Source organism: Gigantopelta aegis, chromosome 14 (genome assembly GCF_016097555.1).
Source record: "Gigantopelta aegis isolate Gae_Host chromosome 14, Gae_host_genome, whole genome shotgun sequence".
NCBI classification, from domain to species: domain Eukaryota; kingdom Metazoa; phylum Mollusca; class Gastropoda; order Neomphalida; family Peltospiridae; genus Gigantopelta; species Gigantopelta aegis.
This window is the reverse complement of record NC_054712.1, coordinates 28,925,829-29,070,007: the sequence shown is the minus strand read 5'-3', so window position 1 is coordinate 29,070,007 and position 144,179 is coordinate 28,925,829. Positions and strand designations below refer to the sequence as shown.

Below are 144,179 nucleotides of genomic sequence, written 5' to 3'. Positions count from 1 at the left end.
ATAACAGGGCTAGCTCTGGATGAGCAAAACATATCGACAAATTATCTTTAAAAATGCAAAAACCACAGTTATTTTCCAACAAAATACCAATTATTGCTTGAAATTTGTTCGTCAAATTAAAATCAGACCTAGCTCTGAATAATAAAACATTTGAAGTAATTCAATTTTAAAAATTCAATTAAAATTTTAACGTAATGCTTTTTTCTTTTTTTCATATCCATTATGATGAACATCGATAGGTGCAGCTATAAACCAAGTTTTACTTATCTTCATCTAGGACTTACAGTTTGGGAGAAATGGGGCCAATGCCAAACTTTGACACCATTGCCGTTAAAAAAGTAATACCTATCCTTAAAGTAGAATACTGAAACAGAACATCATAAAACGCTTCTTTAATAACACTTGAACACACTTTAAACCATAGCTATTTGGAGTCTAAAAATGTCTCTGTCTTTTTTTTTTTTTTTACACATTATATTCGAAAGAGTCGTAGGGGACCCTACCACCCAGGGCTTAAGATTGCATCAAAGTCACAACCGTAAAGGGTGTGCCCAAATTAACTATAAGCATATTGACTACAAAACAATTTCAACTCAAAAACTACTGAAATATTAAGCCTAAATTAGCTTAAAATAAATCAAAATGTATTTCTGAATATCTATAACCTATCAAGTCTCTTCCATTTCATATCCTCAATTAATTAAATTAATGTGAACCGTGACGATCTTGCTATGCTGAATAAAAAAAACCCATATGTTGTTCCCAAATTAGTGAGATCTAAAGGCTTGACCACCATTACATAGGCTACTCCTACCAATAAAGCTGCAATGGACCTTTTGTCTGCATTTTTCAATATGCAGAAAAGTAAGTACCACAGCCTTTGATGTTCCAGGGCTCAATTTCACAAAACATTGTAAGCCTAGTTCTATAAATCTACAACTAAAACACAATTCTTATTACCATCAAAGTACAACAAATATATTTTTAAATATACACATTTCATTTTCTTTTGTAATTAAAATGCTCCATCTTCCGTAATGATGTAATTTTCTGTGTGAAATAGATGCCAAACACGTGTAAACGTATGAGTGGTATAACTGCTAGTCGCAGACGTAAACTTACGTTTAGTGAAATTGGTGCCAGTTGTGGAGCACACAATGGGCAAAAAAAAATAAAAAATTGAGGGTGATCAATCCTGCGATTCATTGCACCACAAGTGCACGCTGTACCAATGAGGCATATTCTGCCCCATACCAAACAGGATTCGCTGTTTTAAATGTGGCTAGCTGAACAATTCTTAACTAGAAAACAATATTTCAAAGTTTGCATTCTTTTTTGTAATTTTGCTTTTTATCTATGGATATTTATATTTAAAACTGAAATAAAAAGCTGAACAAAATATAGACATTATCAGTGGGAAATAAACAAACATAATTTGTGCTTACCTTCAATAATTCATATAAATAGAAGCGTATGTCGTAGTCTGTAAATGTCTGATATAACGTCTGAAAAAACAAACATAACTTTATTAAAACCATTGACTCTGTTGGACAGTGTCTAATATTAGGGAGGTTTTGCAAACAAACCGTTACTGTTTAAGATAATAAAAATGTACCGAATTTAGAATGCCCGTTTATGTCTTACACGCTTGTAATTACACACATTTACAATGCTTAAAGAACTGCATAAAAACAAATTCAGCCCAATATGATTTGTTAACAGTATTAATCGCTTAGTTTTGCAGATCGACACAGTAATTTAAAGCAGGCAGAATTGTCACAAGTGTTATGTATTGATTATTATTATTTAAATTACACATTAGCCACAAAATTTATGACATGTAGCAGGCATTTTAATCAAAAAGAGCAGGGAGTAAATAGCTGTGACTTCACCAACTACGCTAAAGTGGTGGCATATATCACTGACGTCACCAACTACGCTAAAGTGGTGGCATATATCACTATCTGTTTGCTATTACAGCTTTTTAACTGTTAAATTACATATTACAGCTTTTTAACTGTAAAATTACATATTACTTAGTGTCAAGCTTAAATGATAAAATCCAGTGTTTTCTAGACACCCTGGTGTTTGTAGCAGTTCAAAATGTATTTTATGCCAAACAGAAAAAGAGTACCGTAAATAGGGTCATCAATGTTGGACTATATGTTGTTGTTTGGATTTTTTTAATTGATGTTCTAGACACAAGAATAAAAGAAAGTTAGGAAACTAAAATGCCTCTAAAGTCGACATGTCAATTTTTGCACCCTTGTTTTGGCTTCGTACACAATAAATATAGCATATCTTACCATAATTTCACTAGAAATTCATATTTCGTAAAAGGTACAATTTTTTAATCATAAGATTTTGTTCAAACACATTCAGGTGCATCAGTAATATTAAAAAAAAATTTGTTTATAGCAATTTTGCATTGGAATTTTCCCAATATTCTTATAAAGGAAACATCATGTACCCAGTTTACAGCTGTTGTAAGGAGATGCAAAGTGACGTCATTGGAATATTGACGTCATTTAAATTCAAAATTAGCTACATTATTACAATGCTTCGCCACATTAAAATAAAAACTAGTCTACTAACCTTGACCCCTGTCAAATTCCTATAACAAGCAGACAACGCTGTTTACAGGTCGGTATTTATTTTTTTCTTCATAATTCTGGATAAAATATTAATTAAAGATGGAAGAAATAGAAAAACTTGTACCTTTTGTCAAATATATCATATCACAAAATTACTGTTGGATGTGTTTTATTTATTGTGTACGAAGCCAAAACAAGGGTCCAAAAAGTGACTGTTGTGGACCTTAACAACTTTTTCTGGTACTCTTGACATGATTATATAAAGACAATGCTTTGTTTTATGTTCCTTTTTACTCCCATAAGACAAACTATTTTCCTCCCAAGATAAAACAAATTCTTAAAAAACCAGGCAATGATTTCTTACCTTGAAGTCTGTATTGTTTACATGTTCAAATATGAGAGCAGGCGTCCGAGACTGAAAAATTAATCAGAATATTAATTATATTGTTTAATGCAGTTGAAGTTTTTAACACCAATAGTGTCTTCCAAGACAATATTCAAACTAATGTACAAGTAATTTAAACAAAGCAACAACATCAACATTTGAACAAAACTGATGCAAACTAACAGATTATATGTACACTAACTTCCATTATATACTATAGTACACATTTGAAGAAATCTAACAGTAAGTATTTCACACATTTAAAGTCTATAGTTTTTATCAATGTGTGATTTACTAAACTAATCACACTACATGGTAGAGGGGATGATTTTCCGCAATCATGTAAAAATGGACAGAATCACGGAATTTAGCAACTGAAACGGAATTCGCGATTTAAAAAAAAAAACCCGTATAAAGTTGTATTTCTTGTTCAAGCACATGATAAATCTTTTTTGCAGTTTTAAGATTCAATATTGATAATATAGGCAGTGTTTTTGTATGCCAACTTTCACGAAGCCCACTGTAGGCCTAACACTTTCAGAACTTGCAACAAAGCATGTGGCTGTTTACCCATGTCACTTTGTTTACGCAGTGAAATTTAACTAGAAATGTAAAGATAAACATGTACTAATATAATTTTAGAATGTTGATTATGTAACGAGATTTCGAGTACATTCAATTTCATAAAACTTTGGGCATAATCATTAATCTGTACGGAAGCATTTCACATTTATAATCTGTACCACGGGGAATGTGTTTTTTCATGTATTGAATTTGCAACAATTTATTTATTTCTGAACAGATTGTTTTACAAATTGCACACAAAAATAGGATGTTTTGTTATTTCCAAAACACTTTTACTTTTCTTCTTACATCTGACCAAAATGAAATTAATTATTGTCTGTTGATGTGTTTCGGTGAGGGACCCGTTTCGATGTTTTGACTTTTGCAAATCACATTCACAGAAATGTTCATAAAAATAAAGTTAAAACGAGCAAAGATAGCAAAATTAAACTTGACCCGCTCATAAACATGGCACATTTCTTAATACCCCTTTTCTATGATTTTCAAATACCGTCATTTGAAAGAAAACTTAATTTTAAAAACCCTCTTTACAGATACTTGCAAAATATATATGGTCCATATATATATATATGTTTGAACATAAATATCTCTCTGGATATCTGTTTATATATTTATTAAAACTTAGAATGCAGGTTATATTTTTTAACCAAACAATTTTACCATTATAAACATTCATTTGCTTAACTTATAACATGATTGCAAGACATCAGAATTGTTATATTTGTTTTCCTAAAATGATGTCTGTAAATACTGGTTCTCGCTGACTCCATTTTGTAATTTGCCTTAAAATATTTAAAATAATTTTAATAAATTATTTTAAGTACATGTTTTGTTGACCCACATACATATTTTGTTAAAGACATTGGAAAGTTTTGGCTGTAACTCACTGAAACAGGTTACATAGTTGACAATATTTACTGCTGATGCATGCTAGTTTTCTTATGCACGTGCGGTAATATAACATACATGTACTTAACTATATCACTTTTTTGTCTTTTTTGGTGGCAAGTAAACATTACATAACTTCTTTCTTTTTTTTATTTGTTTCAACAAAACTGTTTACAGGTATTTAAGAAATAGCAATAGCAAACCAGGTCAGAGCTGGAACAATAAAACATAAATAGATATAGTTTATAATAATAAAACATGACACTAATTGAACACAAAAAAACAAAAACATGGAATTTGCAAAAATCTGAAACGGAAAATCATCCCCTCTACATGTACATTGGATCTATATATCTCAAGCAAGACATTACTTACCACTGGATCTTTGACGATTGCTAGGAGTGTGATAATATTGGTTCCACTTCTCAAGTTCTCTAATATTTTTATCTCTCTTTTGATTTTCTTCTTTTTCACAGGCTAAAAAAAAAAATTAAAATGAATTAAATACCACACATTTTTTTTTAACACGCCTGTACATACATATATATTATTACAAGTACAAGTACGCCATTTTAAACGTCATGTTAAACAAATGTGATTCGTAATTTGCCTCACTTTCAGCTCCAATATACAGATGTCAGTTGAACGCTAATCATATGGACTGTAAAATATAATAAATCTGAAGCTCAAGTATGACAAATCTTGTATAAAGTCAGAGTTTAACATCATGGCAACGACATACAACTGGTATACATGTGACGTCACTGAAGATTTGAGTTTGAACTTTTATAACCACAGGCCTTGGTTCATGTAGTTTGACATGACATAATGTTTTTAACATGCTCCTATACTACTAAGGTTTTGAGCATGTCCACCCTGGGTTCGACCTCTGAGGCCAGGGACCCAATCCGGGGCAGAATTACTTAGGTCAATTTTGAATTTAAGCCAATGGGAAATGGGACTATATATTTTTATTTTAAATGTGCCATTTCTAAAAAAAAAAAATATATACTACTCAAAAGAATTTAAGGGTCAGACGATATTTTCGACATTATTTTCTGAATGTCAATTATATTAGCTAGACCATAATGTCACGCATGGTATTGTTCCATTTTGACGAAAGTGGGTCTAAGCAACCTATAAATGAATTAAAATCCACTGTCGTTGACACTGTCGACTAGTTCTAATGGCGAAAACTTGCTTACATTTGCACGTAAATTAGGGCAAAAGCGAAAGGTCTGCTAAGTGCCCATAACTTGCTTTTTCACAAAGCGCTTCATTTGCACGCTTTGCACGTGTATTCCATGTTCCCAATGCTGAATTTCTCTATAATTGGAGCTTGCATTCGTGTACGGTGCACACTCCAAATTCGACAATGGTATGACTTCAACTGACTATCGAAGATCGAGGAAGGGCTATTGCTTGGCTTCAGGATGGCAATACGCAAAGAAATGTTGCTCTGAGACTTGGTGTCAGTCAGAGTGTCGATTTTTGATCGGGCGTTTCTAATTATAAAATATTACCATACAGAGTTTTCTATTAACCATACGATTAACCGGACAAACCTAACTCCCCCTACAGCCGAAACCGCCTACGCCTAAACCTACTACCCCCCCCCCCACCCCCCCACCAACCCAACCGTCATGCCCTCCATTCTCGGTGCTCCTCAGGTGAAGATTTGCGGCTGGATCACTAGGAGTGTTCCACATACGCTAATGATTAGCAGGTACAGGAAAGTTTGCTTCTGGTGAGTCTGGCAGAGTGAAACGTATTCGGATGATCCTGAAGTCCAGAGGCGCCTCTCCGTAGACCACGGGAATCTAAAAGTTACGTCATTCACCATGTGACCCTTTAATTTAGAATACTAGAGGGTGGAGACGGGGTATAGTACCAGGTTCCATCAACTAGGATAGGAGCAGCGCACCGCCCTATTGAGTTCCGGATGTAGTTTGAGCTTAATTTTTTTAATTTGTTAGTATGATGTGAAAATAAAATGTGGAAGGATTCCAGTCTAATTTCAATTAGTGTGGCTGGTACGAATAGAGTAAAATCAACCCCTGCAATCAGCAATGCCGTGGAGATTATCGCTGAGTTTGTCCTTTTTTTTTAACGCGTGTAACCAATGTTTACACATTCACAGTATGAAAACTAATCATCATATTTCCTTTTTCTTTTTTTATAATATACATTGATTATTTAACTAATAAAGTGTAATAAAAAAAAACTTTGTGTTAGTGATAAGTATGTTGGCATAATTATTCACACACTGGTATTGTTCTATTAAAATAAAATGTTGTAACTCGCCGTACATATTTTCAGTTACCCTCATTACATTTTTGATATATCCGTGTCATGTTTCATGTCACTATTGTGAAAAATTTGTGGTTTCCCTATCTGTAGTATGTATTAGTGTAGGAAAATATCAAGTGTTGTTTGTTAGAAACAAGAAATAAATGATAGAAAGGAAAAAAATAGCTATTTCGGTTACTCTCGTTAAATTGTGATTGGTGGTCTATTTGACCAAGAATTACAAACATAACACATCATATTATTTAACTGCAGTGGGTGTAACATGTAGGTAATAGATATGCTATTACATATATGCAACCTGTATTTGATTGTATAAAGCATAATTTATGTAAAAACTATGCTTTTATTGTATTTATTTGCCAAAATAATAGGTGTCTATTCAGCATGCAATATCATTTTGGCAACAACCTCAATGACAATTTGGGTTTGGGATTTTCAGCATATTGTTGATCATAAAACACATTCATTCATTAAAATAATTGATATTTAAATGTTGAGTCTTTGTCCGCTTCGTCGTGGAATTGCCCTAAACCTTTTGTTGTTGGAACCTCAATATTCAAACTGGAAAGCATAAAAGCTCACGAAACGTCGGACAATCATACGTGGAGCAGCACGTGTAGTCAATAGAGCAAAGACAAGAGATACCCCAGCCGGGAAAGCTTTGTCGTCTATGTCAAAAGCACAATTTGAGAGAATGAAAGTACTATTTAGAACTGCACATGCCATTCACTGGCAGGCTATTCACAGATTTTGTCTGGATGTCCCAGTGAGGTTTAAATCTCAAGTCTTCTCCATAAAATTATCACAACCTCCGATCTCAGCCCCACCCAAACAAACGAAATAAAATTTAATTGCAGAAACAGGCATATTAATAAGACCATATTAAGTAAAGATAATTTGTGAATAATGTTCAAAACAGCCCACAAAAAGCAGCCAATTAAAAAACTGATGGTCTTGACTCTTGAAATTTAATTTTGTTCACATTTTTAATATTTTCACTTACTCCCCCGGGGTGTGATAGAAATAAGCAAATTTTTCATTTGTCCACCAGACAAATTCATCTAGAAATCTACTTGTTCAGCATTATTTTCACTTGTCCACCAGACAAATTCATAGAGAAATCTACTTGTTCAGCATTATTTTTACTTGGCCAAAGAAATGTTTTGTTTTATTTAAGCACAATTATCGTATTTTTGATGTCTGAAATTAATCTGCATTGAATATTTTTACTTGTCCACTGGACAACCACTTAGGTGCATTTTGCTTGTCCGAGCAGATTTTCACGTGTCAGGACAAATGGACAAGTGCTTATTTTGAACAGTGTGTGTGTGTGTGTGCATGTGCGTGCATGCCAGAATATATATATTGTTTTACAGACTGGACAAAATGAAGGACATTGACATACGTGATTCCTATATGAATAGGGTAGCTGCCAAGACTCGTTTGATACATAGCTCAAGCAGAGAGGGAGAAATGGAAAAATAATTATATGGAAGCAAAATTATCGGCTATTTTATCAGATGGATCCACAGACTGTGTTGTTGAAGAAGAAACTGTGTCTGCATGTATGTATTGAAGGGCAATGTTTTCACAAATTTTGTCTGTTGAGGATATGAACGTGCAGTTTCAGCAAAATTTCATTTTTACCAATCTGAGCTCTCTAATGTGGAATTCCCATACAAACAATTCAATTATTTTGTTTTCATTTTATCTCATGCTTGTTTATTATTTAATATCAGTAGTTAATTAGTTGTTCTTACTTTTAAAATCTTTATCACACATTTCTCATTGTTTGTGATGTTGATGGCTTCAAACACTTCACTGTACTTGCCTCTGCCCAACTTCCTCACAATTTGGTAGTCATCTTGGTTTCTGAAACACAGAGGTGAAAAATAAACAGAGAAATATATATATTTCAGCATCAGTTTACTTTATTCACCTTTATTTATTAATTTAATAATCATTTAATTTATTTTTTAATTTATTAATTTTAACAAAAGCAAGGTTGAATGAGTTATCCACATAAGTATTATCTTTTAAAAACTATTTTGGCTCTCAATTTACCAATTTATTATTTAAAATATTTATGTGGCTTTAATTTTTTTTTTTTTTACTGCATTCGTATTTTAAGGAATTAAAATTGTCTAAAATAAAGTAAAAACTGAAGTAGAAAAAAACAAACACATACAGAATTACTTTCATTCATTTGTGAACAGATATTTAGTAATTAATATTTATTCACAACCCACAGTTATTGGGAATAATGGCCTTAAATACTGGGCTTCTGCCCACAAATGTGCTTAACCTTCAGAGTACTGAAGGCGAGATATCTCGCCCGACGTCATGCCAGTCAACATCGGTGTTCGAGATTAACGGTATCCCGATATCCCGGGGATAACAGAATTTAATTTTGGATACCAGACTTCAAGAACCCAGTAACCCACCGGGATACATATGATGTTGTTGGTTTTTTTAATCCTGTGTTTCTATTTTTCACTGAAACAATGAAAGTCATCATTTACTGGTGCAGTTAAGTAACAGTATTTTTGAGCTCGTACCTAGTCTAATGCTATGCCGTAATAATATCTCCCCCAACTTGTACCCAATCTAATGCTACATTGGAGCAATAGCAGTGTAGCAATAGACTGAGAACTGCTAAGTCGCTATTGTTTTTGTTGGATGTTTCCTCCCTTCCAATTTTTATTTTTTTTATATATCGATTCCACATCTGCAGAAAATTGATTCAGGTAGGTTTATTATCAGTAATGTTAATTAATTTGTCAGTATTATGCAAAAATAGATGCAGCAAATCTTTTTGCCAATTCCGTTTGATTGCGAATTTAATGAATTCCGCGATTTCGATTGTGGCATGGCAATATAGACTGGGAACGAGAACAGTGTCATTTATGAATTTCATTTAAGTGGGATACTAAATTCTGAGGTGGGATACCAGATTTCGAAATGTTAGTATCCAACTGGAATACTGCCAAAAAAATTTAATCATACTGTACACTGTATACAGTGCATTCATATTTCCCGCCATTTTGCACACGACACTCGCCGGAAACGATTTAGTAACAGTAAACAAGACAACTTGGCTTCCAGTGTCTTTAAAATTAAGATTTTTCACTGTAAAATGGCTTTCGGCAAGTATTTTCGCTTGACAATAATTGCGGCACGTCGCGGTCATTTTCAGGGATCGATAGCTGATTGTGACAGCTATTTTGATAATAAATTTTATCGTTTTACCTTAACGAAAATCACGATATATTGGGATATGAATCGTTTTTTGTTTTTAATTCTGGACAGCTAGCCAGTTATTGGAAATAATGGACATAAATACTGGTCAGCTAGCCACAAATGCCCGTAAGTAAACGCAACTTTTTAAAAAATTTGCCTCATTTTAATCAACAATAACTGATCTAAAACAACATAAAAATTTGAAAAATACACAAAAATAATACTTACTGATTCAAATATGTATTTATATAACATTTAAGTGAATATATGAGTAAAAATTACAAACTAGTACCCACTCAACATGATTTTTGTCAAAAATTAATCCAGTAGTCTAAAGGTTAAGTAAATGAGATTACCGATTGGTTGCCTAATTTTTAAAAATCAACCTGAACTTAGGGCTTAAAGCAGAAGTTTTATTTCACTTACTGTTGGCTAGTAAATGACATACAGTATAACCTCGATTTACCGCCTACTGTGGTACCTACGTGATTTTGGCGTTATATCGAGTTGGCGTTAAAGTGAGGGTGCCAAGGATGCGCCACCAAACATATTTTCCATTTGATACATCTGCATGTACTAAATGTCATACAGTTTGTTTAAAACAACAATAAACAAAAAGAAACAAGGTAACAAGTTAAACATTAATTTTAATTTGTCAATCAGCAATGAACATTGGAAATATAAAAACGTAAACATGTACGGTGAAACAGTAAAAAGACAGTAAATTTGAATAGCACAGTGTCAAAGTCAATCCTTTTTTTAAAAAAGTCCAGAATATTTTTCTGCTGTGTGTAGAGGCACTGATATTCCGTTTCAGATTTTTCCCTTTTCCGTTTCATAATGTTACAAATTCAGTTTTATTCCGTTTCAGTATTAAACAAATTCTGTTTTTGTTTCACTCACTCACTCACTCACTCACTCACACACACCGCAATTAATTGCTGGTATAAAATAAATAAATATGCAATGAGGCAAAACATGTCAGTAGTTTGTATTTATTTTTGGTTTAAATTTAAACACGAATACGCCACGACACAGACTTCGGACATTTTCGGTTTTCTTTACAATATGATCGGAAAAATAATTACAAACGATCACACTATAAACCACTTCCCTTGTATAATTTATTTTGAACAAAGCCTGGCATACAATATGCAATTACTGCATTCCTTTGTGAGATCGGAAATATGGCAAAATTAATAAGCAAACATAACATAATATATCTTTCACTTGAGTAAATATCGAACAATTTTAGCTCACAATGTTCGGTTTTCCCCGTTAAATCGCCAGGAATAAGCGAAGAAAACACGACTGGTAAAATGCCTAGATACACTAATTAAACATTTGGCGTAACATACAAAGGTACTAGTGTCGTAGCGTAGCACAGGCAGATGTCGGTGTCCATAGTTTCTAGTTCGAAAAATAAATTTTAATTAATCAAATGCGCTATTTAAAGTTAAAGTTAAATAATGTTTGGAAAAAAATCGCGGAAAATCAGTGCCTCTATGTGTGCTCAGAAGAATTAACTCGTTCACTCTTGTTTGGAAAGAAATCATCGAATTTACATCGGACTCAACTGAATGTGGATTACCGTCTATAAACCGAAGAACGGTTTTGATCGCGTCTCGCGCACATGCCGCTGAGGGAACTTCTTCCGGTTCAGGGTCAGAATAGTCTTCCTGGTCAACACACTTTTCATCAGGTTTCCTCACACTTTGCACAATTTGATCATCAGTAAGATTGGCGAATGTCTCCGTTTCTTTGTCAACATTAAGAAATTCATCAACACCCATTCTCAACTCTTCTTCAATGGCAAGTCTATGTGTGACGTCACCAACGAGATCCCGCAAAGGTGTCAGTTCATCTGCTGTCCAGCATAACTCATCGTGAGGCTCTCGTGGAATGATCCCTGTGTGGATCCAACAATTTTTTATCGTCGTTGCACTAACAATATCCCATGCTTGTTTGACAAAGCGAATCCCATCACAAAGTGGCAACTGGAGCGCTTTTCCCCGTTTTGTTGTCGTCAATGCACTGCACAAGTCGTTGAAGTTGCATCTTTCTATACTGTCCCTTGAATGCTTGAATAATGCCAGCATCGAGTGGCTTTTTGTCTGGTACCGCTACTTCTTTGAACTGCGGAATCAATGCATCTAACTGTAACACAGTGGACAATAACAAAAGTAACAACTCCTGTAGAGCTTAATTACGGCCAATGTACTTCTGTCGAGCCGCTTGATTACAGCTAATTGGAGCATGGGCGATACAATCGAGGGGACTGTAACATCTAAAATGCATTTTGTTCAAAAACATGTTTGGCGGATGGCAGATAGCGAGGGTGGTGCTAAATAGAGGGAATTAACCAAGAAAACAAACGGTACTTGGAAGAAAGTTGGCGAGAGGTTGGCGTTAAATCGGGGGCAATAAATCGAGGGTATACTGTACATGTATAATCACTAGCTAAATCTCTCCCTTTACTCACCAGTTTTACCTAATTTTATCAATAATTGTATGGCAATGCCCTCAGTATTCGACGACTTAAGAAAGAAATAGATTTAAGTTTTGTTTAAATGCATGGATTAAAAAAAAATTTTTTAATTTAATGACACCACTAGAGCACATTGATTAATTAATTATCGGCTATTGGATGTAAAACATTTGGTAATTCTGACTCGTAGTCAAGAGGAAACCCGATACATTTTCTTAATGCAGCAAGGGATCTTTTATATGCATTTTCCCACAGACAGGAAAACACATACCACGGCCCTTGACCAGTTGTGGTGCACTGGTTGGAACGAGAAAAACCCCAATCAGTTGAACGGATCCACTGAGGTGGTTTGATCCTGCAACGCAAGCACCTCAAGCGAGCACTCAACCGATTGAGCTAAATCCCGCCCCCAGTGCATGGATTGAGTGCCACAATGACCAGTATGCAATAATTGACCAACGACCCAGTATTCAACCACTTTCTAATTAACTAAGGTAAAACTCAACTATGAAGTTATGAGCATTTACTTAAGTTTATCATCTGCTATATAGCGCTTTTGGAAGAAAGATTGTTTAGCCTACTGCTAATGCTCAAACTACTTTGAGAAAATCTATGTACTGTTCAGATAAAAGGAGTATGGAAATACACTGGTTGAATACTGATGCTGTTACTCCGATACACAGGAGGTTTTTTTTTTTACAATGTTTGATAATTCCAAGTCCAGATCTGTGCTAATAAAGTGTTTATTTAAATATAGAACACTAAAGGAGCTTGCCTGTCATACAATTTTTATGAAACGAGTAAACAGTTTTGGTATCTGACGAGCAAAAGCGAGTCAGATACCAACACTATTCACAAGTTTCATAAAAACGGTAAGACAGGCAAGCTAGTTTAGTATTTTATATATTACAAACAAGCTGCAATGCAGAAATAAGCAGATGTCGAGACCTACTACCGGTTATTTTTCTACGAATTGGGTCAGCAAGTGATCTATGTCACACATAAACTATATCATCAATATACAGTTTTTAAATTAACAATGACTGAATTGTTGATCAGACCAGCAAAGACTGAGCTGAGTGAATGGGATTGACTAGACGTGACGCTGACATTTTATATATAGGGTAGTTAGCTTTGTACATAAAAGGCCAAAATTTAACGGCCTATTTTATTGCAATTTCAATTCATGGCCATATTTCGAAGAGGTACACTTATAAATTCATATTTCCCACCGTTTTGCAATCAACACTCACCAGAATCAATTTATTAACAGGAAATGCAAGACAACTCTACTTCCTGTGTCTTTAAATTTTGATTTTTCAGTGTAAAATGCCTTGGAATTTTGAGTGGTTTTTGGCAAGTATTTTCACTTGACAACAATGAAGGCACATTGCTGTCATTTTCAGAGATCGATAGCCGATTGTTTTACCAACAGCGAAAATTATCAAATATTGGGATATGAATCGTAGTTCGTTTTTAAAAAAACATCTGGTCAGAAAAATCACTGTTATTGGGAATAATGGACATAAATACTGGACAGCTGGCCACAAATGCCCGTAAGTAAACACAATTGTTTTTTTGGCCTAATTTTAATCAACATTAACTGATCTAAAATATAATTAAAATTTGAAAAATCCACAAAAATAATACGTAAACCGATTCAAATATCAACTTTATTTTATGTATAAATTTATAAAAAAAAATTAAGTGAATATATGTGAGTAAAAATTATGAACATGTACCCACTCAACATGGTTTTTGTCAAAAATTAAACCAGTAGTCTAAAGGTTAACCCATACCTACTCAAATCAAGAAAATTTTAAAAGAAATTCAGTATATATATAAAAATAAAAATGTTATTACAAATTACCATTAAATTATATACATATTAAATCTCATTTTTAATACAGGGGTGAAGACAAAATGTTAGAACAGCCAAGGTATGCTGCCTGACTTGCATTATCTCTGAAGTAAAAGATAATACAGTACAAAGACTAAAGGCAGAACTGTGCATGCTTTAGTAAACTAATATGAGAGTGGCAATCCTCTTTGTCATGATGCAAGCAGATATGACCCTAATCATGTATTACGGTTTTGTCATTCAGATTACCTTGGATGTTCCATCAGTTGCCTTAAATCCTGTATTAGAAATAAAAAGAGTTAAACTATGCAGTTTTGATGGTAATTTGTAAAGAATTTTTTATTTAATTTATACTGAACTTTTACCCCCAATAAAATGTTATTTGAAATGGTATGGGTTTAAAACTTAATAAATTGATATGCTTTTATATGAATTTTATCATATTGATTATTTTGGCGCTGTCAAAATATAGAACATGTTCTATGTCTTCTGCTGCCAGTTCGAGCCAACATAGATGCGGTGAGTTTTGTCACATTCGATTCAGTATCAGTGTGTTTCTTTTTTAACAAGTACTATACTCGCCAGACCCTAAAATCAATGGCAGTCCATTGGGCTACCTTTGTAAAATTCTTAGTCGCCCATAGACAATAAAGGTCACCACGGACAACCGGGCAATTGCTAATATTCAACCCCGGAATTTACATTTGGAAACGGAATTATGATTTTCAACTAAGTTTAAAAACACTAATTCCATTTTACTAAATTGTCACGTTGTAAAACTGATGATTGGTTTTGTTAAAATAATGTTGGCAGTGTTGCATTAACCTGGTTTACCAAGTACTATATTGTGCTGCAGTGCCTGTGCAGACATGACAGGGTTATGCTAGGAATAAGTTCAGCCAGCCGTTTGTCGCCAACGCTCATCTTGGTAGACTGATTTTTACACTACACTGTACACATTAAAACTAAATGACAACTTCGGGAGCCAGTCAGTATAATTTTCGCTGTTGCATGCGAATACTTCACATTGCAGACGATATTAAGACTAAAAAATAAATGTTTATGGTTTATCAACCCTGATTCCCTTTCAATAAAAAAGTTTACTTAGTTGCTGAATAATTATGCTTTATATATTTGCTGAATAATTATGCTTTATATATTTGTTTTAATTGTGACCATTGCTCCTGATTTGACTTTTTGCTACTAAGGTGTACTTTGATTTAATGACAAATAGCGACACACTGTTACTGCATTGCTTTCTATGAAGTTGGTTAGTTGTTGAAGTCATTACAATTATATGTACCAGAAGAATCATGTACAAATAACACGTTCTCCTTTAATTTGTCACAACTTGTGTTGGTTAATTTTTTTATTTACCAAAAACATGAAACGCAATGGTTCTAGAAATGATCAAAGGGAACGTGCAACTATGTTCACAATTTTTTCAAGACTTATGAAGACAGCGCAGACTGTATCAATTGTGAGCTGATTTCAAACAGATACATTGCATCTATCTCACACCGGTAATGTATTATTTTCTTCCAAAAACAGCGTTAAAATTAGTCAACACGTCTATTTAGATTTTCTGACGAACAATTACAGCTTTTGCACAAACAATATTGGCTTTGCATAACCGACAGACAAATGACAAAATGCTCTGTGCCAAATTTTATGCACTACGATTTAAGCTGGAGTTTGGAGAAGTAATATATCAAGTAAATATGATTTGTTTCGAAATCCTAAAATACTAATTACTACTTCTAAGATATTAATGAATTTGGAACAATTTGTTGAAAATTTTGTAATCAGCGTCTAGTTTCCTGAATACTGTTAAAGCTGCCATCTCTGGTTTCAGTCTTATAAAATCAAGTTCTAAGTTGAAATGCAAGCATAACTGCACTTTTAATTCACTCGCCAGTTGTCGTCATTAACGCATATCGTCAAATGCTTACTACGCACTTTGAACAATTCTCGCCATTTTGTAATGCAACAGTAGCTAAAATGTGCTATTTTAAGCTGTATATGACGTTGGTAGGCACCCGTCAAAAGTGTCCCACTTTCAAAATACTGGGTTTATTTTTAACTTGAAAAAGCCAGTGAAGCGAATCCAATGCAGAGTTCTGCGTCTTATATGCACCAAATGTGATTGGATTAACTGTTCTAAATGCTTGAAATAGTTAAATAATAAAAAATATTCCAGGGACTGCCACTTTAATACTCGGTTGATGTAAAACGATGAATTTGCTTGTTAAATATATCGCACAAATGCAAAAAGATATGTGGGCAACTTGGTCTAAGTACTCCCTACATAGAAGTGAATCCGATGTCAACTCACTTTCACAGTAAAGTACAGCACTACCAACTAACAATTAAACATGGCATCACAGTTCAATAAAAACCTCAAATACATGTATACAGATACTTTCTTGTATTTTATTCCTGACACATTTTTCTTAACTACTTGGTCATGTTTTTCATTAACAAAATATGAAACAATCAGTTGTTATTATAATAACATCAAGTAAAATGGGACTGTTTTCAATACTTCACATATGGGTGAAAAGAGTTTGACTACTTACCCCCATTCTACCACATGAGCTTCATAGTCCCAGTATTCTCTTGGTTTGTGTGTGTTTATGTCAGCATAGACTCTGGCCCGGCTTGGTAGTGGCATTTTAATAAACCTGTGGATGTCACAGGTCGAATGACCGCTTCTTGTGACAAAGGACAAAAGGATAGGAATCAAACGGAATATTTTTGTTTCGACTTGGGTTTACCGGATTCTGCAAAATAAACATGACAGTTATGTTTTTAATCAATTAACTACGTTTGAAAACATTGAAAGCGGACGATTATACACAAATCTCAGTTTATTTACCCTTGTAACCAGACACAACATGCGATGTTAACATCGACCCCCTATAGTGGTTACCTTTTTCAAAAGAATATCGCTACGGTAGCGAACATATGAGGCTAGTGCTCCTCTTTATCACATCACATTTGATTTCTACCATAACGGTACAACCAAAAATAATTCAGAATTTGTTTTGGAGGCTTTGAGTAATCAAATACTTTATCACATCTCACAGGAATTTTTTGACAAAATGGCGACAGTCGTGGTGCCGCGAAGCCAAAACGAGACCATATCTTTTTCCGGTTTTCTTTGAAAGAGTTACGTCCCTTATACGATACATCATTAGCTTTCATTAAATGGCTAGGAGGTTAAATTTAGTGAGTAATGCTTGGTATCTACAGCTCTCTATGGCCATTTCAGGCACGGCGGAGCAGGAGTGGCTGGGGACGATTGCTTCAGTCCACCCCCCATAATTCTGAATTAAAAAATATATAATTGGCATTCCCCAAATGTCCAATACATATGTACATTTAAGAAACATACTACTAGTTAAATTTTGCTTCTTTGTTTAACGACACCACTAGAGTATATTGATTTATTAATCATCGGCTATTGAATTTCAAACATTTGGTAATTTTTTTACATATAGTCTTAGAGAGAAAACCCGCTACATTTTTCCATTAGTAGCTAGGGATCATTTATGTGCACTATACCATGGACAGGATAGCACATACCACAGCCGTTGATGTACAAAGTCTCGGTGCACTGGCAGGAACCAATAATAGCCCAATGAGCCCCACCAACGTGGTTGGATCCCAGACCGACCGTGCATCAAGCGAGTGTTTTACCCCTTAGAAATAGATAACTCATACCCTGTACAAGCCTTAATTTTAAGTGGGTTGTTTTTCTAGTTTGTAATTCCAGTTTGGCAGAATTATTTGTTGGATAGATCAATCCTAACCTAGAATTCACACACATGTATCAACTGGACAAGAGTGTTTTCCTTCTTGACAGCCAAGAACAATTGTTGATCAATTAGGCTATGTTAAAAAAAATTCAACCATATATAGTCCAGTCAAAATATGATTGAAGCTAGAACAATTTGCGACAGAAGTTTTTTTCATTTTATATTAAGATGACCCCACTAAACATTATATCCAAAATCCGCCAAAACCAACCTTTCAGGAGATACAAGTCGCCAAAGTTGGTGTTGGTGGCCATATTGGATTTATGCTAATTGACACCTTTCCCGGTATCTGATTTTGGCGGATTTTGGATATTATGTTCAGTGGGGTCATCTTAACAATAATAATAATAATAATAAAACTTCTGTGGCAATTTGTTCTAGGTTCACCTAAATTTTGGCTTAGATTTACTGGACTAATACGCAAAATAGACTTATTAGGTCCCCTACCACAATACCCACTAATGTTTGTATAAGTAACCGGGATATGGCTCATTCTAAGTAGGCCTAAGGCGTAAACAAAAAATTGTTTCCGGTTTCCCGACCGACCCTAATTTTACGCTGCGACCCTAAAAGATTTTGACTACCAAAAAAAAAAAAAAAAACCGAGGCATGGGATTTTTAATCCAGATACCGACTCCTAACCCTGAGTGAGTGCTCCGCAAGGCTCAACGAATAGATGTAAACCACTTGCATCGACCAGTGAACCATAACTGGTTCAACAAAGGCCATGGTTTGTGCTATCCTGCCTGTGGATAGCGCAAATAAAATATCCCTTGCTGTTAATCGGAAAGAGTAGCCCATGAAGTGGCGACAGCGGGTTTTCTCTCAAAATCTGCATGGTCCGTAACCATATGTCTGACGCCATATAACCGTAAATAAAATGTGTTGAGTGCGTCGTTAAATAAAACATTTCTTTCTTTCTAGTTTTGACAGTTTTCCGGAGTAGCATGACCCTAGCATGAGTCTAGAAGCTCGCGTCCTACACCCCCATTCTACCCCCCCCCACCCCACCCACCCACCCACCCAGCAGTGTTCGCTTGCTTACAGCAAAACAAAACCAGCATAATGTTTTCTGTTATATAGTGTATCCAGTTTGTCATTTTTCATCATTATCATAGGCGTATGCTATTGGCTACCATTTTTGTAGAGGGTTCAGGGTTGTTTTTGCCCGAATTAAACATTTATTCATATAGGGTTGCAAATTAATAGCAACGCATGTTTACATGGATTATACTAATTTTGAGCGTAGAATGATGAAAATACATGGTAAAAAATTTTCAGATTAGCACATTTTGCCCGAATTTGAGACTTTTCTCCAACACAAGGGGGGGGGGGGGGGAGAGGGGGGCAGTTCCCCCCACTGCCCCCTCTCGTACGCTTATGATCATTATAACAAGTAACAAACTTCCTTCAATTTAGTTTCTTGTTGAAAAGAAACATCATTCATGGTCTATTTTACAATTTTGCAAAGCATTGTGACGAATATAGAAATTGCAAGACGTGTGTGGGGGTGGGGGGGGGGGGGGGGGGGGGGGGGTGGCAAAAGTGTAAGTTTTAAGATTAACATTAATGGGATCCCAAACACAATTCACATATCCCTTAGGGTATGCCTGGGGCAGTAGGCCTACGAATTAAAAACCAATATATATATATATATATATATATATATATATATATATATATATATATATATATATATATATACTGAGTCAAATTAAAAACTTCACAACCGTTTCATCTTGGCTAATTAGCAAATATGACAGAAGAACGTGTTAAATAAGGTATTTGTTTTATTGTATGACGTCCAAAGAAAGAATAGGAATAAATGTTGAGTCAAAAATCTGTTTGATGCGCCCACAGCATTCGTCAAAACCACAAACAGTCAAAATGGTAATTTACAAGCAGGATAGTCTGATGAATCACAGGTTCAGATTCCTCAATAGCTCAAAGCGGATCGTGGTTAGTCTTGCAATTTGCGGGCAATTCGGTGCCATAGGTTCGAGTCCCCTGCGCCAGTGCGTTAATATCTATGTATGTAACAGTCAACCTCGACATACATACAATATATAGATATCCATACATCCATACATCAATACATACATACATACATACATACATACATACATACATACATACATATATATATATAAAAAGTCAGAAGTCTCCATTAAGTCATATATTCAGGCTTAACCAGGGAAATCTGTCGACAAAAATAAAAATACTCACATAAAACCACCAGCAAAAACAGAGTTAAAGCTAAAATAATAAATAATATACTTAAGTTTATATAAGAAAAGGACCTACAAATAAAGTAACGTAAGATAAAACATCAGGCCATCGAGCAGCGAGTAAAGCTCAGCTAACAAGCTGCAGAACAAACTACCTACCATATGATTGAGGTAAAAAACAACAACAATTGTTTTAAATATTTAATTTATTTATTATTTATTTACTCACTTATTATCATTATCATTATTTTTTACTTATTAATTATTATTATTATTATTATTATTTATTTATTATTATGATTAGTAGTAGTAGTATTTTTTATTTCATTCTTTTAAAATTATTATTATTATTTGTTTCTACTATTACTATTAAGTGTATATACTATTATATGTATGTGTGTATTTTTTATTATATTATTATTATTATTATTATTTTAAATTATTATTATTTTATTATTAAATTTGTTTGGGGTGTGTGTGTGTGGTGCAGGTTCATCTGTTTATCTAGTTAGCGATCTATTTGCTAGTACCTACTTCGTTACCTACTAACCATATTTCTCTTTTGTTTAATATTGTCATCTCTACGTATATATGTGTGTATGTGTATGTGCCTGTCTACACTAGGTAAACAAATTATATTTGAAAGTAGCTGCTTGTTAGAATAACAGAATAGATCAATATTCCAAACCAGTCTGGCATCTATCTTACCATGGAAACCCCTAATACCTACCTGATTTGTTTCTTTCTCTCTCTCTCTCTCTCTCTCTCTCTCTCTCTCTCTCTCTCTCTCTCTCTCTCTCTCTTATGGTCTCTGCCTGTCTGTCTCTCTCTGTCTCTCTCTCTTATGGTCTCTGCCTGTCTGTCTCTCTCTCTCTCTCTCTCTCTCTCTGTCTGTCTGTCTGTCTGTCTGTCTCTCTCTCTCTCTCTCTCTCTCTCTCTCTCTCTCTCTCTCTCTCTCTCTCTCTCTCTCTCTCTCTCTCTCTCTCTCTGTCTCTCTCTCTTATTCTCCATACACTGTCATATAATGTAACTTCTTTGCTTTTTGTATTATCTTTAGAACGGTTTTGTCATCAGAGTATTGCTCTCGGCTGAGGATATTCACAAAAATCGAAAGCGAAATGAACACCTTTGATATAATAGCAGTTACCGAAACCCATTTAAATCAACATATTTCCAGCAACAGTATCTTCATTAAAGGGACATTCCTGAGTTTGCTGCAATTTTTAAGATGTTATCGACTAACAGAGACTTTTAACGATTGTAATTACATGTCAAATATTTTTGTTTTGCATAATATAGTATTAGCTGCATATTAAACGTGTTTCTGATCGTTCTAATATTTGTATTAGGATAAATTTCATTTTATTTCCTAAAATATATTTTTCCGTACGTACGAAATTATTTGAAGACAAAATCCAGTTTGTGATTCTTACAAATATTAAGACGACCAGAAACACATTGAATATACAGACATTGATATTCTGAACAAGAAAATATATTTAATATGTAAGTTTAATCGTAGAAATATTTTATTAGTTGGAAACATCTTACAATGCAGTAAACTCAGGAATGTCCCTTTAAAGGCTACAAAGAACCTTATCGTAAAGATAGGCTAGTAAACACCTGGGGTGGTGTAGCACCATATTATCTATAAACAAAGAACTGATATGAACAGACTTGGTCTTGAAGCTATCTGAGTGGAACTAAACCATAACAAGTGCAAGTTATTACTCGGTATTTTTTACAGAGCTCCATCCACTTCAGCTGACACTTGGAATTTAACAGAAGAATCTTTTAATTACGGAATAGATGACCCTATCGACAACATTCTAATTGTTGGTGATTTTAATGCAAACGTGCTTGAATATTTTAACTCAAAAATAAATCATTTGTGTACTCGATTTCAGTCGACACAATTAATCGACAAGCCAACAAGAATCACAGAAACCAGTAAAAGTCCTTTAGACCTGATATTTGTTTCTTGTCCACAACATGTAAACTACTTTAACGTGCTGACCCCTTTCTGTAGGCCTAGTGACCACTCGTCAGTCTCTATTCAGCTTGGTAACAAAGGTAACCACGATGCAAACCACACATTCCGACGAACCATATGGAATTATTCCCTTACAGAGATACCTGCGGTCTAAAAACATATTTCTCTGAGTTCGATTGGGACCCCATTTTTTATAACTACTCCGTCGATAACATTGTCACTAAAGTAACAGATATTATCTTAAATGCAGCAAAACGCGTTATCCCATACACACACGTTTTAATTCATCCGAAAGATAAGTTTTTTTTATGAATGGAAATATAAGAAAACAAATCAGAAAGAAAGAAATGTTTTATTTAACGACGCACTCAACACATTTTATTTACGGTTATATGGCGTCAGACATATGATTAAGGACCACACAGATTTTGAGAGGAAACCCGCTGTCGCCACTATATGGGCTACTCTTTCCGATTAACAGCAAGGGATCTTTTATTTGCGCTTCCCACAGGCAGGATAGCACAAACCATGGCCTTTGTTTAACCAGTTATGGATCAGTGGTCGGTGCAAGTGGTTTATACCTACCAATTGAGCCTTGCGGAGCACTCACTGGGATCCGAACCAGTACCTACCAGCCTGTAGACCGATGGCCTAACCACTATGCCACCGAGGCCGGTAAATCAGAAAGAGACGCAGAGTACATAGAAACGCAAAATTAACAATTTACCCAATGATTGGGCACAGTTTAGAACCCAGCGTAATTTGGTTATCACAGAAATTAGAAAAGCAAAATCTGACTACTATAAACAAAATTAGATGCAAATATTAATGAAGGCAATGTTAACGATAAGCAATGGTGGAAATTCGTGTCTTTTATATAAAGCAACGAGGTTCTTCCAGTCCACTGGTACCAAGTCTACTAATTAATAATGTATCCATCAATGAGCAAAACGATGTAGTAAATGCTGTCAACAATTTCTTTGTAAAGCAGGCGACGCTAGACAAACCTAACGTGGAGATCCAAGACTCAGAAATTGCAACAAATAATTTGCTTGGTACTGTTGAACTTCAAAGAACAGAAATCGAAGACATTTCAAATTCCCTTGACACTTCAAAATCAAATGGCCCTGATCTTATTAATAACAAACTGCTTAAAATATTGTCTAAAGAACTTTGCCGGCCTTTAAAGCCGCACACACTAGTTCCATCCAGCGAAAATAAATTATAATTTGGTTAATCTACAAACCTGTAACACACTTAGATCACGTTTTTATCAAATGGAGTGAAAAAGCAGGTTTTGTATCGATAAATACCATGGGAATCCCCATGTCCCAATTGCTTGAAATAATTTTGAAAGTTTGTATTCTGATGTCACCGGTAGATGTCGCTCGAAGCACAACAATGCCTACGTCACGACAAATATTACAGACTTGGGGTGCGTTCTTTTCACCTCTCCTGGACATGTTCCAACTGTTCTGTCCTGGTTGTATCCCCTCTCCAGATATCGTAAGACTTAGCAAAATTATTGGTTTTAAGGGTTTGTAACGTTTTGTATTGAGATACTTACTTGTCTGAACTTTATTGTTACTGAAAATGTTCACGAACTGTGAAGACAAAATCTCACAAATGAACAACAAATCGGATGTTGATTGCGCGAACCGTGCACGAGAAAACAAACCGAACCAAAATGATAACGGTCACGTGGTATACAAACGTCTGTGACATTGAAATGGAAATATCCCGTCTAAAAATAGATTAGACCTTGTCTGCTCAACGTTTTTTTCTCAAACGTGCGTCCGTTTTTCAGAAATACGAAAAATGCATTTTGTGGTATTACAAACACCAGGATTACCAGGATTACAAAAAAACACTTGAGGTGAATGGAAATGTATATTCTAAATAATAAACGGTAAGTAAAGTGCAATTTTATTTGTGAAAAATGGGTTTAATAGCGAAAAACAACGCCGTAATGGTTAACAACTAGCCGTAACTAGGGTGTGTCCCTTTAAGTCTTTGGAAAAAAGCTAGTGTTACACCAATCCATAAAAAGGTAGTATTCGTGATATAAACAATAATAATAAACCGAAATCTTTATTAAACAACATATCGAAGGTATTTGAAAAATGCGTCTTTAAACACGTGTTTAATTTTTTTTTTTACTGCTAATAATGTAATTACTCACTTTCAGTCCGGTTTTATCCCTGGTGATTCTACAGTAAACCAACTAATTGATTTTTACAACTTAATATGTCAAGCTATAAGAGCAGTATTCTGTGATATAAGTAAGGCATTCGACAGGGTTTGGCATAACGGTCTAGATTACAAATTAAGGTCCGTAGGTATCACAAATAATTTACTGGACTGGTTGAAACACGACCTCCCCCCCCCCCCCCCTCCACCCCGCAAGCAAGCAACGTGTAGTTTTACAAGATTACTCCTCATTGGATAAACATGTCCCCGCTGGCGTACTCCAAGGTTCTGTCTTAGGACCTCTTTTATTTTTAATATATATTAATGATATTGATAAAGGGATACATTCTAATATACGATTATTTGCCGATGATACTTCACTGTACATTACTGTAGAAAATCCTGAAGAATCTAGTAAGATTATGAACTCAGATTTAGAACATATAAATGACTGGGCAAAATGTTGGCTCGTCAAATTCAGTCCCCTAAAAACCGAAACTATGACATTTACTAGAAAAAATATGCCATTTATAAAACCTAAATTGTACCTAGATAACGTTACTGTGAAAGAAACTGACCATCACAAACAGTGGCGAATGGTATCTTCATATCCAGAACATTATAGAAAAAACAAGAAAAATTACCAATTTTCTCCGTTCGCTAAACTACCGGCTCTCTAGAAAGTCGTTAGAAAAAAATATATTATTCATTTATTCTTCCAGTCTTTGATTATGCTGACATCATTTGGGATAACTGTACCCTTTATCTATCAGAGCAGTTATAAAATATTCAGCTTGATGTTTTACGCATTATCTGTGGGGCTACTCGTGGGACATCTCACCAATCACTGTACAAAGAAACTGGACTTATATCACTAGCAGAGAGAAGGAGGAGACACAAAGCATGTATGATGTACAGAATATGTAACAATCTCTCTCCTAGATATTTGTCCATCCAACTACCTCGAACTGTTGGTCAAATAAACTGATAATCCCTGCGGAATACCGAACACTTTCAATCATACCGATGTTGTTCAAAATTATATTCTGAATCTTTCTTCCCATCTAGCATTAACTTATGGAACAATTTATCAATGAATATTAAACATTCCACATCAATTAATTTTCAGGAAAAAACATAAAAGCAAAAGATTTGGCAGTCCCTGCACATTTTCATGAGGATGAAAGAAAGCTACAGATACTGTACAGCAGACATCAGTTAGGAATAAGTGATCTCAACGGCTATAAATCTACACGCTTCGTTGGAGATAATTTACATTGTAGTTGAAGACTCGAAACATTTCATGTTGTTTTTGCCCTCTATATAAAAGAGAGCGTCAGTCCTACTTATACAGGTTAAATCATTTAAATAAATAAAATAAAAAATAAAAAATAAAATAAAAATAAATAAAAATAAATGTAGTAAATAAAAGTAAATAAATAAAAGTTCAATATTATTTTGTTCTTTGTTTCATTCATTCATTTATTTATTCTTAATTATATGCATATTATTACTTTATTGCTCCTCCCCACACTTCTTTTTACCTCAATCATATGGTAGGTTTAGTGTTACCAAACTTTTAATCTTTGACCAGTAGTTGTTCTGCAGTTTTTCAGCTGAGCTTTACTCGCTCCTCGCTGGTTTGATATTTTATCTTACGTTACTTTATATATAGAATAGTTTATTAGCTTTAATTAAGCCTTCTGGCTCATAGGCCTACACTTTATATACAAATCAATAACATTTGACTAGTGGTGCATAACTGGAGGATGGACAATTAAATACGTTGAGAACGTAAACATAATGCATTTTTAAGGTATTTACCAATATTACATAATTCTTTTCTGTTTTGAACGGACAATAATTGCACAAGTTTAAACACAGATGGTTTGCACCAGTAGTATTTCTTAATATATATTGAACGTAAGCAAAAAACATATTATAAGGAGTAAAACAAACTTTGAGCTACCACAAACATTAGTATGACCAGAAATACATTGAATGTATAAGACATTGACAGTGGAAGATCCAGAAAATCCATTTAGGGGGCCCCAATGACACGAGGTGGAATGCCAAGGGAACTTTGGGGAGGATTGGAGGGGGATCGTAAACAAATGATAATAGATATATAATAAAATTATAACTGTCGCAAAATTTAGGGGGGCGGGGGAGGCGTGCCCCCGCCTCTGACTGATATTCCAAATAAGAACAATAGCATATACCACAGCCTTTGACATACCAGTCGTGGTGCACTGGATGGAGCAAGAAATAGCCCAATGGGCCCACTGACGGGGATCGATCCCAAACCGACCGCGCATCAAGCGAGCACTTTATCACTGTTGATGCCTATAGCGACACAAAACAAGAAGAAGAAGAAAAAGAAGAAAGAATTAAGACAGAAAGAAAGAAAGAAAAAAAAATTATATGAAGAGGTATTGTAGATAGAAGGGGGGAGGGATCTAGCCTAGTCAGCAGAGCGCTCACTTGACGTGCATGGGTACGTAGGATTCAACCCCATCGGTGGACCCATTCTCTGACCCAAACTGTGTCCCATGACTGGTATATTAAAGACCGTGGTAAGTGCTATCCTATTTGTGTGGAAGCGATATAAAAGATCCCTTGCTGCCAGTAAAAAAACAACCGTAGTTTCGTCTACAACATGCCACAATAATCAAATGTTTGACATCCATTAATTTCACAATCTGATTGAAATCAGCTCTACTTGTCTATCAGTCAATCGAACAGGATTGTGTGGACTGCCATGTCCAGGTGACATTTCGTCTATAAATAATAGCCAGAATTTTATATTGGCGGTGTGTGTGTGTGGGGGGTGGGGTGGGGGGGGGGACAACCCACACTATATTTTAATAATAGGTGTTATGGGATGATTTTAAAAATAAAATTTAAAAGTTTAAAAAAGAGTTGTTGAGGCATATCTCCCGTAACAGTAATTATTTTGATCATACATGTAGATCCAGATAACCCGACAAAACTTCGGAATCTCGAATCGAATGTATGCCCACGAATCAAACCTCGGACGTCCAAATTGTTGAGATACACTTAGTTATTGAATAAACAATTTTCAAGTAATTACTAGGCGCCTAAGTGTGACACGGACTTCTAGCTCATACAAAAAGAAGTTATAGAATTCACAGCATTAATGATTTGATACTGCTGCGCTTCACACATTCGAATGAGTATTCCGAATAAAAGTGGCATATTATTATGTTAAAAATAATTACGAAAAGTAACGAAGAAGTAACATAACCCTTGACGTACGATGACAAATAACTTGGGAAATCCCAATTATCGTTTTTACACTAGACTCGTATATTTCGATATTTGATCAAATTAAATACGTCCAGATCGACAAATCTCTCAATGTAAGTTACAAATAGTTGCGTTGCGTTACATCATAAACATTATTTACAAAATATTATATTAGATATATTGATGCAAGTCGTTGAAATAGCCCCAAAACTAGTTCATCGAGGTAAATCTCAGCATACAGAGAATGCTCGATGATTTTGGTGAAGTACCCCAAAAGTGAAACTGGTTATGAATATTTATGTTTAACATATGACTATGCATTGCATTTCAGATATCATGATTTTGTTTGTAAACTTTTGATTAGCAATAATGCTGATCAATTTCACAAATATTTGCAACTGCTATTAAAATTTATATCTCTGAAATTTGCATATCGAATCTAGACGTGATATAGTGCAGGGTGCACATTAAACCACACTTTCTTTCTACATCCGATTGGAGCAGATGTGATTTAATACTAAACAAAATGTTCCTGGTTTTAGGCGCGTGCAGGAAATTGTGCAGGAGTGGGGGGTCTATTGTTTAACGACACCACTAGAACACCTTAATCATCGGCAGGAGTGGGGGTCTATTGTTTAACGACATCACTAGAGCACATTAATTAATCATCGGCTATTGAATGTCAAACATTTGGTAACTAACAGAGTAAACAGAGATGAAAGTAGTTTACAAAAATTAAAAAAAAAGAAATCTAGAATTTTTAAAACAGTCACAGACAGTAGTTCTTAAAACACTACAATGTCTTTTTCACTACTTTCCATGGTAGGGTCTGCAAAGGATCTTTTATAAGCACCTTTGCACAGGCAGGAAAGCACAAACTACAGCCTTTGAAATAACAGCTGTGGGGCATTGGTTGGGATGGGGGCGAGATGTAGCCCAGTGGTAAAGTGTTCGCTTGATGTGCGATCTGTCTGGGGTCTATTTCTCATCCAGCCAGTGCATCATGACTGGTATATCAAAGGCTGTAGTATATTCTCTCCTGTCTGTGGGATGGTGCATATAAAATATCCTTTGCTACTAATGGAAAAAGATAGCAGATTTCCTCTCTAAGACTATGTGTCAAAATTACCAAATGTTTGACATCCAATAACTGATGATGAATAAATCAATTTGCTCTAGTGGTGTCGTTAAACAAAACAAACTTCTTTTTTATTTTTTTTGGTTGTGATGAAAAATAGTAAAATAAGAGAATGAGTCCACTGAGATGATTTGATCCTACAACCCATGCATTAACATCAGGCGAGTTCTAATTTTAATATTTTTGGGGTAAGGCGAGTGTTGCCTTTGGCATAACAAAAATTGGGGCTCAAAGGAAAGCTAGTTTCTAATACTTTCTATCAAGTAACTTAGTTTATGATAAGTTTACTATTTCTTACATATGCAACGGGAAAGGCATGGTGGCAAACCTACCAGGTTGGGCACCATTGTATTTTTACTGGCAGTTGTCATCAATGTCTGATTTTGAGGGCACAATAGCAAGCAACAACAGGCAAGCACACCACTTGCTCCCATTACCGTGGTAAGTATACTGATATACAAACAGGGCTGCACTTAGCCTAAAACAATTGAAGGGGGAGGGGGCTAAAAAAAAAAAATCAAAGTATTCTTTAACTGAACAAAGAATAGATTTTCAAACAAAAAGGGTATGCAGAACTGGACTCAGTCACCACCATCCACCAGGTAAGTATGAGCTTGCTTTAGTCCACCAAGATAATTCACGACTGTATGGTCATTTAGTCTAGATTTGTCTTGATGAACTAGGGAATAGGTTGTATCATCATCTGAAGTATCACACCTCAGTATATACCTGGGTACATATTAAAGATGTAGCGATTAATAAGTAGCTCGACATCATAATATTTCTGTCAATGATATGAATCTAGATATGTGCATCATTATAAAATATGTATTTGTATTTTTTTTAGAGAAGAGATGGCATCTTCGAACTTCAATGCTTTGAAAGAGAGACTAACATTATTTCCACATTCATTTCTCCTAGATGAAATGAAGACACTGAAGAAGAAGAAAAAACTAAATATTTTGAATCGACTACTCTCTGAATACCAAACAAAAAACATTTCTCTGATAGAAATAAACCGAAATGATAATTTTATAAGCTTTTTGTTATGTTTGACTGAAGATGATGACTCGAAAGCAGACGAAAGAAACAGTGAAGTTCTCAAACGGGACAATACCAATATAGTAGCACGTGCAAACCACGTGCAATTTCTCATACGCAAAGGTGAGAGATTCGAAGCGGAAGAAGTTCTCAAGCAGTTAGAACATTCAAAGGAGAATGATTCAAATTACGACCGATCATATGCTGAAGCACAAGCAGAAATAGCTTACTGTTTATCTAGAATTTCGCCATCATTTTATTTTAAAGCTGTTGAGATTTTTCAATTTGTCAATGATAAATATCCTGAGGAATATTTGTGGAAATTTGGTGAAGCACTGACGCTCAGACGCTGTGTTTCACCAAACTGCTACACGGTGGATTCGAAACATGATGTCGCAGCAAACATCGTTAGGTGCAGCAAACTCCTTCTCGAGATTACAAAGTGTAAAGACAATCACCTTTGTGCTAGAGCTTGGGTCGAACTTGGTGAACTTAACAATTATCTTGCAAATGCTGTCACACCTATTGATAAAGATCGTCTTAAACAAGTGAGAAAAGAGGTGGAAGTTTTAGACTGGAAAGAGTGTTTTGTGCATGCACATAAATTATGTGCTGAAGACAATTTTGTTCTTGAAAGATGTGGCAAATATTTTAGATACTGTAAATATTTTGAATTATCTCGCAAGCTGCTAGAAAAGGCAATTGCTATTCACCCAACAGGATTTTCTCATCACCATTTAGCATTAACACTTAAGAAAATAGCTGAGAATGGAGTTCCGAGAGAACAAGGTGACATATTTCAAAGAACACTAGGGTATAGGCATGGGCGAGGGTGTGGGCGTGGGCGTGGGCGTGGGCGTGGGCGTGGGCGAGGGCGAGGGTATGACTATGAGCGTGGACGAGGAAGACAACGTGGGAATGGTAATTGCTGTCATGGCAACAATATTCAAACTACAAGTAATAGGCATGGACAGTTTAGATCATATGAAGAAAATGCCTTCATTGCTACTTCTACACCTATTAGAAGCAATGCAAACCAGCTTCAACATACACCTAGCACACATGAATTTAGAGGTCACCCAAAGAAGTTGTTTGGCCTTGAAGAGGACACTGAACATGTATATGTTGAACCACCAGATAGTATTGCACATTTCGAAGGACAAGACAGGTATCACAGAAACGCAGTTGAACACAGCAGACGTGACACATGGCCTCATTATGGATCATATGGTGATGGGTATAAACACGTACGTCATTATGCATCTCAAAGTGGCCATCGTAATAGCCAACAGGAGCTGCCACAAGCTGCATTTGAAGCCAATAGTGGGAATGTTGTTCCATGCATGCAGACTGCAGCATTGTCAAGTTCTGAAACTGGTTTGGAGTCTATGTTCAGAAACGTGTCACTTTCTGATACATTTCTGAGTCAGGAACACCATGACAACAGTTATTCCAAAACCAGATCTAACCGTAATACTAGTAAGCGTCTTCACAGCTATTTAAGAAGTCCACAACCAGGAGTGAATCTTTCCAAAGATGATCCACTCATACAGGACGCAATCTCCCATCTAAATAAGTCAGTACAAATCACAAACGAATGCAACATGAAAGCATTTCTGGATCTGGGCTATATTTATGTACAACAAGATGATAATGAAAATGCTGAGATAAACTTCAAAAAGGTAATCCAGAACTGTAAGGAAAACGGATCTCCATTAGACATGGTTACAGCGTGTGAACAACTTGGTCTTTGCTATTGGAGGATGATTAAAAATTCTTCTGGGGAAAAGGACATGTTAAACAGGAAAGTAGAATATTATCTGACATTGGCCATACGCACTGCAGCTGATATAGTTGCTGAAATACCTTGTTTGCAGATGACAGGTTATGAAAATCGGTATGCATTCCAAACCATCACCAAGCTGTTGAAAAACCAGTACAGCAAATCCAAAAACAAAACTAAACTAAAAGAGGTGGCACGTCTCTTTGAACTGCTTGGTAAATATAAAGAGAGTCTAGATTTTTATAAAGAAATTCTTAAAGAAGATGCTCATGAAGCCGACAAGATTGAATTCTGGAAAAGGGTAATTGATAATTATCTACGATGTGGCGACTTCACCAACGCAGTAACAATACTAAGTCTTCTACGCTGCACCAGCCTGGCTAATGATATCCCTTCTGATCTAGTGTTTCAGGTTTACCTTACAACTGCACATTACCACTTTGAGGACATTTGCCTAGATGATGCATACTGCTACTTACAAAGTGCTTTTAACTACAAGTTCGATTCTAGAGGCAAGGGAGAGGATGGTGGTTTTGACATAATGCTACTTTATGATGAAGAAGATAAGCATGTGCCTGCAGTTGCAAGTAAAATCAAAAGGGTCCTGGAAGGACACACTGGATTGGGCATCACCATAAATGTGGACGATGCTTTTGGTGCACAGCTGGAAATAAGTGCCTATGAGGACATGATGCAGGCAGTCAGAGTAATTGTAGTGATTTTAGGTCCTCAGCCCACTAGTCGGGCAATGATGCAGAGGATCGGCATGGCAAATGCAGTGCATTCAAGCCAAAAGAATATGACAATCCTCTGTGTCACAACAGAACAGAATTATCCTGTTCATGCACTAGCTTCTTTCAAAAATATGCCAGCTCCAGTTGGTCAAGAGTCAGAATGGGTCTTGCACTTCTTCTGCCTCATTTGTGATTTAGATTTCAGAAAAATCAAGTGACCAGTTAACAGCATTAATAACAGTAACTGTAAAGGTCAAAGGTTAGAGCAACCAGAACGCCGCATATAGATCAGCTCTCGGTAAAGTGGCAAATTTCTTCAGTATATAAAATAAATTGGAGAAAAATTATATATCTACAGATTCGTCATAATCTCGAGAATCCGGTGAGGCCGATATAATTTTGTACTTTTTGACATTTAATGACTTTTGAAGGATGTTTTGATTGTGATTTGTACAAAACAGAAAGTATGTGTTAATTATTATGTAACTACCACAAGCCCACTATTCCCAGTCATTATATTGTGGCAAAAGATGTTGAAGTGAATACAAGCTCACTACATGATCCAAGCTTGCCTTTATCAACTGTGTGATGTGACTACTACAGTTACTGACATGAGTATGACTAATGATAAAAAGCAGATGCTCAGTAGCAACTCTAACTCTGATTCGTCACCATATTCGATGTTAGGAAAACATACAGCATATAAGTTTAAACCTGGCAAGAAAAAGGTAAGAAGTACTGATGTTGAGAACACTTCACAGCTAAATTTGACAGTCTTCAGCATCAAACCCGGATGAAATGAGCATCATGGGAATGATTGCTAAAGAATTGAAAGAGATAGGCCTAAATGCAAAACAAACAGAACTACATAAAGAACTGGAACAAATGATAACAGAAGAGGACTTGAAAATAAATTTGGAACTTGTAAAAGAATTAAAAAAAAAAAAGTTTGATGCACAATTAGAAAAACTTGAGTTGAGAATTGGACACATCGAAATAGAAAACGAAACACTAAAAAAAGAAAACGCTCGACTAAAAAAGAAAAATATGGACATAAAAGAGGAAGCCAAAAGCGCAAATGTGGCCGCCAACATAGCCCTAATAAGAACAAACAACCTTGAGCAACACACTCGCAAAGACAGCATCCAGATATTTGGGGTCTGTGATGAAAATAAAAACGAAATGATCGAAGAAACTACAGAAAAAACAGTGCAGGTGTTAAACAAAATTGGAATGACAGTAACAAAAGAGGATGTCAGCATTGCACACAGACTGGGACCATTCAACATAAACAGACGCTGGCCAATTATTGCTAAGTTTGTTAAAAGAACCCACAAAACTGAAGCTATTTTAAATCGTAGAAAGCTCAAAGGCACCGGAATTGGTCTAAGTGAAGACTTAATGAAACAAAATTACACTAAGCTATATAAAGTAAAATCATGCGACAATATGGAATCAGACGGGACAAAAGATGGTGTGATCTATGCGAAACTAAAATCTCAAGATCATACAAAACGAATTATTAACATGAGTGATTGTGTGTCTCGGTATTGGCCTATGCGCAAGTAACATAAAATATCTTCAACGAGACAGAGACGGAGATGGATGGCGGGAGTCTTCTTTCCGCCACTGAAATATTATTACTTTACATCTAAATAAGTTTTTATTTGCTTATGTTTGTGTTTATACATATACATTAGCTTAAACTTGTAAATATATATTCCTGTACATACATGTATATACATAATGTGATCTAGGGAGTAAGGACAATTGCTCACCGGACAATTGCTCATCGGACAATTGCTCACCAATAAAGTGAGAAATAGGACAATTGCTAACCACAATAGCTGATTTGTTTATCAAATTTTTTTATATTTTAGGTTATGGTATGTGTGTAAATGGTTGGGTGGGAGTGGGAATCTCTGATATTATCAGTGGGTATGGTAACCTCAGTTTATTAAACACCTTTAAATAAAATAACAAAATTAATTCTAAATCAGCTATATTTTAAACAAGTTCAGCACATCAGTTCAGCATAGAAATGTCAGTACAAGAGTTCTTGAACAGCACATTATAGTTCAGCACAAATGAATATTGTGGGAGATATTCCGAAGGAAATCTCCCAGTCCCCTGTTTCCATCAGCAAAATCCCAACACAAATTCTGCAGTCTGCTTTGCATCTGCTGAGTGGACCTCTTCACCCTCTTCCTAGGTGGTTCACCTCGCTGATGTTGGAAGATGAGGGTGGAAACCAGTGCCTGGTCTTTGTGGAAACCAGTGCCTTCTAAAAATTCTGTTATTTTTTATTAATAAAATAATAAATAAAATTTTATTAAAAAAAAAACCCTAAAGGTGAGCAATTGTCCTATTTCTCACTTTATTGGTGAGCAATTGTCTGGTGAGGTACTGTCCAGTGAGGTATTGTCCAGTGAGCAATTGCCCTACATTCGTGATCTAGGCATACAATACGCCCTAGGGCTCTTTTTTTATTTATTTATTTATATTTTGACTTTTTCTTAGTTACAGTATTTCCACTTTATTTGTTACTGTTATTATATATATCTTTGCTATTATATATATATAATTATGTAAATATTAATAATCTGAAAGCCTGCGATGAAGTACTGAAGATGATAGGTAACTTAGACTTAATAGATATCTGGAGAGACCATAACCCTGAATTGCAAAATTTTACATGCAGGAGAAACACCCCATTAAAACAAGCCCGATTAGATTTGTTCTTGATATCGGACTCTCTAAACTCTGATGTGACATATTCAAAAATATACTGTGGGTATAGAACCGACCATTCCATGATTAGTCTTATTTTCGAATTCAGTGAAAAGGAACACCGTAATAACTATTGGAAATTTAATAACTCATTATTACAAAATAAAACGTATATAGCAACAATTAAAAAGATTATCTCGGATGTTAAATCACAATATGCAGCTTTAGTGTATAACATGGATGCTATGGAAATTATTTCATTGGAGGAAATTGATTTTCAAATTAACGATTAACTATTTTTAGAAGTTTTACTTATGGAAATTAGAGGAAAGACCATTTTGTATTCATCATATTTAAAAAAAGAATATAATAAACAAGAAGAGCAGTTAATCAAAGAAATAGAGAATTTAGAAAATAGTAATTGTCAAGACTTTGATACTATAAATTCTAAAAAGAAAGAGTTAGAACTATTGCGTCAAAAGAAAATGGAAGGTGTTTATATCGGATCAAGAGCTAAATGGATAACTGATGGCGAAAGAATCACTAGCTACTTTTGTAATTTAGAAAATAGAAATTTTATTAGTAAATCATGTCGAGATTACGAACGGTCTTCTCCGAGGATTGTATTTGAGTACAAATATTGACTATGGCTACGTTTATGCGATTCGGATGTGTTTTATAGTGTTTATGCATCACCATTCGGTCACTTACTTGATATTGTCTTTATGATGTCTTTGATTCTGTAAAAATAATCCGATATCATTGTTTTTACCAATGTCAAGTTTCTCTTTTTGAAGAGTATACTTTGAAAGTTGGTGCATCTTGCATCAGTAATACATCACATCCTCCTCACCTCATCAGGTGAGCAGGATCTAGATTGACACTTGATACAGATCTCCCACATTCAAAGCATCTTCTGAATTTCTGACAATGTTTCAGAACTATTCGATCAAAATTCTAGAGAAGATAGACTTTTAAATTTTCAATTAAAATTTTAAAAGCATTTAACAATGATTAAAAAATTCAAACTTCCCAAAGTATCTCTATTAGTTTGTGTATACTAAGTTTCAGAACTGAAGATTGACTTCAATTGTCATTGTTAAATTTGCATTTAAAATGTTTAAATTTATTTTTAAAAATCACTAATTCAATATTTCAACAAAAACAAATCTCCATTAGTTTGTGGACAGTTCCCCAGAGGATCATTTATCACATTTCAGAACAATCCAATCAATTGTGCTTGTTTGGAAATAAAAACTATTTGCCATACTTCTTTTTGAACCTCACCCTATTTTTACCATACTTCATTCATATTTCTAGGATACCAAGTGTTGTTCTTACTACATTAGACAGCCACTTAAAGCAGTTATTTAAAAAACAAAACCATCTGGGCGTTGATAGACAAACCTTTCCTTTATGTCCTTTCTTTCCCTTTCTTTTCTCCACTATATTTCTAGGATACCAAGTGTTGTTCTTACTACATTAGACACCCACTTAAAGCAGTTATTTAAAAAACAAAACCATCTGGGTGTTGATAGACAAACCTTTCCTTTATGTCCTTTCTTTCCCTTTCTTTTCTCCCTTCTATGCTCATTTTACTTATCCATCTTGACCCCCAGATCATTTAAAAAAAAAAAAAAAATGAATATGCTTAACAATCTAATTACAATTAGCTCCACTGGTTAATTACTATTACCTGTGGATTGAACAACACCTCGTTGGAGCTCATGTCCAGTTAACCTTTCATTCGACCAATTAAAACCTTACTTGCAAAATCATGTCAGTAATTTGAAAACATTCGGGGTTATGCCGAGGGTATATGAAATGATTCAGAAGAATTACAAAGTATGCCGGAAACTAATTGCAATATAAAATTTTACACAAAATTTGTTTCAAGACGAAAAAAATAAATCTGATTATACTAGTATACAATCCAGAGTTTATTACTGCACTTTCCCCCCTGTTTTTTTAATGTTGGAATAGACCAACAAGTTTGCCTATTGCATAAATAATCTCGCCCAATATTTTTAGAATTTGTATGCTCCCGAATAACTCTATAAAAGGCGAAGTGTAATTCGTGGATATTTAAATTGTTATTTATAGATGAAATGTCACCTGGACATGAGTCCACGCAATGCTATTAGATCTACTGGTAGACCAGTAGAGCTAATTTTAATAAGATTGTATGCTTGCGCAATGAATGACATCAAAAGAAATGAATGTAACTACCATATCTATCTATCTATCTATCTATCTATCTATCTATCTATCTATATATATATATATACCAATATATATATTTATATATATACATACATGTATATATGAAATACAATAAAAACTTTATCTAACAATTAGTTATACATGTACACACAATCATGTTATAATTTTATTGTTATTGTACATTGCAAGACCATGATTCAAGGCACTCCAAACTTGACATTGCCAGTGATCTGGGGTAATAAAAGATTTTTAAAAAAAAGAAGAAGAAAAAAAAAAGACTTCAAAGGAAAAGTTAATGGACGGATGCCAGAAAATCTCCACTGATGAACTACATAGTCAGGCATGTGTGCAGAATGACAGTTTTGAGGGTCGAAACCCCTCCCTGCTCAATCAAATTTAGTTTTTATCAATATATTTTCTGGGGAACCATGACATGACCCCCCACCTTCATAAAAATTTGTTTGCCACAATCTAAACCCCCCACCCTGTTACATTTCCTGCACACTCACCTGATGGTGGATCTAAAAACATGGAAAGAAAAAAGTTTTTTTTATGAGACCCCAGCACATTAAAAACTGTACTTTCAGCATCAAAGTCCTGGGATACATGGGGTGTTGTACAAGTTATGCATACCGCAGTCTTTTCTAACCAGTCATATGTTCAGTAATGCCAATCATTGTTAGGTTTTAAAAAATATTTTTTGTTCTTCCAAGATTTAATAAATATTTTTGTTCCATCTTTTCATAGTGATGTCACCAGTTTCTAAATATATATATTTTTGTATTAATGTTTTACTTTTTATGCTTAATTAATATTTTAAATTTTTCTATCTTTTAAAGAATTTGAAACTTTAAGCAGTCATTTTAATGTGCCCATAATCGACAACTAATATTTTTATTTAAAAAAAAAGAAAAGGAGTATTTACTTAATGACACCGTAGCACATTTTAAACTACTACTGTTTGCGTCTACCAAATGGTTATTACTACAATTATGAGAGAGAGAGAGGGGGGGGGGGGTGTGTGTGTGTGTGTGTGTGTGTGTGTGCTCCACCATAAGAGTATTCCTATTGATAAAGCAGCACGGATCTTTCATTAACAGGACGGTACATACCAGAGTTTTTGCTATACCAGTTATGTGTCACTGTTTTGAGTTGTGAAAATACCTGAATCCATTGATTCACAATGCTGTGACTCGAATACCAAATAGCTACAACAGTGGTGTGTGTGTGTGTGTGTGTGTTTAACCTGAACATGACCACAATGAAGTCTCCAAGTGGTCGATGATTTTACACAACACTGCAAAGTCAACACTGCTCTGGTGGTCTTGTTTGCAAAACAGCTGTTTTACTACTTTTTCCAGTCAACTGCTGAGTAATATCTTGATAACAAAATAGTTATCAATTGTATCTCAGCACAATAAAGGAAATTTGGGAAAATTGCACTCATGAATCTTTATAATTAAAGTGTTTTGTTTTAATGACACCACTACAGCACATTGATTTATTAATCATAGGCTATTGGGTGTTAAACATTTGTTAATTTTTGTCAGTCTTAGAGACGAAACCTGCTACCTTTTGTTCATTAGGAGCAAGGGATCTTTTATATGCACTATCCCAGACAGGATATAACAGTCGTGGTGCACTGGCTGTGACGAGAAATAGCCCAATGGACCCATCGATGGAGATCAATCCCACACCTCATGAATTTGTGAAAAGAGTGATGCTACTAGGCATTTCACCACTAGTGACACCTGTCTATAGTATAAATTAAACTCAATTGACCAGGGGGCGGGATTTAGCTCAGTTGGTTGAGTGCTCGCTCGGGGTGCTTGTGTCGCAGGATCGAACCGCCTCAGATGATTCCAACCAGTGCACCACAACTGGACAAAGGCCATGGTATGTGTTTTCCTGTCTGTGGGAAAGTGAATATAAAAGATTCCTTGCTGCATTAGAAAACAAATGTAGCAGGTTTCCTCTGACGACTGCAAGTCAGAATTACCAAATGTTTGACATCCAATAGCCGATGATTAATTAATCGATGTGCTCCAGTGGTGTTGTTAAACAAAACAAACTAACTATTAACCAGCTACCTCATTTAAGAGGCCATCTTTGAAATTTGGCTTCCAAGAGTAGATGCTTAACATGATTAACTGTCAACATATCCCTTGGCCTCCATCTTGTATAATGTGGGGAAATAAATTGGTAAAAGAAACTGAATGCTGTAAACTGATGTCAAAATGATTGTAGTACCAGCTGTTAACAAAATGTGAGTGTTTTCCACTTCAACTGGCCATGAATACAGCTGTTTATTGTAAAATACAGCATTGACACCAAAGTGATGAAAATGTACAGAAAAAAGAAAGAAATGTTTTATTTATCAAAGTAACACATTATTTTTGTTTATACATGTATTATGTCAGACAAATAATGAAAAAGAAAACCTGGTGTCACCACTGCATGGGTTACTCTTTTTATTGAACAGCAAGGGATCTTTTATACATACGGTACCATAAAAAAGGATAGTACATACTACATTTGTTATACCAGCTGTGGAGCATTGACTGGAATGACAAATCGCCTGATAGTCACAGACAGGAATTGATCCTAGACCAACCATACATCAGGCGAGTACTTTATCATTGGGTTACATCCTGCCCTAGACACTACTTTATTTTATTTTCCAGAGTCCATGTTTTCGAAGCTATCTTAGCACTACGAAATCACAGTCATGTAGTGATATCACAGCCTATGATGGTTTTATGATTTCTTAACACTAAGATAACTGCGAAAACACCAAGCCAGTTTCCTAAATCCATAGTTCTAATTTCCCCAACCCTAACATGTTACTCGCCCTCCCCTCTTCCATCTTGGAAACACTGGTTTAGCCAGTGTGCTCATGACATATGCTTGAACGAATGTTGTATTGTATTAAGACATCTGCTACCTGGATGAGCAAAACATCTTGCCACCAGCAAAAAAGTGAATCCAGTCCAGAATGTTGATCTCTCTACCCTGACATCCTTACCTTAGTGGTAACCCGGGCTGTTTTGGCTACCGATTTCTCACTCTGACTACCAGTTGTCTAAACCTGGTTGTCCACTACTAATTCTTTTGGCATGTCCAGTCACACTCCTAGAGAACTATTTTCCATGTTCATGTCCAGTCACACTCCTAGAGAACTATTTTCCATGTTCATGTCCATCATAATTTAATCAGAATATAATCACTTTTGATTCAGTGCAGAATGTTAACTGTATCTGTACTTGGCTATGGAGCAGAACTCAACTCCATGTTCATTTAAATAATAATTTAATCATAATATAACCACTTTTGATTCAGTGCAGAATGTTAACTGTATCTGTACTTGGCTACGGAGCAGAACTCAACTCCATGTTCATTTAGATAATAATTTAATCAGAATATAACCACTTTTGATTCAGTGCAGAATGTTAACTGTATCTGTACTTAGCTTCGGAGCAGAACTCAATTCCATGTTCATTTAGATAATAATTTAATCAGAATATAACCACTTTTGATTCAGTGCAGAATGTTAACTGTATCTGTACTTAGCTACGGAGCAGAACTCAACTCCATGTTCATTTAGATAATAATTTAATCAGAATATAACCACTTTTGATTCAGTGCAGAATGTTAACTGTATCTGTACTTAGCTACGGAGCAGAACTCAACTCCATGTTCATTTAAATAATAATTTAATCAGAATATAACCACTTTTGATTCAGTGCAGAATGTTAACAGTATCTGTACTTGGCTACGGAGCAGAACTCAACTCCATGTTCATTTAAATAATAATTTAATCAGAATATAACCACTTTTGATTATCTTTTGGTATCAAGTTTTTTGAAAACCAATATATGTTTGAACATACTAGTGTTTTTCCCTAGCTTGTTTTAGCATGGTGCAGCACCATGCCTCAATAGTCTAGCACCATCTTGAGACTAAAATTGCCTTTATAAAACACCCAAAAAGGTATTATTAATTAATAAAATATGCCTTTTATATATCTTTTGCCATTCATTTATTAAAGTTACATTCTCTGGTTACAATATTATAACATCATGTACAAATATGAAATACAAGCTCAAATGCACTTTTAAAAAACTTGTGTGTGTTCGCTATGAACGGAGATCATCAAAAGTATACGCTCCGGCTCGATTCGTCGCCTGTGCCGCCATAGCTCGGCAAAGCGCAAACGACAGCCTGTTGTCAGTTTCAGTTAACGTGCATTTGCCGATTTTAAATTGTAGGGTTCGTCTCAAAAAATTAAAAGAGAAATCTTGCGCTGTACGAAGAACGTTCGATTGAGGATACGGTACTAGTCTTTCGTTAAAACCAGTTTGATCTTGACAACATATTATCAACAATCGTACCTTACTATTTCAGAATTAATATTTTATAAAGTGTTGGTAGAACTTTTAAGCTTAGTTTGTATACTAGTAACACATTAATCATGTATATATTTTTATAATAAAATATACTAAAGTAGACTATGAACGTTTTCACTTTGTTTGGAAAGGGTAAAGTTAAGGGGGGGTGGTGTTTAACGACATCAAAGTTAGAGCATATTGATTTAATAACCATTCAAGGCCATACAACCGTAAATAAAATGTGTTGAGTGTGTTGTTAAATAAAACGTATCCTATCCTTCCTTCCATCTGCTGTTGGATGTCTAACATTTGGTAATTCTGACATATAATCTTAGAGTGGAATCGGGTGCATGTGCAGGGGGAGGTCGAAATCCTTACTTGCCCAAGCTTAAAAAAAATTGAACTGTATTTTCTGGGGGACCATGGTCCCATATAAACTTCGCTCAACACAGTCTATAACCCCAACGCCGCTGATCCCTGCACATGCGCCTTGGAAACCCGCTACATTTTTTTTTTTAGCAAGGGATCGTTTATATGTACCATCCCACAGACAGGATATCACATACCATGGTCGTTTTGTATACCTGCCGATGGGGATCGATCCTAGACTGACCGCACATTTCCAAAAAACACCTTTTTAGGTCTAAGTAATGAATAAAAATAACATAGTCTTGAAATGTGATGTAAATCGAACACAGTACCCTCTTCCTCTACCCCTAGAGCGTTACGTACTTAATAACACCCCCTTACATGTAATGCGTATGCCAACAGCTGGCCACTGTCAAAATTTCAAGGCAAATCCCCCACCCACCGACCCCTGGAAAGGCGTTGTACCATACCTCTATGGATATCAATATGTTTTGGAGATATAAGACAACCGCTCAATCAAGACAGTTAAATTTGTTCAAAAATTGCGAAATCTCACTTGATCTCTTGTTGGGGAATTCCACACTTGTGATAAGCCAATGAAAACCGAGATCGGTAGGAGCCCGTCAAAAGTGTCCCACTTTCAAAATACTGGCTTTGTTTTTGACCTGGATAAACCAGCGTAGTGAAACCAATGCGGAGTGTGGCGTCATATATGCACCAAACGCAATTGGATTTTCTGTTCTATATGCTTAAATAATAAAAATATTCCGGATATTTCCGCTTTAAAGCAAGCACATAAATTACATTAATGTTTATTTTAATTAATTTTTTTGTATTTTTAATGAAATACAAGTGCCCCGAAAATGGTGAAAATGCCCCAAAAGTGTTTGGTCTACCATGCCGTACCAAATTTCTAAGGAGAGTGTTCGGATCTGGTTTCCTCTGTAAAATGTTTCTGAATCAAACAGAGTACATCAAAAGAATAACATCCTTGTAATGCAAGGATGTTTTTGGACTTAAGATGTATAAATCATCTGTGTTGATCTTCATGGTACAAGGTTGTTCAGCATGATACTGAATATGACTATTACATCAGGGAACAAAACAAAGAGAGAACATTTAACACGATTCAAGCAAGACCTGACTACACCACCCTTCCACAGTGTACCATCCTAACTGTGGATATGATGAAATCAGTGTTGCATTTTGAGTGAAGAGAGAACGTTTCAGATCAACATAAATGTTCCTCATCTTCACAAACTAACACTAGTAGAATATCCCACACCCGTAATTTGTCCATGTCGGGCATGAATAGCTTTTGAAAATGCAGTTGGAACTGGTACAGTTTTATTAGATTCTTATGAGAATACATTTGATCTTTTCAAATCCGTTTCCAAATGTGCAGTACGTTTCTGGCTATCTCTATCAAGTGGTTAGATGGAGTACAGTGGATTTATGGGTAAGCTTTCAGTCTTGAGGTTGGTAGATACCGAGATTACATCCTGGTACTAGCTCCAACCCAGAGTGAGTTTTAATTACTCATTGAAGGTGTGTAAGATCATTACACCGACTTCTTTTTCTCACTATCCACGAACACACATGTCCCTGGATAGACAACCCAGATGGCTTGGGTGTGTGCCCTGGGCTCCGTTCAACGAAGTGATCTAAGCCCTAAGATCACCTTAAGTGCATAGGGTAGCTATGCGCTTACGGTAATCTTAGGGCTAAAATCGCTTCGTGGAACGGAGCCATGGCCAGCAAGCTTAAACCTTGAGTTGACATAAGCAGGAAAATTAATAAAAATCAATGAAATGAAGGAGTACAGTAAAACAAAAATTACTTTTGATGATACAGTCAGGGCTCGAACTTAACGATAGCATGGATGGCAAGTGTCACAGTTGTGATATGAATTGCCACAGGCCAGGAGCTTTACCGATGAGTTGTTTTGCTGCTGGATACAAATTATTGCCGATGGTAGCAACCTGACACCCCTGTGCGAAACGAACCTGTGCTGTATTTTCTAGTGATATAGAGCAAAAGTGTGTTTCTACGTGTAACTCGACTTTAGAATAATCTCTGTGGCATCAGATTTAGGAAAATATTTGTATTTTAGACACACTAGCTGGCTATTATTTGGTCAGCGAAGACTGCCTTAAGTATTACAGTCATCTCTAGCTCTCCCCAACAACATATAAATAACATATGCCCATGGTTGAAGGTACAACTTTTGGTTTTAATATTTGTTATTAAAACTGCTGTAGGCATGCTTAAAACTTCCACAAGTGAGAATTTCAAAATTTCACAGAGATGAGGTAAATGGCAGCATTGGTCTGCAAAGACACCCCCCCCCCCCCCCCCCCCCGTTATTTCACCATATACACCATTAGGGACATGGGCCAAGTCTAGCAAAGACTCGAGTCCATTCACTTTAGTACCCGTGCAAGGAAGAGTACCCTATTTAATTTTTAATTAATTATACTTCTTTTTTTGGGGGGGGGGGGGGGGGGGGGTACTCTGGTAATTGAGGCCTTTGAGTAATTGAGACTTGAGTAATTGAGTCCAATATTTTGAACTAGTGGAGGCCCTACACACCATCCACGCTAATGTCCAACCTCAACATTTGTACCTATACACCATCCAAGGTAATGTCGCACCCAAACATCTATACACTATACTGTATAGTGTATTACACCATCCAAGGTAATGTCGCACCCAAACATCTATACACTATACTGTATAGTGTACTACACCATCCAAGGTAATGTCGCACCCAAACATCTGTACACTATACTGTGTAGTGTACTACACCATCCAAGGTAATGTCGCACCCAAACATCTGTACACTATACTGTGTAGTGTACTACACCATCCAAGGTAATGTCGCACCCAAACATCTGTACACTATACTGTGTAGTGTACTACACCATCCAAGGTAATGTCGCACCCAAATATCTATACACTATACTGTATAGTGTATTACACCATCCAAGCTAATGTCCCACCTCAACTTCTATACACTATACACCATCCATGCTGATGTTTATGGGAATAAGATAGTCCAACATTGCATACTTCCAGGTCCACAACCTGGCAATTCTTTCGAACTCTGGGAAGTTTTTCTTGTACAGTTTACCGATGGCGGGCTCCATGCACACCGAACAGTATGGGTCTGTGAGCAGTGACTGAATACTAACAAGAACTTTTGATATTGTCAATGCCAGACTCCAGTTGTGATGAATAGAGTCAAGTCCCACATCACCATGGCGACTTATATTTGGATGAAACATTTTTGTGATAAATCTGACTTTTGGTGGTCGCATTGGATAGCTGGAAAAAAAAAAATGGTTTAAATCATTATGTAATCAAAATGTAATTATAAACTATTAATTATAAAAAAATATTACAGAAATTATCAATAAAGATATTTGATCAAACACAAGGCATCTGAGTTATAGTATGAAACAAGGAAGAAAGTTTGTTTAACGATACCACTAGATCACACTAATTTATTAATCATCGGCTATTGTATGTCATACATTCGGTAACTGCGACAGTCTTAGAGAGGAAACCCGCTACATATTTCCATTAGTAGCAAGGGATTTTTTATATGCACCATCCCACAGACAGGATAGCACATACCACAGCCTTTTATATAGTATGGTATAATACCAGTGGTGCAGTGGCTGGAATGAGAAATAGCCCAATGTCTGTGGGATGGTGCATATAAAAGATGCCCTGTTACTAATGGAAAAATGTAGCAGGTCTCCTGTGTAAGACTAGTATGAAGCGAGCAGTTAATGTGATGTAAAACGTGGACAAGCTAACATATAAATTGAGTATGACTGTATGATTGAAAGGAGAATGACAAAAAAGAAAAAGCAAAAAAAAAGGATTTGATAACTAAAGATCACTAACACTTTATGAATCAATCCCCTGTGAGGAAAAACATAAATGTCACTACCATCAATTAATCAATAATTTGAAATTTCTAAAGATCTATAGCACTTGCACATGAAGAAAATCATCTTTGTGACAGTTAAGAAAGCAATGTCCAATAAAGTAAAGTTTGTTTGTTTTATTTAACGATGCCACTAGAACGCACTGATTTTTTTATCTTATCATCGGCCATTGGACATCAAACATATGGTCATTCTGACACTGTTTTTTAGAGGAAACCTGCTGTCGCCACATAGGCTATTCTTTTACGACAGACAGCAAGAGATCTTTTATTTGCGCTTCCCACAGGCAGGATAGCACAAACCATGGCCTTTGTTGAACCAGTTATGGATTACTGGTCAGTGCAAGTGGTTTACACCTACCCATTGAGCCTTGCGGAGCACTCACTCAGGGTCTGGAGTCGGAATATCTGGATTAAAAAACCAATGTCTCGACTGGGATCCGAACCCAGTACCTACCAGCCTGTAGACCGATGGCCTAACCACAACACCACCGAGGCTGGTAAATGTCCAATGAAGTCTGTCACATAAGAAAGACCACTGAGTGGAACAGAGGTCAAAAGTATGCAATGTTTTAAGTAACTGAATTAACACTTTCAGTAATCCAAATAGGCTTTGAAAACATTTAACTACCAAGTTGAACTTGAGGGGACTGGACAATTATGGAATGTGCAATTATCAACATGTCAAAAACGGTTATTAAGGGGCTGAACTTCCTGGTTTTGCATTACTTACAAGTGGCCCAAATAAAAACAACTTTCTGTGTCTTAATGTTTCAAAAACAAATAAAACAGAATTAGCAAACAAGGGTAATGTAAAGAACAGATAAATGCAACTAGTTGCTCATACATCACCAAAATGCATCTAAATCTGTATTTCTATAACCATTAGCAAAATTATAGTTTATTTAAAATCACTTTAAAATAGAACAAAATCAAGCCCATGACATCTCATAAATCGTATAGATAGTTTTGTTTTTGTTTAATGACACCACTAGAGCACAGTGATTAATGAATCATCACTATTGGATGTCAAGCATATGGTAATTCTGACATGTAATAATCAGAGGAAATTCGCTATATTTTTTCATTAGTAGCATGGGATCTTTTATATGTACTTTCCCACAGACAGGAATTCACATACCACGACTTTTGACCACTTGTTGTGCACTAGCTGGAATGAGAAAAAGGTAAAAACCCAATCAGTTGAATGGGTTCGATCCTGTGACACAAGCACCACATACGAGCACTCAACCGATTGAGCTAAATCCCACCCCAAGTCTTACAGATGATGCACGAATGTAAATGTAGAACAATATAAAGAGTTATCATCAATACAAACATGATTGTGTCTACCTTTGGGGTATCTGTAGATAGAGCAGGAAGATACCACCTTCGTACGGACTTCCTTGTGGACCTGTGATAGATGCCTGCCAATGACAGCAGTGTCGATCGAGGGGTGTGGCCTGAATACCTTCAGGTGGGTCAGATTTTAACGTCTTTAGTTCGCTGCGTAATCGACGGTGTCGCCAAGAGTTCTCTTCAATAGGTGGTGTGCTCTGATATACACAGATAAATATGACAAACTTCAGTATTTCATGTTACCAAGAGAAAATACAGTATCATGATTATTTTTTTAAACTATTACAAGGGGAAAGGGGAATTACAAAATTCTAAAGGACAAGCTTACGTTTACCAATGGGAAATGAGCCGAGCTCCCAAATGAAATGAAATCTGTAAGAGGGTTTGGGGATATGCTCCCTTGAAATTCTAACATAAAGGTGCTCAAGCAGTAGGGAGATTCGGGGACATGTTCCCTGGACATATTTAAACTAAACATGCTCAGACTGAAGGGGATTCGGGGACATGTTCCCTGGATATCTTTAAATTAAACATGCTCAGACTGAAGGGGGATTCGGGGACATGTTCCCTGAACATCTTTTGACTAAACATGCTCAGACTGAAAGGGGATTCGGGGACATGTTCCCTGGACATCTTTAAATTAAATATGCTCAGACTGAAAGGGGATTCTGGGACATGTTCCCTGGACATCTTTAAATTAAATATGCTCAGACTGAAAGGGGATTCTGGGACATGTTCCCTGGACATCTTTAAATTAAACATGCTCAGAGATGAATTGTCAGGGCAATGTAGTGCTGTATATTGTGGATAATGAAGTTTAAAAATACCCGGAACCTCTGTGACCCACTACTGGATCTCCCAATGATTATGAATACAGAAAAACACTTTTTTGTTAAATAATGGGATAGAGGAAAACATATAAGTTCCTTCACTGATTGAAGTAAAATTGTTCAAATGAATCCTAAGAGATTTAAAACACTATCCATATTCTAGTTTGGAGAGGTATCAGATTAAAACATATTCACAGTAGATTGTGGAACTAAACAGAATTTTTATATTAAAATTAACCCAACCAATGGATATTAGACAAAATATACAACCTGGAAACAAGTAACATAAAACCCAATATATATTTGTTTTTTTACCTGCAACATCATACTCTCAAGACAATAACGACATGGCGAACTCTCCACTCTAAATAAAAACAAAAATGTCATTCAAGTACGGTAAAAATTATATTTAAAGCAAAGACTGAAACATATATTTTTTATTTATCGAAAAACCTACAACTCACACTGTTACTAGTGTTAGCAGTCAAATTAGCAAATATTTTGCACAGAAATTTGTATCGTTTTCTCTTTTCATGACAGGGTTTCTGCCAAAGGGTAAAATTAGTATGGTGCCATACCCTATTTTTTTTTTGCAGACTTTAATTTTTTAAGTTACGTTTTTGACAAAATTAATTACTCTTATCATTACTGTATGATTTTTTTAACCCTAACCCCAAACGTAAGCCATGTTCTTTCTCGGGTAGACCACCCATACCCCCTGTTGATTGTGGTTGCATTCAATCCCATAATGCACCAAACACAAACATTTCTTTCTGGCAGAAACACTGCATGCATATTTAACCAAACCTTTAACCAATGGCATTTCCTTGTATTCCAGTAGACTTGCTTGGACAGCAAATGAAATGGCTAAAATCTTCCAACAAGTCCTGTGCTTCCTATTCCAGTCATGTGATACTAACTTTCTTTCTATTGGGATGTTTGAACCAGTCTATTGGAAAAGGGTAACCACCATAGGTTGGAGATCAGGCTAAGACCAAAAAGTGAACATAAAGTTAAAGATTTATTATCATCGGCTATTGGATGTCAAACATTTGGTAATTTTGACATATAGTCTTAAAGAGGAAACCCACTATATTTTTCCATTAGTAGCAAGGGATCTTTTATATTCATCATCCCACAGACAGGATAGCACATACCACGGCCTTTGACAGACAAGTCGTGGTGCACTGGCTGGAACGAGAAATAACCCAATGTGCCCACCGATGGGAATTGATCCCAAATTATAAACAAAAAATTAAACATATTTTGCTACTTACATTTTGTATAAAAGAGCGACTTTTAAAAACATCAATAATACGTCAACTTTATTGCAATTGGCAGAATGAATGAATGAATGAATGAATGAATGTTATAACGAAACCCCAGCACAAAAGTACACATCGGCTATTGGGTGTAAGAAAACTTTGCACATCTACTTGTGATGCAAGGTCTGTTAAAAACTGTACACAGAGAGTGCCGATATCACTGGATGAGATTGTGCTGGTTTACACACAAATCTGGATTACATAGATGCCGGATTGGACAGAGTTTACCATATTTTCCTGTACCATGATCAAAATTAGGCATTTTAATGTATTAATTATTTCCAACACATTAATCCTATTGTTGGACAGTACACATAAAAGTGTTTTTGTTTATCAGTACCACTACAGCACATTAATTTATAACTCATTGCTATTGGATGTCAAACATTTGGTAATTTTGATATATAGTCTTAGACAGGAAACCCACTACATTTTTCTAAGAGTAGCAAGGGATCTTTTATATGCACCATTCCACATACAGGATAGCACATACCACATCCTTTGATATACCAGTCGTAGCGCACTGGCTGGAATGAGAAATAGCCCAATGGGTCCACTGACGGGGACTGATACTAAACAAACTGCATATTAGGCAAGTACTTTCCACTGGAAGTACTTTCCACTGGAAAGAAAAAATAGCCCAATGGGCCGACAGACGGGAATCGGTCCTAAACGAATGGCACATTAGGCAAGTACTTTACTACTGGAAAGAGAAATAGCCCAATGGGCCGACAGACAGGAATCGGTCCTAAACGAACGGCACATTAGGCAAGTACTTTACTACTGGAAAGAGAAATAGCCCAATGGGCCGACAGACGGGAATCGGTCCTAAACGAACGGCACATTAGGCAAGTACTTTACTACTGGAAAGAGAAATAGCCCAATGGGCACACTGATGGGGATCAAGGAGGATAACTTTTAGCTGCCCTTAGCATGTGAATAATAATAAAAAAGATTAAATATTCAGTGTCCAATATAATATCTTAAATGGCTACCTATAATCTAAGTACTGGGATGAATTAATTACTCCCCTCAATTTTATCCACGGCAAAGTCTGTTGCCAAGGTGCGGATAAAGAAACTTTCCTTTACTTTCCAGTATATTAGATCACTTACAGTTTGGTGTATATGGTCTTCCAGCATTTCACTTGGTACTGTGGTCGGAACAGTGGCCATCTCAAACAGATGAAGTGCTTCCACTTGGATTCGTTTGTTTCTCCATCAAGAATCTGCCGCCAGCGCGCACACACATTACCAGCGGTCCAGAGAGAGATATCATCGAGGTGCTTGAAGACAACCAGTAACACTGAAACCAAAAACACAGGTTTTTTATTACTAGCATGTACACACATTACCAGTTGTCCAGAAAGAGTTATCCAGGGTGCAAAGCAGCACTTTAAATTTACTCGCCATTTGGCTAGTAAATGAACAAAATTACTAGCCAACTGATGATTGTTATTCATCAGGTAACATTTCAAATATTAATATGGTTATTCTTGGTTATTGTCATTAATAAAGCATTCTAACAGCTCAAAATGTCTGGATCAAAATTCCAAGTGTGATATCCCATTTGGAATACCTCCGGTCAGTAAAGTTATCGCACATTATGCATCATTCGCAAAGTCCTAAACTGTGAATTTATATTTTAATTTATAGTTTTTATCATCAAATACTGTATTGTCGGACTAATATTGTAAAAGCAAGATTTATGCCACAATGACAAACATGTGCTGGCAAAATAATCTACTTGCTAAAGACTGCACTAATAGGGTGGAAACGTGTAAATTAATTAATATCTGTTTTCATTTGCCATTTTTAATAATTTCCTAAAGTGTTATTTCTTCATGCCAAGTACATGTATATTCTTTTAGTAGTTTTTCTCCAAATTTCAGAATTGAAATCCGATTTCTATTATCTTGAGACATTAATAAAATTCAACCATTTATGTATGAATGTGTCACTCACAAAGTAGGGTGTAGAAGGCTCAGTAATTATTTTAAGATAGGGTCAATTCACATTTACTGTTTCAATTAGTTCATAAATTATCCCTCAGATGTCCTATTAGTAGTATAATTAGTGACTCAAACTGCCCAACTTGAGTCTAATCTCATACTGCAAAAAAACAAAACAAAGATGAACATTTCATTTCAACTTTATTTCCGTGCTTATATCCGATTAAGGTTCAAGCATGCTGTCCTGCGCACACACCTCAGCTACATGGGCTGTCTGTTGAGGACAGTGATAATGGCTTAACCACGACACCACCGAGGCCGGTCATATTGCACAAACGACTAGTAAAGACTGCTATTACATGAATCTCAACAACTCCAGACATCTGTTGAAGTTTATCTCACCTTCTGGGGGTAACGAGTCTACCAGACCATCAGGAACATGGTCCGTTTCCCTGACAACCGTCAACATGTGTAACCTCTCGGTCAGTTTGTCCATCTTGTGAATGAGTGATGACTTGGTCGTCTTTGATGCTTGATCTTCCTGAGTTGGATAGAAGTCAACTTCTGCACCGGGTTCCTCGGTACCCGAGTCTTCTGAATCAGCTTTCTACAGCAACAAAACCAAGTACACTTATAATATTAGTTACTTGAATTGGATTGAAGAAGAAGTTTGCTTTGTTTTACTTAACCACCGGCTTGCCAGAGGGCGTATTCATTGCAATGGAACAAAATGGCTGTCCCTGTTATATATAATAGCCATCACATTTAACCGGTTTATTAATTAAATATAATAATAAAATATATACTAATTGATATTAAGCAATAATGTGCATTATATATCGTTGAATATGCACACCAGTCCAAGAGCCATGTGCGAGCATCCCTTTAATATCTTCTTAGTAAGCAGTCACAGATTTGGGCACAATTATCTGCCATCACAGACAGCAAAACATTCTCTGCCTTGCTGAACATTCAGGCTGAGTGTTCACACAAAATGAAAACATTGAATAGTCCTTCCCACAGGGAGCCTTTTTTAATACTATGGAATTTACTACAAGTTATTTATTTCTGAACCTATTGTTTTCTAAATTGCACACAAAAATAGTTTTTTTTTGTTATTTCAAAAATACTTTTACTTTTCTTTTTACATCAAAACAAACTGGAATTATATAGAAAAAACATCTTTGTAGGTAGCACTAAACCAAATAACTTCCAGCTGGGTCAAAGTTCAAGGTGCACCAAACTTTTAATAGAGTAGTTAACACTACAAGTCCTGTGATTGGTTATAAATGTGTGTTGGTTGTAAACAAAATTAGTTTTATCTGGGCTAAAAATGTATGCAATTTTATTTCATCTAATACCACTGTGTTAAGTAGCCTTGTGTTTGGAACATGTATGGGGTACCTGAAAAAAAAAGTACTAAAATTTTGTGCGAAACTAAGGGTGATGTAAAAACATCTGGTTGTACCGAAAATGAGCCATGAAAGGTACCATTTTCTTCAGTTAATACTTTGAGGTAGGGGTTGTAGTACTGATATTTATGAGTCATAGTTTGGTTGATATATTGCAGTGTTTTAAACACAAATGTTAACATGGTCACCTAAGGGATTTTCTTTGGTATAGTACAACCTGTAGGATGATGGGATGGACTATATTTATTAAAGACATAGTCCTGGGTTTGCTGCTAAATTGATCAGATGCTTCAGACTATTAATAGAGCCATTTTAACGACTGAACTTGCATGTTTTCTTGTTTAGCATAGCAATGTCTGTATATTCAATGGTTACTGATATAGCCCAATCCTTTATGGCTACTTTATGGTTAATGCTCAAATGTTGTTTTTAATGGGTGTTTTATATTTAAAATAACATCGTAAAAACGTCCACTTACTTCTGTGTATACATCAGCTTCCCCATCTTCTTTGTCTACATCCATGGAAAACAGAAACAGGTGACATGTGTTGCAAACCGGCTCTCCAAAATTTGCTCCATAGAAACCAGAACACATCATGCAACAGTTAAACTGAAATGGCAGAATTTTTTTATTTAATGGGAAGGTATTAGACTAAAGACTTATCTCGATTAACACAGTGGTAGCATGGGTCCCTGGTGATTCATGGTACTTAATAATTGTATTAGTATATTTTAAAACTGCTTTGTAATTTTATTATAATTATTAGTTGAAGAAACTTTTTAATTGTTACTTGAACCAGCAATACAGTAAAATCTACAAATTCGATGCAATCAAAAGTACACACGTGTTTACAATCGGCTTACCACTGCTCAATGAACGAAAAAAACTTAACTCTATTCAGTCATGTTATTTATTATTTTCAAGTATAGAAGCACAAAATGTCATAAAAACAAAGTATATAACTGTAATTTGCATGGTTGAATTTATGTCTTGAAACGATCAATAAAAAAGGAACTGTTTTTATAATTATTTTTAATGATTTAGTGGTCAGCAGACTGTTGAATGGTGTTTAAAATATTGCTTGCAACATAAGGTGGGACAAATATCTTCTTTTTTTTTATATAGCTTTGGTTATTTTTATTTTTTATCTATATATTCTTTTAATATATATTCAAATATAATACTGACTATATATATATATATATATATATATATATATATATATATATATATATATATATATATATATATATATATATATATATATATATATATATATAATAGTCATATTTTAAAAGTAAAACTCTGTTGATTTACATCCTTAATTTACGTTTTCAAATTTTAGAGCCCTTATTTGCTTCCATGGAAAAAAGATGGATGTGTGGCCTCACATTTTTACTAATATCACTCACTAGTACGTCAAAATAAAGATGCAAATGCAGATGATACTTCAATATATATTTTGGGCATGATCTCCATAAATTAAGAAAATTACAAATGTTGTAATTAACATACGGGTATGTGTTTTTGACCTATTTTGGTTCCTGTGTAGAAAAATAATTTTAAAGGTAACATGTAACAAATAATTGGACATACTTAAAATTTCTTAGTTACGTGACTGTCTACACATCTTACTGTGAGACATGGAATGTAAATAAACGGTAGGTAGGGTATTACTTTAAAAAGGGGGAATATCCCAAATGGCACGACTTAATAAAGACAACGACTCAACAGGGTGAGAGTATACATAATATAATATACAGGACAAGATGGCAATATGTGCATTGAGCACTGCATTTTCTTACTTACAATTTTTCAATCTGTTGCTCGTTTAACAATATTTGACCTACATGTACGGGCCTAAAATTTTCACTGAAGGTGACAAATATCCATATGAAATAATGAGTATCAGTCTATCTGATGGATTCACTCCAAGATATGTATGTTTATATTTAGTACTTTATTTAAACACGATCTAAGTAATATAATTTATGAAATGTCTAACTGTGATGAACTTGGTCATAGTGAAATTGTATGACACTAATAAAGTAGGTGAATACAGGTACATGTATATTGCAGAGATACAGGTTTGCATATGTACATGTATGTAGTGTAGTTTTCAATGCAACATTTACTCTGCAACTGTGAATTTTCTGCAAATGTATGTGCCTGACCGCAGTTAGAAACTAAAAATACTTTCCCGTTTACTGTTTGGTGTTACATTGTTATTTACAAGAATGGATTTGTTTTACACTAGTAGCACTAGAATCTGCACACCTAAGCATTTGTGTTATATTTTAAAGGCAAACTCTATCTTTAAAAATATTTGTTTTACCACCACAATACAATGGAACAATAAATGTGTTATTACTAAATAAATTTAATTACATTTTTTTTTCAAACTCAAGTAATAACTGCTTTTTTAATGGCACCCTCCCCCCCCCCCCCCCCCCCAGCCCATATTTACTGGTGTGCATGACAACATATAAGTCTGTGCAGCAACAAATAAAACTACTCTGTTGCTACTGTTCACAAAAACAACAGACAGGTAATGGATTCCACTTTTCATAAGTTCTAGACAACAAACACTTCTATTATAGTTTGTTTTAGGTTAACTTATATCACATAAAAGCAGATAAGATAAATATAAATGGTGTTCCATACTCCTTAGTTTGAATAACACAAAATGACAATATAAAAAAGCCAATGTCAAAATTAATTATCATTATTCAACAAACTTTGTCTGTTATTAACTGTATCAATGAACACAAATAGTGTTTTCATTAACCATGGCATACAGGAGAACGATAATTATGAAAAGGCCATGCTTTGAATCCTGGCCAGCCATATTGGTTGTGTTGTGTCACTCAGGGGAAAATTCAAAGTATGATTGGATGTTTAATTCAACAGATAAAATAAAACGTTTATTTAATTTATGGATTCATAAATTACAACAAGCATTTTGAGAGTACTACTAAAGCAATACACATCCCCTACCTGACACAACAATTTTTCGTATCTCCTAAATTCAAGAGCCAAACATATGTGTAAAGTAGGTAAATCACCATAAAAGTTACATCTGATAAGTAACAGTACATGATAAAGCTATGTACAAAATGTCACCTCAATATTTTCAGGTATTGCAAAACAAAAGTCTGGGGGAAAAAATGCATATCTCCTAAGTTCAAGGGCCATAACTCTGTCAAAAATGCCATGAAAGTTAAACTTCATCTGTAACAGTAGGCTACATGATAAAGCTATATACAAAATTTCAGTTCAAACTTTCAAGGCTTTCTAAAAAAGAATTCCAGAAAGAAAAAAATTCACACTGCCTAAGTTCAAGGGCCATAACTGTCAAAAATGGGTAAATCGTCATAAAAGTCAAACTTGATCTGTAGAAGTACATGATAAAGCTATACACCAAATTTCAGGTTAATATCTCAAGGCCTTCTAGAAAAAATGTCCGGGAAACAAATATTTTTATATCTCCTAAGTTCAAGGGCCATAACTCCATCAAAAATGGGTAAATTGCCACAACATTCAAACTCGACCTGTGGCAGTATATGATAAAGCTATATACAAACTTTCAGCTCAATATCTTAAAGCCTTCTGCAAAAAACATCCAGAAAACATATGTGGAACAACCAGAAAGACAGACAGATGGAAGGATGGAGATGAAACCTATAGTCCCCTCCGACTGGACCGGTAGGGGAGTCCCGGACTAATAAAGTAATCATTGCTGCTTCTATGTAAACTTGTGTAAGTAGGTATTCAAGGTTGATCATTACAGCGGTGACAAACAAATGTGTTGAAATGTGATACAGAAACATGTTGATCGAGATTGGCAAAAGTGTGCCTTTAGTGCATTCATTCAAGGCTTTATTCAATCAACTTATTATTTATCAGTTTTATACATATATTCACATCAAGATGTGTTGTTTTGACAATTGTTTTAACAACATTTCATGGTACTTGGTCCGCTACTATGAAAATAAAAAGCATTAAATTTACATGGAAACTTTATTTCATATGAAAGTAAACATCATACGGGTCTTGAATATGTAAACTTTAGACAGGTAGACTTTGTATGTAATGATTACCAAAAAATAAATAATATTGTGATGGATGTGACATTTTGTGGTTTTTATTTTTATTAAAAATCCACAACCATATATATAAATTCCTTCATACCCTTGGTAACTTGTGCATAAAAGTTATGGTAATGAATTATTTAATTAGTTAATTAATGTTTTAACTTTATAACTAATTTGAAATGTCACATCAGTCACATTTTTGATAATAAAAGTTTATTTTTGTCTAAAAGTTATAAAGTAAAAAACAAAACCTCATGTATTTTGTTACTTCTTTATCGGTTTTAAAAGGCTGCAAATTTAATTTTGAAGACTTTCATGTTAAATTGATGAAATTTGAACTAATTTTTGTGACGGATGCAACATTTGTAAATTGTAAGTCTATTAAGAATATAAATTTTCCAAGATTCTGATTGATTAAACATATGTATTGTTTTCAGTCACATTGTTCATTGCAAAAGTGGGTGATTTCATGTTTAGAATTATTTTTATTTCAATGTGCACATGGATTGACTAAAGTAAAAATTAGATTTCTGCTCATTTTAATTTTACTTTTTCAGAAAATTAGGTCTGAGTAATAAATTTCAGCCTTTACACTATAGGAGATATTCTACTGGTATAATATACAGTTAACATATTTTTTTTACATTATAAACTTGGAAATTTAATGAGATGTCATTATTATATTTTGTATCAAAATTTCTATCATTTTATGAGGTAACTTTGAGTCTTGACAAAGTGTCATGTCCATCACATCACATCCGTTACAGTACCTTTATTGATTAATTATTAATTTAATTTAAATTATATAAAAGTTCTATTTATTTTCTTTACATATCACTGTAAAACAACCTAGTAACCTAACACAATTATTTTTGTGATATAAAATAGAAGATATAGGAGAGCAGAGTTTATAGGTTGAATTCGCACAAAAATGTCTTGCATCCAAATGATGTCACGTCAGTCACACTCATTAATATGTAAATCCATAAAAAAATATAAGTACAAAATATTTTTTTTCTTGGGTTAAGTAAACATCACTTACCGGTATATGGTTTCTATTAATACAAAATGTAAAGAAAAGTACACTCAAGTTTCCATGGAATCATAATTTTATGCCAGTCACAAACATTTACCATGAAATGCCCCTTTATTAAGTAAATTAATGTTGTTAAAGTTTGTTTGTTTACAAACATACCTCCAACACTTGTTTTAAGATGTAATGTAAATGGGCATTCTTAATTATGTGATTAGTTGTACCGACTTGTCGCATGCAATGGAATCGTACTGTAAGAACATCTAAATCAGAACAACTTTAATCTGATACAACAAGTCATGTCGGAATCATACCTCTGGGTTTTTTGGTTTGCTTATATATATGTATGTCAAAATGAAAATGTCTGTATTTCATGGGTCCATAAATTCTATTATTGTCCAGATGTGGTCAGTAATTGTTTCGTTTCGTAATATCATCAGTAAATTGTCTACATTCATGTTTTCTTTATTTCACTGGACATTTGTTTGCAATTACATTTTCCGCAAAATATTTTTAAACCGACAAGCTTTGGTTGACATGGAATCTTATGATGTAATGTCTTCCCCATCACACGATTCCAGTCCCTACAACAAATCGCATGCGACAAGTCGGTACATCACTAATCGCATAATGAGAACGCTGCTTAACGTAATTAACATGCGCAGACTTATATGACATGGGTGTATATGTAGTTGATTTTTTTCTGTTAACTGACTGAAATATAAATTATATATATATATATATATATCTGCAAGTGTCATATTTGTGTTTCATTCGTTAGCCAAACAGTTTGTGACATATAATTTATTACCTTTAGATTTTCTCCACTTTTTGTCCAAACATAAATTGTGAATAAACCATTACATTGACTCCACATATTAGGACTGAAACCATATCACCAATATTGAATTTGTTAAGATCTCGTAGGACAAAACACAAGTCAATTTTTTTTTTTATATGGAATACTCTTCAAGAGGGGTGAAAGCCTCCTAGTCCTAAGTATGTGATGTAATTAATCTGATGTCATAGTGAGTGCATTATACCGTAGTGCATGCTATGATGTTAGATTAAGTGAAATTGATCAACCCTCTTGCAGAGTATTCCAGAAACAAGCAAAATGGCAGACGGCAGAAACTGCATGTATTTTGCTCCACCCAATCTCAGCAAAGTCGATAACATCGTTACAATCTTGTATGTGGAATCTGTCCAGTGTGCGATTTTCAAGAGTCTGAGAACCCGAGGCTCGCAAAAATCATATAGGACTCTCTAGCTTGGCTAGCATACGAGGCTTTCCAGACGGTTTGTCCTCTGGATGTTTCGTCCACCGTACAATTCGTCCACCCACCTCGGACAATTCGTCCACTCGATTACAACATTTAGACCAATAAATCTAAAATGATATTTCTTAGCTATTGAAATGGTCAGTTATTTTCGCTTTGTGGTAAACTACTATGGTATATGAAACAAACTAAATTTTAGTGGCACTATCAGCTTGTTATTGTCTGCCTGTGTCCATTAAGCCCTAGTACTTTATTGATATATATATTGTTATTCAAATTGCTCTTCAATTACACCTATAATTCTGACATACTATTTAGAATTAGCTCCACTATTACATGTGGATCTAACAGCAGCCAGTTGGAGCTCATGTCCACCAATCAAAACCTTACTTGCAGAATCATGCCAGTGATTTGAAAATATTCCGAATTATTCTGAGGGTATACGATTTTTTCATGTGAATTATGAATGCCTTATTTAGACCAGTAGAACTAATTTTAACCAGATTGCTAACAACACTGCGTAGTCTCCAATGTCCAGGTAACATTTTGTCTGTAAATAATAATTTAAATATTGACCAATCACACTTCGCCCTTTTATAACGTTATTTGGGAGCATACAAATTCTAAAAATATCGGGCGAGTCTATTTTAGTGGCCGCAGTACAGCGAACCATACCAATATGTACGGGATGGGTTATCAGTCTTCAGTTTTACATTACAAATTATTTATTTGATAAAATAAAACATGTTTTAAGGCATTTGTAATTCACACGAAACATATCGTATACTCTCAGGATAATTCGGAATGTTTTCAAATTATTTTTAAATCACTGGCATGATTCTGCAAGTAAGGTTATGATTGGTGGACATGAGCTCCAACTGGCTGCTATTAGATCCACATGTAATAGTGGAGCTAATTTTAATTAGATTGATTTAGAAAACATAGCTAGTAACTAAACAACGATATTATCTCCATTTCGCTACCAAGTTCCAGCCAAGTTTTAAATTTTATTATTATTATTGTTTTTATTCCAGTCCTCTTTCCTTTCTCTACTTTTTGAATTCGACCTCATTTCTTCCCAATCTGGCAATTCCTCCTATCTTTCAACTTCTTTCACTGTCCACCTCCACATCCCAATCCTTGTCTCTCCAACTGCGACAGGTGCTTGTCTCTTGTAGCTATCTGTGCTACACACCTGCCATTCCCCATCAGCTTTTAGCTGTGGGCTTAGTCTGACCACTTCGGGGAGTGTTCAGTAGTTACTTCTGGCATTGTTAAGAGGCACTTAATTGTAACCACCTACTATGCACCCCTACTAGTTACCGGCGGTCATTAGTGCCGTAGGTCAGACCAGCTTTATTGGCGGCAGAGGACGAGGATGCCAGGTGGGTGCAGGGAAATACACAGAGACTGCACCCGTGGAGGAAGTTCTAAATTTAACTATAAAAATTATAGTGGATGAATTGTCCAAGAAATTTTTTTGGTTGTGGACGAATCGTCTTAAGTTCAATAGTGGACAAATTTTTAGAGGACGAATCATCTGCATCCCCATATAACTTATAAGCCCACATGGCTCGTAAAAATTATTTGTACAAATTACATTGAATCTTCCAAATAACACACAGTCAACATACATGGTTTTATGCAAAACATTTAACGTATCTTCTGTTCTACTGAAGACATGCGGTAGAGCTCGCTGGGTTGCTGGTGGGCTCTCGAGATTTGTAAACAGGGATTCCGTACGACCAAAATCGCACACTGCTGTCACTGTAATGTTTTTTTTCCACAATTTGTGTCTGGACAAAATTATGGGTAGGAGAGTAATTTATTGTAGTTGTTAACAATGTGGTTCGGACTTTAGCAGTTTAGGGGCAAGTTAACATTCTTGAACCAATGAAGTTATAATCTGCTAAATGATATATTGATATTGTACACAAAATCACAAAAGAAAACTGCAGATAACAAACTGTTACATCAGATTCACCCAACAAAATAGGTAGGTGTCAAAAATAAACAACTTCGAATTTGTTTTTTAGTTCCAATTTAAAAACATTCCTACATATAGTTAACCAATTAGACCTGTTACAAACAAAAAATTACGAAATAAACAATTTAGTAGTGATGCTGGGTAGATAATATTTTTTTTGATTAAACATAAATGCTACCTGTTTTTGAAGAAACGGTTTTATTTCATCACAAATACTTTTATTGTACACATTTCCGGAAGCCATTCTTCTTCGGCTTTGGTACTTTCCTTTTTGAAACGGCTAATTTTTGAAGCTCAAGCACATGCAGCAATAGGCCTATTCAAGTGATCCTTGATGTGTTTTCCTCACAGACGGAACAACACATACAACTGTTTCGCTCGAATACTCTGCCGTTCGAGACCCAGACGGAAATTTGGATGATAATAATCGCTCTCTCAGTGAGAGACAACGAACATTCTGCCTACCACCGGGTAGGCACAGATTCCCCACGGTTCACGTTGGTAACAGGTCGTTCCGCCCTTATTACTAGTTCACCCGAATCGTTTTGTGCAGGGTCGATTCGTACCTCCAACCGAGTAGTTTCGCCCTATGTTTCGATTCGCCCTAATTTTTATTTTGTTAATAAAGTACATTTATTCATTGATTTGTCCTATATCCATTGATTTTTAGATGTCACACATTACGATCTATATTGCGTGTTTATATTTACAGATAAAAATACAGGCCTTAGATAATTAATACAGAAAATGTATTCACATTAATAATTAATTTAGGGCATTGACGTTACATTCATACCATTTCAGTTATCTGATAAGAGATAGTTCACATATTGGTGTAAACAATATTTATTTTACAAAAACATATTGGGATTAGTCAACAGACCTCTCCCTACATTTTACATTCGGATACATGTTACCTACATAGTAGATTTGAACAAAAAGAAAGAAAAGGAGAAGGGGTAAAGAAAAGGGTTTGGGTATAGTGTTTAGAAAATTGCAGAACGTTGACAATGCATTGGGAAATTTCTAGTCTAAAATTAATGTAAAGTTTAGCAAAAATGTTTAGTAGCAGTTATGTATTTTAAAGTAGTTTTAATAATTTATTCATTTTCTTGTTCACTAAATTTTGGATTTCCCAATAAGATCATTTTTTATAATTTAGATGTAAATAGTTTCACATATTAACCACTAAAATAAGCACTACAGGTAGAAACCCGTTAACACAGGACATATTTAACCGAAACATTGTTTAGTCATCAATGGGGGTGCTGTTGGGTTTCTTCAAACACAGGTAACAGGGTTATTGTTGTTGTATCAGAGCGGAAAACCTTGCCTACTCAACCTACTCTGTGGTAGACACAAATCACATGGTTTCATTAAATATACTTATTTCTGACGGCAGAGAGCAGTCATATGCCTGTTTTAAGCTCTCAAACGACAGAGACTGTCAGAGTACTCGGGCTAACCATAGTTTTTAATATACCAGTCATTACATACTGATTTTGATGAAAAAATATTTAGATTGACAGAGAGGCTCGATCCTACGATCCACTACACCCCATACGATCGGTCTACCCGTCCTACCTAATAAGAAGAACGGTGCTCGTTATTAACAGAAGGCGCAATACTTAACATACGAAACAACATGGTTTCCATTTGTTGTAGCACCAGTCAGAAATTAAAAAAGTAGCTTATATGTAACTTCAGGCAGAACAGGTTAATCAAAATGTACAGTTTGGCGAAAATACTTAATTAGCATATTTATGAATTGAGACACATTGTGTTATGTTCTAGATGAAAAATAATTAGGCGATATGACAGACGTTCAAGTTCCACGGTGTGGTATGGGGCCAGGGCCCATAACTCTTCCAGCAATTGCTTGGTACGAGTTTATTCTCGATGAGAAACTTCTCGAGGAGCATCTCAAAAAGGACAATCCAGGTACTGAGGAGAATGTTGGTCTGGAATTTTAAACACTGCTTCTCCACCCCACTGATTGCATTTTATTCGGAAAGAGTTCGACCCGTACCCCTCTATATCTAGGCTCTAAAGACTAACCCTAACCATAATGCTAAAATTAACCTTAACCATTGAAACTCATGCAGGCACTATTGTTGTGGATTTATAATTAAATATCATACATAACTTACCATAATTTCACTTCGCATCCAATTTTTTAAAATGATTACATGCTGTCCATTGATTCTATTTTTCCTACTTTAAATTAAAAAAAGAAATTCCCTACTTTTTGTTTTATTTTGCTGCAGTTTCAAAGTGCTGAGAATTGCAGTTAGATATTGCTTGTGTTTTTATAAAAGTTACAGTTAAAGGCAAGTTTGTTTGTTGTTTTGGGGCAAGATATATCAATCTCTTAATTCGCAGCACAGACAATCTCAACATACTAAACTTACACCCTGAATGTCAATGTGAGATGAAATTTAAATGTTCTCAGTAATACCACTTTTCGATTTGACACATTCATTTACCCAGTATGAGCATTAATAATGTTGCCACATACTGTTTCAGTCCTACCTTTTTCCTACGTTTTTCATCTATTTTCAAACGTTTTCTATATTTTGATTCCTACTTTTGACCTACTTTTTCTTAAAGGTGTGCTGGACAGCCTGTGGTTATCTACTACCTATAGGGGTGGGACATAGCCTAATGGTAAAGCACTGGCCTGATACATGGTCAGTCTACAATCGATCCCTGTCGGTGGGCCCATTGGGCTATTTCTCATTCAAGCCAGTGCACCACAACTGGTATATCAAATGCCGTGGTCTTTGCTATCCTGTCTGTCAGATGGTGCATATAATAGATCCCTTGCTACTAATGAAAAAATGTAGCAGGTTTCCTCTCTAAGACTATATATCAAAATTACCAAATGAGTTCTTATAATAATAATAATGAAAATAAGCCCTCAAATGTTTATTTGGGATGTTTTGTGTGTGTTGGGGGATCGCCATTGTAAATTCACAATGGGAATAATAATAATTAAAAAAACACATTTTTTATTATTATTAAAAAAATTTTAACATCTCCAAATCAGATGTGTTTGCGTGCTGCATAAAAATGGTTGACAGAGATCCCAGTCTATGTTAATCGTGTGATCGACTTTTTATTTTTGTTTTAAGTTTTTGATGCAATTGTAATGTTTTGTTGCAAACTTTTACTTTTCTTTAAATAAAGTGTTTTATATGGGGTACCAAGAAACATTTTATAACTAACTATTACTAACTATTAAAATCTTGTACTCTAATAATATATATATACATGTTGACATTTGACTTCGATTGTTTGGCGAAAATATGGTTGAGGTCTGTTTTTATGGTGATCATATTATCGATGATGTAATTTTATTTTATGTTAGTGAAATTGAAGGCAAAGTGGATTTCTCCTATGCCCTTAACATGGCAGAGTTTAGTGGAATACAGCGACTATTTCCTCAGAATTGTCCCCTAGCGTGACTATTGCTAATCTGTATATATGAAATTTGATTCGGTCACCAGGGGTCGACCATATAAAATGTTTCAGTAGCCCAATGAAAAAATGGTCGCAATGTAGAGGACTGTGCACATATATCAGGGTTGAAAATTAGCAGTCGCCCACAGCAACCTTTTTTGGCTAGGGCGACCATGGTTTTCATGTTAATTTTCAACCCTGATATATTATTGTGTTTAATATTACAGATCCCAGTCCAGTAGATTTAATCATCCAATTCCTTCAGCAAGCTGACGTTGAGTTGACCAATGCCGCACTCAACAAGGAACAACAACAACAGAGGGCAATAACTCCACAGCCTCTAATATATGAGCCGAAACCTGACACCAATGGTAAAGTTGTTAAATCAGGCTCGTAGCTGGGACTGGGTGTGGTGGTGGGGGTGTGTGTGAGTAGCTTGTACCACTTACCTAGAGCTCTCTAACATTGCCCATCCCTCAATCTCTAAAAACCCAGTTTAATGTTGGAATTTAATCACCGGTTATAATCAGTTCGCACAATCCGATCAACATTTGATAACACAATTGGTTACAATTATATGAACATAAAGAGGATTTGATTTATAAAGACCATGCACCTACATGTGTATTGTCGTGTGTACTCTATAAATGGAGGGAGGGACGTAGCCCAGTGGTAAAATGCTCACTTGATGCACAGTCTGTTTAGGATCGATCCCCATCGGTGGCCCCATTGGGCTATTTTTCATTCCAGCCAATGCTCCACAACTGGTGTAACAAAGGCCGTGGTATGTACTATCCTGTCTGTGGGATGGTGCATATAAAAGATAACTTTCTGCTAATCGAAAAGAGTAGCCCAAGACAGCGGGTTTCCTCTCTCTATATCTGTGTAGTCCTTAACCATATGTTGACCCATATAACCATAAATAAAATGTGTTCAGTGCGTCATTAAGTAAAATATTTCCTTCCTATAAATGGCTAATTTTATGTTTATTAACTATTTAATTTTTCTTTTCTTTATGTACACATCAAAACAAGCTCAAGTCCCTGCATAGTTGCATCAATTCTATTATCTAAACTGGAGGAATGATTAGTTAACATTTTCCACACAATCGATTATGGATTTTTATAAATGATCAATTTTAATTTTTTTATTCGATCATTGAAACATCACTAACCCAGTTTGTCCCTGAAAAATACCCCACCTACATGTACATATATACCCTTTGTATTAAAATGATAGAAAAACTAAATTTTATTGTTAAAATAGCTAAATATAATGTAACAACTACCTAGACACATTTAGTGTTTTGTACGAGGCTAGCCATAACTGGTATAACCAGGGTTAGCAAAACATTTCACCATATTGTCTATTAAACATTAAAAATTGCAGAAATTGAATTATTTAAAACATGACATTATTTTGCCAAATTAAAATAAAATTCACCAACTGTTTTCAAAATTTGCTGTTGCCGAATTTGGCGAGTGCCAGAGCTAGCCCTGGATATAACAAAGGTGTATGGTATGTGCTGTCCTGTCGGTAGGAAGTGCATATAAAAAATTCTTTGCTGCTAATGAAAAACATGTAGCAGGTTTTCTTTCACTCAACCTTTATACATACTGTAGACTGATGAATCCATCACCACAGTTCATTTTTCTTTTTTTCTTCTTTTTTTAATCCAGCATGTCTTCATTCTGTTTCTTCCTCCTTAAAGTGCTTTGTACAAATATATACTGAAAGGCATAAATAACACAATGGGTATTTTGCTGATATTTTCTTATAGAAATATTCTGTCGTCAGTATTAGGCATGTAGACAAATGACATACTGGTAACAATTGTAACTGAAAGAAGATATTGTTCAAACCGGGGTTTTTAAAAATAAAATGTGGTTTAAAAAAAACACAAAAACTGGGGTTTTTTACAATAAAACAGCAATTTCTTAAAGGGACACACCCTAGTTACGGCTAGTTGTTAACCATTACGGCGTTGTTTTTCGCTATTAAACCCATTTTTCACAAATAAAATTGCCCTTTACTTACCATTTATTATTTAGAATATACATTTCCATTCACCTGAAGTGTTTTTTGGTAATCCTGGTAATCCTGGTGTTTGTAATACCACAAAATAATTTTTTCGTATTTCTTAAAAACGGACGCACGTTTGAGAAAAAAACGTTGAGCAGACAAGGTCTAATCTATTTTTAGAGGGGATATTTCCATTTCAATGTCACAGACGTTGGTATACCACGTGACCGTTATCATTTTGGTTCAGTTTGTTTTGTCGTGCACGGTTCGCGCAATCAACATCCGATTTGTTGTTGTTCATTTGTGAGATTTTTCTTCACAGTTCATGAACATTTTCAGTAACAATAAAGTTCAGACAAGTAAGTGTCTCAATACAAAACGTTACAAACCCTTAAAACCAATAATTTTGCTAAGTCTTACGATATCTGGAGAGGGGATACAACCAGGACAGAACAGTTGGAACATGTCCAGGAGAGGTGAAAGTAACGCACCCCAAGTCTGTGAAATTTGTCGTGACGTAGGCATTGTTGTGCTTCGAGCGACATCTACCGGTGACATCAAAATACTAACTTTCAAAATTATTTCAAGCAATTGGGACATGGGGATTCCCATGGTATTTGTCGATATAAAACCTTCTTTTTCACTCCATTTGATAAAAACGTGATCTAAGTGTTTTACAGGTTTGTAGATTAACCAAATTATAATTTATTTTTGCTGGATGGAACTAGGGTGTGCGGCTTTAACATTACTTACCATGGCATATTAAAAAAAGACAGAAAACACAAAAAAGTGTTGCTTTTATAGGGAGACGAGAGCAGGCAATGCACCTGCAAAAAGATTTTCTTATGCAATGTTGTATTGTTGTAATAAACACACCAGTTATGCTTTTAGCTGAAAATTCATCGTATTAAATTTGTTTCTGATTTGAACAAAATCCTCTTTCACTTACAATTATTACCAGTATGTTATTTGTCCGCATACTTAATATATGTGATTTGACATTTCTTTAAGAGATTATTCAGTGAAATACCCAATACTAAAATAGTGAATCAACACATTATAAATTTTTTTTAAAGATGTTTCGTATTGATATTTTTGATATGCATACATGTATATGTGTTTAAGGAAAAGTTTTAGAAGAGAACAAGAAGGTCAAAGCTCTCAGGCTGCTGGCTATGAAGGTGGCTGCACATCTCAAATGGAACATGAATGTTCTTGAAAAAGGGTATGTTTTAGTCTTATCTTATTAGTCAGAATCTTTTTACAAATGGGCTGGATTTGGCTCAGTGGTGGAGCTCTAGGTTGAGGTACGATCGTTGTAGGATCGATCCTCCTATTTGACTAGGTTCTGTTTTTCCTGTTCCAACTAGTTCCCTATGATTGGTATATCGGAGACCATGGTATGTACTATCTTGTGGAAAAGTGCATATAAATACAATATGATTTCAAGTTTTATGAGTGCTGAGGTAGTACTAGTAGCACCCCATCACTGCTATCCTCACATGCTCCCCTCCCCCAATTTTTTTTTTTCCTTCAATAATTTCATGATTTCTTTTGGGTTTAATTCTGAAGAAGGAGGTGGCAGCATGCCCTGGGACCCTGTACACTGTAGTTGCACCCGCTGTAGTTTTAACATGTAGAATGTAGTGAAGGCCACATAGGAGACTAGCTTATGTTCAATGTGCTTTTGATCCTCATTAAGGGAGGGTATTAATATTATACTTGTAACTATATAATAGTAAGGTAGTCTCAAATGACACATAACTACTTGAAACAGGTCCCTTTAGCACATTCTACCACCTGTATTTTCACACCTTTCCAATAGAAATAGAAAAACAAAACAAAAAAAACCCCCACAAGTGCAAATACTTGACGTACGTAATAATTTGAAGTTACTGTTATGGTAGTAATTATGTTTTAAAACTCAAATAGACAACTTTGTTAATTACTGGTACAAGTATATGTACAGGTAGATGTTTTTACTTTTAAATGAAAGCTATGTACCCGGTAGTTGAAGATCTTAATGCTGTCATTATGTGAACATAATTTGAATGTTTACAATTTAATAATTAAATGTACGCATGTAGTAGTACTGCTCCTCTTCTCTTTTTCTGACCAGCAATTTTCAAAGCAGGCGACAGAATGGAATTCATAAACATGTAATGTAAGATTTTTCAAGACAGTGCTGTCTAATCTACACAGACACATATTTGTAACTAAAGTGTTTTGATTAATTTTCATGACATATTTAACAAGAGTTGGCCTTGAAAGCCCTAAGATTATAATATTAAAAATTCACCATGTTTACTGTTATTTGTGCACACCAAATGAAAACAGTAATGAATGTAGCATATATTTAATAACTGAAAAAGAATCTGACTTTTTATTATTTTCAGTTTTTATTTCATTAACAATTGCATGTTAATTTTAAGACATTCTAAGATGCATGTTTAACATTAACTGCACATATACACAATCACACTTTTACTTGTTTTTGAGTGGTGTTGTCTATGCGTATCTCAGTCGTTAGAACGCTTACACAAGGTGTTTAGATCAAAGGATCAAATCCCCTTAATGGACTTATTCTTTGATATATTTTTTTTATCCATCCCAACCAGTGCCCCACAACTGGTATATTAAAGGCCAAGGTGGGAAAGTGCATATGAAATATCCCTGGATGCTAATGGCAAAATGTTACACTCTAAGTGTGACAATGACCAAATTTCTGACATACAGTAATGGATGAGAAATAAATCATTGTGCTCTAGTAGTGTCATTAAACAAAACCAACTTTTTTACTTTATATTTGTTTATTCCATAAGGATTAATAATTAATTCTACACATTCATTTATCTGTCCCGGACCTCTGGCTATCCAGAGATGGGACCTGGGACAGACATACTCAAAACCTTAATGTTATATGAGCATGTTCCCCCACCACCCACCACATTTATTTATAATTTTAATTTGAAATTATTGAAGATGTATATTCATTTGCATTGCATACTCTCATAAGAGTGTAATTAAAAATACACTGTATATGGTTAATGCGTAATTGTTTGATGGTCCCAAATCATAAATCAACAACAAACTAGCTTTTGACAAGTCACAGCCACAGGTTATTGAATAGCTGACATATCTTTAATTTATACTCTAATGTTAGATACTTTATGAGAATATTTCCTTAATGTGGCCTCTTACAATACAGGTAGGTGGAAGTGTATTTTCAAGATTTTGTTGTTGAATGTTACCTGTATGAAATGTTAAAGCTGCTAACTCTAAAAATATAAAATGTGATTGGCTATTACAGATTTTCATTGTTATTTTACACAGTAATCATGAAATAATGCATCATGATGTTACTGCATTGGGAGAGGTTCAGACTAAAATGCGTATTTTTATTAAGGTGCAGTAACAAAATTGTTTGGTTCCGGTTACCCGACCGTCCCTAAATTTTTGGTGCTGACCCTAAACTTTTTTTAACCTTTTCCCCACCCTTTTTTTTCCCACCTGTTTTATTTAATAATCCATTAATATCAATCCTAATTTTCGTCGACTCTAAAAACAACAACTGCAGAGAGATGCCACGAGTTCTGTCAGTCCAAGATCTCGTTACCAGAAGACCCGGAACACTTCGCGCAATTTTACTTCCGAAGAGTTCCAAATGAAAAGCTTCCGAGAGCCATTCAGAACTCCTCGTACATTTCCACGAAATATAAGCGTAGCGGAATGTGACGAGGTGTTCCGATTCCTTGAATGTTGTTTCATTTGAAATTGATTTAAATACATGTGTAATATTATTTGATTTGAATGAGCACATTTTTGACATTCTCCTCTGTAAATGGAAGACGCCATTGACGCCACATGCTCTCAGACGTGTTCTCTTGTACTCATTCGGAACTACTCGGAACTTGTGAATCCAATCTTCAAAATGTTACGCTAGTTTACTGTTAAAAAGCAGAATGATACAAATTTCCAGTCTATTTTGGTAGGGGAATTCCCTAAAACGTAATCGAACTTCTAGAAATACCGAGTTACGATTCAATGTTAAACATAAAGAGTAAACATGAAAATAGCCGATTATGCTGAAAAGATTACTTAAATTAAATATTTAGACATCAACTCTATCAATATTTTGCATTTGTTTGACAAATAACCCCTGTATTTATTATTAAATATGATGATATCCATGGCATTTGAAATGAACTGGTAGTACCCAAAACCTTAAGAAATGACAACTCTTTTCACATTTAATAGCGTATGCAGTGCTGTAGTTGTGAGGGGGTGTAACCATGTTGTGGATCAGACCTTTAAAAGCAAAAACATAAACCTGTTTTACCTCTTTGTCAACAGTGCAAAGATACTGTGCAGTGTCCTTATGGACGACCAAAAGGGAAACTGTTTTCCTGAAAATAGTTGTTTTCTTTTGATATCTCTGCTATGAGGATAGTTAGTATGGAGATCTTTTTGTTAACTTATTTTGTTAATTTTTATTGACATCTTCGTTGTGTTCATGATGTACATTTTGTTACTGCAATACTGGTAATGAAATAAGCCGGGAAGATCAGTGTTGTTGCTGTAGTTGTGAGGGGATGTAACCATGTTGTGGATCAGACCTTTGATATTAAAACCTTTTTCCAATGAACAAATTATAGTGTTATTTTAGTGTTATCGTAGTTTATAACCTTACCGTGTAGTATTAGACTTGGGTGGTGTTTACATTAATACCGATTGTGGTTTGACTAGGTTACCACATGGTTTTTTTTTAATAGAAAATAATTAACGATTCTCATTAGAGTATGTATTGTCAGTTGCACTGTAACACAAAGAAAGAGCTTTTAATATATTAGTCTGCTATACTATTCAGGAAATATTAGCTTGAAAATGGGGGGGGGGGGGGGGGGGGGTCCCTACCTACCTACCCTATTTGTTTTTGGCATGTAACAGGAACCAAACAATTTTTTTTACTTGGCCTAATGGGTTTGTTAAATGCGATTTTAAAAGATCAAGAAGCAAGAAATGCTGAGTTGTTTTCTATAGACTTTAATTTTATCAATTAAACAAAAGACGTTCCATTTGTTGTGACAGTCAAACCAGTGGAATCTAGCCGTGTTTTGTTAGTTGGTAGTAATGTCCTCCACCTCTTATGCAGAGCCCCATAGAAATACCAAGGTGGAGCTAACATAGTACATCTGCTTAATATGAACAACAGCAACAACAACTCTTGACTGTTAATGTTAGTTTTCAAGAATGCATTTTATAAAGATATTTAAAAATATAAACTAGTATTTTATTTCTAACAGATGCACATATCTTGTATTTGTTTTGTTGTTTGTCTTTTTATTTTTTAAATCCTTGATTGCGTTATTGGTTAAAATTATAATGCGTCACATAATTATTGCGCCGATACATTAGTCTCATGTTTTTTACATTAATATTTTGCTTGCATTAATGTCATGATTTACAGAAATCAATTTTTGAAACATCCAGTGTGTTTCTGCCCTTTCTGGTGTTTGTACATGTAGTAGTTAAAAATGCATTTGATGTGGGGAAAAAATGTGCATGTACCTCGGAAGCTAGGATGAGCTCCGTTAAGAAGTTGTGTTCATATTTCAGCGTGCCACTTCCAGTGTCACAGACGTTGTTGGTTGAGTTACTACGCATGACGATGGGTGACTTGATGGTCAGTGCTAAAGATCCTGACCTTGACCTGTCAACACTGTCTGATGAAGCAGCGTTCGCAGTTCATCTCTATCACAGATGGTAGACTTTGTTCTTATTTTATTGTAATATCACAGGCTTTTTTTCTTATCTTTAATAATACTGATCAGTTTTTGAATTTGAGTTTTTACTTCTAATGGTGACACACATTAAAGATATTTACTGGTATCATAGGTTTTTTTTTTTTATCCCTGATGGTGACATATTTTAATTTAGTGAGGTTATGGGTTGTATTCTTGATGGTGACACATTTTTAATTTAGTGATGTCACATGTTTTTATCGCTGATGGTGACACATTTTTAATTTAGTGATGTCACATGTTTTTATCGCTGATGGTGACACATTTTTAATTTAGTGATGTCACATGTTTTTATCGCTGATGGTGACACATTTTTAATTTAGTGATGCCACATGTTTTTATCGCTGATGGTGACACATTTTTAATTTAGTGATGTCACATGTTTTTATCGCTGATGGTGACACATTTTTAATTTAGTGATGCCACATGTTTTTATCGCTGATGGTGACACATTTTTAATTTAGTGATGTCACATGTTTTTATCGCTGATGGTGACACATTTTTAATTTAGTGATGTCACATGTTTTTATCGCTGATGGTGACACATTTTTAATTTAGTGATGTCACATGTTTTTATCGCTGATGGTGACACATTTTTAATTTAGTTTCACATGTTTTTATCGCTGATGGTGACACATTTTTAATTTAGTGATGCCACATGTTTTTATCGCTGATGGTGACACATTTTTAATTTAGTGATGCCACATGTTTTTATCGCTGATGGTGACACATTTTTAATGTAGTGAGGTTATGGGTTGTATTCTTGATGGTGACACATTTTTAATTTAGTGATGTCACATGTTTTTATCCCTGATGGTGATACATTTTTAATTTAGTGTTGTAGATAAACATGTATGTTATATATGATATATACAATGCTTTTAAATAAATGGTTTGATATGCTTTATTTAACGGCTTTGGCATGTTAAAAAGTTTTTTTCACAGCTGCTATGCACATATGAAGAGTGGTGAGGTTAAGTATTCATCAAAGGAGAAACTGACAAATTTTCTTCATTTCTAAGCTACACAGTTAGTAGAGTTTATAGCCCAGTAGTGATATCCTTATCTGATGTGCATTCCATTTCAGGTCTTTGAAAGCTGTTGTGATATTTCTACAATTTAGTACAAAATCCCTGTCTTTAACTGAATACATTTACTCTTTCAGGTGTTTGCATTCTGTTGTGAAAGACAGCTTCCCATGTCGGCCACCAAGACAAGTCTTTTTCCCTATGTGAGTATAAAAAAAACCCCAAAACCCACTCCATATTAGCGTTTTACAGCTATTTGTTTCATTGATTAAAATAGCACCATTGAATGCATGCCGTGATGAGAAGTGTTAGATATTCATAGATGATGAAATATAACCTTTACTGAAAGTACAATAACAAGTCAGAAACTTCAAAAACAAATTTAATTGCAAGGGCTGAGGAATTTATGTGCAAAGTTCACAAAGGAAGGAAGGAAGTGTTTTATTTAACAACGTACTCGGCACATTTTATTTATGGTTATATGGCGTTGGACATTCCGTTAAGGACCACACAGATATTGGGAGGAGAAACCTGCTGTCGCCACTTCATGGGCTACTCTTTTCGATTAGCAGCAAGGGATCTTTTATATGCACCATACCACAGACAGAATGGTACATACCACAGCCTTTGTAGTACCATTTGTGGAGCACTGACTGGATCGATCACATACCAGGCAGGCGCTGGACCACTGAGATACGTCCTGCCCCAGTTCATAAAGGAATGAAGCACAAGTCTGAAAAACTGGACGTGGATACTCTCATCTCGGCAGAACTCTCTGGCTTTAAGTGTTGGAAGGGTCACACTAAGTAGCTTTTTGGTGTGTAGGAGAATGCAGTTACTGGGAGAGGTCAAGTTCAGTATTTCTGAAATGGGAAAAGACTCAAAAATGTTCCTCGAAATTCTGTGTGGTGCTTGCATATTCACGTGTTCAAATAAAATGTACATTTCTTATCTTAGATATTTGAGGACCTCACTTCATTTATGCATTTACCTTTGTTTGACACCCAATGGCTGATGTATTTTCATGTTGGGATATCAGTTAATTAAGTAAGTGCTTCATTCAGGTTTGAAGACACAAGATTCTGTAGATTTTGTTCACAATTTTTTTATTGACACCACTAGAGCACATTGATTTATTAATCATCGGCTTTTGGATATCAAACATTTGGTACTTTTGACATATAGAGAGGAAACCTGCTACATTTTTCCATTAGCAGCAAGGGATCTTTTATATGCACCATCACACAGTCAGGATAGCACATATCACGGCCTTTGATATACCAGACATGGTGCATTGGCTGGAATGAGAAATAACCCAATGGACCCACGGACGGGGTTCGATCCCACACCGACCACGCATCAACGAGCGTTTTACCACTGGGATATGTCCCACCCCTTATATTGTTAACAAAAAAATTAATACTCATAACAGAAAACTTGTTAATAATTACATATGAGCAAGATAACGGAGCCATGAGGTGACCATTGTGAAGAATAAGCAGTTAAAATAATCTCAGTTATGATTTATGTATGGCAGCCTAAAATAATGTGTTTTGAGTTACGGTAAATTGCTTTGATAAGACTGGCCGTATTGGTGTTTTGGCCTGTGTTAAAACCTGTTTGTAGAGTAAATTGATTTGATAAGATTGCCCGTATTGGTGTTTTGGCCTGTGTTAAAACCTGTTTGTAGAGTAAATTGATTTGATAAGATTGCCCGTATTGGTGTTTTGGCCTGTGTTAAAACCTGTTTGTACAGTGAATTGTTTGTTTCAGACCTGGTCAGGTGGACCCAGCGATGGCTATGGCTGCTGCAACAGAAGCTATTTGCAATGGGGTAACATAAATTTTTAACTAAAAATTTAAAATGAAAAACAAATGTTCCTTTAGATAAATATGAACATTTTTAGATGTTTATTCATTTAATTTAAAAGGGTTGGAGAAGAAAGAAAAAAAAAACCCCAAACACTGAAACTATAACAAAAAACCCCACTATAATTGTAGTACACCGTTTTACATTTTTCTTTTACAGTTGCTTTTACTCTATATATTTGATAGTGCACCTTAAATTATGAAAACTATGACAAAACAGTCTGTGTACAGTAAATCTTTTTGTATTGTTTTGCAGCTGAGAGACGAGTTGTCCACGTCCATCACAATACTACAGCACTTGATTGATTCCCAGAGTCACCTACGCATGCCAACTCCACAGTGTTTTGCTGTGCCCAGTGAGAACTCGGACGTCCAGTTCAACTGGACAGATGCAATCAGTATACCGAGAGAGGAGGTTATTGCTCAGGTGAAGTCTTTAATACAGTTAGATTTGTTAGAATAGCTGTAGGGTGTGAAGTGTACCGAGAGAGGAGGTTATTGCTCAAGTGAAGTCTTTAATACAGTTAGATTTGTTAGAATAGCTGTAGGGAGTGAAGTGTACCGAGAGAGGAGGTTATTGCTCAGGTGAAGTCTTTAATACAATTAGATTTGTTAGAATAGCTGTAGGGAGTGAAGTGTACCGAGGGAGGAGGTTATTGCTCAGGTGAAGTCTTAACACAGATTTGTTAGAATAGCTGTAGGGAGTGAAGTGTACCGAGAGAGGAGGTTATTGCTCAAGTGAAGTCTTTAATACAGTTAGATTTGTTAGAATAGCTGTAGGGAGTGAAGTGTACCGAGAGGAGGTTATTGCTCAGGTGAAGTCTTTAATACAGTTAGATTTGTTAGAATAGCTGTAGGGAGTGAAGTGTACCGAGAGAGGAGGTTATTGCTCAGGTGAAGTCTTTAATACAGTTAGATTTGTTAGAATAGCTGTAGGGAGTGAAGTGTACCGAGAGGAGGTTATTGCTCAGGTGAAGTCTTTAATACAGTTAGATTTGTTAGAATAGCTGTAGGGAGTGAAGTGTACCGAGAGAGGAGGTTATTGCTCAGGTGAAGTCTTTAATACAGTTAGATTTGTTAGAATAGCTGTAGGGAGTGAAGTGTACCGAGAGAGGAGGTTATTGCTCAGGTGAAGTCTTTAATACAGTTAGATTTGTTAGAATAGCTGTAGGGAGTGAAGTGTACCGAGAGAGGAGGTTATTGCTCAAGTGAAGTCTTTAATACAGTTAGATTTGTTAGAATAGCTGTAGGGAGTGAAGTGTACCGAGAGAGGAGGTTATTGCTCAAGTGAAGTCTTTAATACAGTTAGATTTGTTAGAATAGCTGTAGGGAGTGAAGTGTAACGAGAGAGGAGGTTATTGCTCAGGTGAAGTCTTTAATACAGTTAGATTTGTTAGAATAGCTGTATGGTGTGAAGTGTACTGAGAGAGGAGGTTATTGCTCAGGTGAAGTCTTTAATACAGTTAGATTTGTTAGAATAGCTGTAGGGTGTGAAGTGTACCGAGAGGAGGTTATTGCTCAGGTGAAGTCTTAATACAGTTAGATTTGTTAGAATAGCTGTAGGGAGTGAAGTGTACCGAGAGGAGGTTATTGCTCAAGTGAAGTCTTTAATACAGTTAGATTTGTTAGAATAGCTGTAGGGAGTGAAGTGTACCGAGAGAGGAGGTTATTGCTCAAGTGAAGTCTTTAATACAGTTAGATTTGTTAGAATAGCTGTAGGGAGTGAAGTGTACCGAGAGAGGAGGTTATTGCTCAAGTGAAGTCTTTAATACAGTTAGATTTGTTAGAATAGCTGTAGGGAGTGAAGTGTACTGAGAGAGGAGGTTATTGCTCAAGTGAAGTCTTAATACAGTTAGATTTGTTAGAATAGCTGTAGGGAGTGAATAGTAGTTCATTATTAGAGCACTTGACTGAGATTTGATGGGTCGTAGGATTGATGCCCCTCAATGAATTGAACCATTTGGGGTTTTTTCATTCCATTCAGTGCTCCACAACTACTATATGAAAGGTCATCATACACTAATATCCAGTATGTATAAGAGTGAATATACAGTGACATCCCTCAAAACCAGACACTCTGTAAACCAGAATTCCCTAAAAGGCATTTTTTCATAAATCTATAGGATAGCAGGTACACCTCCATCACCACCCAGCCTCCCTCCCTAGGTATGACCCTGGTCAGAGTTGCCAGTTGATTTTCAACAAATATTTTAAAATTTCAAGTGTGTTTACAGTGAAAGTGGTTATATTTCAGATATAAATCCTCTCACTCTTTGTATTTCTGTTTATTTGTTGTTTATCACAATAAGAAAGATGACTGATCCTATAACAATACATTGCATCAGGTTTTCTTCTATATTAAAGGTGACCTACGACCTTGGGTCTGTTTTATTTCACAAGTCTGAATACAAACAAGCGTTTGAATTGTTCCGAAGATCACAGGAAGTCTTTGACAAGGTATGTTTGGATTACAATACATCTGTGAAATCATGTGATATAAGCAGTGAAACCTACTTGTGTGACAGAGCAGGACATAACCCAATGGTAAAGCGCTCACCTTGTGAGTGATCAGTCTTGAGATCAACGCCCATTTGGTGGGCCCATTGGCCTATTTCTCGTTCCAGCTAGTGAACCATGACTGGAATATATGCTGGTGCATGTAAAAGATCTCTTGCTACAAATGGAAAAATGTAGTGGGTTTCCACTCTAATACTACATGTCAAAATGACCAAATGTTTGATATCCAATACCCAATGATTAATAAATCAATGTGCTTTAGAGGTGTCGTTAAACAAAACAAACGTGAACTTATTTTACTTGTTTGATGACCTCTGGTAACTTTAAGTAACCCCTTTTGTTGAATTTATTATCCTGATAGCAGATTCAGTTTGAAATTTAGACTTCAAGAAAGTAACCATTGACAAAAGATAAACAGTCTTTATTTACACATTTAAGTGAGTGTTTAAACAATAATGTGTTTGTATTAAATAAATATACAGAACTTCACATACGTTGTTTTTGCTTCCTATTTATTGCACAAGTTTATTTTGCGCAAGCATATATACCACGATGTTCTTTAGCAAAATAAATGAGTGCAATAAATAGGAAGCGAAAACAACATGTGAAGTTCTGTATTTATTACATACCTTCTTTTATGTTTTACACAAACGGTTTTAAATTTAACGTCATAACAACACTTTGCAGGGTTAGTTCTGAGTGAGCAAAATATTTCACTAAATTGTCTATTAAACTTTAAAAATTGCAGAAATCAACAGTTGTTTTCTTTAAAATGTCAATTATTACATGAAATTATTTCGCCATATTAAAATAAAATTCGCCGACTGCTTTCAAAATTGCGAATGCCAGAGCTAGCCCTGCTTTGTTAAATCTTTGATTAAAACTCCTTTCATTGATTTACTTAACATTAAGAATCTTACTCTGCAGCAGCCTTGTGTAATGTTTCAAATACGATGTGACGTCATGACAACACTTTGTTAAATCTATAATCAAAACTCCTTTCATGGATTTACTTAACGCTAAGAATCACACTCTGCGGCAGCCTTGTGTAATGTTTCAAATATGATGTGACGTCATTTGTAAATCATATATGATGAAAGGTGCTAACTACAGTAAAAATAAAAAGGGAATTCCTCATTTAAAAGTTCTGGTCCAGATCACACATATGTGCGATACAAAATACATTTATCATGCGATTTCAAAATGTCTTTATCACTATAGTAAGATTGAATAGGTATGTAATAAAAGAGATAATTCACATTATGGTTAAAATAAATGAAACAACTTTTTATCAGCAATAATATTGTTAAATGACCTGATAAATTTCAGTTGAAGAATCCAATATACTGCTGTTCGAATCTAGCCAAATTAAAGTGCTACATGTTAACTTTTATAGTCTGCTTGGTGTTACCCAAAACAGAGCATTTGGCTTGTATACCTTGTATTGGTTTGAACACAAGCCTGTTGGTGTTTTCAGTTGAACAATCCAGTATACTGCTGTCTGAATGCGGCCAGATTAAAGGGCTACCTCGTCAGCTGTACCAGTCTGTTGGGTGTCACGCGGCAGGCTAGTCTCAGTCTGTATGAACGAGCAGAGGCATCCAGGAAAAACAACTTCCGGGTGAGATTTTTCTGACTTGAACTTTATGAAGCCATATGACTGAATATTTGTTTTTGTGCATAACTAATTTTCCGCGTTTATCAATAAATGGACTGATGGATGGATGGAATTAAAATTACTTAAAAAGTACAGTATCTTAGTAGCAAATACTATTTTTACTACAAATTAATCAGATTTCACAAAAAAACATTTATTGCTTGTAACTGAAATTATTTGGTTGTAATGTGTTATGGGCATGTTGTTGAAGGTATTACCTTTATATTTCAAAAGAAAAACTAATAAATAATATTGGCCAACATGCAACTTTGATACTGTCCCTTTAACATATAATATAGATCAAATCCTTTAATATAAGAGATAGATAATTAATTACATGGGGTCAGTCTTTAAATAGCTACTGTATAACCTGAAAACAATAAACACCACAAGTACAGATTTAGTCTTCCTAACATTTAGGATATTTTCATTTTTATTTTAAATTTTAATTAGGGTCTTGTGGACGTATTTCTGGAGGACAACCTGAAGAAAGAGCTCAACATGGTGTATCGTTCCAACATCGAGGACGAACTATCTCGCTGTGGTCGAAGGTACACAATGTCTCATACTTGCACTTTTGTTGCTTAAATATCCAATAAAGGTGTGTCCATAGTGTGATGTCTTTTAATGACTAAAATTCCATGTCAGTACATTTTCTTGCTTAGAATATCAGTATCTCTGTGTTATCTATGATAAGAAACATGTTAAAAAACCACAATCCCTTGTAATTGGTGCTAATTGGGAAAGAAAGGAATGTACAGGGAGTACACACACACACACACCCACACACCCACACACAATACATACACCCACCCACACACACACACACACAGACACACACTCACACTCACACTCACACTCACACACACACACACACACACACACACACACTGCCCTGTATCTTCACACACACACACACTGCCCTGTATCTTCACACACACACACACACACACACACACACACACAGATACACACACACACACACACACCCCGTGTTCTAATTTTAACCTACAGACTACTTGATTAATTTTTGACAAAAAGCATGTTGAGGGGGTACAAATTTATAACCTTTACTCACATATCTTCATGTAAAAAGTTTCATAAATACTTTAAATTATGTTTATAAGTGAATCGCTAAGTACTATTTTTGTGGGTTTTTCAAAATTTTCTTATATTTTAGATCAGTTAATGTGGATTGAAATTTGGCAAAATATCTATAAAGACGTGTTTACTTACAGGCACTTGTGACCAGATGTCCCGTATTTACAGCCAATAACTGTTTTAGTGACCAGAATTGTTTTTGGAGACAGACTATGATTCATATCCAGTATTTCGTGATTTTTGTTGCTAGTAAAGCAGTCCAATTCATTATCGAAGATGCTGTCACATTTATGTATCATTTGCTGAAAATGACTGCAACGTTCAATCGAAAATACTTACTGTGGTATTGTCAATCAAAAACCAAAAAACTAAAGCGGCTATTATGATGATTAGTCTCAATCAGTGTATTTTTATTATTATTTCCTATCAGTTCTGTGTGCAGAACAGTGTGAAATATGAATGAGTGAAAGCACTGTATGCGGTATACAGTGTGTTGGCTTGCTTAACATCTCTGTAGTAGTCAGGAGGTTAATCCTTGAAAGCACTGTATGCGGTATACAGTGTGTTGGCTTGCTTAACATCTCTGTAGTAGTCAGGAGGTTAATCCTTGAAAGCACTGTATGCGGTATACAGTGTGTTGGCTTGCTTAACATCTCTGTAGTAGTCAGGAGGTTAATCCTTGAAAGCACTGTATGCGGTATACAGTGTGTTGGCTTGCTTAACATCTCTGTAGTAGTCAGGAGGTTAATCCTTGAAAGCACTGTATGCGGTATACAGTGTGTTGGCTTGCTTAACATCTCTGTAGTAGTCAGGAGGTTAATCCTTGAAAGCACTGTATGCGGTATACAGTGTGTTGGCTTGCTTAACATCTCTGTAGTAGTCAGGAGGTTAATCCTTGAAAGCACTGTATGCGGTATACAGTGTGTTGGCTTGCTTAACATCTCTGTAGTAGTCAGGAGGTTAATCCTTGAAAGCACTGTATGCGGTATACAGTGTGTTGGCTTGCTTAACATCTCTGTAGTAGTCAGGAGGTTAATCCTTAAAAGGCTGATTGGAATCGCCTCTTACAAGATGAACTAAAAGTAGTTGATTATAAAATTGGAAGCATAATCAGATGTCATCAGTCATTAAGCAAATAATTTTGGAGGAATTTACAATTAGAAATGTAGAAATGAAACAAAATGACTGCTGTTTACCAACAACACTGAAAATGGTATGTATTTCAGCAGTGTTTGAGATTAACGGTATCCCGATATCCCGGGGATACCAGAATTTAATTTTGGATACCAGACTTTAATAACCCAGTATCCCACCGGGATGCCATATAATACTAAATTCTCAGGTGGGATACCAGATTTTGAAATGTTAGTATCCAACTGGGATACTGGCCAAAAAATTTAATCTCGAACACTGTTTCAGGCATTTAATTTTAGCACTTAACTATTCTAGGGGAGTCAGGGGAGTCTGTGTTGATATTTTGTTGTTGTTTCTTTCTAATTTACAGCATACAATGCTTTTCATATTTACATTATATAATGTCAATTTAACATCTGTAGTATTTTCCTCCCCAGTTTATTTCGGGTGTATACGGAAGTGGTGATCTGCAATGTGGTGCGAGGCGTTCTGGACGGGAAGGCTCTGGTCTCGCCCATACTGGATATACTAGAGAACACTGATCATGATGTTGTCTTGTTTCTCGTCCGAGTGAGTTCTTTATCACCTAGTTTATAGACATTCCTACATGAGGTGAGATGACATACAGAATGTATCACACATGTTGGACATTTAGCATCTAGTCACATGTGAAAACTTTATATAACATTATTAAACATGGATAATAAACAGATTGTTATAAGAATATAATTGCATGCCATACCTAATTTATAAATGAAATTGGCAGATTGAGTACCGTATATCTTCGCCTGTAAGTCGATCTCGACTATAAGTCGAGTCCCTAATTTCAAGCCCTGAAAACGTATTTTTTTATTGACCCGTTTATAAGTCGACCCATGAAAAACTACTTATAAATATTGAAATATTTCTTATTTTCAGCACATGAGAACAATAATATTTGAACAAAAGAAAATTATTTTACAAACTTCGGTTTTCACGTTTTGTACATCGCAATATGATCAGACTATTCCAATCAAACTATCATTATTACATAGCATCAAAACGAAATATTCCCTTAGTAGAGAGTGAAAGCTGTTTGACTGTTACTGTATAGTACTGTACAGATGGTTTTGTGCACAGACAACAACTTTATTTATAAACACTGACAACAGATCACTACGATAAAACTGAAAGTATCACGTTTTTGCCGCCATATTAATACATGTAAGGAGGATAACTCTGGAAAGTACACTGGTTTTTTGTACCAAATGATTTGTGTCCCTATTGCTCTAGATAAGTGAACTGCAGAGATCAGTCTATTTTTAAGGGAAAGTTTAGTAATATTCATGAAGTTAATCACCGCCAAAACATTGTTTGAACAACCATTAATGCCAGTGACCAGATTTCAAAATAAACTCAGGCAACAGGTAGTTAGTATTGTTTACATTTTTACTATTAGTTATGACTTAATTTAACTAAGTGGACTGTTGTCTTGGCATGTGAGTGAGATCGTACGCCTTTTCGCATAACCAAAACCGTTCTAATGCCAAAAAAAAATAGGTTATAAAAAATAAATTTGTCAAATTAACATATTTGAGTATAAATACATGGCATACTTCAACTATAAAACTTGTAAAATAATCCCTAAAACAGTAATATTTTTTGGTGAATTTTTTTTACCGTCTTATAAGTCGACCCCCCAAGTTATAAAATAATTTTTGGGTGAAAAAAATTCGACTTATAGGCGAAGATATACGGTAATATAATTTCCAAATCATGTTTAATACAAATTTCACTGCTTATATAATGTCTAGGATTGATCCCAGTCGGTGGGCCCTTTGGGTAATTTCTTGTCCAGCTAGTGCACAACAACTGCTATATCAAAGGCTGTGGTATGTGTCATCCTGTCTATGGGGGACGGGACTTAGTCTGCTGGTAAAGCGTTCGCTTGATGCGTGGTCGGTCTGGGATTGATCCATGTTGTTGGGCCCATTGGGCTATTTCTCGTTCCAGCCAGTGCACTATGACTGGTAAATCAAAGGCTGTGGTATGTGTGGGATGGTGCATATAAAAGATCCCTTGCTGGTAATCGAAAAGAGTAGCCCATGAAGTGGCGACAGCGGTTTTCCTCTCAATATCTGTGTGGTCCTTAACCAGAGGTTCTAGAATATAGTGGCCTGATGCCCAAGGCCAGTGTGTTTTTGGATTCTGGGCAGTAAAAGTTACTTTGTGTGATCCCGATGACAAGTGGTCCCCCAAAAAATAAAAAATTACAACACTACGATCATACGAAAACAAAAGAAACATCTATTAGCCACTTCTTTTGATTTGCTGTCACATGCAATATTTCACTAACAAATAGTTGGCCACCATTAATCTTTGACCCATCCATGACATCAATATACCTACCGATATAACTTTATTCAAGTTTACCGGCCTCGGTGGCGTCGTGGTTAGGCTATCGGTCTACAGGCTGGTAGGTACTGGGTTCGGATCCCAGTTGAGGCATGGGATTTTTAATCCAGATACCGACTCCAAACCCTGAGTGAGTGCTCCGCAAGGCTCAATGGGTAGGTGTAAACCACTTGTACCGACCAGTGATCCATAACTGATTCAACAAAGGCCATGGTTTGTGCTATCCTGCCTGTGGGAAGCGCAAATAAAAGATCCAAAGATTTGTTACCCTAATACTAATATTAGTACAGTGTAAGTGTAATATTCAAAACAGTAACCAGTCTTTTATTAGTTTTAAAGGTTGCATGTCACCATTTACAATTGCAAAAATTTAAAAGTGTAAATTATTAATTTAATTTATAAAATATCACGTAAGTTGCAAACAAAAAATAATAATTAAAAAAAAAAGTTTAGGAACACAATATCATGAAATAGATAAATTTAACAAAGAACCTACATTGAAAAATTACTAATTTGGTGTGTGTGTGTGGGTGGGGAGTGTGTAGCGCCTAATCCTTAAACTGTAGGGTGTATACTACCAAATCAAATCCCATAGACGACAATAGTAACATATGTGGCTAAAACTTCTACCTGCAGCATATCATTCGACATAAACGCCACAGATATAAATACAACTCCCCTCACCCTTGTGAATCTGAAAAAATTGGGAATCAAGCTGCTCATTTCTGAGATAACGGGTAGCGTCTATGACTACCCTAGTTCCACACAAAATTCAAGTACTTTTTTTACAGGTACCCCACACATGTTTCAAGCACAAGGCTACTTGACACAGTCGTACTAGATGAAATAAAATTGCATACATTCCATAAAGTACATGTGTATGCCCTATGAGCCTATCTGTTGTGTAAATTAACAAATTAATTAAACATGATCTCAGTATGAAAAATGTACATTCAAAAGTTAATTATTTTAATTTACTGGTTTTTTGTTTGATCAACAGTTAAAATTAGGCAAGTGAATTTTTCACCATGACCAGTGAATTTTCAAATCCACTGGCCCTATGGCAAGTGAATTAAAACAAAAAATCTAGAACCCCTGCCGTAACCATATGTCTGATGTCATATAACCGTACATAAAATGTGTTGAATGTGTTGTTAAATAAAACATTTCCTTCCTTCCTTCTTGTCTGTGGGATGATACATATAAAAAAATCCCTTGCTACTAATTCAAAAATGTAGCAGGTTTCCTCCTTAAAACTATACGTCAAATAACAAAATGTTTGACATCCAGTAGCCGATGATTAATAAATCAATGTGTTCTAGTGGTGTCGTTAAACAAAACAAACTTTGAAAAAAACTTTTGCTTGTATAATACAGTTTGTAATTGTATGTTTTATATGAACAGTTAGCAAATCATGTAGGAAACAATTTACTTTTTCTATTATGTTTATGTTTTAGGTAATTTCTGATGTTATGAAGGGTGCATCATTTAAGCAAAGACCTAATTTGAAGTGCTTTATATGGTAAGTAAATATTATTTGAAGAAAATATATAGAGGCTATTTCATATTGTTTTTTTTCATTCAGTTTTTATGTCAATGAGTGATATGTGAAAACCATATTTTCATGAATTGCGAAGCAGTGAGTGAAAATAGTGTTTTCACACATCACGAGTTGACATGAAAATCATATTCGAAATAATACCATGAAATGGTCTATTTATTATCAATCTAATTAAAATTAGCTCCACTTTTACATGTGGATCTAACAGCAGCCCGTTGGAGCTCATGTCCAGTTTACCTTTCATTCGACCAATCAAAACCTTACTTGCAGAATCATGCCAGTGATTTGAAAAGAATTTGAAAACATTCGGAATTATGCCGAGGGTATACGAAATAATTCGGGTGAATTACGAAGTATGCCGGAAACTAATTTCACTGCCGTGATATAAAATTTTAATGTTAAACTTTTGTTTCAAGACGGGGGGGGGGGGGGGGGGGAGCCATGATAGTATAGCCATAAAATCTATTTATTCTAGTACACAATCCAGAGTTTATTACTGTACTTTTACCCCCGTTTTTTGTTTAATATTGAAATAGGCCAACAAGTTCACCTGTTGCTTAAGCGGCAAGCTAATTGAATTAGAGCTCGGCTATATGAACCACGACCGTAACAGCTGAGGACTGCATATATATCCTTAATGCAAAATGGTTACAATTATTATTTAATTCATTTGCCATAAAAATAAATCAACGTTCGGCCATGCAGTGTTAAACTATCATTATGTTAAACACCTGTAATTTAAAATGTACTAAGGTCTCAAAGTTTCTTTTCATACAATCTAAAAACACCACCCATTAAAATAAATAATATGGTGGTATATTTAGGACACATATTTTTTTCTTACTTTTAAAAATACTAAACTTCAACTTACATCTCGAAATCTGGACTTGTTTTGTCAACTGCTTAACTTATTATCTTGAAATGTCAGCATATTATCTCAAGCTCTCGACCTTTTATCATGACGACATGTATATGCCACTGAAGGTACGTACGCATTGACAAAACATATGTATAGCATTCGACAATATAATTTGAAAGCTCAAGATAATATATTCAGCCCTCAACATCAATGTAATAAGTGGAGATTTCAAAATAAGGCCCACTTTCCACTAACATTATCTGCGCGGAAACATGCATTTTCATATCTACATTTACTTACATTTACATTTTACTACAAAGTACTTTTAAGTTACAAGTAACATCGATCGACTGTTTTTTCTGCGCATGCTGAATGCACACTCGACTTATTATCTCGAGCACATTATTGATTATCTCAAGTGCTTGACATTGTTTCAAATGCTCAACGTATTATCTTGAGCGCTTGCATGACTTATTATCACAAGTGCTTGACTGATTATCCTAAATGCTCAACTTACTATGTTAAATTTTTGACTTATCATCACGAGTGCTCGATTTGCTATCTCAAGTGCTTGACTTATTATCTTGAGTGCTCAAATTATTATCCTCAGTCATTAACTTATTATCTTGAGTGTTCGATTTATTATCTCCACTGCTCGACTTATTATCTTGAGCTCTCAACTTCTGCATCAGTACTGTACAGCCAAAAAAGAGAATTGCAAAAGAAAAATACATGCATGTTGTCTAATATGTTAATATGTTGAGTGCTTGACATAATATATTGATCGCTTGAGATAATAAATTGAGAGCTCAAGATCATAAGCTATGTTTTTCCACTAATAGCAAGGGATATTTTATATGCACACTCTCATAGACAGGAAAACAAATACCACAGCATTTGACCATTTGTTGTGCACTGGTTGGAACAAGAAAACCCCAATTAGTTGAATGGATCCACCAAGGTGGTTCGGTCCATCGACGCAAGTACCCAAGGCGAGCACTCAACCGACTGAGCTAAACCCCGTCAGCACCCAGCCAAAAAGATGAGAGGCAAAATGTTGAGCACTCGACATAATAAATCAGTAGCATGAGATAATGATTTCAGTAGCAGCAAGGTATCTTTTATATGTATTTTGATGGGCCTTGGATATACATGTACCAGTCATGGGACACTGGTTGGGACAGAAAAAAAACATTCACAAAATAATCCACAGAGGAGATTCATTCCTATAACCAAAGAACCTCAGGTGAGCACTCTACTGGCATCTAGATCCCACTTCCTTGAAATAATAAGTTGAAATAAGATAAGTTGAGAGTTTGAGATCTTTAAAGTAAGAAAAATATAGGCGAACTTTGTGTCCTAAATATACCACTGTAGTTATTGGTAGTCTGTTAAAAATTGTATCTATATAATTCAATCAGTTTTAGATATTTTATCGTAATTGCACTTCATATCAATTTTTTTGAGGTACAATTGTTTAAATAACTTTCTTTCTTTTGTTTCAAATGCAACCAGATGCATTCTGGTAATCACAAGGGAGATAACTGATTCATTAATGTTCACAAAAATATAAATATGATTGCTATATTTTCACTGTAGCTAAAACACAGTGAAAATATGACTTTTCACCAAATGTTACTGTTATGGTTTCTGTAGATCTATATATTTCATTGTTATGTATATAATAACTACTGTTATATTTTTGTATGATGCTAGAAAATAATTGGCAAGTGACAACTGAAAGTTATACCTAATAATCGTGTGTCGAACAATGTGGTGCAGTAAATATGTTGTGAGGAAATTAACAAAGTTCAGCGGCTGTAGGAAATGCCACTTTCTAGTTGAACTAGATGAATCAAGATTTTGTTATAACTGTCAATAATATATATATATTTATTGACCTCTTCAGGGAACACTTTGTTCAGTATTGCATCTCAATTCACTACACTAGCTTCAGAGATCGTTACACAATTTTAAAACATCAAACAGTAGTTGCTAATCAATATCATTAATCAAGATTTAGAAAACAAAATGTTCCCTGCTCTTGAATTTTGAAATGCCTTTCAAAGTTTTTAAAGTTGCACTTGACATGAACATGAATAAGAATAATGACGTGAATATTCAATTATCTACACACATTATGCTGTTTCTGAACCTAGCTTGTTAAGTTGTTACGATGTTTTGGATCAGTCCACTGGATGGAGATGTAAGATTAAGTATTCATGAAAAGAACCCCCTTCCCATGAAAAGAGTTTTTCAGTTTAGGTATTGACTGTTACAGTATTAATCACACTCATAATTAAAGTAAGTGATGTTATTTGCAGGCACCTGGTGGAGATGTCTCCCACGGAGTGTGGTTTGACGAACGTGGTCCTGAAGAGTGGTCTGGCAACATACTTCGACCGAGACGAGAGGACGGAGATGGTCCTCGGGGAGGAAGGAGACGAAATGTATTTGGAGGATTTTGAGATGGACGAGTCTACGTGTACAACAATATCGTCAGTTTCCTCACAGAGAGGTAATAAATTCATGATATTAAACAAGCTTCCATCTCGTATCATGTTTATGTTCCCCGTGAAATAGTTTTCAATTGTCACAAGCTTTAGTGAGTGACAATGAAAATTATTTTTCGAGGGACATAAACATGATAAGAAATGGTAGCAAGCTTAATATCCTATTTATTACCCATAATTGCTGTTAATTTATATCACTCAACTTGTTAGGTTGACATTCCTGTAAGGTTGTAGTGCGCCAATTAATGACGTCATCGTGTGACTTTGAAAGTGTTACGTCCCACTTGGCATTCTAGTGGGATGTATCACTTTGATATCTACCAATATATTTTTAACCATATGGGTAATAAATATTTTTTTCCCCTTTCAACTTGAGTTGGGGTCACATGCAGCTTAGCTGTAAATTGGGGGATAAAAAACCCAAAAACTTTTAAAAGACGATATTTGCCAAATAGTTTTAAAAAAAATTCATAGTGACATTTGTATAGTTTTATCTTGAATCATCAACGCGAAACGATAAACATGAAAACTTTTTTATCACATCAGTGAAAACCCCCCACAAATTGTATATATTTACATAATGGAATAAATAATATAAAAATGAATAAAAGTTATGAATTTTAATTCCCATATATGTATAAAAAGTACGAGTATTCAGTACTGTGTCCTGAAAATTAATAAAAGATCGCACCGTTGAAGCGTTTGACAGCCTGAGCTAGCACATGTTTAGACAAAGAGAGTAATAACGTGATCACTGATTGGATGAAATTTGACCTCTGCTGGCTCCAGAGATAAGAGTACATGCAGCTGTTCTTCTTACTCCCACTTGTTAACAAAAAGGTGGAAATCTTTTGTTAATTTTAACATCCTTTATAATTATTGGATACACTACATTGAACAGTCAACAATAAATACATTTATAGATTAGTTCAGTATATTTTATGCTATTTCAGGCAGTTTGTATTGCACAAAGGCCTCTTGTTTCGGACTAGGACACTCGACCCGACAGAGCTCAGTACACATACATGTAGACCGTGGGCCCACTATAACCCCCCTGCCCCCCCCCCCCCCCTGCCCCCCCCCCCCCCGGGATTTTTCAAGATCAGTATATCTTTGAAGCCTATCCATAGACATATTCAAATCAGCTTGTCTGCAGGCAATCTGTTGGTGGGTGTGCCTGTAGGGCACGTTTGAGTGTAGGCACCCTATTTATTTTTAACAGGGCAAATTTCTGATCACAGCGAATGTTCCACATAATTTTCAAAAATATTTGAAAATAATTCTGGACTATATCACTGCTTTTACTTTAAAGCTGGGTTACTGGTGAATGTATTCCACCAAAAAATAATACATTTTTGGCATCTGACTAAGCATAGTGAGTCAATGAATTTGAAATGTCCTGAGTATTACAAACATAGTATATGAAAAAACTGCATGGCAATGTTCAAGTTAACATCCAGACATATTTTGAACAGGTTTAAGACCAAATTATGAATGCTATTCATGCTAAATTACATGTTCATAACAACAAACCACAAAGCAATGCAATATATGTGGTATGGATATAGTACCGGGGGTATACTCACCAGCAAAAGTTACACAGTTCCCGATATACGTAATTCTCTATGTACATGTGTATATATACATACCGTACCTAAAACATTCTGATCCTTTTATTATTGTGTTGTATTTAATATCTGAAGGCAGCATTACTTAAATATGGTGCAGTACATGCTGTATAAACCATTTACATGGATATTTTGAATATTTTTATATTACACACAAGTCCTACAAACATAAAAAGTGAATTTACATACCATTCTAGGCAAGTCTGCATTACATATACAATTTATGCGTCTCACAACAGTTCATCTTACAATAGCTAGGTTTTTTGTTGCTTTTTGTAATATTTTAGAATTGCAGATCTATTTATATTATGCTTAACTTATGTTTTGGTGTATATATTTGATATCTACATAGAATATTGTCATCAGGCAAATATCTAGCACTATAAAAATATAACTTTCATTCCCAATTCTCAATCATTTTATGTGACCCAAATATGATATATGTGAAGTTTACAATTTTCTATTTCTACATCCTTCCTTTTATTCTATTAAGTAGATGTTAATAACAATTTTCAAAACAATATAATATGAGGTATGAATAATTATATACTTCTCAAAATAAGATACTAGTAAGCAATGCCAGAAATGTATTAATTTCTATGTATACACATACTTAGGATTGCCTGAAGCTTTTATTATTAAAAAATCAAATTGACCTGGCTTTTTTCTATAGCATATTGAGGCTTCATTATTCAAATATGGTTACGTATATGGAGTTCATATACTATGTTCACAAATTTATGAACATGTCCCTCTGTTCTTAGTACCAACCAATTATAAGTACCATTCCTCGGCATGTGTGTTAAAACATTTACAATTCATCTATCTCACAGAAGCTTGTACTATTTTTAAAAACATATTTGTATTTAAATTGTGCTTAATTTATGCTTAGGTTTATATAATTGACATTAGATATAGTCATCAGGCATATCTAGTACTTGACTTTCTTTCCTATTTCAGTCTTATCATCTGACTCAAATATAATGTCTATTATGTTCACAATATCTGTAATTTCTTATTTTTGCTCTGGGCCTTTGCTCCTGTTCCTCCCTCAGTATGTCAACAGCTCTTGCATTATCAGATCACAAACCATCCAATTCAGCTTCAGTATTTCTTTGGACATTTCTCAGCCATTTCTATGTGGTTGAGGAATACCCTGGACTTTGTGATATGACTAATACCATATGAGACCATGGCAATTTGCTCTCTTCCAATTTGCTCTATTGGTACAGCATATTTTCAGGGAATATCTACTGGATGGAAGGTTTGCAACTAATCCACAGTAGCATAATAACAGCATTCGTGGTTTGGCACTAAATTTCTCATGTGAAAGGGGTTCTTCCAAGCCACACTTGATCTAAGGAATCCCTACAAAGGTCTTAAGAGACTGGAAGACCTTTTAAATGAACAAAGAGAAAACTCTGCCCTCAGCTTCTTGGGAAGAGGGTTCTATTTGTGAGACAAAGTACATGTTTCAAACGCAAGCCATGTCTGGGGGTGTTGTAAAGTGCACAAGAAGATGCAGAGACAAAGATTATACTTCAATGTCTGTACATTGTTGCCAGTTCACCATCCCAGATACGGACATTTGTATACACTCAATTTGGCAACAAGAGGCATCTTATATATGTGCACAGCATCATTAAGGATGCAGCGAAGACACCAACTAGCAATTCCAGCTGTGCTTGCCATTACTGACTATGATACCAACAGTGCTTTTATGCAGAATGGAAAACTGGAGGTTTTGAATATTCTCAAGGCACACCAAGACTTCCTTGAAATGTTGTTAGCTCATGGAAGTTCAGCAAAAATTGATGTTCATATATTTAAGAAGTAGATCATTTCATATACCTTCTCTGTGGGAGTGCAGGTGCGAATAACATACAAAAACATCATGACTTGAGAAATATCTGGAAATGTTTGTTGCCAAACCAAGGATGATAATATTGAACTACAGTAGAGTATAAATCAGCCTTCTCCACTCTACATGTAAGTATTCACTGAGAATGCTCTGAGAATGCACATAAAGAGAACAAATTGCCAAGTTGTCATTTGGTATCAGTCATACCAGCCAGTCCAGGCTATTCCCCAACCAAATTGTCATATGGCTGAGAAATTTTAGAAGGCACACTAGAGATGAAATAGTGATATGATACCATGAGAGCTGATGGACATACTGATGGGGGAACCAGAGCAGAGCCTGGAGAAGGAGAATACCAGAAATTGTGAACATGACAGACATACTTTAATTGCATGAAAATGCAATGGAATATGAAAGGAAGTCAAAACTTTCCTAGATAATATTTGATGTAGAAACTAATTATATACACTTGAGCATAAGTTAAGCACAATGTAACTATAAAGGCAAATCTAAAAATATTACAAACACAGACTAATATAAGATGAACATCTGTGAGATAAATGACTTGTACATGTAATGCAAAAGAAATTATGGTAGGTACACAAAACTGATGCTTTAAATTTTTAGCACTGGTGTTTAGTAAAGAGGGACATATTCATAATATTGATGCACATACATGTATACTCAGCAACATTAATTAAGGGCTAGTAAACTTTCTTATATTATAATATAATTCTTTGTTACTGTCATATTATTTTAACATGTTTTGGTCATATATATGGCTTCTATACATTGTTTCAGTAAACTTTTACTGGTTATACACGCAAAAAACACTGGGATTTCACATACTTATGAAAAATATTGAAATGAGCATTAGGCAAGTATTTGTTACACATTTGTTCAGAATGTTTTTTGTCATTGTGCTTAACTTTTGCTGATGAGTATATCATTATTCATACCACATATTGCATTGTTATTTGGTTTGTTACTATTAACATCTAGTATAGGATGAATATCATTCATTTTGGCCTTATATCTGTTAAAAATTTATATGGATGACAACTTTATCACTATATTTAATTTTTGAATATAGTGGTTTTGGGACAAAAAATGTGCCCCCATTCAAATGGCGATATTTTTTTAATCCACCAACATTTTTGCTGCAGACAAACAGATATTAAATTCATATATAATGAGGTATCTAAAAATACTTGTCTCCAAAAATCCAGCGGGGGGGGGGGGGGGGGGTTCGGTATCTAGCCCATGGATTAACAGGTGTTGACAGGTGTTGATTGTAACCAGTTGCAAATTCTGGGTCCTTTGTTTTAATTGGAGTGTAATACCTTGATGGCTCTCTAAACCAAGAATGGTGCTATCATTAACGTCTGTTTAATCTCTTGACCGGCTCAGCGACTTTGACAAATGTCTAGCCTAGTGGCAGTCGAATGACACTACTAGCTGTAGGTCCGACTTCAGTGACTGGCTATATACTTAGGCAGACTTTAAAATCACAGACGTCTGAAACACCAGCCATATTGACCACTATTTATTTATTATTTTAAATCATGCATGAGATACCGATGTCTGGGCAGGCTGGTCCACTTGACGGATAGGAATTTGTTCCAATAATAAAAATGGACAGGTGCTTTGGACCGAGAAGAATGACAAAGGTGAGACAGGCAAACACACGTTCAAAAAAAAAAATTTCGGTCTCAGAGATCGAGAATCGGTCCCAGACTGGGAAAAAAGGGCTTTTCCCCACCCCTGATATATATATATATGTATATGAAGCCCTCGGACCCATTCTCTGATTGGGTCCCAATGCTCCATAACTGGTGTATCAATGGCCATGATAAGTGCTGTCCTGTCTGTGGGAAAGTACAAATACAAGATCCCTTCTAATTGAAAAATGTAGCAGGTTTCCTCTCATACTATATGTAACAATTATTAAATGTTTGACATCAAATAGCCAATGGTTAATAAATCAGTGTGTTCTAGTAGTGTTGTTAAACAAAACAAACTGTAACTATAATGCAAAATACACTAAAACTAACATATTCCTTTCCAACAAATATTTTGTTATTTATAAATAAATAAATGTTTAGCTACCTATTTTAATAATCTGTAACTATATGTAAATACTGTCATGGGGAGACAACTAATTCAGCTGCTTTTTTTAACAGAGTATCATTCTCGTTTCAGAAATGTCGTACAACATCAATGATATAGAGGGTCGTCTGCTCACGGTGTATGATCCAGACATGATCAAGGATCTCGTGAAAGAACTCCACTCAAAACAGAACTGGAAACTGGTGGACTTCGTCAATCTGAACGACAAGGTTAATAAAACATTTAATTTTATTTATTTAAAACAAATTTTTACATCTATTAGGATGAACATGACTAAGTATTTGTGACATCAAGTCGGTTTTTACCTGAGGAGACATTTAGTTCACTGAATATTATTATATTATTACTTACCTAATAGGGGACATGTATTGCTATAGCAGAATGGTTGTTTTAAACTTGGGTCACAGAAACTTATTCTAATTTCATGTTTTGGAATTCAAAAAGAAAACAGTTTCGTTTAACCTTTGCAAAAGTGCAATTGCTGAGTTAAATACCTGTAAATAACAAATTGTTGTAGTTTGATTTCTAATAATTTCAGTGGAAGGTTACTCGAGAGATCCGTCGTATCATTGACGGTATGTCCCAGTTCGGTTTGCAGCAGTGCTATATATATGTTTTACTGGGCAAGGCTCGACACTGTATGGATCTGAAGGTAAGTCTAATTTAATATTCTTAAATGTTTTTAAAGGTTTTTTCATTTTATATACCAATAGGTGTTCTTTTTAAATCTTTGTAGTGTTAATAGTTTATGTTGTGTTAGGTTTTGTTTGACATCTAATAGCCAATGATTAATAAATTAGTGTGCTCTAGTTGTGTTGCTAAACAAAACAAACTTTAACTTTTTGTTTGATAATGCTCTAATTGTTGAACAAAATCTGAGCTTCATACGCTGTTTTGACCACAAATTTTTTACATTGACAACGTTCATTATTTCATATACCTTTATCAGATATCTAATAAGTGATTTTCATTTGTCCTGGGGCATCTTTAAAGGTTGACCAGCCTTGGTGGCGTCGGGTTAGGCCATCGGTCTACAGGCTGGTAGGTACTGGGTTCGGATCCCAGTCGAGGCATGAGATTTTTAATCCAGATACCGACTCCTAACCCTGAGTGAGTGCTCCGCAAGGCTCAATGGGTAGGTGTAAACCACTTGCACCGACCAGTGATCCATAACTGGTTCAACAAAGGCCATGGTTTGTGCTATCCTGCCTGTGGGAAGCGCAAATAAAATATCCCTTGCTGTTAATTGGAAAGAGTAGCCCATGAAGTGGCGACAGCGGGTTTCGTCTCAAAATCTGTGTGGTCCTTAACCATATGTCTGATGCCGTATAGCCGTAAATAAAATGTGTTGAGTGCATCGTTAAATAAAGCATTTCTTTCTTTAAAGGTTCTCATTTTATTTCTCATAGTAATACCAATTTGTGGATGGTAGTATTATACTATAAGCCTTTTAAACTGTGATACAATTCTTGCTAACAATATGGGGTTGGTTTTTTTGGTTTGGAGGGGAGGTGGTTGATGAGGAGAGGAAGAGATTTCCCATTACACATGTAAATATTAAATATCAATGTATAAGTACTTAACAAAGCTTGCGTTTGTTTGATGTTTAATTTCATTCATTTGTTTAATGCTTCATTCATTCATTCATTCATTGTTTTACTACTATTATGATCTGAAATTAGTATTTTTTATACTGAATGGTTGTTTACAGTTCAGTTTAGCGTGTACCAGTAGCTATGTTTAGTAGGACTGCTGTATATGTGAAGTCAGAACTATTTTTGTCCAACACTGAACAAAAATCCTTGAGGAAACACTGAAAACATTAAAGTTCGTATTTTATTTTGAATGTTTTTGGTTCTTAAACAATAACGCTCAGTAAGACAAAGTACCACTATAAAGTGACATCATCAGATATGATGTTCCCTGACAACATTATTTTCACGTTCATCGAGAAATGAACAAACTGGTGTTGCTATGGCTAGACCAATGCGATGACGTTATGTTGTAATGAATATTAAAAAACCCCACATGGTTATTCTAATTGTATCATGCACAGTGCACTTTCAGTGGGTGTTTCCTTTAAATGTGGCAGTCGGGGTGCATGTTGATCCCAGCACTTTTATGTGGATTTGTTTAAATTTACTTTTTGTTTCTTGTAACATGATATATCATTAACTCGAGATAACATGGAGCCAAACTTGAAAGACTTAGAATTGTTCGTTAGAAAAAATTAAAAAAAATTTAATGTTTCTTTTCATACCTCTCAACCTTATTGCATGTCCCCCTATTTCCAATAGACTGGTCCACTCTTTTCTTGACATAATAGAAAATTTTATCCAATGATTGGCTGTTGGCAGGTTTGGACCAGTATGTTGGAAAGGTGGGGGGAAATTCAGTAAGGTCGAGAGGTTAGGTTGAGTATTGATAAAAAGAGAAACAATTTATTTTCTCTTCATTTTTTAGATATTTGAACGAGCCCGTCAGCTCTTAGGAGTTGTCGACAACACACTTGGTGAGCTGACATACGCATATGTGATATCAAAACATGTCCGATGGCAAGCTTTGCTGTGCGACCTACTTCAGTATTATCTCAACCAGTCATTTGGAGAGGGCTCCACCCTGCAGGACCTCGTAAAGAAAACAAAGACATGCTTGACGACCATTCGGCTAGGACAAGGTAGAGTTTAAAGACTCATTTAAATGAACAATATTGAAGCAGTTGTGTGACTATTAACTAACAGGTTTCAAGCTACATGTAGACCAAAAATACTGTTTAGTCATTGAAATAATGTGGCCTATTTTTTTTTTTCTTAGGCCAATAAAAATGCAACATTTGAAAGACTCATTAATTAGACAAATATGATCGAAGTTTTTTACAACACCCGAACACAAAGAATAGGGATGTGATTTTTAGCTGTTTATCGAATTTCAGCTTTTTTAATTTAAAATGATTTTCACAAGGTAGACAGTATTTGATCGAAAATGCTAAGTAATAAACTTTATGGTAAAGAGTTTTCAGCTTTTTAAAGATCAGATTAGCTTTTTTTTAAAATAGGTAATACATTCCTGAAAGAAAATTCAGACACTGGAACAAACATTTTAATCTTCATTTACATATTTTGACACATTCTTTTCTTGTGTTTTCTCTGTCCCATCCAGTGTACCACAACTGGTATATCAAGGCTGTGGTATGTGCTGTCCTGTCTGTTAGAAAGAACATGTAAAAAATCCTGTGCTGTTAATGGAAAAATTAGATTTCCTCTCAAGATTATGTCTCAGAATTATCAAATGTTTAACATTCAATAGCTGATGATTAATTAGTCAGTGTGCTCTACTGGTGTCATTAAGCAAAACGTTTCCCCTGTTGCAGACATACAACCAAGTGACGAAGTGCTGGAACAGTGTACTGCATTCCTGTTGAACATACGCGACTGGGACTATCTGACAAACCTCGAGAACTCCGCCAATGGTTACATTGAGGTATTGGACATTTCTTTATTCACATTTTTAATGACATTGGGCACGAGGCCTTAACTAAGTTAATAAAATTAAGTTTTATAAAACTGAAAAAGCCTTTGCTGAAACTGATAACATACATAATGTCTTCACCTGATATTTGGCTAAAACCTTTTAAAACATTTCTGTCTGGCTTTAACCTTATTATGTAAACCTTCACTGATGAAGTGCTGAGAAAATTGATAAGATGTGAGAAGCAGGATGGACGGGAAAAATTAATTAGTATATATAGGTGGCTACACTTTCCCCCACCACTTATTGTATAACTTCGGCCACAGTGTGCCTACATTATTGTTATTTACGTTACTCGTCTCCCTTTCTAAGTTTACCCGTATACTAGAATGGGTCTAAGGACAGCTGTATTGCACTATATTATAAATTATATTAAATATTTAACAATAAACCTTCCTGTTGATAAACGAATGGTATCATATTTTTTATAGGTTAGTCGTCTGATGGCATGTGCATGCAGGGAACTTCCAATGTCAAAAACTGCTCGCAAATTAGCGAGAGATTTCTGGGAAGCAGGTACATTTGTTTGATGCATTTCTATTTGATCATATTCACTTTATTTTTATGAACCATAAGTATTAATGCTATATTTCACCATGTATTTTTATTAATTCTTTTCCCACTTGATCTGTTCAACATTTTGCAACCCATAAATGGGTTACCCTTTTTTTTGTTTTTAGGTAACCAATTTCATTTGGCATCACCCATTACAAAATATATAAGAATTGTTTGTCTTTTTATGGAATTTGTATAATAATCACAAATTGTATAAAATTGCATAGCATAGCAAAGTTATTTTGTACTAAATTTGTGACTGTTATACCTTGATAAATTCATTAAAAAAATAACAAACAATTTTTAATAATTTCAAAGAATACTAATATTTTGTTGAAAATGAGCAAAAAATTAGTTTTTAATGTCCTTTCCTTGACATCCCATTTGACGTGATGACGTCGTCTTGAGGTTTATTGAAGGATAACATTCAGCTTTTTAGTGACGTCGTTCAATCAGTATAGAGTAAACTGTATAACAGTGGAATATTTATAGTCATATTGATATGTCAATAGTGACATAATTATTTTCAAAATATAAAGGTAATTATAAAATATTTATAATGCTTAAATATTTGCATTAAGAACAACAGGCTTCATAAATTCAGCCCTAAGTATTTGAACATAAATATTAAACAAACTAGACGGACCGTGTAAAGTTATTTTTAATGTCTGCGAGAATGAAAAAAGGGTGATGTAAAACCAGACTTTAATAAAGTGAAAACTGATCAAAACCAAAATTACCTCAAAACGAACATTTTCCTTTTCAAACATTATTAAAGATCAGAACCTCTGTAAACAAAATACTTCTTAAAACCCAACTTTTTACTTGGTCCTAAGAGTGTACAGTTCATAGGGGTTTCACTGTATGTGTGTATGCATACATACATGTATCTGTCTGTCTGTTTTTGAATATGTATATTCATTGTATGCAAGGAAGAAATGAATGTTTAATGACATCCTAGAATGAAAAATACATTGGCTATTGTGTGTCAAACTAAGGTCAATGTGTAAATTAAATGATGATCAATATCAATATAAAAATTCAAGAGTTAAATTAAAGCACAGTGTAAAGAGCTCATTGTATGTAACTGTGTCTATAATTATGTCTATTTATCTTCTAGTTATAAAGATCTTTCAAACAAACAGCACACAAAAACGCAGTAATAGTGGACGGGACAGTGCTATTCACCGCGATCAGCAAATCGGCATTTTGTCACGAGATGCCTTTCTTACCTACATATACCGAATTAAGGTGAGTAATAAATCACAGACTCCTCTCTTACCTACATATACCGAATTAAGGTGAGTAATAAATCACCGGCGACTTTCTTACCTACAGATACCGAATTAAGGTGAGTAATAAATCACAGGCGCCTCTCAACTACAAATACTGAATTAAGGTGAGTAATAAATCACAGAAGCCTCTCTTAACTACATATACCGAATTAAGGTGAGTAATAAATCACAGGCGACTTTCTTACCTACAGATACTGAATTAAGGTGAGTAATAAATCACAGGCAACTTTCTTATTTAGACATATTGAATTAAGGTGAGTAATAAAACACAGGTGACTTTCTTATCTAGACATATATTGAATTAAAGTGAGTAATAAAACAGGCGACTTTCTTATCTAGACATATACTGAATTAAGGTGAGTAATAAATCACAGGCAACTTTCTTATCTAGACATATACTGAATTAAGGTGACTAATAAAACACAGGCGACTTTCTTATCTACATATACCAAATTAAGGTGAGTAATAAATCACAGGCAACTTTCTTATCTAGACATATACTGAATTAAGGTGAGTAATAAATCACAGGCAACTTTCTTATCTAGACATATACTGAATTAAGGTGAGTAATAAATCACAGGCAACTTTCTTATCTAGACATATACTGAATTAAGGTGAGTAATAAATCAGTCGACTTTCTTACCTAAACATATACCAAATTAAGGTGAGTAATAAATCACAGACACCTTTCTTACCTACAGATACCGAATTAAGGTGAGTAATAAATCACAGATGCCTCTCTTACCTACAGTTACCGAATTAAAGTGAGTAATAAATCACAGGCGACTTTCTTATCTACAGATACCGAATTAAGGTGAGTAATAAATCACAGACACCTCTCTTACCTACAGATACCGAATTAAGGTGACTAATAAATCACAGGCGACTTTCTTACCTACAGATACCGAATTAAGGTGAGTAATAAATCACAGATGCCTTTCTTACCTAGACATATACCGAATTAAGGTGAGTAATAAATCACAGATTCCTTTCTTACCTAGACATATACCGAAATTAAGGTGAGTAATAAATCACAGATGCCTCTCTTACCTACATATACCAAATTAAGGTGAGTAATAAATCACAGATGACTTTCTTATCTAGGCATATACCGAATTAAGATCAGTATCATTTTAGATGCCTTTTGTACCTATGTACACTGAACTAAAGTCAGTATCCATCTAGACACCTTCTCTATTATATTATTCATAAATCTATATCCATCATATTAAACCTATTTATTACGATTTTATAAATAAAGTGAGCTGGTTTACAGATAAGTTTTGATTGTAGAGTTTGTTTTAGATTCGCTAGATACAGACTTGTCTAAGTGTTATAATATAATTTGGCATTGTTTTAAGTTTAATAATTTCATACTACAGATAACAGCTGATTACAGGTTCTTGCTGGCATATTGTTAAAGGTTTAGTTTGTCACTTGTTGGGGGGAGGAGGTTGGTAGGTGTCAAAACACCTCATAAGTGTTTTTGTGATTCTGGCCTCAACCAGTATATACTTAGTCATATGTTTTACATTGATTACTTGCTTGCATTGATTTCACAATCACAATGTTCTTACTGTGTTTCCTTGCTTTCAGGAGCCAACCATATTGACCTTGATGATATCGATGCTAACCAAACTGTTCACAATGCTAAAGGTACGGCATACTAAATCTATACCCTGTACTAGCCCCCATTGTAAGTGTTTTTTGGCAATAGTTTCAGTTTGTGTTGATGTGAAAAGGAAATTAAGAAAAAAGAAGCTCTTGAAACAATAAAAAAATTCTGTTTTTATGAGCAGTTTGTAAAAAGATTGGTGAATATATAACTAAAACAGTAGTACTCATCCATAATTAAGAATGTTGTCTGATCATGAAGTTCTAAATATTTGTTTTTATTATTTTATCCTATTAAATGTTTTAAACATTATTTTGTTAATCAATCTTTCCTGGTTGGATATCTGTTCTTCATTGTGGGTGAATATTGCTGTTTTATTTATATCTTGACCAATTTAAATACAAATGCACATAAAAATAAAACATTTTTTTATTTATTATTTTTTTGTTACATCAAACCAAAGCGGAATAAATAACCGAAAACACTTAAAATGGAAACTTTTAGGCTTTTAAAGAAGAAAAAAAAAATCCTTTTGTTTATTCCCCCTCCCCAACAAGTCCTATTTTAACTGTTTCTATTAGGAATCTGAAACTAATTTAGATATAATTCCATTTTATAATTACTGTTTTGTAATAGGCATCTGGATTGGTAAAAATGCCATCACGTGATCTAAAAAACCAACCTTCATTCTTCCATGAATGTGAAAACTGCACTTTTTCGGTAAACAAATAAAAACAGAATGTTATTACCGGAATTACTTTTTATTTGTTACATCAACAATGGAATCCTCGAAGATTCCATCATTTCTATTTTTATCCCAATGTCATCTGCACTGTGAATGACAGTGACAATTCAGGCTTTAAACGACTCCGGTTTTGAACTGAGACACATAATGTATATGTCAGGCCACAAAAACTAAGCTTTTATTAGACGTTATAGCAGAGAATGCTCAACAAATCAAAAGAGAGACCTGAGTGCAGCTCTGTCACATTTAACAAAAACACCGAATTAATAACTTACACGCACAAAAAAACATACGCCTTCATGCACAATTGACCGGCCTTGGTGGTGTCGTGGTTAGGCCGTTGGTCAACAGGCTGGTAGGTACTGGGTTCAAATCCCGGTCGAGACATGGGATTTTTAATCCAGATACCGACTCCAAACCCTGAGTAAGTGCTCTGCAAGGCTCAATGGGTAGGTGTAAACTACTTGCACCGACCAGTGATCCATAACTGGTTCAACAAAGTCCATGGTTGGTGTTATCCTGCCTGTGGGAAGCGCAAATAAAAGATCCCTTGCTGCTAATCGGAAAGAGTAATCCATGAAGTGGCGACAGCGGGTTTCCTCTCAAAATCTGTGGTCCTTAACCATATGTCTGACGCCATATAACCGTAAATAAAATGTGTTGAGTGTGTCGTTAAATAAAACATTTCTTTCTTTCTTTCTTTCTTTCTTGCACAATTATGCGACCTGTCCTTTCTCAGAATAATATCACACAATCACAAACTTCCTCTGAAATCCACACACACACAGTAACACTGAAACCACTTTATCCCTTTGAAGTCAGTTTTCATTCATTTTTCACTAATTCAACTTTTGACAACTGCAAGTTTAATATAGTAATTTATAAGTGTTCTAAATAATTTGATGCCCCCTTATGTTAATTAGTTCAAAATTCAAACTCTAACCGCTTTACAACAAATCTTCCATTTAAGTGTATAGATCGTTCAATTCTTAATTAATTATCGTTTGATATTTTTGAAAAAAACTGCGTCATCAGTTGATGTTCAGTTATTTTAAATTGTATAACTTTTTATTCACATTTGATTCAGAAAATTAAAATTAATAAAATCTTATGTAAATCATTATAATGAATCGGAGATTTGACGGAAAAACCGAATGTAACTTTCAAAGGGAAATCCCTTATTTGTGTATTGATACAGTTGTAAATCGTTATGGAATAGAGTTCGATTGGGGTTTTAATATAGTTTTGTATAATGCCAATATTAATGCATTTGGAATTATAAGAATTGAACGTTATATTTTTGACGTTCACGCGATGATAAACACCAAAACTGTTTTACACACTTATGCATGAATGGTTTCGCGCTAACGCACTATACCATTCATACAGTGTGTATATGTATCTCTGTTTTTTTCTCTGTAGATTCGTATGTGTCTTGTTTGGAAAATCATGTATTTGGCTTATTAATGTTTAGATGTTTGTTCTGTTATATCTTGTTATTGTTGAATTTATTTCGTATGATTTTTGAGATGGCTTTCTAATTGATTGTTTACCATTCCTGTTTCATGGTAACAAATAGGATTGAAACTGAATGATTCCATCATTGAGATCTTCACATTAGATGTATTATTTTGCAGGATGAAATAACCAGTGAAATCTCTAGTGAATACCTTGGACTGTGGCCCACCGTAGTTAACAAGTGAGTTATTTGCTGTAGTAAATGGTTGTTTGGAAATATTTTAATGTAATTACATGGTGCCCAGGATAATGTCGGTAAGAACTCGCAGTTAATTCTGGTGTCCAAGATAATATCATTATTTCCTTGAAATTAAATCTAGCAAGATTGTTGATTGTTTTGCTCATATATTAAAACAACAAAATGTATTGCTCATTTACTAAAACCACTTAACTACTAAAACATATTTTATTACAAAACTTCTATCTAAATTTATAATGGAAAAACAACCCTGTTTTATTTTTAATTTAACCAGACCACTCACCAATTGCAATTCCCCACTATTGCAGTAGACTGGTTCGAACATCTCAACAGGTCAGGTTAATTATTCATGAGAAGAGAAAAACGATTCAAGTTTTCCGCATATATTTAATAAAACGATCCACGTTTTCCGCATATATTTAATAAAACGTCATATTCCAAATGTGGGGCAAGGATCTAGCTCAGTCAGTAGAACTCTGAGCTTCTTCAGTGTCCCATTCATTTTACCCCCATCTCGACCAGTGCACAATAATCAAAGTCTGTGGTATGTGCTGTCCTGTCTTTGAGAAAGTGCATATAAAAGATCTCTTTCTCTTAGTCATAAGTGTTTGATATCCAATAGCCAATGATCAATAAATCAATGTGCTCATTATTGTAAATGTTTCTTTGTAGCATCAGTACAATGAGCATTCAGTCGGTGGAAGATGCACTGACAGCACTGATGGAACATGCTTTGGAAGTCTGTCCAACACAAACCTCGTGGCTGCGCACTCAGGCAGACATATACTTCGGTAAGTTGGTTGCTGTCTCACTTCACAAATAGGGGCGGGACATAGCCCAATGATAATAATGCTCGGTCAGTCTAGGATCAATCCCCGTCAGTGGGCCCATTGGGCTATTTCTCGTTCCAGGCAGTGTACCTCAACTGGTATATCAAAGGCCGTGGTATGTGCTATCCTGTCTGGGATCCCTTGCTACTAATGGAAAAATGTAGCGGGTTTCCTCTATGACGGTGTCAAAATGGCCATATGTTTGACATCCAATAATCGATGATTAACAAATCAATGTGCTCTAGTGGTGTCGTTAAACAAAGCAAACTTTAACACTTCAGAAATAGTAACCGTACATGTCCTGTTCAGTAAGAATCAAAGTGCTTATCAAATAATGGTGCTGCTAATCGACAATGATGCACAGCATTACTGATATATAGAGGCTACTTCATGGGTTTTTGTCAAATACAATTTTTATTTCAACGAGTGATTCACACAGTTTGTAGATGATTTGTTTTTGGTTCATACCCTGATGAACATAAATGAAATAACATATAATCCTTAATTGAAATATAACCTCAGTTATTCACTGAAATAGATTTCCTTTCAGCCAACAGTCAGTATTCATCTGCTATGAAGTATTATCTTGAAGCGGGGGTTGTTGCGACGGATTTCTTCACTCGACCTTTCACCAAGACGACCTTCGATGATCAGGTAGTCGGTTAAAACCATCTTTATAACAACTGCATACAAGTAGTAGTACCATCAGTAACCTGCAGATACAACACTACAAGTGTAGTAGTACCATCAGTAACCTGCAGATACAACACTACAAGTAGTAGTACCATCAGTAACCTGCAGATACAACACTACAAGTGTAGTAGTACCATCAGTAACCTGCAGATACAACACTACAAGTGTAGTAGTACCATCAGTAACCTGCAGATACAACACTACAAGTGTAGTAGTACCATCAGTAACCTGCAGATACAACTCTACAAGTGTAGTAGTACCATCAGTAACCTGCAGATACAACACTACAAGTGTGTGCTGTAGCTGATCCACGAAATGTGGAGAGAGGTTGTGGTGGTGCCTTTATTTATCATCCATTAAAGACTTTTGTATCGCTTTGTATCGTATCTTGATTGGTCAAATTTTAATCACAAGACAATAGTTTGTTACGTCACTGTGTTTGTTTCAGCGCTAAACCTATCATTAGTGATGTCACACCACTACTGTTCTGCTAGTTAACGAGTCTACCGCTGCCAAATATAGTGACATTCAACTCATATTACTGACATTGTTTACAATTGTCGCAAACGAAAAGAAAAATAATGGATGATAAAAAGAATACCCTCCTTGTATCTTGTGATATCATAATTTATCAGCACTCGATAAAAGCATAAAAATCCTTGGTATGCCACGGATTTCATACTTTTATCAAGTCATGCTAATAAATTATGATATCACAAGACACTTAGGGAGAATCCTCTGTTTATCTTATAACTTACCCATGATATCCATGTCATAAACCCATTTGATATTTGCCATTATTAATTCGGTTAACAGGGCTTCTAGATTATGGTATCCCCACTCCCATGGCTAGTGATATTCAATGTTGGGCAAGTAAATAACTACTATTGCCATGCCCGACGGCTAATGAATTTTTGTTTTGTCAAATGGTGCAATTAAGTATCTTTTGTAGATATGAATATCCTGCCCCCACCCCCAATGTTATTGTTTTTAAGCTTTATCTCCCTCTTTATTTAATAAAATTGTATTAACTTGAAGTAAAGTAGGGCTAGTGAATTTTTAATTGTGGCTAGTAATGTTTTTAAATCACTGATTGTATGGCTAGTGGATTTATAAAAATTGTAGAAGCCCTGGTTAATAATGTTTTGCTGTCAATGGGTCATTGGTTTACAGCCATTAAGACTTATATTATATACCTGAGCGTAATGTTTTGATGAGATTTAGTTGAAGTGCTAATCACGATGACATCATATTACCGGTGAGGTGACTTCAGAACTTTGATTTACTAAATAACCATTTCTATAGACATTACCTGTCCTCAAACAAGTGCACCTCCCCCCCACGCAAGTGGTCTGGTCCGAACATCCCAACAGCCAATGGGATGGCCTAAATTCTTCTACTGTATACTGCTCTCTAGTTCCGGTCACATGACTGTAACTTCCTTCTTTTTCTCTTCGCGAAAGGGTCTGGACGTCTTTTGTTTGGCTCTGTTTGGAGTCAACTTTTTTTATAAGACCTTTGGTTTTGTATTTGTGTTTGGGTGAAATGTTTTTCACCTTAAATTTCGTTAGCTTCGTTAGCTTTCGTATGTTTCTTTCGCGTATTCGCTTGACTTTCAAGCGTTTATTACATGAAATGTTGTTATATTGCCGGTTGTCGTGTCGGACGCCATTTGCAAAATGGCGTCTGTATTGACTGGCTTTGTGTTGGGTGGAATGTTTTTTTGTTTTTTTTTTCACCTTATTCGTTAGCTTTCGTTAGCTTTCGTATGTTTCGCGTATTTCGCTTGACTTGCCAAGTGTTAATTACATGAAATGTTATTATATTGCCGGTTGTTGTGTCGGACGCCATTTGCAAAATGGCGTCTTTGTTGACCGGCTTTGTGTTTGTGTCATGATTTCTTTTCTTTCTCTTTCACAGATTGAAAACTTATTATCATGTCAGATGTTAATGTTCAGCGACAGGTACGAGCGTGCCTACGCTGTAAGAAGTTCACTGCAGGCGGCGACCCTCATGAATTATGTCCGGGTTGCCGTGTTCCTTGTAGCCTCTCTTCGAGATGCGACCTGTGTTCGGGCCTGTCTACTGTCGAGTTCGCGGCCTACTTGAAGGTGCTGTCGGCGAGAGCCAAGAAAGTGGAATCTTCGCCGTCAATTGCGGACTCCATAGCAGATGTATTACGTTCGATGCTACCTACTATGCTGAAAGAGACTATGGCGTCAATGGCGGCCTTACCACAACCGGCGGGTTTGGGGCCAGGTCCGGTTCAAGTCCCCTCTTCGGGGGGTGCGGCTCCAGGATGCAAGACTTCAGATGACAGGCCTGCAGTTCCTACGCAGCCCTCTGACAAGCCGACTCAATCAGTTAGGCGTTCCACGGCCTCCAAGGATCACCGATCTTCAAAGTCATCTTCGGCGCAGCGGAGCCGGGACCGGAGCCGGGCTCGTAGCCGTTCCCCACGACCTGCACGTCTCCCTACGGGTTCCGTGGATCGGCAGCGCAGACCTTCTATTGACGCTTCAGAGGGTTCTCGACGGGACCGTCCACGGTCCGGTTCACCAGTGAATTCTGTTTCGGCCGATCGATTAGCCTGTGCTCGAGTGCTTCGAGACTTTGGAGATGCAGCGCCTACAGCGGTTTCCGTCATTGATGAGACTGAATCTTCTGACCATATGAATATGAGGGATTGCTTGGTGGCAGTCTATGACATGTTGCCGTCCTTGCCACATCCACCAACGCCGTCCAAGAAGGGACCGACACCGATGATAGCGACTGATGTCCCTCCGGAAGATGTGGTGATCCGTTCCTTGGCTGCCGGTACACTCGTATCCGAGGTGGCGACGGATTTAGACCGCACTTTAAAGACACAGCGTCTTTCGTCGCCTTCCCGACTTGGGGTCACCGTATGTATCCGGTGTTTGACATGACCTTTACAGATGTAGCTCCGTCCTTGGATGAAGATGTTCACCGTCTTGGGAAGTCGTCAACCGTGGATTTGACGGACAAACAAGTACAAGCCATGGATACTGCCCAGAGACGTTGCTTGTTTGTATTATCTTACTTGGACGTTTTCCTTGCGGCGATGGCCACCCAGGCAAAAGATGCACGGTGCTACGCGCTGTTTCAGCAATCGGCGCAGATGCTAGCTTTCCTGACGTCTTCGGTGACTTCGATGTCCTCGATGTTAATGCAATATCGTCGCCAGGCTTATTTAAAGAAATCCACTTTGGATTTCCAGCATAAGAAGGAGCTGTTAGCTCAACCGTGGTCCGCAACGAAGCTGTTTGCAGGCAAAATTTCTGAGGTGGTGAAGGCCAATGATAAGGACCAACAGTCGACAGCAACTGTTAAAGCGTTGCAACTTATTTCCACGTTGGAATCTACAAAGCGGAAGTCTACATTCACACCACAACCACCATCTAAACGCTGGAGAGGTTCCTTTCGAGGTCAACCTTCTCGAAGGTTTCCGGTCAGACGACCATCCGGTCCGCCAGCTCGGACCCAGGGGAAGCCTGGTCGACGTTGACGCCAGCCAACAGATCGTGGACTGCTCAGATTGCTTCAACCTACGCCCGCCCCTGATTTTGAACCAGAACAACGATTCGGTTTTGACGCTTCCGGTGTGTACCACACCGGTCGGAAGATCCATGGTCGGAAGTCGACTTCGCCGTTATTGGCGAAACTGGCAGACACTTTGCCAAGATCCGTTTGTCACGTCGATCTTGAAGACAGGGTATCGTCTGCAATTGTCTGCCATCCCTCCATTGACCACTTCACCTCGAGAACCGCGGCATTCCGTTGCGCAAGTCAAGGTTCTACAGGAGTCCGTCAACAAGCTGGTGGAGAAGGGAGCCGTTCGCAGCATTTCGGAAGTACACTTAACACCCGGATTTTACTCGGACATCTTTCTCGTACCAAAGAAAGATTCTCCAGAGCTGCGAATGATTCACAACTTGGCGGTCTTCAACGACCACTATCTGTCTCCTCCTCCGACCTTCAAGATGTTAACGTTGCGAGATATCATAGCCGTGATCAGACCGGGGGATTGGCTTGCCTCGCTAGATCTCAAGGACGCCTACCTGCACGTTCCGATGCATGCCGATTTCCATCACTACCTACGGTTTGTGCTACAGGGTCGGCATTACGAATGGACAGTCCTGCCCTTTGGGATATCCATAGCGCCATGGCTGTTCACCAGAATCACGACTCCGATGTCACGCTTCCTGCATCGCAGAGGTATATCCTTTTACCCATACCTCGACGATTGCCTGATGAGGTGTCACAGCAAGACAGGGCTGACTGCACATGTTGCCTTCATCATGGACTTTCTCAAGCAGCTGGGTTGGATTATCAACATCGAGAAATCTCGACTGGCTCCCACACAGTCTCTACAGTTCATAGGCGCTTGGCTTCGACCCGACCTGGGCCTCGTTCAAGTTCCTTTAGACCGTTGGGAGAAGATCCAGACCATGATTGCCATAGCCCTCACCGCTCCAATGACCTTCCGCGGTTGGCAGAGTCTCCTGGGTCTCCTCACTTCTGCCCAGGATTTGACACTCAGAGGTCGTCTCCAGTTGCGGCGCTTGCAGATGTTTCTCAACCCGTTTGTTCGTTTCAACAATCCGGACTTGATCATCTCACTTCCAGACGATCTACGCTCCAGCCTGCAGTGGTGGCAGCTCCGATCGAACGTCTTAGAAGGTGTCTCTATGCGGGCCTTCATAGCCACTCATCACCTATTCGTCGACGCGTCACTGGAAGGTTGGGGAGCCCATCTAAGCAACCAGACTACTTCAGGGCTGTGGTCTCCCGGCGAACTCGGACTCCACATCAACCTGTTAGAGTTGTTGGCAGTCTACTACGCTATCCTTCATTGGCGACAGATGTTGACGGAAGCCTCTCTCATGGTGGCCACAGACAGTACGACCGCGGCGGCTTACATCAATCGTCAGGGCGGAACTCACTCCAGCAGTCTGCTGCAGTTGACTTATCGTCTCTACAAGCTGGTCGACGAAATTCCATTGCAACTTCGGGCTCGTCATATTCCAGGGGTTTGCAATGTACTAGCCGACACATTGTCCCGGCCGTCGTCTCCACAGCCGACGGAGTGGATGCTCCATCCGGAAGCGTTTCGATGGGTGTGCGACAGACTTTGGACACCAAACATCGATCTTTTCGCCACACGATTCAACCATCAGCTGAGGGTTTACGTGTCTCCGGTGCCGGATCCCGAAGCTCTGGATCTCGACGCATTGGCCATCAGCTGGGAACAGATGGACGCGTACGCTTTTCCTCCACCAATCCTCCTTCCAAGGGTGCTTCAGAGGTTTCAGCTGTACCATTGTCGCCTGTTGCTCATTGCTCCGATGTGGCCATCCAGGATGTGGTATCCAGATCTAATACGTCTGGCCGATCCACATCCTTTACCGCTGCCAGACTGGGATCATCTGTTGCTGCATCCCACGTCAAGACTGTACCATCCACGTCCGCAGTTGTTCCAACTGCACGCGTGGACTTTATCTCCAAGAGTTTGAGGAAGAAAGGTTTTTCTTCACAGTCTACGGCGGCCATTTTGAAAGCGCACAGATCATCTACTACTGCGGCTTACAACGTCAGATGGCTTTGCTTTCACCGATGGTGTGTTAGAAAAAAACTCAAACCTCAGACGATACAGATACCTCGTCTTGCTGATTTTTTGCTGTATCTGCGGACCACTTTACGATTGAAGGGGTCTACCATCGCTGGGTACGTTTCGGTCATCGCTACTGTTCGTGATGTAACTACTGGAACGAAGTTATCGGGTATTCCTGAGATCCATAAAATGATCAAAGGTTTTCGCCTTGAAGATCAAGTACACCGGTTTCGGCCACCAAGATGGGACCTGAATTTGGTGTTACGAGCGTTATCGACCGCACCTTATGAGCCGATCGAGTCCTCTTCCCTGCAAGATTTGACACGGAAGACGGTGTTTTTACTCGGTTTCGCCACGGCTGCTCGTGTCTCAGAACTTCATGCTCTTGATGTCGATTTGGTACGTTTTCACCGAGATCGGCGTGCAGTCAACTTGGGGTTACTCATGAACTTTATTGCAAAGAATCAGTTACCAGACCAAGCGCCTCGCTCGTATGTTGTGCAGGCCCTCTTCTCTATCGTTGGTCCGGCGGACGTTGAGGACTTGGCGTTGTGCCCTGTTAGAGCCCTGCACCAGTACATCGAGAGGACCAGATCTTTTCGACAACATCGTAAAAGACTTTTCCTTTCCTGTAACCAGAGTCGGTTGAGGGATATTACCAAGAACACGGTGGCCACCTGGATCCGGTCTTCTATCCTGACCGCTTATCAGAAGGAGGGTTTACCTGCTCCGTCTGCTTCCAATCCGCATGAACTCCGTGCCTTGGCTGCCACGATGTCCCTGCATTGCAACACATCCATTCAGCACATCATCACTGGCTGTTTCTGGGCGACGGACTCCATCTTCGCCAACTATTATCTGAGGGATGTCTCCACAGAAGACGTTGAGGGGTTCCATCATCTGGGTCCGGTTGTTGCTGCACAGACTCTGTTGAATACAAGCTATCCTTGTCGCCGTTGATGTCTGTCTGATTCTGGGCTGCATAACGAGATGTCCACCGAATCGACAGGTGAGGATTGCTTAGACTTTTGTTCTTTTGCACAGTTCACGCACTGGTGCCGGAACTTTTGTCTCGATAACCTTAACTCTTCACTGCATGTGGTTATTGGTTGTCGTTATTGAACTAACAGATCTTTGGTGTACTAGACAGAAAACATTCGGGGGTCTTGTTTTGTTCAATGTTCTGACGGATGCACCTCATTAGGTTGTCGCTTGTTATTGAAAAACTATAACACTTCAATACGTGAGGGTTACCTAACACCTGCATCCCTGGTGGCTACGTCTTCCCACCCTGTCAGAACCAGCATGAGATGTGGCTTCCGCCTTCTGGTTCATGTGTTCTAGGAGCCGTACCTGCCACTGCTGACGGATGCCACCATTCTGGTTGTTGTTACTAACATCACCTGCATTGGTCTGTGACGGGCATCCCTAGGAGGAGGGTTTACCAAGGTTGGCCTTATTCTTCCACTAGTCAGCCTCTTTCCGGTTGGGGAGTTATCACAAGCATCTACGGATCTCGGCACCCACCACCATCTGTTGAATGCTGCACTTGTTTGAGGACAGGTAATGTCTATAGAAATGGAGAAAACTTGAGTGTTTTCTCTTTTATAGATACATTACCTGTCCTCAAACAAGTGCACCTCCCCCCCACGCAAGTGGTCTGGTCCGAACATCCCAACAGCCAATGGGATGGCCTAAATTCTTCTACTGTATACTGCTCTCTAGTTCCGGTCACATGACTGTAACTTCCTTCTTTTTCCATGAGCGCATCGCACGGAGAACAGGAAGCGGGGAGGCCCGGGCGGGATGAACTTTTTTGAGGACAGGTAATGTATCTATAAAAGAGAAAACACTCAAGTTTTCTCCAATTTTATTATATAACATTTAGTGAAATATCTTAAAATATCAGTGAAATAAAAGTGTTATCAGTCACTCGGTGACGACAACACATTTTAGAGTGAAAATTTCACTATTTCACTCTGAAATGTGTTATCGTCACTGTAGAAAGTGTTATCTTCACTGTAAGAAAGCCGGAACTATTTGCTGCTGGCATTTTAAAAATAAAGGTAAATTGCCAAAAAGTTATATAATAAATAGAAAATTTCATATTTTTTTGGTCAAATATGATTTATATCTCATCTCGTGAAGTTTGCAATCATATCACATATCCTCTATAAAATGTTATTTGAGTTCTAAGTGTTGTAGGATAAATAGAATTTGTTACTCATGTTTTCTAATATGTAAAATATCAACCTTATTTAGTTAATCAGTATTTTTCTTGGCAGAGCCTCGACAAATAATGATTAACATAGATTCGGTTGATATTTTCCATATTAAAAAACACTCATGACGAATCCTCTATATATGCATGCCACCTATGGTTGGGGAACTGCTTCTTCAAAGTGCGTAATCAGAATATTCTTCCAGTGATGGGTATCACAGTAACATTTTACTGAAAAATAAATATGGGAACATTTGTATTGTAGACAAAATTTATGTAATTCACTACTAGCAAAGTAATGTCTAGATATAATACAAAGCAATAATGTTGGATTGATTGTGAGTAACACAGTTAACTTTCTGACACCCTGGATGAGGGTATTGCCTTTATTGGTTGCAGGCACTTTCTGCTGTCAGTCTTTAGGTGATCCCTTATTTATTTTCATTCAGTATATTAACAACATGTTATGTGAATTTCAGTGGAGTTAGCAAGGTCAAAGGTTATAGAAAATTATTCGGATTTCCTAGTAAATGGTGTCATCTTGCAAATTACTTCTCTAACATTCTTTGTATAATAAATATTATTCTGTCATAACTTAAATTTTAAATAATATTCCTTAATGTTTTAATAATAATTCTTTACAGATCTACAGGAAAATGATCAAATGCTGTTCTTATTTACAGTGTCATACCCAGGTAAATAAAAAATGATTCATTATTTTAGTCCCTTACAGGTCCAACCAGAGGGCACTATAGGTTTCATCTCCGTTCTTCTCTGTCTGTCTGTCTGTCTGTCCGACATATAATTTTCCAGAAAGATTTTTCACAATGCCTCAATATATTGATCTGAAATTTTGTGTAATGCTTTATGATGTACTGTCACAGGTCAAGTTTTGACATTCATGGCAATTTACCCATATTTGACAGTTATGTCCCTTAAACCTATAAGATACAAAAATTAGTTTTCTGGATATACAGTAGAATCTCATTGGCTCGAACACTGTCGGTGCATCAAAATCTGTTCGACCCATTGGGTAGTTTGAACCATGCATTCGGTCATTATCGAGTGCTTCTGTAACACAAAAAGCAATCGGACAATGAAATTCTACTGTATATTATATGTTTTTTCCCAAGTAATGTAATTCTACAAGATACATATCAGTTTAATTTTACAATTTTGTCCTTCCTAGAAGTAAAAAGTATTTGATTTTAATACTTTTTAAAGAGAAATTGAATTATTTTATTATATCATTAATTTTGTATTATCTTATAAAACCAAATACATTGGTTGATTTACCAACATTGCACTATTTATGGATGTTGTTTTGTAACTGTGTTTTATTTTCCGTCAGGTGGCTCTTCTGTGTCAGTTCCTCGATGACGTGGACTACACGACGGCGTTCAAATCCCTGCAGGAGCGCAACACCTATGACGCTATGGATGCCTACTACTGCTGCATTTGGGACGTCAGCATGCTGGAGTACCTCATTCGTATCCTTGTCAAACAGTCGCTTCACGCTTCCGGGTCATTCCATGTCAAATGTATCACTTTTTTACCTTTTTTGCACTGACCCCCTCAGATTTTACTGAAACTTTATACACTAGTAGGGAACTCAGACACAACATCTCAGCCAAAAATTAAAAATAATAATACAAAAAGTTCACAAAACATAGATATATATGTGTAGAAAAGTCCCTATGAAGCTCAGGATGTGCACTTCAAGGGTTTCTGAGATAGAGCCAGTTATGTACACATGGGTGCTCTGCACTTAACTGAATCGCAGTGAGTGCTTCACATAACAGCTTGTTTAGCCAATTGTTAATAGTTCAAGTAAGCTGTAGGCCACCCTGAAAACACTGTTTCCAGTATTCATTTCAACTTTCATGTATTTTCATGCTTATATCTAATTAAGGTTCAGGCACGCTGTCCTGGGCACACACCTCAGCTATCTGGGCTGTCTGTCCAGGATAGTGAGTTAGTTGTTAGTGATTAGTGAGAGAGAAGAGGGCGTAGTGGCCTTACACCCACCCATTAAGTCGTTAAAACTCACTCTGGGGTGGAACCAGTATCGAGCTGTGAACCCTGTACCTACCAGCCTTATGTTCGATGACTTAACCATGATGCCACTGAGGCTAGTTGTTTCCAGTAATGCTTTTTTAAATCAAAATTATAATGAAATAATGATATGTTACATACGAAATCTTGGAGTCCTTGCTTTTTTCAAACTAGTAAAACAATAATGACTAATTTATGATAATTTAATATTTCTGCTAACCAAACCACACTTTTACTGCAAACATACACTAAACAGCTAGGTGCAGCCTTCCATATTTCTAACCTATTTTCATATGCTTAGGTTTATCTGAATGTGATGGAATAAAACATTGTCAGTCACACTCTTGATCGTGCATCCTTCTCTGACAGACTGTACACTCGACCAGCAGGATTAATGGCTGGTTCAACAGTATTGGTGAGTTGAAAGGTGATAGAAAAGATGTTTGTTGATGCAAAATCAAACAGCTGTTGTGGAGTGATAATTTGCTGATCATAAGGCCTTTGCATACTAGCTTTTGTCACCAGTCTTTACATTGTTCCACCAACACCATTACATGGACCCTATCCATGGGATATAGCAAAAGTGTGTTGCTCTGCCTTCATTCCAAAAGCCTGTTTATGGTAGCACAAGTTAATGAAATTATTGCAGTTCTTATATTGCCCTCCACACCTATATGAGAAGTATATTATCATTTTCACTTGTGTGAATCTATTGCAAAGGCACTTCTGGAATAGGTGGACAGCAATGGTGTCAAGAATGTTGCATTCAGAAATTATGACATAACTTACATGGGATGCTTTTTCTTGGAGTACAAAGGAATAGTTCTCCGAGAAATCTCCAACGACTAGAAAATGTCCAGGCTTCAGTGACTCTTGTCTTTTCTCTGAAGAAGGCAGATTGTTGCCTGCCAATAAAATAATGGTGTTGCGGTACCTTAAGATGTCTACAGAATTTATTCATGAAGTCCTCTGAACTCTGCCTCAATGTTTCGAGCATGAACTGTCAGTAGATATCCACTGCTTATACTCTACTGTGTCAATCATGTATTCATCAAACAGCTGCTGAAGACTTGTTTCAGTTCCCAAAATTTCCAAGTGGGGAATCCTATAATGAGTATATTCTGATAAAGCATTCTATTTATAAATGAAATAATATGCCAAATACATTACACAATATAGTCTGTTCAATTTAAAAGTGACACCTGATGTAGATTAGTACTATTAATTGTAGTACATCAAGTGTGACTTTTAAGATTAATGGATATAGGCTACTTTTGGAGTACCCATGTATACATAACTGGCTCTATTTCAGAAACCCTTTAAGTGCACATCATGAACTTCACAGGGACTGTTCTGCACATATCTATATCTATATTTTGTGAACTTTTTGAAAAAATCTGCCATTACTCATTTCAGGAAGGTCACGGTCAAGGTCAAATTTGAAAATATGTATTCTTTTTAGAGCTTTTGATTTCATTGAAATTTGTTGTTCTTCTAAAAAGCTTTAAAATGATAGTTCAATGACCTTCCTAGTTTAATCTGGAGCCAAGTTATCACATTTTCAATAACATGACTCGGTCAATTTTTTATGAATTAGGTAAAACTTTGGTGATCTACATGTATATCTCAAAAAACGCTTGACCGATGGGTCTACATTTTTGGGTGAAAGGTTATTTCCTGGGCCCCTACTAGTGTATTAAGTTTCATTGAAATCTGAAAGGGTCAGTGTTTCAGGTCGTCCCAGCCAATGCACCTCGACTGGTACATCAGAGGTTGAGGTATGTGGGATGGTGCATGTAAAAGATCCCTTGCTACTAATGGAAAAATGTAGTGGGTTTTGTCTCTATGACTTTGTCAAATTTACCAATGATTGACATCTAGTAGCCGATGATTAATAAATCAGTGTGTTGTAATGGTGTTATTATAGGCATATTGTCACAGGCCACTGACCTATTTAATGGTCTAACAAAGTATTACCTGAAATTGTTTTTTTGATTTGTCCCTAAATGTACTTCATTCAACCATCTTCATAACCACCATACTCCATTTATTAATAATATTTTGTAAAAATAATTGAATTATGGCAATGGTCCATAATTCAAAAACTAAAATTGCCGAGAGGGTTGACGTGGATTTCATTCCATCATGGTTTAGTTAAAGTGATGCAATAGCTAGATTTATTTTCCAACAATTAATGCAATTTTTATTTATTATCCATTTGTAGAGAAATAAGGTCCTTTAATCCGTGACAGTATGCCTTTAAACAAAACATATTTTAACTCTTCTTTTTTTTCTTCTTCTTTTTTTAAATTACGCACTCCTTTTTTGGTCAACTGTCTACTAGTCATTTGTAAATCTTTTGACAAAACAGTTATCATATTTAAAAGCTAATTTTGGCACAAGGCAGTCAAAACTGATGATATCAGGTTTTTGTGAAAGGCAAGCCAATTCTACTCCACAGGTAGCACCCATCATGAGCAAAGCTTGATACCAGTTTTGAACAAGAAACCAGTTTCAATATCATAGTTAGTAATATATATATGTGTGTGTGTGTGTGCGTGCATGCGTGCGTGCGTATGTATGTATGTATGTATGTATGTATGTATGTATGTATGTATGTATGTATGTATGTATGTATGTATGTATGTATGTATGTATTGTATGTATGTATTGTATGTATGTATATGTGTGTATATATATATATATATATATATATATATATATGTATATATTTATATATATGTATGTATATATATATATTGTGTGTGTGGATGGGTGGGTGTGGGTGTGGCTGTGGCCGTGGGTGTGGCTGTGGCTGTATGTTGCAGTTGTGCATCCTTAACAGAACAGATCTACATACTAAACGAGGGGAAACAGAGAAGCGACAATCTGCAGTAAGTATACATTCTTTGATTAATTACATTCTTTGTTAATTTATTTAGAGCTTCTTGATCAAATATCTCTTCCATATGTTATTGTTGCCTATACTTTTTATGTTTTGCTTCATGATTTTTCTTTCTTTTTTTCATGTTTTATTTTTAAAAGAATATTTTCTCATCATATCAGTACAAAATTAGAGATACATTGTACATTGATGACATTTTTACAAGCCTTATGTCATTTCTAATTTACTGCTTACTTCACCAATTTTAAAATGATGTTATTAATTCAACATTTTTGATGTATGCTTTTAGGGAATGGTAGTAAAAGCTTGATAATTGCGAAAGGCCTTTTACAGATTTGATTCCTCAGACAAGTAGAGTAAATTCAGATCTCCATTGTTTTCTGAAGGGTGGGATCCAACTTTATAGAGTTCTTTCCTCATGTGCTTGGGACAAAGGATCAAATCCCCTCAGAGGATCTCTTTTTTATCCCCACTCCCCTCTTTTCCTCCCATCTAGTGTCCCACAAGTGGTTTATCAAAGGTTGTGGTATGTGTAGATCTCCTGCCTATGGAAAAATGCATATAAAAGATCCCTTGCTGCTAATGAAAAAAAATTAAGGGGTTTCCTCTATAGACTATGTGTCAGTTAGCTAATGTTTAAACATTCATTACCCGATCATTAATTAATCAACATACTCTAGGTGTGTTGATACACCACACAAACTTTAACATCAGAAAATCTGCAGCTAAATTAAAGTAACATTTAGCTAAACAGAAAAAAAGTTGTTTTTAAAAATAAAAATAACTATGCACATACAAAAGACGTATGGTTATCGAATTACCTTTTTGCAGAATTGGTAATGACATATGTTCACCAAATTCCACTTTAAATCACATTTTTGATAATTTGGTAAACAACAGCTTAAACCCTGACTATTTGCTGTCTGCAGTTTGTAATATGTAATTATTTGACCATTACAGCTTCGAGCCCTCAGTCAGATTGATGTTAACAGCAGCAATCCAGAGGAAGTCCAGCGTCGAGCCGTATGTCTGAGGAAGAACAAGTTCTTACGAGCTCTAGCTAAACAGTACCTCACATGACGACAGTTGTGATAACCAAGAAACAACTCTTCATCAAACACATTAAACTGACTACAAGTTATTACGAGCTCTAGCTAAACAGTACCTCACATGACGACAGTTGTGATAACCAAGAAACAACTCTCCATCAAACACATTACACTGACTACAAGTTATTACGAGCTCTAGCTAAACAGTACCTCACATGATGACAGTTGTGATAACCAAGAAACAACTCTTCATCAAACACATTAAACTGACTACAAGTTATTACGAGCTCTAGCTAAACAGTACCTCACATGATGACAGTTGTGATAACCAAGAAACAACTCTTCATCAAACACATTAAACTGACTACAAGTTATTACGAGCTCTAGCTAAACAGTACCTCACATGATGACAGTTGTGATAACCAAGAAACAACTCTTCATCAAACACATTAAACTGACTACAAGTTATTACGAGCTCTAGCTAAACAGTACCTCACATGATGACAGTTGTGATAACCAAGAAACAACTCTTCATCAAACACATTACACTGACTACAAGTTATTACGAGCTCTAGCTAAACAGTACCTCACATGATGACAGTTGTGATAACCAAGAAACAACTCTTCATCAAACACATTACACTGACTACAAGTTCTTACGAGCTCTAGCTAAACAGTACCTCACATGATGACAGTTGTGATAACCAAGAAACAACTCTTCATCAAACACATTAAACTGACTACAAGTTCTTACGAGCTCTAGCTAAACAGTACCTCACATGATGACAGTTGTGATAACCAAGAAACAACTCTCCATCAAACACATTAAACTGACTACAAGTTATTACGAGCTCTAGCTAAACAGTACCTCACATGATGACAGTTGTGATAACCAAGAAACAACTCTTCATCAAACACATTACACTGACTACAAGTTCTTACGAGCTCTAGCTAAACAGTACCTCACATGATGACAGTTGTGATAACCAAGAAACAACTCTTCATCAAACACATTAAACTGACTACAAGTTCTTACGAGCTCTAGCTAAACAGTACCTCACATGATGACAGTTGTGATAACCAAGAAACAACTCTCCATCAAACACATTAAACTGACTACAAGTTATTACGAGCTCTAGCTAAACAGTACCTCACATGATGACAGTTGTGATAACCAAGAAACAACTCTTCATCAAACACATTAAACTGACTACAAGTTATTACGAGCTCTAGCTAAACAGTACCTCACATGATGACAGTTGTGATAACCAAGAAACAACTCTTCATCAAACACATTACACTGACTACAAGTTATTACGAGCTCTAGCTAAACAGTACCTCACATGATGACAGTTGTGATAACCAAGAAACAACTCTTCATCAAACACATTACACTGACTACAAGTTATTACGAGCTCTAGCTAAACAGTACCTCACATGATGACAGTTGTGATAACCAAGAAACAACTCTTCATCAAACACATTAAACTGACTACAAGTTCTTACGAGCTCTAGCTAAACAGTACCTCACATGATGACAGTTGTGATAACCAAGAAACAACTCTCCATCAAACACATTAAACTGACTACAAGTTCTTACGAGCTCTAGCTAAACAGTACCTCACATGATGACAGTTGTGATAACCAAGAAACAACTCTTCATCAAACACATTAAACTGACTACAAGTTATTACGAGCTCTAGCTAAACAGTACCTCACATGATGACAGTTGTGATAACCAAGAAACAACTCTTCATCAAACACATTAAACTGACTACAAGTTATTACGAGCTCTAGCTAAACAGTACCTCACATGATGACAGTTGTGATAACCAAGAAACAACTCTTCATCAAACACATTAAACTGACTACAAGTTATTACGAGCTCTAGCTAAACAGTACCTCACATGATGACAGTTGTGATAACCAAGAAACAACTCTTCATCAAACACATTACACTGACTACAAGTTATTACGAGCTCTAGCTAAACAGTACCTCACATGATGACAGTTGTGATAACCAAGAAACAACTCTTCATCAAACACATTAAACTGACTACAAGTTATTACGAGCTCTAGCTAAACAGTACCTCACATGATGACAGTTGTGATAACCAAGAAACAACTCTTCATCAAACACATTAAACTGACTACAAGTTATTACGAGCTCTAGCTAAACAGTACCTCACATGATGACAGTTGTGATAACCAAGAAACAACTCTTCATCAAACACATTAAACTGACTACAAGTTATTACGAGCTCTAGCTAAACAGTACCTCACATGATGACAGTTGTGATAACCAAGAAACAACTCTCCATCAAACACATTAAACTGACTACAAGTTCTTACGAGCTCTAGCTAAACAGTACCTCACATGATGACAGTTGTGATAACCAAGAAACAACTCTCCATCAAACACATTAAACTGACTACAAGTTCTTACGAGCTCTAGCTAAACAGTACCTCACATGATGACAGTTGTGATAACCAAGAAACAACTCTCCATCAAACACATTAAACTGACTACAAGTTATTACGAGCTCTAGCTAAACAGTACCTCACATGATGACAGTTGTGATAACCAAGAAACAACTCTCCATCAAACACATTAAACTGACTACAAGTTATTACGAGCTCTAGCTAAACAGTACCTCACATGATGACAGTTGTGATAACCAAGAAACAACTCTCCATCAAACACATTAAACTGACTACAAGTTATTACGAGCTCTAGCTAAACAGTACCTCACATGATGACAGTTGTGATAACCAAGAAACAACTCTCCATCAAACACATTAAACTGACTACAAGTTATTACGAGCTCTAGCTAAACAGTACCTCACATGATGACAGTTGTGATAACCAAGAAACAACTCTCCATCAAACACATTAAACTGACTACAAGTTATTACGAGCTCTAGCTAAACAGTACCTCACATGATGACAGTTGTGATAACCAAGAAACAACTCTTCATCAAACACATTAAACTGACTACAAGTTATTACGAGCTCTAGCTAAACAGTACCTCACATGATGACAGTTGTGATAACCAAGAAACAACTCTTCATCAAACACATTAAACTGACTACAAGTTATTACGAGCTCTAGCTAAACAGTACCTCACATGATGACAGTTGTGATAACCAAGAAACAACTCTTCATCAAACACATTAAACTGACTACAAGTTATTACGAGCTCTAGCTAAACAGTACCTCACATGATGACAGTTGTGATAACCAAGAAACAACTCTTCATCAAACACATTAAACTGACTACAAGTTATTACGAGCTCTAGCTAAACAGTACCTCACATGATGACAGTTGTGATAACCAAGAAACAACTCTCCATCAAACACATTAAACTGACTACAAGTTATTACGAGCTCTAGCTAAACAGTACCTCACATGATGACAGTTGTGATAACCAAGAAACAACTCTTCATCAAACACATTAAACTGACTACAAGTTATTACGAGCTCTAGCTAAACAGTACCTCACATGATGACAGTTGTGATAACCAAGAAACAACTCTCCATCAAACACATTAAACTGACTACAAGTTCTTACGAGCTCTAGCTAAACAGTACCTCACATGATGACAGTTGTGATAACCAAGAAACAACTCTTCATCAAACACATTAAACTGACTACAAGTTCTTACGAGCTCTAGCTAAACAGTACCTCACATGATGACAGTTGTGATAACCAAGAAACAACTCTCCATCAAACACATTAAACTGACTACAAGTTATTACGAGCTCTAGCTAAACAGTACCTCACATGATGACAGTTGTGATAACCAAGAAACAACTCTTCATCAAACACATTAAACTGACTACAAGTTATTACGAGCTCTAGCTAAACAGTACCTCACATGATGACAGTTGTGATAACCAAGAAACAACTCTTCATCAAACACATTAAACTGACTACAAGTTATTACGAGCTCTAGCTAAACAGTACCTCACATGATGACAGTTGTGATAACCAAGAAACAACTCTTCATCAAACACATTAAACTGACTACAAGTTATTACGAGCTCTAGCTAAACAGTACCTCACATGATGACAGTTGTGATAACCAAGAAACAACTCTTCATCAAACACATTAAACTGACTACAAGTTATTACGAGCTCTAGCTAAACAGTACCTCACATGATGACAGTTGTGATAACCAAGAAACAACTCTTCATCAAACACATTAAACTGACTACAAGTTCTTACGAGCTCTAGCTAAACAGTACCTCACATGATGACAGTTGTGATAACCAAGAAACAACTCTTCATCAAACACATTAAACTGACTACAAGTTATTACGAGCTCTAGCTAAACAGTACCTCACATGATGACAGTTGTGATAACCAAGAAACAACTCTCCATCAAACACATTAAACTGACTACAAGTTATTACGAGCTCTAGCTAAACAGTACCTCACATGATGACAGTTGTGATAACCAAGAAACAACTCTTCATCAAACACATTAAACTGACTACAAGTTATTACGAGCTCTAGCTAAACAGTACCTCACATGATGACAGTTGTGATAACCAAGAAACAACTCTTCATCAAACACATTAAACTGACTACAAGTTATTACGAGCTCTAGCTAAACAGTACCTCACATGATGACAGTTGTGATAACCAAGAAACAACTCTTCATCAAACACATTAAACTGACTACAAGTTATTACGAGCTCTAGCTAAACAGTACCTCACATGATGACAGTTGTGATAACCAAGAAACAACTCTTCATCAAACACATTAAACTGACTACAAGTTATTACGAGCTCTAGCTAAACAGTACCTCACATGATGACAGTTGTGATAACCAAGAAACAACTCTTCATCAAACACATTAAACTGACTACAAGTTATTACGAGCTCTAGCTAAACAGTACCTCACATGATGACAGTTGTGATAACCAAGAAACAACTCTTCATCAAACACATTAAACTGACTACAAGTTATTACGAGCTCTAGCTAAACAGTACCTCACATGATGACAGTTGTGATAACCAAGAAACAACTCTTCATCAAACACATTAAACTGACTACAAGTTATTACGAGCTCTAGCTAAACAGTACCTCGCATGACAGTCATGAGAACCAAGAAACAACTCTTCATCAAAACACATTAAACTGACTACAAGTTATTACGAGCTCTAGCTAAACAGTACCTCACATGATGACAGTTGTGATAACCAAGAAACAACTCTTCATCAAACACATTAAACTGACTACAAGTTATTAGGAGTCCTAGCTAAACAGTGCCTCGCATGACAGTCATGAGAACCAAGAAACAACTCTTCATCAAAACACATTAAACTGACTACAAGTTATTACGAGCTCTAGCTAAATAGTACCTCACATGACGACAGTTGTGATAACCAAGAAACAACTCTCCATCAAAACACATTACACTGACTACAAGTTATTACGAGCTCTAGCTAAACAGTACCTCACATGATGACAGTTGTGATAACCAAGAAACAACTCTTCATCAAACACATTAAACTGACTACAAGTTATTAGGAGTCCTAGCTAAACAGTACCTCGCATGACAGTCATGAGAACCAAGAAACAACTCTTCATCAAAACACATTAAACTGACTACAAGTTATTACGAGCTCTAGCTAAACAGTACCTCACATGATGACAGTTGTGATAACCAAGAAACAACTCTTCATCAAACACATTAAACTGACTACAAGTTATTAGGAGTCCTAGCTAAACAGTACCTCGCATGACAGTCATGAGAACCAAGAAACAACTCTTCATCAAAACACATTAAACTGACTACAAGTTATTACGAGCTCTAGCTAAATAGTACCTCACATGACGACAGTTGTGATAACCAAGAAACAACTCTCCATCAAAACGCATTACACTGACTACAAGTTATTACGAGCTCTAGCTAAACAGTACCTCACATGACGACAGTTGTGATAACCAAGAAACAACTCTCCATCAAAACACATTACACTGACTATATGTTATTACGAGTCCTAGCTAAACAGTACCTCAAATGACGACAGACTTGAGAAACAAGAAACAACTCTTCATTAAAACACTTTACACCGACTACAAGTTATTACGAGCTCTAGCTAAACATGACAGCAGTCGTGAGAAACAAGAAACAGCTCTTCATCAAAACACTTTACACTGACTACAAGTTATTACAAATCCTTGCTAAACAGTACCTCACATGACGACAGACTTGAGAAACAACAGGTCAAGAATCAACTCTTCGTTAAAATACATTACACTGACTCAACTACACGTTATTATGAGTCCTTAGTAAAGAACACTATAACCAAATGAAAGCAAGCCAAAGATCACTCTCTATGCAAGCAGTCCCATGAAGTTTGAAATAAAATTTATGAAACATTTTATTGCAAGGCGATCGATTTGTCGCTTACCTACAACTTTTCACGTGAGGTGTGGAGTGAACACTGAAGCACTACTTAACAGGGAAACACTCGAAACAGGCTTGTGATATTTCTCTCCTTTTTTTCTCTCCTTTTTTACCAAATTTTTTACCAGATGTCAGCTTTTGTTTCACCTAAAATAATTTGCACAAAGTACACTCAATTTGATCTGAAATGCAGGAAAAAAACACCCAAACATTTATTTTACCCTGGTATAGAAAATTCAGCCTGTTGAAGATCTTTCAGTGTTTGTTTTGAAATGGGTATCACATCTTTGACATTGAGAAACCAGCAACCATGATCATGACATTATTTAACTTCATATTACATCCATGACGAGTTCTAAAGAAAACCTGACACAACTTGAGAGAAGCCAGCATCAGTATGTCGCGACAGTGTTCAGCAAGCAGACAGAAGTCATTACATACTGTAGGATACTTCAAGTGGTCGGGAAGAAAAGACATTTCTTTGGACTACATCTGTAAAAAAGTCACTCAGAACTTGTGACCCTGACATGGTGGAATATAATTAAACTTGAGAAACATTCTTAAAGCTCTAGCTAAACAGTACTTCACATGACGGCAGTCGTGAGAACCAAGAAACAACTCTTCATCAAAACACATTACACTGACAACATGTTCTTACAAACTAGTTAAACAGTATCACGAAGGCCACCAAAACACTGGAACTATCAACAGTATTATTGTTTCACAAACTCAGCATTTGTTCTGTCAGTCAGTGTCCTTGAGTTCTCCGTAAAAATTATATTCACAGTACTGTATTTTTGTACCACATTCCGAACATTATTCCTCGTAATGTATACAATACAATTCAATACAATCATGAGCATCTATTACTCAAAAACCAACATGTATATTAAACATTAACCAAACCATGGTCTGCAATATGAATATTTGTTCTGTGTTTGAATTAAGAATATCTGTGCAGCATACGTGGAGAATATGGGTGATAGTGGAAGGAGACGATTGCTGCAAACTATGGACATTTCTGGCAAATATTTAATTATTTAAATAAGAGGCTGTTCACTGTTATTAACATACATGTGTGTACAGGCATATTCTCCAAGCTGCAAATATAACACGGTTCTATGCTGCTGCAAATCCCAGATTTTGGGTTGGAAACATAAAATTATGAGATAGAATCTCAAAATATCTGTATTAAACCATGTTTTCAATTCTGGAAAAATTCAAAAATAAAATCCCCAAATTTGATGCTTGCTCTAATTTTGGCTGCATCCCACTCCCATATTCTACCCTCCCCCACCCATCCACAATTGGAATATAAGCTACAAACACCAGTTTTGAAGTTCAATTCACTGGACCATTGTGTAAAACTACCACGAGGGGCTTCCCATGCAACAAGTGGGTCAATGATCGACTTGTTGGAAATTGGTTAGGTGATGCAGCGTGACCAACACACACAAGACTGCCATTAGATCTTCGCCGGTGAAATCACACAGCACGTCACGTATTACAAGAAGGAAGGAAATGTTTTAATTTTACGACGCACTCGACACATTTTATTTACAGTTACATGGCGTCAGACATATGGTTGAGGACCACACAGATATTGATAAAGGAAACCCGCTGTCGCAACTTCATGGGCTACTCTTTTTCGATTAGCAGCAAGGGATCTTTTATATGCACCATCCCATAGAAAGGATAGTACATACCACGGCCTTTGTTACACCAGTTGTGTAGCACTGGCTGGAACGAGAACTAGCCCAATGGGTCCACCAACGGGGATAGACCCTAGACCTACCGCGCAACAAGCTACATCCCGCCCCCGTACTACAGGAATGCATTATTTAGTGGTGTACATACAAAAATATCCTCAAATAAAATGAGGAACTTTGCTACTGATGCATTTATTGTTTGACGTTATGTAAATGTACAATGCATTGCTCAAATAAACATTTATATTATGTATATATATAAAACATTGTCTTTGGATTTTAATTTACCGACAGTGCCGTTCAACAAGGACTCACGGCATTATTTTCAATATTGAATGTATGCCGGAACAATTTCTTCAATATCGAAACAATGCTTGTTGTTTTTGATACATATATTAACTCTATCCTTAGTTATGGTGCTGACGTTTGGGGCTTTCACTCAGGTCATGATGTTGAAAACGTACATACACAATTTTGTAAAAGATTATTGGGAGTAAGAAAAGGAACGTGTAACGAATTTATTTATAGCGAACCGGGACGGTTTCCACTTCAAATAACAAGAAAACTGAGAATTTTTAAATATTGGATAAAATTACGTAACACTACAAATTGTATTCTAAGGGGCATATATGAAGAAATGGCACACTATAACGATAATTGGTTAATTAACATTAGGCACGAATTGTATTCACTTGGATTGAACTATATTTGGAATTTATCATATGTTGACGACAGTATCTATATTATAATCAAAGAAAGGATATTAGATACTTTTAAGCAATTATGTTACAGCAAAACAATGACAACGTCTAGAGGACTTTTATATCAATATTTATTAAATTAATTTAGATTACAAACATATTTAAGATTGTCAATGGAAACGCGTTATATAAAAGAAATATGTAAGATTAGAATATGCGATCATAAACTAAATGTAGAATCTAGCAGGTATCGAAACATCGAACAATCGGAAAGAATATGTACTCTGTGTAATGCTAATGCCATAGAAGGTGAATATCACTTTATAATCAGTTTTATATGTGATGTTTATATATACTCTTCAAAAAAAGAAACGCAAAAGGGTACAAATGGGTTATAACTCCGATTTTATGTTTCCTACCGGTTCATGCTTTGTGAATATAAGGTCATTGCATGTCCCAAACACATTCCCACGGTTACATTCGATAAAACGCAGCTACTGTAAAATAAAGTTTCAAAATGTGAATATTCGTAAAAACGCAGCCACGTGCAAACCATGTCACCACTGCACGTGCGTTGTCTGCACGTGCAACATGAACACCGACAGTATAAAAGTGCAGGGTGTTCGCTTGCCTGGCCTCTGTATCTGGCCGACAGTTGACAATCCAGGACATGCCACGTCTCGGTGAACCGCAGAGAAACAATGCCATCGGCCGACTAGACGCAGGCGAATCCAGAACGGCCGTTGCCAGGGCATTCCATGTGTCCCCAAGCACCATCTCCAGACTGGGGGACCGTTACCAGCAACATGGATCAACACGTGACCTCCCTAGATCCGGTCGACCACGGGTCACTACCCCCGGGCAGGACCGCTACATCCGGGTACGCCACCTTCGGGAACGATTGACTACTGCCACCTCCACAGCCGCAGCAATACCAGGTTTGCGCAGGATATCCGACCAGACCGTACGGAACCGCCTACGTGAGGTAGGAATTCGTGCCAGACGTCCAGTTCGAGGTGTCATCTTAACACCACAACACCGTCGACTCCGACTGCAGTGGTGCCAGATTCATCGACAATGGCCTCAACTGCGATGGAGACAGGTGTGGTTCAGTGACGAGTCCCGATTTCTGCTCCGACGTCATGATGGAAGATGTCGCGTGTATAGACGTCGTGGTGAACGTTATGCGGCAAAATGCGTGCAGGAAGTGGACAGATTCGGCGGGGGTAGTGTCATGGTGTGGGCAGCCATCTCACACACTGGCAGAACTGACCTGGTCCACGTGCAGGGCAACCTGAATGCACAGGGCTACATTGACCAGATCCTCCGGCCACACATCGTTCCAGTTATGGCCAACGCCAACGCAGTGTTCCAACATGACAACGCCAGGCCTCACACAGCACGTCTCACAACGGCTTTCCTACAGAACAACAACATTAATGTCCTTCCTTGGCCATCGATATCACCGGATTTGAACCCAATTGAGAATCTATGGGACGAGTTGGACCGACAGCGACAACCACAGCCCCAGACCCTGCCCGAGCTGGCAGCAGCCTTGCAGGCCGAGTGGGCCACCATCCCCCGGGACGTCATCCGTACTCTGGTTGCTTCAATGGGCAGGCGGTGCCAGGCAGTTGTCAACACACGCGGAGGCCACACCCGGTATTGACTCCAGATGACCTTGACCTTGACCTTGGTGGTGTGTCCTATCACTTACTCACAATGGACTAGAGTGAATTGTGAACAATCCTCCAACATTTGGTAATTATCGGACTCACCATTCAATAATTAAATCAATTCTCCAAATGTTACGACAATGTGGTTTTGCGTTTCTTCTTTTGAAGAGTATATGTTCTATGGATCTGATCTGAAATAAAAATCTATTATTATTATTATTATAATAGTGTGTCCACAATACAAAGATTTGCGATGTAAATATATAAAATTGTATTATTATAAGCGGCCAAGTGTGTATCGTTTTATACAGTTATTAACGACAGGTAACAATAACCTAGGCAAATATTTAGTGCAAGCGAATACAATTAGAGATCGGTTAATGCAGGGCGATAGTTAATGTAATAAATGTAGCTTATATAACTTCATTGTCCATGATTATATATCAACCACACCCACCATTGTTTTGCACGTGTGTATTTTGTATAACTATGTTGTATTATTGATGTTATTTATTAGCTGATGAGTTGTAAAACTCAAAGCAAATAAAGAACTTGAACTTGAACCATTAAACATTTACCAATTGCAAGATTGGCATGTTTTGGGCGAATTCAAAATGACAAAAGAAAAAGAAAACAATTGTCTATGGCCTAACTGAAGTTGGTCGCGTACTTGTTAAATATACTCAAGTAGTTGTTTCAAAAACATTACTCAACTCCACAAACATCTGGGTTGGGTGTTTTTTTTTTTGTTTTTTTTGTAAATCATTCCATTGCTCCCAACCCTTCATACACACCATTTACCAAAGGGTTGTGATTTTTCAACTGGGTTTTATTTATCATTGCACCCCCCCCCCCCCCCCTCCCAAAAAAAAGAAAAAAGAATGTCCACTTCATATCCCATAATGACCATCAAAACATTTGTATCATAACGGTTTAAGTTAACTATTTACTATCTAAAATGTATTTTGTGTAGAACGTAAAATTGCGGTGAGCCTTACCATTGATGGTGTAGTTCTTAAGCTGTCTGTCTGAAGACTGGTATGTACTGGGTTCGCATCCTAGTACCGGCTCCCATCCAAAGAAAGTATGGTGCAAGGCTACTACACCGACTTCTTTCTTAACCCCGTCTTGAACAGACGGACCAGTTAGCCGAGATGTGTGGCCAGGACAGCGTGTTAGAACTTTAATTTGATATAAAAAGTTTGTTTTGTTTGACGGCACCACTAGAGCACATTGATTAATTAATCATCGGCTATTGTATGTCAAACATTTGGTAATTCTGACTCGTAGTCATCAGAGGAAACCCGCTTCATTTTTTCTAATGCAGCAAGGGATCTTTTATATGCACTTTCCCACAGACAGGAAAGCACATAACACGGCCTTTGTCCAGTTGTGAGGCACTGGTTGGAACGAGAAATTAACCCAGTCAGCTGAATGGTTCCACAGAGGTTTCGATCCTGCGACGCAAGCACCTCAAGCGAGCACTCAACCGACTGAGCTAAATCCCGCCCCTTAATTGGACGAAAATAAATATAAATGAAATGTAATTAGTACGGTTTCATATGTATTCCAGCTAGATTTTTGTGCCAAAATGGATTTTATTGTCTTACTTTATTGATTGTAGTGTGCTGATATTAAAAAAGTTGGGTGCCATTTTGTTCAAACACATCTTCAGCCACCATTTTTTTTTTTAATGTTCTGGTATTAATTGAATGTATGAGTGCCTATAACCATTTTTTCAAATTCTTTTGATCAGTTTTGATGTAGAAGAGCCTCACCATAGAATAGACATTAGAAAAATTCAAAATGGCGGCCATTTTGGTTTTTCGGGTATTAAATGATGTATGCGTGCCTAAAACCATTGGTTTTTTTCCAAATTATTTTGATGTAGAGAGGCCTCATCACAGAACGATCATTTGAAGTATCTACACTGTTAAGAAGGTTGCTTAAAATTTAACCAATACTATTTACTATATGAACCCAACATCTGTCTGTAAAAATGAATGTTAAAACAAGTTGCGCTAATTTTAACAGAAGTTAAAATTTACACAAATTGTTTATCATTAATTTATACAAACAATTGGTGGGTTTATATTGTAATCAGTTTTTGTTAAATTTGAAGCAAGCATTTTAACAGTGTAGGTCACAAACATGTAGCAGTAATACATATTAAATCGTACTATATTATCTATAAACTTAACATACACAGTTTATACATTTTGAGTTATCTTTTCACTACATGAATCAAGGTTTGATCAGAATATTCCAATTCCAATCAATAAGCATTTAAGCCAGGGCCTACTGGTTACCTAGTCGATGTCTTCTTGACTTGTCATATTGTAATCCACTGTGTTATCACAGTCAGTACATTTGCAAAGTGCTGTACATGGCAAGTTATTTTTCTGGCAGGAGCAGGTACTGGCACATTTGCCACGGCACCCACACTTGACAAGTTCAACAACTGCCTGAGGTGCAGGTAGCTCAAGGCATTTCTTAGGGGAAATTGTCCCATCTGATGTTTTCTCCCATCCATTGTCAGTAAGCGATGGTATGTGCGGCCGTGGCTGTTTGTATCCTTTACCGATTAGCGATATGAGATTGGCTCTCTGGATGTGTGGTTTCAGTGCTCCAAGAGTTGGTGGCAACTTTACAGCTTCAAGGTTTTTGGATTTGAACAGTTCCCATCTCGGTTCCTTGACTGTGCTGCATTTGCTGTTCTTGGCATACACTGCGAACACAAAGCTTTCAAGCTCATTTGACATGCTGTACAAGTCGAAACCATCCTCACCGAATTGCCGGAAAACGCCAACTACTTCGGAATTGGATCCAAGGCTTAGATAATGCTTTATCCACCTACTCTTGGATATACCGGCAAATTTTCCTCCCCAATCAGCACCAGTAAAATCATGAAGGCCTAGTAGTCCTTTACTTCTCTCGCTTCCAACTGCTAAACATCTTGCCCGTATGTCAATTGTCCGTTTCGCTTTCCCTTTCCCAGTGATGAAATGAAGCTTGCCTGGAATGTTGTAAGTTGAAAACAAATCCATTAAGAAAACGAAGACATCTGTATCTGGCGAATACACATCTATATCCCGGATGTCTCCGTCAGTATTGGATGCATCAAGCACATGCATTGGGATCAAGGTATCTGCGTCCTCGTGTGAGTGCTCACCAGTGTTGGAATCAAAGACATCTGGTTTGTTGGAATGCGTTGAGGTTCCATAGACGACAACTAAGTTCTTGCTCTATCTGAATATTCGTGAAGTAGAGCTTTCCCCAAGTACTCTGTTAGTTGAGACTGTGTCAATGTGAGACAGCAGGGTTTTGAGTGGTACTAATTTGATATTAGTTGAGTCCTTGATGTCAAACTTGACTGGGTCAACACCAGCAGACCCTTTGCCACGTGTCTGAGCTTTCAGTGAGTTGTCAATATATCTGTCAAAGATAACTCTTCCTTCTTTATACCCAGAAATAATTTTACAGATGCTTCGAACAAAGGCTTGTGCAAAATTGGAGCAATTTACCATTGATGGACCTTTCTTGATGGCTTGGACAACTGCCATTGCTTCGATAATGCATACATTGTAACGGCCCTCCACTCTGTTTCATGCATCGGTTATAACTAGATCCCCTCCAAATTCACTTGAAGGTTCCATTTTGTACTCTTCAATAGCGTGGACAAAGTCACTCTTGTCAGCTGGGATGAGAAGAAGACCATTTAAGGAGAAAAGTGACCTGGGGATAAAAGAAAACTCATATTTTCCAATTGACTCACTTAGAGACTGTATCATACTAGGGCGTGATTGCTGAACTACAAGAAACCTTGCCAACAGTTGTTGATCTCTTAACTTGACCAGTTTATTACCAACTTTGCTTCATTCTTTTTTTTACCGTATCCCAAATTGACTTATCGGCTGTAGATGCAACTAATCTCTCTGACACAAACTCTACATATGTCTTTGTACCCTTGTCATCTCTGAGGATAACGTCTTCTTTGGCAGTTTCTGGAACCTCCATATTAGATGCTATGTTCATAAGCTTCGTGGCCTTACACAAGAAGGGGTTTCCACCACAGTGTTTAACAATGCCCTCCTTGATTATGGCTGAATTGTGTAGTTAATAATGCTCCTTGGTTGTTGAATGGTCACCACCGGTGCAATAACCATCTTGGAATTCTTGAATGAGACTGATTAGCTCAGGAGCAATCAAGAAGAATCTACCGAGTGCATCTTCATTTTAAGTAATTCCAGTAATCCCTCCTGCAACCTCGAGTTCTCTGATAAGTTGTTCCAATGTTTGATCCACGAACAGATTTGTGAATGGGATGCCTGATTTATTCACCATGAAATCCCCACTTTTCAGAGCTTTCCAGGTTTCTTGATCAGTGTTCTTCAGCAACTGTATTTGGGCAAGATAAACTGGCACAAGCCGAGCATATTTGTAGAGATCATGAGCAAAGTAGTACTTCACTTGCTTCTCAAGAGCACCAAGATGAAGCTCCCACTCTCACTGTCTGCTCGCTCGAATCAGGTGAAGTAAACTCTCTACCTGCTTCATATAACTCCTGAGAAATTGTGCTATCTCTCCAAGGTCTTGGCCAAGTGTGGCATGAAACTGGTCTTTTGTTACGTTTTTGTTACATAATCGAACACAAAATGCAGTAGAACATTCTTTCAAAATAAAGCCCATTATTTATTCAAAATGGCCACCAATTATATATATTTATAACAAATAATTAAGAATAATGATTTTATGAATGTTCCCTATCATCAAAATTTTGCAATTACATCACAAAACAGTTTTGTAAGTAGTCAGTAATTTAAGGTATTTCCCCCCAAAATAATAAAAATGGCGGCCATTTTGAAATCCAAAATGGTGGCTGAAGATGCACGTAAAAAAAATGGCACCTAACTTTTTTGAATTCAGCATATCCTAATTAACAAAAGTAGTCCAAAAAATCAATTTTGGCATGAAAAACTAGCTAGTCCCAAATATCTGACATTTCATACTGTATTAAATTGGGACTGACAGTCTTTACCAAGCTGTGCTTCCATCTCCACCATATATCATCCTCGTTTATTTTGTCATTTAACCATTGGGATGCCTTTGAGTCAAACGACTTTCTCTATGTGCCCTTTTCCTGCCCCCACCCCCACCCCCCGCTTTCAAAAAACAAAACAAAAAATAATAATAATAAAAATAATAAAATAAATAATAATAATAAAATTATATATTTCCTGTATCAACCCAGAACAGAAATAAGATGTTTTGTGACTACATTCTAAAACTGTAACACACTGTAATCTAACATGTGCCTCTGAATCACTTCTGAAATAATCCCTCTTTTGGTCGGAAGTCTTCGGCTGTGTTCGTTGGCGCACGTTACTTTCGCTGAACGACACATTTTCGGACGTTGAACTTCATTTCTTAAATAAATTGGCATTGGAATTTACTCGACCTTTCATTTATAAATGTTATAGGAAGTGCAGCTCGCGTTCGTCATATATTTCGGCAGGTCGATTTTGGTCCTAGTGCGAGTTCCGAGCATTTCCGAGTTATACCGAAGATTTGTTTTCATAGATGGAAACAAAACAAACGATAAACCCGGAAGCTGTGAAATAGGTTTGTAACAGCATTTATACGTACGTGTATGGCTCTCTGTATGTTGTCATGTGCGGTAAAGCCTAACAGAAGTAAGCCTGTAATTCCGTACACCTAGACGTATTCTCTAACAGCTCGTCATGGCAGAAAAAGACGGCAAAGAAATACCAACTGAAAGCCAAACCGGAACCTCCCAGCCACCGATTGCTAAACATGATTCTTCAGTACTCGATATGGCTTTTGTTATGGACTGTACAGGTAAGTACTACCTGCCTTCAGTAGAGATGCGATTTTCATTATTTGTTAATGATTTTGACGTTCAGAGTAGGTAAATTAAACTTTAATCCAAGACGACCGAAAAGTGGGGCTGGGGGGTGGTTGGGGGGGGATGCGGTGAACTCGTATGGAAACTAACTCGTATGAACGGAAAACTCGTATGGAAAAAATAACGATGAACTCGTATGGGGATGTATGGATATGCAGATATACTAACTTTGATATTTCTTTTAAATGTGTATTTTGACACTTGTTTTGTTAGCCCGAGTACTCTGACTGTAAGAGAGCTAGACGGACATTTGGACATAAACACGCTCTCATTACAGTCAGAGACCAACCTATGTCTTTTTTTGGCAATTCCTGACTACCAAACGGTAGGCAACGAGTCCCGCTCTAATACCAAATGTCCGAATGTCCAAATGTCCGTCTAGCTCTCTTACAGTCAGAGTACTCGGGCTATTGTTTTGTATACATGCTTCTTATTTATGTCCCCATCAGTCAACTATTTGCGTGTCAACCGCAGTTTGTGCGTCAACGGCAGTCACCTATAATTAAAACACGCATGTCATTAGACTTATTTCCTGCAACAGAAACCGTAAACAATGCATGCATGTTTTGCGTTTCTCACCAGCCCGAACTTAAAAAAACACTAGCCAATGCCATGGACGTTGGGCTAGCGGATTTGTAGAACTCTGCATAAAAACTACAAACAAGTTGCTATACAGTTATGGATATATCAGTTTGTTCACTGCATTTTCCCACATACGAGTTTGTCTTCCATACGAGTTCACTTGTGGATTTCCATACGACTTCACTGCATTTTCCCCCATACGAGTAAGTTTTCCATACGAGTTCACCGCAAGCCACATATTCACTCATTCTCATTTAAGAAACTTTATTTCATAATTTTACTAGCACTACTTGGTCCATGAAATTATGATTTAAACATTAAATATGCTCTAGCCTTATCCTCGTACATAAAGGATTACTGGGGGTAGTAGCCCGAGTAGGCCTACCGAGGTGGGGGAAAGTACTCAAACTTAAATAAGCAGGGCTACCCCAACAGGCTTCTTAAATGAGAATGAGTGAATATGTAACGACTAACATTTATTGGAGGTCGAATAGATGTCAAAATGTAGAAAAACCCACCAAACCCCAGAGTGTAGATGTTTACTGTGGTAATATAAATCGTAAATGTTATGCACAGACCTTTATGCTTTATTACTTTTGAGGGACGGGATGTATGGTAGCCCAGTAGTAAATCACTCGCTTGATGCGCAGTCGGTTTGGGATTAATCGCCGTCAGTTGGACTTTTGGGCTATTTCTCATTCCAGCCGGTGCACCATACTGGTATATCAAGGGTTGTGGTATGTGCTATCACGTCTGTAGGATGGTGCATATAAAATATCCCCTGCTGCTAATGCAAAAATGTAGCTATATATGTCAGAATTACCAAATGTTTGATATCCAATAGCCGATGATTAATAAATCAATGTGCTCTAGTGGTGTCGTGAAACAAAACAAACTTTTATTACTTTTGAGATCATTTATAACATTCAAGAAGTGATTCAGAGCCTTACTAAAAACTAATCTACGTTATATTAAATAGCTGGAAGAATTTATCTAAAAGTAGGGTGTGGGATCTGACAAGAATTTATCTAAAAGTAGGGTGTGGGATCTGACAAGGATTTATCTAAAAGTAGGGTGTGGGATCTGACAAGGATTTATCTAAAAGTAGGGTGTGGGATCTGACAAGAATTTATCTAAAAATAGGGTGTGGGATCTGGCATTGTCGGTAGAGTGCTTACTTAATGTACTTAACAACCCATTCTCTGATTCTGGGGTTTCCCCATCCCAACCAGTACACAGTGACTGGTATATCAAAGGCTGTGGTATGTGCTGTCATGTCTGTGAAGGTGCACATAAAATATCCCTTGCTATTAATGGGGAAAATGTATTTCGTTTCCTGTAAAGACTATCTGATAGAATGAGTTACCATGGTTATATATTTATAACACAACTATTAACTAAGTTGTAATTTTTCTGCATTTAAACAATCTCACACATAATATTTACATAAATAATTGTTTTGTTTTGTTTTAATGACACCACCAGAACACATTGAATAATTAATCATTGGCTATTGGATGTCAAACATTTGGTAATTCTAACATGTAGTCATCAGAGGAAACCCGCTATATTTTTCCTAATGCAGCAAGGGATCTTTTACAGGGGCGTAGCCAGAAAAATGTTAGCATTACGCACGCTACTTTATTGGGGAAACTTAATTACTGAAAAAGAGAAAAGTAGGGTGTGAGATCTGACAAGGATTTATCTAAAAGTAGGGTGAGAAACCTGACTCTTGTTGTATCTTATTAAATCATAAGAACAAAAGAAAGTATATTTTATAAGACAGTTACAGACAGCCTCGACCTATTCCCAGATTTTTTTGCATTACGCACGTCCATACTGTGCGTAATTGTTGCTACATCTTTGCTTTTATATGTACAGGAAAACACATACCATGGGCTTTGACCAGTTGTGGTGCACTAGTTGGAATGAGAAAAAACCCACAATCAGTTGAATGGATCAACCAAGGTGGTTTGATCCTGCAACGAAAGCACCTCACGCGAGTACTTAACCGACTGAGCTAAATTCTGTGTGTTGGTTCATTATATACTGTTACAGATTAAGTTTGACTTTCATGGTGATTAACTCATTTTTGCAGAGTTATGGCCCTTGAACTTAGGAGATACGAAAATTAGTTTTGTGGACTTTTTCGCAATGCCTCAAGACATTGCGCTAAAATTCTGTGTATTGTTTTATTATGTGCTGTTACAGCTTAAGTTTGGTCTCACTACACAGATGTCATCTGCCATAACATATGTCACAATTAGGAACTATAGTGGACCGTGATGAATGAACTCTCGCCCGAAAGTGAACTGTGTAGTGAGACCTTAAAGTCTATTAACAGATTTTGTCAAACTTGGTTTGATAATTTTGGTCATTTACACCATGAAAAGCCATACTAGACCAGTGTAACTTATGAACTCTAAACAATACATTAAAAGATAAATGCGCCATATCATCCAATAAAACTTCATATCACATTGTTACTCCTTGGTCATCCACACAATAAGATGGCCATCAAACAAACAGCCACTACATGGTAATGTATGACCTTTTTGGTAGTTCTGATGTAAGGAACATACAAAGAATCTAATTATCTAGTTAGTTCATTAAGAATATTAGTTTTCATCAATGGTTGCTATGGGCAACAACCATTCCATATAGTGAAGTGTTTAAATTCTGGGGGTTTTCTACATATTTCAGCATGAAATTCCACACATTATTAATGGTGGGCTACATTAAAAAAAAATCATTATGCACAAAATCATATAACTTTGGGTGAATTTGGATATTGACCTTGTGACTTTGAATTTTTACCTTTTACAATGAGAAGTTCAATGTTAGACATTCAGATCAATTTATATATTACATTTAAGAACACTAGCATGTCAGTTATTGGACACCCACCCCCTCCCCTAAAAAACCCCAATACATAAAATTGACGTTTGCAATATTTACCCAAAGAGGGCCCCCATAAGCTTGGCTAAAAACCAAATCGATGAAATTACCTTTTATAAGAATGCTACACTAGTACATTCTCATTTTGGCTTGCTAAACTTATATTTTTGGAGATAAACAGTATTGAAACCCATGTTAATTGCTCTACTTCAAATGAAGATTGCCAATAGCACAGGTTCTTGTTGGCACTAACAACATGCACCATTGCGAACATACATTAAATAAGCATTTAGTTTCACTCCAAAATTGAGAACATTTGCGTCTAGCTGTAGTACCAGTCCAAACAGGTGTTCATTAACCGATTCACTCCGGCTGTGTCTTGCGCTATACACCCATATCCCAAAAGGTCAGTGCACAATATTACAAAATAACATGGGCAAAATACAGCCAGAAGGCTTACCATTAAACATACATATTATTTTAATTCTTCGCCACTCCTAAAGTTAATAATTATTTGAACCATAACATGTGCAATTAGGAACTATAGTGGAACATGATGAATGAACTGTCACCCGGAAGTGAACTGTGTAGTGAGACCTTTGACTTTCATGACGAGTAACTTATTTTTGCAGAGTTATGACCCTTGAACTTAGGAGATAGGAAAATGTGTTGGCCCCGGTAGGGGATATGTATTGATTTAGCAGTACACCCAGAATGCAAATTGATATTTTAAAACAATAAATAAAAATAAAATTTGCTTGTAAAGGAAATTATTTGATTTCAATTTTTATGGACATGTAGTTGAAGGTGTACTGTTTGTACTGTTTTTCTTTAATTTTGATTTTATTATTTCCAGGAAGCATGTCTTCATATATACACACTGCACGAGAAAACATTCACAAAATCGTGGAGACCATTGTAGCTACGGAGAAGATTGATGTTTGTTTGGCATTGGTCGAGTATCGTGATCATCCTCCCCAGGAGGATACCTTTGTCACCAGGCCTCACGACTTCACTGGCAAAGTGGGAGAAATGAAGAACTGGCTGCACGAGTGCTCTGCTTCCGGTGGCGGAGATGCACCAGAGGCAGTAGCAGACGGTCTTCATGACCTACTTAAACTCAACTGGCGACCCACGGCCACGAAGATTGCAATCCTAATATCGGATGCTCCACCGCATGGACTAAAAGCATCAGGTGACGGGTTTCCTAATGGCTGCCCTGCAGGTCTTGATCCTCTTCAGATAGTTCGCCAGCTTGCACAGAAAGGGATCACACTGTACGTGGTAGGGTGCGAGCCGTCTCTGGTGCCATACAAAGAGTTCTTCATGGGACTGGCTTACGCCACTGGCGGCCAGTACGTGCCGCTCGCTGGAGCTCGGGCGCTCACTCAGATCATAATCGGCGGAGCTCAGGAGGAGCTGTCGCTTGAGCAGTGGATGGAGGAAGTTAATCGCGAGGTCTTGGCGGAAGCTGGACAAGACGAGCATTACGACGAAGACATCCTGGCGTCTAAGGTTTACGAAAAAATGGCCAGCAAAGGTTACAAAGCAAAGAAACTCACCAGAAATGCTGTTGGAGTGTCCAACGTCACTGAAAGGGCGAAAGCCTATTCGAAGATGAATGCAATGTCCGAGGCATCGTCTGCACTACCACCTGCACCACCTCCGCCACCCAGTTTAGGTGCAAAGGGAATGGAATGTTCTTCAAGCGTTGCCGATGATGACGTGTATGAAGCTATCGATGAGGCTCTTGATTTTGGGCAGGTCCAGAGGATGGTGAAGAAATCTCTTGCAAGGAATGCCGATTATCTCCCGCCTCCAGGTATTTCTCTCTCTCTCTCACTCACTCACTCACTCATTCACTCACTCACTTAAACATTTGTAGTCAAGTCAGTGCAGTGAAGTATTTTCATATGATATTGAAGGGTATGTGGCGAAATTATATTTGTATAAGGCTCATTGTTATACATGTAGTTGCAAATGCAATATTTTTAGACTTTTCAGAAAGATATCAACACAGTTTATGTCTGGTATTTGAATTGATTGAATACTCTTACTGACGAAGGAAGAACGTGTTATGTTTGACATGCATGCAGCTGAAAAAAAGTTAGTTAAAGTTTGTTTTGTTTAACTACACCACTAGAGCATGTGGATGTCAAACATTTGATAATTCTGACATATAGTCTTAGAGGTTTCCATTAGTAGCAAGGTGTAGCTGAAAAACTTGACCAATAAAACTCGAAGGTGTGCATTTGTGTAAAATACGTATCAAATCCGCTAATTTGCATACCCTCGGTGCAGCTCGAGCATGGGAGACAGTCTGTCTATATATATATATATATATATATATATATAAACTGCATGTGTAAACTATAATAGTTACAGTATGAAGTACCGCACTGTGGCAGATATATATGTGTGTGTGTGTGTGTAAGATTTTTTTTTTACTAAATTTGTTTTAATAATAATAAAAAATTAGTGTGACGTTTTTCTTTTAATCTACCAGTAATCGATTTTTTTAACGTTTTTGTTGCTTGTTGTTACTGGGCGTCGATGTCTTATAAATACAAACTTTGTGCATAAAAAGAAATACGGACCATCCAGTAGTGTAACAGAGTATATTAGCACGGGGGTTAACGAGATAAATTTGAAACAACAGAACCATCACACAGTTCATTGGTGCACGTGTTTATAAAATAACGTCAGTTTCCGGAATTACCATTCAGACTCTAACCTCACTGCGTGGGCGGGACGTAGTCTAGTGGTACAGCGATCGCTCGATACGTGGTCGGTGTGGGATCGATCTCCGTCGATGGGCCTATTGGGCTATTGCTCGTTCCAGTCAGTGCACCACGACTGGTATATCAAAGGCTGTGGTATGTGCTAACCTGTCTTTGAGATGGTACATATAAAAGATCCCTTGCTGCTCATCGAAAAGAGTAGCCCATGAAGTGGCGACAGCTGGTTTCCTCTCTCAATATCTGTGTGGTCCTTAACCGTATGTCTGACGTCATATAACCGTAAATAAAATGTGTTGAGTGCGTCGTTAAATAAAACATTTCCTTCCTTTCAACTTCGCTACGATGCAGACCGTTATCGCATTGCTCGAGATTAATCTCTCCCCCCCCCCCCCCCCCCCCCCACACCATTGATACCTGGGCTGGTGCTTATAACACTTTTAGAGTCTAGACTTGATACTCTAACAGAGGCAGTAATGTCATGACAGCGCCATATGGGTACTAATGTTGGCGGCCCAACCACCAGCGGCGGTTCCTTCTGCGACCCCAGCCCCTAGGAATGCTGACCCAACACCGCCAGGAGTGGCACAGGGGGACCAAAACTGGTGGCTAAACCACCAGCGGTGGTCCCTCCTACGAGGAAGGAACCCGCACGGACAGTTCAACTGCCAGTGGAGGATCCAACACCCGCGCCGCCCCCACCTAGGACTACATCTCCAAGGAAGGCAACGAGGAAGGAACGGGTTGAACATGATATTAGCGTGGACAACGCTACCAGTCCGAACTCTGTTGCGGTGGACTCTTCGGCCCCCGCCCACCAGGGCGGTGCTGCTGTTGGTGCTCAACCAGACAAGCGGCGCAAGCTGTCCGAGAATACCGGTTCGAAGTGGAGTATACCAGGCTACTCGTAGGCGACACTTCAGACACCAGCAATCTCATCGCAGGATATCACAGAGAGGCGTTCAAGCCAATACCACACAGCTTCGGCAACGGCGACTTTGGGATACATCTTACCAGGGTGGATACCGGGAAAACAGGCTTAGTCTTGGCATCTTGTAACTCGTCTACGCCGAAATAGAAATGAGGCATCATTGCGAGCATTGCAGCTTGAAATACCCATCACTACCCCAATCTTTTTCCCGAGTTTCACATGCATTCGCCAAAATCTGACTATTTTACACCGATTTCCTGCAATTGTCGCACAACGTGCGTTTAAATTTGTTTTAGGGTGCATTTGGGCATGCTGTCCGATTCCAGGAACATTAACAAACATGGTCCTTTCAGCAATAATGTACAAAAAGACCCTATATTTTGTAAAATCAAACACTTTTCTTCTTTAACTATCACCTATGCGTTTCTTTTTTGACAGAGTATAGTAGAATTACGTGTCCATGTACGAAGCTGCAGTGCTGACTGGTCTTTCCATCGCAAACGATGTGGCAAGCTTTGGCATTATTTGTGATCCCCAAATAATGACTTGGTTATTGTTAAGCAATTAAAGTTATATGCAGTTCTGGTGCATGTTTGTCCTGGGCACATTGTCACATCGCCAGAAATGCTGTCCTATATAGGCCAACTATTAGCTTTAAGTAGGCCTACAGAATTGTGGGGTTTTTTTTGGTTGTTGTTTGTTTGTTTGCTGTTGTTTTTGTTTG

At 36.4% G+C, this 144,179-nt stretch overlaps 5 protein-coding genes across 6 annotated transcripts in view; 3 read left to right on the top strand and 2 right to left on the bottom strand.

Moving 5' to 3' along the window:
• LOC121388196 (casein kinase II subunit alpha) overlaps nucleotides 1-17,492 on the bottom strand; it is a 32,134-nt gene extending 14,642 nt beyond the window's left edge. For both annotated transcript variants that reach the window (XM_041519464.1, XM_041519463.1), the window contains exons 1-6: nucleotides 17,284-17,492; nucleotides 16,931-17,134; nucleotides 8,523-8,634; nucleotides 4,828-4,929; nucleotides 2,959-3,009; nucleotides 1,446-1,505 (exon numbers count right to left, since the gene is read on the bottom strand). In XM_041519464.1, coding sequence (XP_041375398.1) covers nucleotides 1,446-1,505; nucleotides 2,959-3,009; nucleotides 4,828-4,929; nucleotides 8,523-8,634; nucleotides 16,931-17,025 — 420 coding nt within the window. In that variant the 5' untranslated portion in view covers nucleotides 17,026-17,134; nucleotides 17,284-17,492. The remainder of the gene's footprint in view (nucleotides 1-1,445; nucleotides 1,506-2,958; nucleotides 3,010-4,827; nucleotides 4,930-8,522; nucleotides 8,635-16,930; nucleotides 17,135-17,283) is intronic.
• An 11,697-nt stretch (nucleotides 17,493-29,189) lies between these two features.
• Nucleotides 29,190-36,548, top strand: LOC121389172. Its single transcript, XM_041520778.1, has one exon. The coding sequence runs from the start codon at nucleotides 29,846-29,848 to the stop codon at nucleotides 32,765-32,767; it is 2,922 nt and encodes a 973-aa protein (XP_041376712.1). The 5' UTR covers nucleotides 29,190-29,845; the 3' UTR covers nucleotides 32,768-36,548.
• A 7,923-nt stretch (nucleotides 36,549-44,471) lies between these two features.
• Nucleotides 44,472-61,969, bottom strand: LOC121389041. Its single transcript, XM_041520649.1, has 7 exons — nucleotides 61,668-61,969; nucleotides 53,573-53,704; nucleotides 52,085-52,289; nucleotides 50,847-51,036; nucleotides 48,722-48,770; nucleotides 47,571-47,773; nucleotides 44,472-45,586 (listed from the first exon to the last, which is right to left on the bottom strand). The coding sequence occupies exons 1-7, from the start codon at nucleotides 61,731-61,733 to the stop codon at nucleotides 45,277-45,279; spliced, it is 1,155 nt and encodes a 384-aa protein (XP_041376583.1). The 5' UTR covers nucleotides 61,734-61,969; the 3' UTR covers nucleotides 44,472-45,276.
• A 1,174-nt stretch (nucleotides 61,970-63,143) lies between these two features.
• On the top strand, nucleotides 63,144-120,412 carry LOC121389008 (integrator complex subunit 8-like). The gene is made up of 27 exons (XM_041520601.1): nucleotides 63,144-63,430; nucleotides 65,179-65,322; nucleotides 68,099-68,198; nucleotides 72,590-72,736; nucleotides 73,940-74,005; nucleotides 75,576-75,636; nucleotides 75,928-76,098; nucleotides 78,036-78,128; nucleotides 79,666-79,809; nucleotides 80,299-80,396; nucleotides 82,518-82,650; nucleotides 85,932-85,996; nucleotides 89,219-89,412; nucleotides 95,099-95,235; nucleotides 95,565-95,678; nucleotides 97,490-97,703; nucleotides 98,397-98,506; nucleotides 98,986-99,070; nucleotides 100,230-100,360; nucleotides 102,001-102,060; nucleotides 104,402-104,463; nucleotides 105,154-105,272; nucleotides 105,862-105,965; nucleotides 114,502-114,552; nucleotides 115,209-115,347; nucleotides 118,763-118,806; nucleotides 119,778-120,412. Exons 1-27 carry the CDS (start codon nucleotides 63,304-63,306, stop codon nucleotides 119,895-119,897), a joined length of 3,033 nt encoding a protein of 1,010 aa, XP_041376535.1. The 5' UTR covers nucleotides 63,144-63,303; the 3' UTR covers nucleotides 119,898-120,412.
• Nucleotides 120,413-135,957: 15,545 nt separating this feature from the next.
• The window catches only part of LOC121388317, a 10,230-nt gene continuing 2,008 nt past the window's right edge, over nucleotides 135,958-144,179 (top strand). Inside the window, exons 1-2 of the mRNA XM_041519608.1 lie at nucleotides 135,958-136,239; nucleotides 140,643-141,608. Of these exons, the coding sequence (XP_041375542.1) occupies nucleotides 136,122-136,239; nucleotides 140,643-141,608 (1,084 nt within the window). The 5' untranslated portion in view covers nucleotides 135,958-136,121. The remainder of the gene's footprint in view (nucleotides 136,240-140,642; nucleotides 141,609-144,179) is intronic.

Coding starts and splice junctions, on each gene's coding strand:
- LOC121389008 (XM_041520601.1), top strand. CDS start 63,304: ATGACAGACGTTCAAGTTCCACGGTGTGGTATGGGGCCAGGGCCCATA. Junction 75,637..75,927: donor CAGAAGCTATTTGCAATGGG/GTAACATAAATT, acceptor ATTGTTTTGCAG/CTGAGAGACGAGTTGTCCAC. Junction 98,507..98,985: donor CCGCCAATGGTTACATTGAG/GTATTGGACATT, acceptor TATTTTTTATAG/GTTAGTCGTCTGATGGCATG.
- LOC121389172 (XM_041520778.1), top strand. CDS start 29,846: ATGGCATCTTCGAACTTCAATGCTTTGAAAGAGAGACTAACATTATTT.
- LOC121389041 (XM_041520649.1), bottom strand. CDS start 61,733: ATGGCTTCCGGAAATGTGTACAATAAAAGTATTTGTGATGAAATAAAA. Junction 51,037..52,084: donor AGACTCGTTACCCCCAGAAG/GTGAGATAAACT, acceptor TTTTGGTTTCAG/TGTTACTGGTTGTCTTCAAG. Junction 47,774..48,721: donor TTGAGAGTATGATGTTGCAG/GTAAAAAAACAA, acceptor TGTGTATATCAG/AGCACACCACCTATTGAAGA.